General features: G+C 35.7%; 2 protein-coding genes across 2 annotated transcripts; both read right to left on the reverse strand.

Annotated features, from left to right (window-relative positions):
• Positions 1-23,776: 23,776 nt before the first annotated feature.
• Positions 23,777-93,879, reverse strand: LOC145690961 (uncharacterized). The gene is made up of 2 exons (XM_081766429.1): positions 92,838-93,879; positions 23,777-38,332 (listed from the first exon to the last, which is right to left on the reverse strand). The coding sequence occupies exons 1-2, from the start codon at positions 93,200-93,202 to the stop codon at positions 36,568-36,570; spliced, it is 2,130 nt and encodes a 709-aa protein (XP_081622555.1). The 5' UTR covers positions 93,203-93,879; the 3' UTR covers positions 23,777-36,567.
• Positions 93,880-129,131: 35,252 nt separating this feature from the next.
• LOC145690962 (uncharacterized) lies at positions 129,132-138,468 on the reverse strand. The gene is made up of 2 exons (XM_081766430.1): positions 137,794-138,468; positions 129,132-132,836 (listed from the first exon to the last, which is right to left on the reverse strand). The coding sequence occupies exons 1-2, from the start codon at positions 138,156-138,158 to the stop codon at positions 131,315-131,317; spliced, it is 1,887 nt and encodes a 628-aa protein (XP_081622556.1). The 5' UTR covers positions 138,159-138,468; the 3' UTR covers positions 129,132-131,314.
• Positions 138,469-144,179: the final 5,711 nt, after the last annotated feature.

Consider the following 144,179-nt stretch of genomic DNA (forward strand, 5'->3'; position numbering starts at 1 on the left):
TTGCAGAGGGAATTCAGTAGGGAAGTCAAGGAGTTGGATCAAGGAACTGGATAGTGGAGTAAAATATTGCATTTATTGGTTAAAACCTAGTGTGTAGATTGCCTACCAAATATAAATTAGATTCTGTAACTAGCATGTCAGTAGTAGGGACCCCCGTATATCTAGTCGAGTCAGCAAAAATTTTTGTGACGTCATAGGTCAAAGGTCAATGACCTTGACCCGAGGTCAATGACCTATTGGTACCTAGGACCACCCCCTGTAAATTTTGGCAGGGGTACCATGGCCCACCCCCTAAATTTTGGCAGGGGTACATAGGACCACCCCACTTAAATTTTGGAAATTGCCAAATCTAAAAATTTGGTATGGTAGCCTAGGACCATAGTATGTACCTCTGTCAGTATTGGGTGTCTATGTCGTTCCCTTTTATGGGTAAAAAAATTGCCAAAATTCAAATTTCGGGGGTTTTTGACCTAATTTATCCCCTTTGATGAGGTGTTATTACCCTATATGGTTATATGGGCGTATACAGGGGTCCACTTCCTTTTATAAGACATGGGTATATTAATGCACCCCTTGAAAAATTTGGGAGGGGTACCTTGGAAATTGCCCAATTTAAACATTTGGTATTATAGTATAGGACCCTAATATGTATTATGATAAATTTGGATGGTCCACTTCGTTCCCTTTTAGGGGTACCAAATTGCCAAAATATAAACGTAAGCAATACGTAGTACCACGTCTTTGGTTTTGACCTAAGTTATCCCCTTGAATGTGGTCCTATTACCTTATATGTTTATATGAGCGTATACAGGAGTCTATTACCTTTCATAAGACATGGGTATATTGGTGCACCCCTTTAAAAATTTGGGAAAGGTACCTTGGCCCACCCCTTAATTTTTAGAAATTGCCCAATTTAAACTATAATAGTATAGAACCCTAGTATGTATCACTATAAATTTGGGTGGTCCACCTCATTCCCTTTCATGGGTACAAAATTACCAAATTTTAGTACAACCACGTGTTTGGTCTTTTGACCTAATTTATCGTCTTTGATGAGGTGTTATTATCCTATATGGTTATATGGGCGTATACAGGGGTTCATTATCTTTTATAAAACATGGGTATATTAAAGCACCCTTGAAAAATTTGGGAGGGGTACCTTGGCTCACCCCTTAAAGTTTGGAAATTGCCCAATTTAAACATTTGGTATAATAGTATAGGACCCTAATATATATTACTATAAACTCGTTCCCTTTTAGGGGTACAAAATTGCCAAAATATAAACGTAAGCAATACGTCGTACCACGTGTTTCGTTTTTTTTACCTAATTTATTCCATTGGATGAGGTCCTATTACCTTATATCGTTATATGGTCACGTATGGAGATTCATTTCGTATCATAAGACATAGGTACATTTGTGCACCCGTTTAAATTTTTGGGAGGGGTACTTTGGCCCACCCCTTTAATTTTGGAAATTGCCCCTTTTACATGTTTGGTATTATAGTATAGGACCCTAATATAGATTAGTATAAATTTGGGTGGTTCACCTCGTTTCCTTTCATGGGTACGAAATTGCCAAATTTTAGTACAACCACGTGTTTGGTTTTGGCTCAATTTATCCCCTTGGATGAGGTCCTATTACCTTATATGGTTATATGGTCATGTATATATTGGTCCATTTCCTATTATAAGACATGGGTACATTGATGCACCCCGGGAGGGGACTCGGTATCATAGTACATGCCTCAACATGTATCATGATAAATTTGGATGGTCCATCTTGTTCCCTTTCATGGGTAAAAATTGCTAAAATATAAACATAAGCAATATGTTGTACCATGTGTTTGGTTTTGGCCCAATTTCTCCCCTTTGATGAGGTTCTATTACCTTATATGGTTATATGGTCATGTATATGGGTTCATTTCCTATCATAAGACATGAGTACATTGACGCACCCTTTAAAAATTTGGGAGGGGTATCTTGGCTCATCCACTCGGTTTTAGAAATTGTTTAATATAAGCATTTGGTATCATAGTACAGGACTTCAATATGTACCACTATAAATTTGGATGGTCCACATCGTTCCCTTTCATGGGTAAAGAACTACCAAAAATCAAATTTTGCAGGTTATTGACCCCGTCTGATAAGAATTTAACACGTTATATGGGTATGTTCAGAGGTTTATTACCTTCATATGTTTATGTTCCCTTTTAAATTTGGGAATTATCAAATAACAAAATTCGGTAAACGTTTTCTAGGACCCATTGTAGATGTTGGTGTTCCTCTTAGGGCCAAATATTCAAAAATTTAAAGGTTATTAACCGGTTTAATTATTATTTAAGTACAGGATTTATTACTTTTTCATAAGACACAGGTGTATTTGTGTACCAATCTTAAATTTTTGGAGGGGTACATTTCTTATTGTCATATCAATAATTGGTAATTGTTCATAAAATTGGATAGTATCTCATTCATTGGGTAAATCATTGTCAAATATGAGTATGATCACGTGATCAGTTATTGACCTATGATGGATTAGGAGTCCAGGACATTGGTACATTGAAACTTTGTAGGATAATTTGAGAATTGTCAAATGAAATTACGTCATTGGTTTTGATTATTCCCGCCAAATATAAACGTAAGCAAGACGTTGTACCACGTGATTGTCCTTAATGAGGTAGTGTACAGGGATTCATTTCCTTTGTTGTGGTACTTCTTATGTTTGAGTACACACTTCTAGAAAACAGTTGGTTCTACTCAGGTAAACAATTGACGGACATTATTAACCTTATTGAACATATAATGATATGATTAACTCTAAGACTTAGGTATATCAAGAGAAGTATTCTTTAAATTTGGGAATGGTGATAAACAGAATTTTAACATAAGGCGCGAAATTTGAAACAATACATTGAACTTTAGTCACAGCTCATAGTCTAAGATCATTGGTGGTGATTGATTTGACCTTGAGCTTTAGAAATCTGATAGCTAACCTTATTGAATCTTATGACACATAGACGAAAGCCAATACATGCTACAACAGTTTGAAATTTAATCATAAGGTAATGTAATCTGACACTAGCAAAGTTATTGTTAATGCAATTTGATTGGCTGATCACTATCTTTCCTGCAATCTGATTGGTTGATCACTATCTTTCGTGCAATCTGATTGGTTGATGATTTTCAAATCTTTGCTGCATTCAGTTTTAAGTTTTGTTTAACATTTAAAAATCTTGGTTTCGTTCAACATTTTGCACTCACTGATAAATATGATCAAAACCGTTTATTTGGTAATCGAATAGTTAAAAAACCGGATAAAGTTTGACTGTTAACCGTGAAACGTAAAATTTTTAGTTTGAAATTTTTTGTTTGAAAATTATTGCTTTCAAATTTTTGTTTGAAATTTCTGTTTCAGAATTTTGTTCGAAATTTTTGTTTGAAATTATTGTTTGGAAAATTTTGGTTTGACATTTTTTAAGTTTGTGCACTCATTAGTAAAGAACCGGAACTGTTTAGAACAAAAACCTTTGACAACATTGTTTTTTCATGATGCATTAGTACACGTCAGAACATGATAATGCAACGTCATCAGTTTGTCATCATCGTTCGCGTTAGTATTCATGATAACATCATCATGGCTACTGGTTCTCAATTTCTAAACACACGTGATGTGATGAAATCATTTACCAAGAGTACTGATTTACAACAGAATGTACCTTATAGAATCTTAGCTAGGCAAAAAATCCCTACAAAGTTTGAATTAAGAATCGTAGTGAAGCTTGAAAATGATAAGAATATAATTTTACCAGCAAGATATTTACCCATGGAAGCATCAAAACAAGAACTGCTGCGTTTCTTAAATACTGGATCTGTATCTTTATGCTATAAAAGACTCTTGGGTCGAAGTCATCAATTTGAATTTAGTACACAGCCGGATTCGTCAGTAATTGTGATGAAATCATGAATTCAAACGTCAGCACATTCTTTTGACATCAGACGTAGTTGTATGCTGCATGCGATCTATGAATTTGGTTGGTCAGCATGACGTCAGCAACTGTGATGAAATCATGAATTCAAACGTCAGCACATTTCTTTCCAATGACGTCAGTAATAACTATAAACCAGCAAATACACTGTCATCCCACGAGATCATTTGAGCAAGTGCGTTTCAGCAGGAAAGATGTGTACTTGTAACGATAAAGAATTCATCTTCGCAAGCTATTATCCAATAAATATATTTCAAACAAAACATGTGATGATTGGTATCAGTGCTAGAACATTTGAACCACTGATTCGATTGGGCAAAGCAGAACAATTTGGTGTACAACTAAACTTTGAAGAATGGCACGAATCGGCCAAATGAATGATTATTTTCATGATGAGCTAAATGTGACCATAGTCAAATCATTAGGCTCAAATCATCAAGTGGTGCTGCGTACAGTCCTCAAAGAGAACATGGTGCTGTTACGTAAAAAGAGTACAATGCATGTCCCTCGCAACATGGTGTATCTAACGCAAACGGAATGGAACAAATTCATCAACGTATTCCAGTGTGTTAAACATGCAGTGGTAGTGTGCAACAAAACAAGTATATTCCTGAAAAAGTACTATTTTGAAAAATGTGTCATGCATATTGTACAACCTGTATCTAGATGTTGTGATGGTTGTCAACATCGTTCGTGGGTGCATACCTGTATTGATAAACAGTTTATTTGTGATCAAATGGACATTGAGTTTCCACCAATTGATATTGCAATAGACCTTAAAAGACTTCAACTGGAATTAAAATTATACGCTAAAGACAAACTAGTGCAAGAAGTTCAAAATACATTGTATCGACAATATCCAGATCCTATATCTGGTATGGATGCATGTAATTAACCAGTCCAATGTAATAAAATGATCCATTTTAACGATATGTGTCTTTTCATTTCAAGTACAGCCCCATGTTCTGACGTGTACTATGGCATCATGAAAAAACAATGTTGTCAAAGGTTTTTGTTCTAAACAGTTCCGGTTCTTTACTAATGAGTGCACAAACTTAAAAAATGTCAAACCAAAATTTTCCAAACAATAATTTCAAACAAAAAAGGTTACAAACAAAAATTTGGAACAAAAATCTTTTAAACAAAATTTTGAAAAAAATTTAAAACGAAAAAAATTGGAAACGAAAAAATTTCAAAAAACATTCAAACGAAAAGTAATTGAAACAAAATTTTGAAACGAAAAAAAATTTCAAACAAAATTTTGAAACAAAAAATTTCAAACAAAGAATTTGGAAACGAAAAATTTCAAAAAAATTTAAAACAAAATTTTGAAACGAAAAATTTTTAAAAATTTCAAACGAAAAAGTTTTAAACAAAAAATTTTGAAACAAAAGTTGTCAAAAAAATTTCGAACAAATTTCTGAAACAAAAATTTCAAACAAAAATTTGAAAGCAAGAATTTTCAAACAAAAAATTTCAAACTAAAAATTTTACGTTTCACGGTTAACAGTCAAACTTTATCCGGTTTTTTAACTATTCGATTAACAAATAAACGGTTTTGATCATATTTATCAGTGAGTGCAAAATGTTGAACGAAACCAAGATTTTTAAATGTTAAACAAAACTTAAAACTGAATGCAGCAAAGATTTGAAAATCATCAACCAATCAGATTGCACGAAAGATAGTGATCAACCAATCATATTGCAGGAAAGATAGTGATCAGCCAATCAAATTGCATTAACAATAACTTTGCTAGTGTCAGATTACATTACCTTATGATTAAATTTCAAACTGTTGTAGCATGTATTGGCTTTCGTCTATGTGTCATAAGATTCAATAAGGTTAGCTATCAGATTTCTAAAGCTCAAGGTCAAATCAATCACCACCAATGATCTTAGACTATGAGCTGTGACTAAAGTTCAATGTATTGTTTCAAATTTCGCGCCTTATGTTAAAATTCTGTTTATCACCATTAACAAATTTAAAGAATACTTCTCTTGATATACCTAAGTCTTAGAGTTAATCATATCATTATATGTTCAATAAGGTTAATAATGTCCGTCAATTGTTTACCTGAGTAGAACCAACTGTTTTCTAGAAGTGTGTACTCAAACATAAGAAGTACCACAACAAAGGAAATGAATCCCTGTACACTACCTCATCAAGGACAATCACGTGGTACAACGTCTTGCTTACGTTTATATTTGGCGGGAATAATCAAAACCAATGACGTAATTTCATTTGACAATTCTCAAATTATCCTACAAAGTTTCAATGTACCAATGTCCTGGACTCCTAATCCATCATAGGTCAATAACTGATCACGTGATCATACTCATATTTGACAATGATTTACCCAATGAATGAGATACTATCCAATTTTATGAACAATTACCAATTATTGATATGACAATAAGAAATGTACCCCTCCAAAAATTTAAGATTGGTACACAAATACACCTGTGTCTTATGAAAAAGTAACAAACCCTGTACTTAAATAATAATTAAACCGGTCAATAACCTTTAAATTTTTGAATATTTGGCCCTAAGAGGAACACCAACATCTACAATGGGTCCTAGAAAACGTTTACCGAATTTTGTTATTTGATAATTCCCAAATTTAAAAGGGAACATAAACATATGAAGGTAATAAACCTCTGAACATACCCATATAACGTGTTAAATTCTTATCAGACGGGGTCAATAACCTGCAAAATTTGATTTTTGGTAGTTCTTTACCCATGAAAGGGAACGATGTGGACCATCCAAATTTATAGTGGTACATATTGAAGTCCTGTACTATGATACCAAATGCTTATATTAAACAATTTCTAAAACCGAGTGGATGAGCCAAGATACCCCTCCCAAATTTTTAAAGGGTGCGTCAATGTACTCATGTCTTATGATAGGAAATGAACCCATATACATGACCATATAACCATATAAGGTAATAGAACCTCATCAAAGGGGAGAAATTGGGCCAAAACCAAACACATGGTACAACATATTGCTTATGTTTATATTTTAGCAATTTTTACCCATGAAAGGGAACAAGATGGACCATCCAAATTTATCATGATACATGTTGAGGCATGTACTATGATACCGAGTCCCCTCCCGGGGTGCATCAATGTACCCATGTCTTATAATAGGAAATGGATCAATATATACATCACCATATAACCATATAAGGTAATAGGACCTCATCCAAGGGGATAAATTGAGCCAAAACCAAACACGTGGTTGTACTAAAATTTGGCAATTTCGTACCCATGAAAGGAAACGAGGTGAACCACCCAAATTTATACTAATCTATATTAGGGTCCTATACTATAATACCAAACATGTAAAAGGGGCAATTTCCAAAATTAAAGGGGTGGGCCAAAGTACCCCTCCCAAAAATTTAAACGGGTGCACAAATGTACCTATGTCTTATGATAGGAAATGAATCCCCATACGTGACCATATAACGATATAAGGTAATAGGACCTCATCCAATGGAATAAATTAGGTAAAAAAAACGAAACACGTGGTACGACGTATTGCTTACGTTTATATTTTGGCAATTTTGTACCCCTAAAAGGGAACGAGTTTATAGTAATATATATTAGGGTGCTATAGTATTATACCAAATGTTTAAATTGGGCAATTTCCAAACTTTAAGGGATGAGCGAAGGTACCCCTCCCAAATTTTTCAAGGGGTGCATTAATATACCCATGTTTTATAAAAGATAATGAACCCCTGTATACGCCCATATAACCATATAGGATAATAACACCTCATCAAAGGCGATAAATTAGGTCAAAAGACCAAACACGTGGTTGCACTAAAATTTGGTAATTTTGTACCCATGAAAGGGAATGAGGTGGACCACCCAAATTTATAGTGATACATACTAGGGTTCTATACTATTATACCAAATGTTTACATTGGGCAATTTCTAAAAATTAAGGGGTGGGCCAAGGTACCTTTCCCAAATTTTTAAAGGGGTGCACCAATATACCCATGTCTTATGAAAGGTAATAGACTCCTGTATACGCTCATATAAACATATAAGGTAATAGGACCTCATCCAAGGGGATAACTTAGGTCAAAAACAAACACGTGGTACTACGTATTGCTTACGTTTATATTTTGGCAATTTGGTACCCCTAAAAGGGAACGAAGTGGACCATCCAAATTTATCATAATACATATTAGGGTCCTATACTATAATACCAAATGTTTAAATTGGGCAATTTCCAAGGTACCCCTCCCAAATTTTTCAAGGGGTGCATTAATATACCCATGTCTTATAAAAGGTAATGGACCCCTGTATACGCCCATATAACCATATAGGGTAATAACACATCATCAAAGGGGATAAATTAGGTCAAAAACCCCCGAAATTTGAATTTTTGCAATTTTTTACCCATGAAAGGGAACGACATAGACACCCAATACTGACAGAGGTACATACTATGGTCCTAGGCTACCATAACAAATTTTTAGATTTGGCAATTTCCAAAATTTAAGTGGGGTGGTCCTATGTACCCGTGCCATTCTTTTAGGCCTCAAATTTCAAAATTTTTGGTGGGGATTTTGTCCCTTAAAACCGTTGGGCAATTTCCAAAATTTAAGGGGTGGGCCAAGGTACCCTTCCCAAATTTTTCAAGGGGTGCATTAATATACCCATGTCTTATAAAAGGTAATGGACCCCTGTATACGCCCATATAACCATATAGGGTAATAACACCTCATCAAAGGGGATAAATTAGGTGAAAAACCCCCGAAATTTGAATTTTGGCAATTTTTTTACCCATAAAAGGGAACGACATAGACACCCAATACTGACAGAGGTACATACTATGGTCCTAGGCTACCATACCAAATTTTTAGATTTGGCAATTTCCAAAATTTAAGTGGGGTGGTCCTATGTACCCCTGCCAAAATTTAGGGGGTGGGCCATGGTACCCCTGCCAAAATTTACAGGGGTTGGTCCTAGGTACCCCTAGGTCATTGACCTCGGGTCAAGGTCATTGACCTTTGACCTATGACGTCACAAAAATTTTTGCTGACTCGACTAGATATACGGGGGTCCCTACTACTATGTCGTACGAAAATATAGAATTAAACAGAAAAACTCTTATCTTACGGTTCGAAGCGATACGCACCATGGTTATGAAGATTATTTCTTAAGAAAAAAGAGCAAACACAGCTTTGCCTCCGTGGTTAGGTGGATAGAGTGGCGGACTCGTAGTTATTTTACCAACGAATCCCATCCTATCCCATTCCTTTTTTTCTTTTTTTTACAAAACATTATAATTTTCATGTTAATAAGAACCGAAGCAATATAATAAGGTCAACTTATTGATATTTTGCTGTAATGACGTATTTATCAAGGATTAGAGTACTATTGGTAATAGCTATTGTTTTCAGTTCATGCTGTTGTATAGCTTCGCTCATCCTGTTTTCTTGGGAAGAGAACAATTTTGTCTCCAACAAAGTGTGAAGGATATATACAAACAGAAGAAGACATCTTAGTACCAATCGTGATTTATCGTGATGAAATGGACTAGTTTGCCATTATTAAAAAAAAAAAAGAAAACTAAATTATTGAAGTTTTCTTCTCTTTAGCTTTTAGGTAAAAAAAAAGTGTTTTTCTTTATAACACTATACTTTATGAGGCAAGGTGTGCGATCGTACCCACAAATTTAGGTAAAGAGTGAAAGATAATTGTTTATACAAACATTTTACAAGTTTAGGTGCGTTAAACACCAATACACCATGGTCTCGCTTATCCGACCATCCTTTGTTCCACATACTGTATGATCCAATATATCATTCCAGATAGCACCAATCGGCAAGAAGAACTGCTAGTTGTGGTCTTAATATATTTTTCATGCTCTGGAGTCTATCGCCAATCGCGTCAGTCTACACCTTGACTCATATGTCTATCATGCTGTGCAGACACGTATCCAGATTTTCTATTCGGAGGGGGCCTAACACGAATCCTCGTAAGGACGTAATTCTACTGTTTTTAAAATATAAATAATAATAATAATAATAATAATAATAATAATAATAATAATAAAAATGCAACAGTTCTCTACTTCTCTTAAACTTTTTCCTACTTTTCATTTATAAACCTGTTTACTTCGGACACTGTATTAAGCACAAACAAAATGAAATATATTTTCGAGAGAAATGTAACTAAAGAAAACTGTCTATTACGTATATCACATAACAAAAATAGCAAGAAGACATTGAGTGTATCGTTCTAATATACTAAAGTTAAAAATAGAACGGAAACGAAATGTTAATCCTATTTGAAACTATTCTTTAACCCTTAAGTACTATTGACGAAAATAATCACGTAATCTGTCAGACCGCATTGTTGTTTTACATTTTCTGAATAGTAGTTTTATTGCATATTTTCTTATAATGCTATCCTACATATCTTAGTTGCTTATAGAAAAATAAAACATAGTAATTTCACGATGTAGAAAAAGTTTTATATTTTTAAAGTAATGAGAAAAAGAATATAGTTAAAACTTGCCACAATGTTTTCATTGTTATTCTAAAATTGTAATTGTTGAAATATTCAATTTTTCTTCCTTTCTATGTAGTAAAAATAACACTAATTTAAAATACGCTCTTCTTATAGATGCACTGAGAATAAAAAATACAGTAAAAACGGAGGAGAAACATGGAATATTAGCTTTTCAAAACTTACAAGAAAGCACTGTTACAGTTGTACTGTTATATTTTTTGTAGTGAAAAGGTAATGAGTTACACCTATCTTTAGTTTTTATATGATCGCGAGAGTAAAGAAAATTCGTTTTGCCGGTAAAGAAAGTACCGCACTAACTGTTCTAATTGCATGCACTTTCTTCAAGTAGGCACTTACATCTTTTTATTCTTCACTGCATGGAAATCGGTACCCTACACCGCTGACACGAATATCATTGCTTTGCGCTTACAACTTAGTGGAGAGCGGACTATGTTCTCCTCTTCAACTCCTTGTGCGCGATGGTGCGAAACTCACTTTCAAGTTATAGTATGCTCTTGATTGAAAAACTCAGCTCTCATGGCAGATGTCCAATGAATATTCTACGTTCTATGTGAGGCCTAACAAGTCCTTTTGCCAACCTTTTCATGAAATCAAGTCTTGTCATCACTGCGGACTTAGTGTAGACTTGAGGCAAGGCATACACATTGACCCCACACTCAACATCCACCAGAAAAAAGAAAATTGTCAATGGCTATCGTCTTGTTTGACGACTTGATGTGTAATCTGTATATTTTTTGTCTAGAGTATCCACTCCGCCTTTACTCATGTTATAAAATATGATTATTTCAGGTTTTCTAGTCTCTGGGTCATTATTTGATGTGTGGTGTAAGACGTGCCACACGGTAAGACTCAATACTGATAATAATCAGTAGATAACAAAAGACAAATAAACAGCAAAATACTCACGTAACTACTATAGAACGTCTGTGAGACCGTTCGACCCCTCCAGCGCCGCGCACAGGGGATCAATTATAACACGAACTTCACACTACGTAACCATATGCTAGACAGGAATGTAGACGAAAAGATCCACTTCTAGTAGTGAGACTGTAGAAAATATAATGATACGAAAAGCAGCAGCGGTGTAAGAGACGGTCCATAGTACTTACGGGTTAATTCCACGTGGTATAATGGCATGATGATATGTTCTTAGAATTATAGCAAGACAACAGCACATTGCCCAAAGTTTGAACACTGACTACTAGTAAACTGATATAAAAGAACCTCAAAAGGGTAAAAACAAGTTTATTAAAAAGTGCTTGAATTTCGGAGGAGGCAGCCCTCAGGCCCTCACGCTGGATACATCCCTGATTCAGTGCACTGCAGTTTTTTGTTATGAAACATTATTATTAGAGGCGTAATATGTAAAATTATATCATAAGTTTTATTTTTAATAGGTGTTTTCTTAACACATCCATATTATACAGCGTTCTGCCTGCCTGTTTATGTCGGATAAGCGATAGCCTACTGTATTTCTAAAGCTAGCATATAAATGAACTAGAATTGTATCGTCCTAGAACAGACAATAGTGGGAAATGCTTATATTAAAAGGCTGGAATAAAAAAGCATAAGTACTGCTTTGGTAGCGTGAGAACAAATTCAAAACAATTCAATATATTTCCTAGTCTCAGATTATCATCTTATTTTGTCGGTGTGTATTATTTTTTAAACATAGTTTTAAAATTCATACCATTCGTAATATTCCTAAGGAAATCGAAAGAAAAAAATCCTATGTGCATCTTGTGGCAAAGCGGCATAAGTGCATGGTCCGAAAAGGATTCCGACGTTAAGATATAGATAGAGTTCTCGTACTTCAGAAATGCAAATCCGGGACGATACTAAATTACGAGAATCTTTGAAATGCTTAAAATTGGAAGAAGTGTTGAATACTAATTTACTTTCCACCATTAGATAGTTATTCAAGTATTACGTTATAACATTATTTATTTCACTAGACCTTTTTCCGAGGACGCCGATTTCTCTGTAAATTTGGTGGGGGGCATTCAAATGCAGAATATATATATGAGGATTTTAAGATAAATTGCACTCAAATTATGCCAAATATTGTATATTCATAAATACAAAGGGGGCCTACATGAGTTTTGGTGCGCCCGGCCCCCAGGATCGGCGCCCTTGCCTTCTTCCTAGTTAAGTAAAGCAAACGTAAGCAAATGATTTACTCCCTTCCCCTGATAAGCAAAATTGTTTTTTCCTCAAGATCTATTGTGTTTCGTGAAATAACAGCAGGAATTTCCTGATTACTTAACCATTTAAATGAATATTTTCACTTAGAGCCATCCCATTGATTCGCGTTGCGTAGGACTAAAATAGATTAAGAGTCAATAATGAAGATGAGACTTCCATATCAAACATGAAGAGATATGTGGATCGGAGATCTTTCTTTCTTCGAACTTTGGTTTTTCAAATCCATGATGGGAAATTATATTATGAGTACAATTTTCGAAATTAATAGTATACAATCGTATACATATCTTACAAAACGATGTTTTATGCAAAATACTTTGACTCCAAGAATAAATTACAATTTATAAACCTCCCTGGTTCGTTTCTAATCTTGGGGATGTTTTGAGTGAGCACAGAGAAGTCACCTTCCACTCACTATCTGAAATGAGTGGGAATATGATGTACAACTAAGCGATAGATAATATTTCGGTTCATGTTATTATGGGAATTTCTGTAATTAAATAACAACTCCAGATTTCGATAATTGAATTACTGTTGTATTTTCATTACTTTATGTAAGTACGTGTAAGGTGTCGTGTATGCATTCGGGTAATTAGAAATTGCCAGTTCTAACACTGCATACCAAACATTGAGCCTTCGACTAATGTTTAGAAAGTAACACATACCTCTTGGTGTTCTGTTCTTATGCTCCTGCAAATGCTGGTCCACCAAAAGCTCCTTCCGATCGTTAAACCACAGGCTGGATGGTATCTCGCTGGCGGTCACTCCAAAGGATGGAACGGAGGTTCGAACTAAGAACGGACTGCGATATGATTTGATTATGCCGAAGTTTTGCGAACGGTCAGCATAATAATATCTCCTCCGTAACGTATGATATACTTTCAGAGTTCGTCTTAGCGAAACGTTAACTCGCTTAACTTAAATAAAGCTGTTTCTAGATATTCTACTAGTTAAAACTTTTAACGTCGATCTCCGACTTGTAGTCGTTGTTCCGTTTCTCCAAATCTCCGTCTCCGACTGATCTCGACTGATCACTCCTGACTGATCTGATCTCGACTGTCCAACTGCTCCAGTGACCTCTGGTCCTCTCGTTTTTGTAGAACTTCCTGTGACCTGGAATCTGCCGGAACAGTTTTGGTCGATTGCAATCTGTCTCACTTGTGAGGGGACAACCCCATGCCGTAAGCGTCGGTGGACCACCGATAAGCAACTAGCGACACGTCCGCAATAATTGGCGGTCCCGCAGCCAAAATTTGGTCCCACTTCCGTTTTGAAAATTATACCACTACCGGCAGAGAAGCGACGTAACGCCAACGAACCACAAAATTATTCCCCTAAAATACGTTAAATCGCCTATATGCGTAATTTCTTTGCATCAAGGTGAGTCTAAACACACTTTCAAAAAAGTAAAAGAAGTGCCCTGAGCTCGGCATGAAACACCAGCCTTAGGGTTACTAGTTGCGTGTTTTTCCGAATTCGCCACGGAGGCGATTACGAAGACAGCTTGTAGAGTGATAAATCGTTGAAGTCGTTTTAATATTTCTAATCAGAGTGCTCCTTTAACCGTGTGTATTTGACAATAACTGTTTGGAATCAGATGAAATGCACTCGTCATGTAATTTTATAACAAAATGACAAGCGTCTATTTACTTTTTTCATAGTTCTCCCATACGGTTCACTTGCTAGGGATCGGTGACAGTTGCCAACCAAATTCATACAATTATACGCACCCATCTCAAGATTTTTCACTTCATGATGCAAAAGCACGAGTTACTCTTGACCCCCGGAGCTCAAGTGTTGTCCTTATAATAACAATTCGTCAGGGAAAATATTGTATAATAATAACCGCATGCACGTGACTGGCGATAGTTCGTGTTTGTCCCTTTGACATTCTCCGTGATAAATCAAAGGAGCGCGGATCAAAATGAAGTTCTCGCTGTTATGTGGTGGTAACTTCAATACCCCCGATATTTCCTTCGACTCGACGAATCCCTGCCACTCTTGGCACACTAGCGGCAATCCTTCGACGCGTCGCTATATCGACGATCGCCGTTTACCGTCAAGTGAGTCACTAGGTATTGGCGACCTTTACGGCATGGGGAAGCTAATAAACAAACAAACCAATAAACAAAGTCTAAAGCCTTATAAAAAGTTTTCCCAAAATTTACATCTAGCAAAATCATTTGTTGGTATTCCAAAACTAAATTCAACTTTATTCATAGTTCTTTTGATATGAGAATGATATGTCTGAAACTGTAACAAAGGTCATTAAGACTTTTTCTTTGGCTTTAGTCAGATTTAGCAGTTTTACTTAGCAGTCAGTCAATGTGGATCTGTGATTTCAGAGTTTTAGAGTTTTAGAGAATATCCAACAACTCTGTGCATTTTCCCTTAAGTCTGCAAACTTTCTTCTAGGTTAAAACTGAGTACTTCCTATTTTCATCTTTTCTTGCTAAAACGAAAGTGTTCTTTAGACAACCTGAAATGATGGCTCTATACTACATTATGTTGCATAGGGCATTTTATGTAGCATCTCATTTGACTGTTGGACAATTTCTTCGTATATTGAAAGCAACAGTGATCAAGTCCTTGTACATTTACATGAGAAGGAAACAAATTCTTTTTAATTTTTGGAATTGTGCCAATGCACTAGGTCCAGAGAATTTTCAATTTATTATTATTATTATTATTATTATTATTATTATTATTATTGACTTAGGTTTTCTTGAATATTAAGCAATATTTCACAAAAAGCTGGTATTTTAAAACAAATGTGTTCGATATCAAGTTTCGATGAAGTAGTCATCTCTCCTATAAATAATTTCAGAGGGGCCGCGGTGGCTCAGTGATAAAGCGTTCATCTTTGGTGCATTTGATCCTTGGTTCGACCCCAGCTCGCACCAAGTGAATTTTGTGGTGGAGAAACACCATGAATAAGGATTTTCTCGGGGTTCTCCCGTTTTCTCCCACTTTCTTCATTCCACCATTTCATTCATTTCTCATCATCACCGTGTCCTTTATCCTAGCCGGTATAACCGTAGATCGTAAAATTTAAAGATTTGATTTTAAATAATTCCAACCCAAACAGTTGCAGGAAGTATGTCATTTCGAATAAAACAAACTACTGTATAGAATTCTGAGTATTATTACTTTTATATATACAATTCTAGTGGACCTTACTTTCAAATCGAAGGATAGGAAGACTAAATTCACTCTCTTATTATTATAGATTCATTTCCATTGAAGCAGTTAAAATAGCTGGGAAAAATATAAAGCCATACCCTATATTCCAGTGTGCCACAACCGGATAACAAGGCACACTGGCGTGCCCAGCAAAATGAACAGTGTAACGCAAACTTTTACTTGTTATTTACAAGAATATTTGTCGAGTTTATTTTATTTATTATTATCAACGATTCTTCCACGGATTAGTTATCTGTATACAGTTAAACAAACAAGTATCACATTGAGGGAATGAGTGTAATTATTTACTTTAAAAGTATAAGAAAGGTATATTTTCTTTTATATTCAACCGTGAATAACTCATCCGGTCCAAAAAATGGGACTAACAACAAGATTAGCCGATGTAACAAACACACACCACCCTATAGTCGTGAGTGCCACAAGTCCTTTCCTACGTCTTGGTACCCTAAGGGTTGTTGCCTTCAAAGAGAGAGAGAGAGAGAGAGAGAGAGAGAGAGAGAGAGAGAAACTTAAGTACATTGCACTTACATACTTAAATAAATAAATTATGTAAATAACTGTTTCGTTTTCTGTTTATTAATATTATTATTATTATAAATTTCTTAGAAAGTCGACTGCCAAAAATATGCACACTGCTCTCCCGTGCAGCGCCTCGTGTATGATTTTCTGTACACAAACTATATATTCCAAGTTTATTGTGTTCATTCTTTACGTGTGTTTGTAATTAGATGCATATGAAGTAGAAGTCAAAATCTAATGCCCACGCTACGTATATGCAAAATCATAGACAAAGAAATTTATGAACAAAAACATTTATGGCGCTAAAACAAAGGGCAAAACTGAAGAAGTACTAGCGGATTGTTGCCCGTAGTGCACAAGTGATAACGGTTAACAGTGTTAAATTTAAACAAATAGTTTTTAATTAAGCACGAATTTAAGTTATAGTTTACAGTGGGGAAGGCTCAGGAGTTCGCTAGGATCCTTACAATATCAAACTCCGTGAAATGCACTGCAAACCTGTCCACAAGCCTCCGTAATATTCAACAGATATTGTGTATTAATACTCATTTCATTACAAACCTATATAGACCTACGCACTTCAATACTCAACGAAGGTGCAGACTATTCATGAGTTAAATTCTCTCACCCAATGTATTCTCCTAACATGTCTCCCAGCAATTACAACATTTTTTGGTATCTCAATCACTTCCTAGTAGGATACCTTTAACTAGAGACCACTGATTAAAATGATATTGGATGTTTCACTTTCTCACCTTTGGAGTTGACTGTCATCAGTGGGACATTTCACACGCAAATATCTAATGTTAACAACGTTTCTTCTATAATTTCGTAATATTGTATTATTTCTTTGTATTATTCATTAGCTTGATTAGGCTTGTTTAAACACTTTTCTCTTTGCACCTATATCTTAACGTTCGATAAAAATACACTAGTTCTCACCGGGAATCAAATCCAGAACCAATGCAATTGAACCATTTGGCCACAACAAAGCACATTTAAATAGAACCTTCGATTTTGTTAGGAAAATTGTGATTAGGTGTAACATTTAAAAATATATTTAAGAATGGGTACGGATGAAACGCACTGAATTTTCTCGAATTTCTTCGAATTTCTTAAACTGACTCGTGTTAGGCTGCAGCTATTACTGAAACATTTATTTGGGAAATGCGAAAAAAATAATGTGTCTTGGAAAACTTTGTTGGAAGCAACTTAATCCAAAATTAAAGTACCGAGTGGTCATATTTCTCTTAGAAATAACTTATGCCATATATTAGAATTCTTAAGGAAATAATTGTATGTGAACTATGAGCAAAAGCGTCTGAGTACTTTCTGAGAAAATCGTCAAAAAAGTCGTTTCCAAGAATAAAATATCCCCTGTGTATCTTTTCTGGACAAACGAGTTGTATCATATTATTACGTTATTAATGATACATTTATTTATGAAATGTGATTGAGAAGATTGTTCGAAAAAACGCATCCCATACAGTAAATTAGACCTTACGTATTTTTTTCAGAGTAATGATTCATACTATATTTCTAGAAAATAAGAAAATCTTTACAGCTGTTTTTGAGACAATTTAATTATTTTAAATTTTCATCCTTCAGTAAACTGCCCTTATTTTTAGGTAGATATAGAATTCGAAACGATAAAGTGTTATTGAAACTTCATGTCTATAACTCGCTCCAGATACGTCGAACAGTATGGCCTCTATTTGATTGCATGTAAAAACGTGACGAACAGATGGACATACATCAAAATCACTTTTTCGATATGTGGGGGCGTGAAACGTGAATTCATTGAAATCTCGAATTCGATTTTTATCACTATTACTACAATTTCTTTCGTCGCTCGAACGTGAAAACTAATAGGAATACAATGACACGTAAAGTGATAACTTGCAATTCCTAAAATTTAATGAGTTACGTTTAATGTGTTGCCATGCTAGAAAAAAAACTTATACCTGTTTGTTATTTAATTTTAATATCAGTTTTTCCCGCTACTATATAATGTTGAAATATGGTATGATTATCGTTCATTATCATTCTATCTTTTGGAAGTATTCGTGTTCTGCATACATAGATCTTTATAATTTAGTTTCGTTCAACAAAAACATTCCTTACACAGACTTTGATTGCATTTCTTGCACTTTTGGATATTAAAAAGGAAAGATAGAGAGAAAGTCAATACTCTAAAAAGAAAAAAACACAAGCACACACACAAACGATAATTTGACATCAGCTTTTTTTCCTTTCAATCTTTTTTCATGACAACAAGCGTCATTCGATATAACGTCATGTCGATATAACAATGGGTAACACTGGAAAGACTGTCAAGGTCGCGTATGCTCTTTTTCCTGTTCCTGACACACAAATCCGAAGTGAGTTGTCTGCTGTTTAAGAACGGGTAGGGGAGGTGTAACATACAAGAACATAAAGTGAAAACAATAACTGTTTCCAATAGTACACGTATTCTAATACTGAATAAATACATCGATTAAAGGATATATCAATTATACACTTCCTATAATGTTTTGTAAAAAAATATATGGGATGGGATGGGATTCGTTGTGATGTCAAAATAATAAAATAACAACGAGTCCGCCACTCTATCCACCTAACCACGGAGGCAACGCTGTGTTTGCTCTTTTTTCTTAAGAAATAATCTTAATAACCATGGTTCGTATCGCTTCGAACCTTAAGATAAGAGTTTTTCTGTTTAATTCTATATTTTCGAAAGACATCTTAGTTACAGAAGCTAATTTATATTTGGCAGCCAACCTACACACTAGGTTTTAACCAATGAATGCAACATTTTGCTACATTGTCCAGTTCCTTGATGCAACTCCTTGACTCCCCTACTGAATCCCCTCCGCAATCGTGCTCTGCTACTGAAAAATCCATAGAAATCATCGTTGCAAGTAAAGACAGAACCGAGCATAATTTTGCTTTTGCTCATATTTTTATTATTTTATTATATTTTTTTGAAAATATCTCCTTAGATAGATTGCTTTCTATTATTACCACATACTAATAACTAAATATTACCCATAAACGTACGGAAAATGAAATAAACGCGGAAAATCGTGAGTGGCAGTATACGCGCAATTTTTTGCACATGTGGATACATATCCGTTCTACAAATAAGATTTCAATTTGGCATTCATATAATTTGAAACCAAGCTAAAGCGATCTGCCATACCTTGATATTATAAATTGACAAACAAGTCTTATTTCATTAAAATAATTGGTTTGCAGATTTTTCTTTCTATACCCCCTTCTTTTTACTTAATGAACTAGAGTTGCTGAAGTTGTACTAGAGAAATACATGAGCCGAACTTTTCGCCCCAAGCCCAATCCATCGCTAACGTAGCTAACTCCAGTCCAACTCGGACCCGCAAAGATTAGGAGGTTTTTGGCTCGAAACCAACCTGGCCATTAAGTTTTAAATGATCTTGGCCCGAGCCTGGTCCTACAGCTTAGGATCACTAACTGTACAAATTGCATTGTTTGCAATGTCTTTCAGTACACGTGCAGCCGTGCAAACAGACTTTAACGCTTAGCTATATTCCAGATATCATTTAATAAGAAACATTATTAAAGAACTGCAATTAATCGTCTGGAGCCCGTCCTGCCCTGAAGAGAGCAGTATCGAACCCGCCCGAGCCAGACCCGATCCAAAGAAGGAAATGAGCTGGTCCTCCCAAGTGCGACCTGTAGGCCGAAGCGGATTGCGGGTCTCAGACTGAGCCTGGTCCATGCAGATCACTAAGTGTAAATGACTTTCCTCCAAAGCTAAAGCGATTTCTACTTGATGGAAATGGCAAATGTACAATATTTGATGAAAATCTTTGGAATTGGTAGTTCGCAAGTACTTATAATTCCCTAATACAATGGGAATGGTTTATTATCATCTCCTTGTGAATGGATTTTCCTACATTGACATCTAGTGGCTGAATTGCTTTGTGACCAGCCACTCAGTAATTAACATCATTCAATTCACAAGAACTGTTTGTATAAGAGTATAAAATGAAATATGTTTCGCTGTTTTCATTATTATGTTATATTGATTGATGGATGGAAATTTAACGTCCCTCTTTAACACCGATCCTATGTGGCACGATATCTACAATTGACTGATTAATTCATTAAAGTTTAATGTGATGTCAGCATCGAAGCTATTAATTCCCGTTACGATAAGGCCAATGCCCAAAACATGCATCTTGTTCAAAGCAAAGACTTCTAGAGAAAATTGATGTTTAGATATAAGCTCGACAAAATAATAGAGTAAAAATAGATATATATATAGATTAAATTAGAAAATATAAAACGCTTAACAACAAAGTAACTAAAAAATAAACCCCAACGAGGGAACCTATCTAAGTGTATCTCTGACTTCGAGTCGAGACTATGGCCATTGGATACCTTCTCCCAAAAGAACATAACATGAAAAGGAATACATCCTCTATCGCAACCTTTGTGAAGATATAAGCGTGAAAATTTAGAAATTGAGCTCCATACTATACATAACAAAGTCGGATTCCGGGTCAGATTTTTCGGAAACGGTCTGCTAAGGAAACTCAGCGAATACATATCAAATTAGTGTGGGGAGCCCAGCACCTTTTGAATGAAAAATTTCTGTCCCCGGGGCCCTTGCAGGGTCCCAGGTGAAGTCCAACTCAAAATTTGAAAATAGATGCTGGGGTCAAGTAGCATACTGTATGAGAGCTAATTTTAATAAAATAAGATAGAACAAATCTCAACTCTCTAAGATAACCCTGTGCAAACGGGCAAGTGGTCAAAATGACAATACAACCTACATCAGAAAATCTATGGCCAAGCTTCTAAATCCGTTAAGTTGCGACAATAACAAAACAGAAAAACAAGTTTAAAAGTGCAAGGTATTGAAGTAAAGGAAATTTCTGCAGAGCCACTCTCTTAAAAGCATCCTCCGATATATTTTATTTCTGTACCATTATTCCAGTTTTCTCCAACCTTATAATAGAAATTCCACGGTGGAATCTGTGAATTTGGGGTCCCGATGTGCGACGCATATACCGTTGGCTTTTGACCTTCTCACCCTCCACGACGGTTGCGGTTAACAATGTAACCTTTCTCTTCTAGGACACGAAATCCAATGGCCATGGTCATTCTATGGTTCATTGGTCATTCGATGTCACACTTATACCTGGATAAGGTCCGTTGTGCAACTCTGTGAGATACTGCAGGAATTTGTTTGACTTCAATACCTTGCACTTTTAAACGTATTTTTCTGTTTTGTTATAGTCGCAACTTAACGGATTTAGAAGCTTGGCCACAGATTTTCTGATGTAGGTTGTATTGACATTTTGACCACTTGCCCGTTTGCACAGCGTTATCGTAGAGAGTTGAGATTTGCTCTATCTTATTTTATTTAACAATAGCTCTTATACAGTATGCTACTTGACCCCAGGTTCGATTTGCAAATTTTGAGTTGGACTTCGCCTGGGACCCTGCGAGTGCCCCGGGGACAGAAATTTTTCATTCAAAAGGTGCTGGGCTCCCCACACTAATTTGATATGTATAGGCTACGTTTCCTTACGGGACCGTTCCCGAAAAATTTGACCCGGAATCCGACTTTGTTATGTATAGTATGGAGCTCAATATCTAACTTTTCACGTTTTATCTCCGCAATGGTTGCGATCGAGGATATCCCTTTTCGTGTTATGTTCTTTTGGGACAAGGTATCCAACGGCCATAGTCTCGACTCGAAGTCAGAGTTTCACTTGGATAGGTTCTCTCGTAAGAGGTAACACCGCAAAGAATTTTAACTAGTCTGATCTCGCGAATATAAACGAGAATTCGGACACTAAAGAGCACGTTATCCCTCACCAGGTAAGATTTTCAGTCACTTCGAAAAGCTAGTCGCTAATTATTATGAATCTACCATGGAGCTACGCGCTTTAGCCACCTGAAAAGATTAAATTGGAGTTTTTCTATTAATAGAGTGAGATTAAATATGGCGATGAATCGCGAAATACAGAGAGTAGATAGTTAACTAAGCGTATCAAATATTGATTGATACTGTTTCTGTATATAACATAATCGAGTCGTTCATATTGAAGTATTATAATTACTAAGGGATGAAACTGAACAAGGACGGAAGTCCAACTACGTATATACAAACATCATGGATATCTAATATTCAGTCACGTGCGCAGGAACTTATTTCGGAAGGAATCCAAAGCTTTTGAGGGTCCAAACTAAACATACGAATAAGTTATTTTAACATTTGTAAAATCTATTCAAAAATTAGACTAAAGGCTAATTAAAACTTGAGATTTATTGAAGGATTAAGGTTCGTGATTTTGCTTTTTTGTTACGTCACGCACTATACTTAGTGATACGCACGGAATTTTCGTTACAAGATTCGAGACGAGACAGATCTATTTCAATAGAATATACATACGATTTTCGAGACGAGAGAGAACTTTCGAAAAAAAATTCGAGACGATACACCCTCAAATCTTGTCTCGTGGGCATCACTAACTATATTTCAGCATTATTATAGTATGTTGTGAGTGACTTAGTTTTTGCAGAGTTCTGCTTGCGTTTTTCATTAATATTCAACGCTGTAAACATTAATATTGAACATTGTAACATGAATAGATAAACTATCCAAACCTCTTAATCACATTTGCTTCCAGAAAGCCCGTAGTCATAGTACTTGTTCATATGTTTATACACCGATACTATAATTGCGAGCCTGTTTTCTTTTCAGATGTTTAGATTGCTTTATACATTTTCTCTCAATGGGTCAGAAACACGGACTTAAGCAAAAGGGACGATAAAAGATTGCAGGCTTTTGAAATGTGGATGTGGAGAAGAATATGGATAACTAGAATGTACATTTGATTTCACATAATATGAAGTATGTGTACTTTCTTTAGGGTTTTTGATAACTCTCGGTGCTTTGGATGCAATTCGGGATAAGATATGGAGTAGAAAGAATTACGTTCATTTCCAACATGAATGTTACCGGTTCTCGAAGTGGCTCAGTAGTAGACCGATCAGTTCTGATATGTAGAATTCCTGTTTTGATCCTAGCTCTCGTTAAGTGGGCATTTAGGTAGATAAACATCCTATCCGCGTTACTTCTCAGGGTTGTCCCGAACCCGTTTCATCTCACGTTCTTCAGTCTACTATGTCGTCCATCATCACCATCACCTACTCGCATAAACTCAGAGCAGAATTAGATACATCGAACTATAATAATAATAATAATCTCTATCAAACTAATAATGCTGTGCAGCGCAGAGTTGAGCTATTTCTTATTTTTTTATTAAGTTTACAATTACATCGCCTGACATATTAATAATTTCAACAATATACATAATAACTTCCACTTAATAATTATTTACATTTCAAGAAAACACACTACTCACTTCATGAAAAGAAATTCGGAAGTTACTCTGAAACATATTATTTAATTTGAAAAGAAGAAGTAACCATTACCATTGAGTGACCTAAACCATTAGTAATTGGTCTGGAAAACCTGGCAGAAACTGTACGCATTATTGATGTAAAATTTAAGAAGTATAATATTACTGTTTTCAACATTGACATTAGTGTTTTCCCATCCTATTTCGTTCATTGATAAACCTACATCACTAACAAAACTACTAAAGGATATATCAAAACACTGTTCTTGAGAGAAAATACTGTCTTCGATTGAGGACTCTGAGTTGATCAACCTTCCTCTTACTTGTTGTAAATGAATTCTAATACCGACATCTCTTTCGCTTTTGCTGTGCAAAGCCTTCTTCTTTGGTTTCATCTTTCCTAGAGTTGCTGTTAGTATTCTTGTTCGACCACTCCTCTTTTTCTCACGGTTGGTTTTATTAAGAGGGGTAGGCATCCTTCGGATAAGGACGGATATTCTGAGTGAATACTAACGCAGTGGAAGATATTGCTGCAAAATATAATATGTAGTTTCTTGGATAGCTAATATAAGCGAGCTTTGAGGCAGAAGCTCTGATGAACCATGGTCCATACCCTCAAATATGACAGCAACATTCTGCGTGGTAAAGTTGCCTATAGATTTTGCTGGTGAAACGGTGCGTTTCTGTTCAACGAGGGATTTGGACGGTCATTTACTAAAGATATCAGAAATTAGTCTTCTGTAAAAGAAGCACTGTTGAAAGGGTATATTACAGTCTTTTTAAATCGAGATATGATATTCTATTGTGTCATATTGTGGATACCCGTCCTATATACTCATCAATAGAATGAGGAGAAATAGTTTCTCCTTGGTTATTAATCAGCCAGTCATTGCACACACGATTGTAATAGGTCTTCAGAGGTCCATAAAGTGAAACATCCACCAGTTGCAGTTTGACTGCAATGCGGGTTAAAATGTTCATAACACGCCATTTTGGTAAGCATTCTCTACCACAATGATGTTTACGAGGTTTTCGTGGTGTTCGAGGAGCAATATGATTGGATTTTCTTTCGAATATTTTGAAATTCGGTTAATGTGTTCTAAACAAACACCAAATACCTCAGCAATATTCCATCCAGTGATCCTTGTTAATACCAAGCTATGAGGTGGTATTTTCTTCAGAAAGAAATTCTTGTACCCTACGCTCGAATATAGAAAAACTGGAGGAATGCTATTCCTAACTGCATTGAAGGTACATAGGACTGTCACTTGTTCAGCACGTTCCGCTCAAGTTACCTGTCCGAATTGATTCTGTCCTCGTGAAGCTATCACAAGTGGCGTAGTGTTTATGGTACTAAATCCAGTTTGATCACAGTTGAAAGTACCTCAGCAATATTCCATCCAGTGATCCTTGTTAATACCAAGCTATGAGGTGGTATTTTCGTCAGAAAGAAATTCTTGTACCCTACGCTCGAATATAGAAAAACTGGAGGAATGCTATTCCAACTGCATTGAAGGTACATAGGACTGTCACTTGTTCAGCACGTTCCGCTCAAGTTACCTGTCGGAATTGATTCTGTCCTCGTGAAGCTATCACAGGTGGCGTTGTGTGTATGGTACTAAATCCAGTTTGATCAAAGTTGAAAGTAGACTTCAGAGTGAAGTTTCATTTCTCATATGCTGATTTCAAATTGTTGAAAAAGTCGTCCACGTTCTGCTTATTGAAGCTGGTACTTTTTGATAAACTTTTGATTCAAGGGATCGTAGAGATAACTGAGGGGGATGCTCCATAAAACCATTAAGCCAGCCATATCCCGCACTTAACACAAATCACCAGAGAGGTATATCACTGTCCCACATCTCCAACTGTCCTAAACCTCACACTTATTCCCTATATTTGTGTTGACTCCCTGATACGGAATTTTTTTAAAAAAATGCATTATCTGAAAGTGCCAACGGGGTACATATTTGGACAAAATTTTACTGACGGTCTTACAGCGACTTCAGTCTTGTGATAAAGTTATAAACAAAGAACTTTACTTTGCTTCAAGACATAAATTACCTATAAGACACCCTTTAGAAATAACATAATAATTGAAATTATAATGTAAAGGTATGGCGCACGTTTGTTTTAGATAACCACCTGCTCAAGGGTTATGCCCTCCATGGGGGAAAGAGAAGTGAAGGGTATTTCGAGAAAGGAGTTAAAGATGTTCTAAGGGATTTTCAAAATTTTGTAATTTTATGTCATAAACAACGTGAGTAAATAGGACATTACGATCTTTATAATCGTAATTATAATGATGGTGGAGAAAGGAAATTGTACAATGAATTATGGACATCATGATGAACATATTTGGATTTACATTTCATCATATTACGTTGTTGAGTGAAATCTATGAGACGAGGTGCGTTTGGACGAGAGAAACTATAATATATTGTAAAATGACGAATATAGGATATTCTTATCCCTCGGGGACTTCTTCAAGCATTATTCAAAGGGATGGGTAGCTCTGTTAGTGACAAAGGAATTATTGTGTAGAATATGATTGTATGATATTGTGCGGAGGGTGATAGAGAAGAAACTTTCTGATGAGGGGAAGATCTTGATGATTCGGTGGTAAGGAATAATGATACATTGTAAAGAGGAGGAAGAGGTAGAATGACTGATGCTGTGAACGATATAAAAATAAATATGAGCGTTGATGGTATCACAGAGGAGTGGACGATGAGGATGGAGCGTTCCGGAAGTATTTGAGGCAAAGCTTTTCTACATGGAAACATATGTATGGAAAAGTCACGCGAGCATAGAGCTCAGGAGATTGATGTATAGAATTATGAGTGTGCGATGTTCGAGAACCTTAAGTTTTTGATAAAAAAAAGGGGTAGCTGCCGAGACCTAACGGTATGGCCGTAACTAATCACAGGTCGAAGGAAGACTACATAAGTGTTTAAGAGTAGGTTTGTAGAACTACTCCAGATTGTGCCTGGAAGTCGTTTTAATAGATTGAGTCAAATGTATGCTTTTCTATTGATGTCCTGGACATAAGTCTTCCATCTGAGGTGTCTATCTATGGTGAGTCTTACGTATTAACAGTTTTGGAGATTGTAAAACAGTTGTCATTAACAGTGATGAAAGTGAATTACTGTGAAATCTGGAGCGTTTCTTAGGGGCCAGAAATGCTGTAGTTTGGGTTTTAGCAGCATTGGATTTTAGTAGCCATTTATTGCACCACAGACCAAACGTCTGTATTATTGGTTGTAAGGCGTTGTTTACTTAGTGTATAATACTGCAAATTGCAAAAAATGCTGTATCATCAGCGTATGGAAATAACTGAATATTTTGTGGGAGTTATTTTAGGATGATGTGGTGATATATATGCGGTTTGAGGGATGAAAACTCAATTGCGAGTTGAATGATTGGTGGTAGAGATTAGAGTGGATTAACCCTTAGAGAACCAAACCTAAAATGTTAGGAAAAGTACTAAGCGTGGGTTATTTTGACACATTCGTGCTTTTTACAGTAAATTTCATACGCTGTATACACTGTCAGTGGCGGCTTTTGATTCTTTCAAACAATACCTGAATTATAGTACTGTAACATTAGAGATTTATACATAGAAATACGCTTTGTTAGGAATAAATTCTGTCACACACTGTATTTTGATTACACCTGACAGTCCTTACAGAGCGGTTTGCTGGTGCAATGCGCTTTGCAGACAAGCTTGTGACAGATTACATACAAGGGATGGATAAAAAGTAATGACACAATTGTTATAATTTACAAATGACTGTATTAGAAGGGAAAATACGTTCTACATTCCTTCAATGTAATCACTCCCATGTCCACAACCTTCTGCCACACGTATGGAAGGCGCCGTACTCCGTCAGCACGTTGTACTCTGGCTATGTCTCGCAGCGACCGCCCTACGGCATTGAGGATGGCCTGTCTGGTGTTGTATCGTTGTCCGCGAAGTGGTTGCTTCATCTTGGAAAACAGGTCATAGTCGCACGGACTCATATCCGGCGAATATGGTGGAAGTTCCAGAATCTCCCAGTTCCAGGCACATAAAAGGTCCGCCACGGCAGTAGCTGTGTGACAGTGTGCATTGTCGTGCAAAATGATTGATGTCCATGCCAAAAGACCAGGTCTCTTTTTCCGAAGTGTGGGACGCAGATGGTGTTGCAAGAAAGTACAGTAATATGGCGCATTCACAGTCTGCCCTGTTGGTACAGCATGGTGCAGGATAACCCCTTGGACATCATACGCCACTATCAACATCACCTTCACTAGTCCCTGACTAGGGCGCACAGTCTTTGGCCGAGGGGGACCGGGATGCTTCCATTCGTTGGATTGGCGCTTCAAATATGGTTCCTAGGATCGAACCCAGGTTTCATCAATGGTAACGATCCTGCCCAAGCAATTGTCACCCTCTCTCTGGTGGCGGTCGAGCAATTCTTGTGCCAGTGCATATCGATACCATTTCTGCACCTCGGTAATGACATGTCGAACCCAATGTGCTGCAAATTTGCGAAAACCCAGGATGTCGTTCAAAATGTGAAGCACAGTTTTATGGCACACCCCAACCTCTGCCGATAACTCACGCGCAGTCCACCGTCTATCCACGTCCAGCAAGGATGCAAGGAGCTGAATTGTCATGTTGTCCACTGGAGGTCGTCCAGAACATTGTCGGTCTTACACGTTCTGTCTGCCTTCGCGAAACACTTTAACCCATCGAGCTACGGTGAGGTATGTCAACGCTGTATCACCACAGGCTTTCCGCAGTCCCTGAAAACATTCTCGTGCACTACGACCACGTGCCACTTCAATTTTGATCCACGAACGCTGTTCACGTTTAGTGAACATTGTGTTTAGAGCGCTTCCACTCGCGATACCAATTTGACGCCACTGCTCTCGTTGACTGACTGACTCAACAGCGTTCCCACTCACCTAAGTTCCTCAACTGAGATTGTCTTCTCCGGTGCTGCCACCTCGTGGTTCTCCGTCACTAGACTGGCGCGTGCCGGCAGGGTTGCCAGTACTTTTTATCCAACCTATGTACTTTTAAGGGGTGAAGAATCACGTGTCTTGCTAAAAATAAAACCAGATATTTTAGGGAACTGAACCAAAATATAACAATTGCTGAGAAGGAAATATGTAGTAACGTGTGGACGTGGGAAAGAGTGGGGAAAAAAGGAGTTTCATAAAATAATATTTACTATTACTCTTACCCGAATCAAAGCTCGGTAGAACGGAGAAGTGATTATTCCAGGTTTCATTTCAATTGGCAAAATAATAATAATAATAATAATAATAATAATAATAATAATAATAATAAAACGATATATTTTGTGGGCCGTGCCGCGGGGTATCCAAAACTGGGTGAAAATGACCCAGCTACACTTTCTGCCATTTTTGGGGGTATTTTTTTATATATGAATTCTACTGAAATGATTTCCAAAAGTAAAAATGGTTGCTAATGGAAGAATACCAAAAATATTAGCCCACTATCTCTTTTTGATATTCTTTATAAAAGATCATCTGGGCCAAATTGACCCAGTTTTTGTATTCAAAGGGTTGAATTCACTTTAGTAAAAGGAGGATAGGTCGCTGACAGTGTATGAGTTTAGTAAGTTTAGTAGCGAAATATTAGCAGAGGACGTGCTCAGACGGAAGAAGAAGTAGTGGAAACTTTTTGAGTGAGTGTAATGGGCACATGATAACTACTCAGAGGATCTAGAATGTAGATGAAAATACTGTGGGCGAGAGACCATGTGATCACTATGTCAGGAGTAGTGTTAGATCAGGAACGGATTGGTTTTAGTAATGGGTGAATGAAGCATGTAGTGGAGGCAGGGATAAAATTGTTAAAAGCTGTTTTTTCTCGGTCTGAGCGGCTATGGATGTTAATATTGGAAGAGATCAGGTAATGTCGGAAATTATTTGAAATATATTGGAATGGGAGGGGAACAGGACGACCTGGTCGAACATAGATGACTGTCATTGTGACACATAAAGATCTGTAATAAATAGTTATGATTAGATGTTCTGTAATATTAGATGGAGAGTCAATACCATACCATGTGTAAGGATAAAATACTATTATCACGGCGCTGGTGGCGCGTCGAGTCGGAAGCTTCTTACCGTGTCGAATGAGTTGATAGCCGGTAAAATTGCAATTAAATTTGGAAGTGTGATGCGTTTTACTGATAAGCAATGTGTGAAATTTTTCCTCGTATAATAATTGTTCAAATATGAGTTTATGAAGTAAGTAGAAGAGAATGTTGAGGAATAGAAATAAAAGTCATAGTCAAATATCTAGGTATATATGATCACTATGAAGTTAAATATATATTTCGAGTGAAGATACATGAAATTGCACGTACGAACCATTGTAAGTGGCGTGAAAATCGTAGTGAAGAATGTTGCGAGCTGCGTGCTAACGTATAATATTCATGGTTGTGCAAAAGATGAACGTTTTGAAGAGTGTGGTTGCCAAATGCTAATAGTTTATGAATATAAAGAAATTGATTAGTTTCTCGTGACGTCTCGCCTTTTCGATATGGAATATAATGAGTTAACAGTGAACATAATGAGTTTACTTATGTGTAATACACCCCTATTAGGAGAAATCCTTGTTTACGTCTTTCTAGTTAATAAATATTTTATTTTGAGTGCTGGTATTTAAGCAATAAAATAGTCACATAGGTATCGAACTTAATTATAACAAGAAAGATATTGCTTCAATAAAGTGAATGTACAGTTTCGCTTAAAGCGTATCCACTATCTGGTGTTTGTATTTAATATTGTAAATATAATAGAAATTTAAATCCTAGTTCATATCTTATCAAGTAAAAATGGTCCTGGGTCCAGAAAGCAAAGTGTTACCATTCATGAAATTTTCTTTCACGTTACCACTGTAGGGTTAAGAACAATGAATGTCACGAGGGTAAAATGTACTAACAGGGCGTAAACATTAGGGACAAGGGGTATGCTGATAGCGATTTCGTCTAGGATCTAAAGTGAGGTAATAGATATTGTATGAATAAAGGGTGCTGAGTTTGGAAGCGTTTGCTGATATAGGTGAGATTTAGTTTTTCGATATCGTACTGTAATATGGGGAAAGTTATGCACTGGTATAGCTCCAGAGTAGGACTAGGTAATCGAAAAAGGAAAGCTCTTTGGAAAACTTTTGGTTAGAGGATCAAAAGATTTTGATAAATTATGGATCATGCGGCTATCCGCACCGTAAATCTGTGTATTAAATTTTGCAATACGAAATCTTTGTATGTACTTAGGATAGTCTATGCATAAAGTTAAAAAAAATGGCATCAAACCGTAGAAAGTTAAAGTTCGTGCTCCTGCTTCGGGAAAAATATTTGTGCTATTTCTGTGCTTTTTCATTTCCATTGTGAACCCAGTAGTAAGGTTACGGCTAGAGTCTGCGTTTGACAATATCTCCAGCTGGCAATGCAGTGATATACCGTTTTCACTTATTGCTACAGGACACTGAAATAATATAATTTACAATGTTCAACCCAGATGGCAAGAAAAGAATGAGAGTGACTAGAACAACGTGATCCCACGCTAGAGAAGTGTGCCGTCAGGTGCTCCATATTCTGCGTTTAATGTGGTGATGTACAGAAGAATGCTGATCAAAAGTGCAGTGAACAAAACCACGTTTAAACTATACTATCTAAATGTACAATGCATTATAATCAATTTTACGGACTGTGGTATGAATATTAGTTAGTTGCTGGAATATGGGTGTCTAGTGGCAATTGAAACGTGTCTGAAAGTATTGGTAAGGAACAGTGGAATGCCTTTTCTCAACCAATTCTCTACATAGATAAACGACCGCAAGACCACAGGGGCGGGTGGTTTGTAGTATTAAAATAAATAGGGCAACAGAGCACAGAATGATCTCGTACGTGAGTGTGAAATTATTTGAGCCCAAGTAAGTCTATCCAAAACAAACTTCGTCCGGTGTTTCTGGAGACAATATACGAACAGTCCTCAAGTTTAATTGAAACATGCCACGAATCATTTCCAAATGTCACAAGGTGACAAAATTCTTCATTTTGGTGAATATATCTTGGGCTTACATATGGAACTACAGTAAACATGGGATAACATCACACAAATGACATTCCTTTGTCGAACATTCTACTCAAGCACTCGACTTGGGATTGTACGATTTTCATAACGCGCGTAAAAATAGCAGCTTAAATTATGTCATGTCTATTTTTCTGATATAATCTGTCATCTCATATAAAGAGTTCCTTCTCCGAGACCGCGAGTTGCCCGTTCCCTATCTTACCCCAATCCCAGAAGCCACCAATCCAACTCAAAAAGAATGTTTGTACCTGATTGAAGGAAGGCCCCTTTGGGAGAAATTTGTAAAGTGCAATAGGTGATACAGTGGACACTTTTACTAAATTGAACTATAGACGAGGCACAGGATTCTTTCCCTCATGTTTTTAATGCAACAATAAATACTTTCTACTGTTCAAAAAAGTAAAAGCAATGAAATTTCCAATGAGGCACGGCGAACAGTGTCGCTACACATTACCAAATAAAAAAAAAACTTTGGGAATTGTGGTGTGCATTTCCAAATGAATACATATCTTAAAATAATTTCTAATATACCACTTAATACAAAAAAGCTATTGAGATGCAGCAAACACCTAGATTATATCTTAAAAAAAAGACACCAGCATCAGCAACACTAAACAACTTTGGTATCTTATCAGACCTAGATCTAAAACTTCTAGCATAAGTCTTTTATAGTACAATGTTATATCAGGTGCACAAATTGAGGGAAGAACAGAAAATTTTAATAAATTCTCAACTGCATAATCCACGTACCTCCCTGTTCAATCCGTTTACTCGTCCACCTTATCTCATTTATCTATCACTCCCCCAGAGTATGAGTTACTCTTATTTTCACTCCGGCCTGAAAGCCTCTGGCCAGGACAATATAAGCTGGACCTTTCTGTATTCGAAAACATATATTATTTCTTTTCCACTTTCGCTCATTTTTAATAGATGTTTCAGGGAAACCTGTTTTCCCTGTTCTTGGAAAACAGCCCGATTCTCTTCCATTTGTAAATGTGGATTAGAAAGTAATGTGTCATGCAAAAGCAATATCTCGCTACTCTAAACATATCAATCCTCTGCGAGAAAATTATCAAATGCATTACTTCCCGTTCAGTACAATCCCAAAGTTGGTAGTGGAGGGTGGACGGCCAATCTGCCGTCAGAGGGAGCCAAAACGTGATTTTTTGTTTCGCATTTACATAAAATTGTAATTAAAAGTTTCATTATTTTTCATCCGCTGTTTCATTTTTAACTGCCCTAACCTAAAAAATATTACAAACCCATATCTATACGTGTTAGCATTAGAATTAATAAACGAAAACCTGAAAGCTCATCGTAAAATATCAACTTTAAAAAAAAAAATATCTGGTGTGCTTAGCATAATACAGAAAACTAACTACCGATGATGAAGCAGTGTAACCAATCCGAAGAGATATTTGTTACATCTGCAGGTCAAGGGAAAGCAACAGAACTCGCCTTGAATGTAATGATTGTGGAAAATACATGTTCAGATTGCAGTCAACAATTATCACTACTTGCAATACATGCAAGCAACCTCAGAAAGAGAGCAGTGAAGTGGATGTTGATTAACTTTGAACCCGCCTTGAGTCTACATATTGTGGAAAAACATATGCAAAAAGCATTCAATCATTACTGCTCTCTGCAATAAATATCAGCATGAGCACAACAAGCTCAGTGACATGGATATTGGTTAGGTTCGAATCTGTTATTTTGTGTTTTGTACAGTGTTTTCACTCATATTTAACAGTATTATAGTTTAATTAAACTTATACGTTTGGTCAACAATGATTTGTCTTGATTTACTAAACCTAAATGCTCCAAAACATACTTTTTGCATCATGCACAATGCTGAAAAATGTGAATAATCAATCACGGCCGAATTACCGTCGTCGCGAGCGGAAACCTGAATTGGCAGTACGTGAGATTGATACGTAATATTGAACGAATTTTATCGCACTCTTGATAACTAAGATGTTTCGCATTTGTATATTTTATCACGTGTGTAAATTGAATATACTTTTTATGTACAAACATGATGTTTTAGTAATTAGTTTCACATATCTTACAATGTCTTTCCACTAACAAAATATAAACTTCATGTAAACGCTTTTCACAATTATGCACAGACATCTTTGACCTGTATGAGATAGCATGTTTCCTCAAAATTGAACTTCGATTATACCGTTCTTCATAGTCTTGACTGAGCAGTTACTCCCCATCTGTATTAATATATCTGTTGCGAAATAGAAACTTTAATTAAGCCCTTTCTACACACGTAGAACGCTTTAGTTTTTTCCTTAGTATTTAATAGTATGTTTTCTCTTGTGCATTGTAAAACGTGAGCTCCATATAAATCTTCTTTTCGCCTGTGTGTTGTCATATGTGTGAGAGTTTCATCTGTGTATTAAAATATCCTTCCAGAACTTGAGTATAGACCAAGTAGTATTCCAAACTCTTCGTATATGTGAAGTTTTCCACTTGTGTATATTAAAATTTGTCTTGCAAGCTTGAACGCGAACTATATGAAGCACTCAAATCAGAAGTTGCTAACTCATTATTGCTTGATTTTACACGATCACGCTTTAAAATTTATTGAAAAGTGTTGAAATACCGATATATTAATACAATGGTGTAAAACTTTCTATGCTGGTTCGTTTTGACAGGTGTGACGTTGTCTTACAGTACCAGATTTTTATAAGGTAAACTGAACGTTTTTGAATAAAACTTAAAACCTGATATACAACTTTTCTTATAAAACGAGTGAAAAGTTGGTTAGTCAGTATACTCAAAAACTTCTAAGTATACAAGAGAATAAGTAAGGAATGCGAAGCATAGCTTCGAACTTCATTTTTATCAACCCACATGCACATTCACCTTATATCATCATCCCGCGCTTGAGAAACGACTGTGGACGGAAAAGAGTAGAAGATATTTGCGTCGAAATTTTGGTACAGACCCTCTTTTCGCAAAACACCACGAATTCCGGTAAAGTCATTAACACGTTGGATAAAAATGCTATTAATCTCGCTTTGAAATCAAAGACGACAACAAATGGAATGTAATCGTTTTCAGTATTATTAGTCAGTCTTTTTTTGACACATACAACCTTAATACGATTTTAACGCAAAATTTAACCCCTGTAAAAGGGACAAAGACTTGAGTTTATGATCGCTTCTTATCTTCAAATTGCATAAAACTTTCTGCCAAGTGCATGAAAGATTGTCGTAAAAGCGGGAACTGCGCAACCATGTATCGACAAGCAAGATGCAGCAAAATGCAGATGGTCCAGAAAGTCCTAGTGTTCAGAAGTAGTCCAGAAAGGATCTACACTTGTAGCTGATGAGGAAGGTGCGCCCACACTATGGATGTCGCTTAAACTTGTTGCCTTTAACTCCCTTACATACAAGAACTCTCATGGACTATATTTGGAATTCTTATCTCTACATGAATGTTCCTTTGCGAAATCGTCATTTGAATCTTCGTCGGCGTCAGGCACCTTTACACTATGCAGCAATCACTGTGGCGGCAAAGCAGAAGAGCTATTCGTGGAGTAGAGGCGGAACCAATTTCCTTTAACATCTGTCCCCAAAATACGGACTTAACAATTTGTCCTTCACAACTTACATTCCATTCCAAAGGGCAGGTACATTTGAAGGGCTTAATGTGGTCTGACTCCTTTCATATTTAATTCTGTTGAGACCTCTTTAGCAGTGTATTTATCGTGCATATAATATTTCTGCCAAAACTTAACTTGTGAGAGCAGCTAATTTTTTTCTATATGCCATGTCTATTTACATGTCTTGCCAAAGCTGATTCTAAACTAAATCATATTGAACTTCCTTCGCATATCTGTCGTTAGTGAACTATGTGTTTTAAGATACGATTAGCCAGTAAATGTATTTCTACACTCCGCGCGTGTGAGTCTCTTGTCTTGTGTGGATTAACAATTTCTTGCTCAATGTGAACCTTGAGTAACTAGGAGGCTACGTTCTATGCATCTCTTTGGTTTGTCACTTGTGTATTGAAATGCCTTGCAAGGAAAGAGCGTAGACTAAATCATCTACAACATTTTCCATGTGTGAGATTTACGTCCTATTTGGCTTAGCACGTATGAACGTTGAATAAATTCCATTCCAGGGTTTTGGCACGTGTGAGATTTTGGATCGGGTGTGGATTAACATGCGTGTAGCCAACTATGAATTTCATTTAAATACTTAACCACACTTTGGCAAGTGTGAGCTTTATATCTTTTGTGAATTAACGTGTGTAACAAAAGTTGCACGATGTTTAAATCCCTCACCACACTCTTGGTACGTGTGATGCTTTACTACTGTGTGAGGCCAAACTGGAACGTCGATTAAATGACTTACCACACTCGCTGCATGTGTAAGGTTTTATCTCATGTGTGGATTAACATGTGTCTAGCCAAATGTGAACGTACACAAAAGCCCTTACCACACTCTTGGCACGTGTGTGGTCTTTCTCCAGTGTGGATTAATATGCGTGAAGCCAAACTGGAACGTCGATTAAATGATTTACAACACTCGTTGCATGTCTAAGGTTTTTCTCCTGCGTGTATTAACATGTGTGTAGCCATATGTGAACGTACGCTAAATCGCTTACCACACCCTCTGCACGTGTGAGGTCTTTCTCCTGTGTGGATTGACAGGTGTGTAGACAAACTGGAGCGTTGATTAAATGATTTACCACACTCGTTACACGTGTAAGGTTTTTCCCCAGTGTGGATTAACGTGTGTTTAGCCAAACGTGAACGTACACTAAATCCCTTACCACACTCTTGGCATGTGTATGGTCTTTGTACTGTGTGGATTAACATGTGTGTAGCCATATGTGAACGTACGCTAAATCGCTTACCACACTCTCTGCACGTGTGAGGTCTTTCTCCTGTGTGGATTGACAGGTGTGTAGACAAACTGGAGCGTTGATTAAATGATTTACCACACTCGTTACAAGTGTAAGGTTTTTCCCCAGTGTGGATTAACGTGTGTGTAGCCAAACGTGAACGTACACTAAATCCCTTACCACACTCTTGGCACGTGTATGGTCTTTCTCCTGTGTGGATTAACATGTGTCTAGCCAAACTGCAACGTCTAGTAAATGATTTACCACACTCGTTGCATGTGTAAGCTTTTTCTCCTGCGTGTATTAAGGTGTGGGTGGCCAAACGTGAACGTACACTAAATCCCTTACCACACTCTAGGCACGTGTATGGTCTTTCTCCTGTGTGGATTAACATGTGTATAGCCAAAAGTGAACGTACACTAAATCCCTTACCACACTCTTGGCACGTGTATGGTGTTTCCCCTGTGTGGATTAACATGTGTCTAGCCAAATGTGAACGTACACTAAATCCCTTACCACACTCGTAGCACGTGTGAGGTTTTTCTCCTGTGTGGATTGACAGGTGTGTAGCCAAATTTGAACGTACACTAAATCCCTTACCACACTCGTGGCACGTGTGAGGTTTTTCTCCTGTGTGGAAGGACAGGTGTGTAGCCAAATGTGAACGTACAGTAAATCCCTTACCACACTCGTGGCACGTGTGAGGTTTTTCTCCTGTGTGGATTGACAGGTGTGAAGACAAATTGGAACGTCGATTAAATGCCTTACCACACTCTTGGCACGTGTAAGGTTTTTGTCCCGAGTGAATCAACAGGTGTGAAGACAATTTGGAACGTTGTTTAAATGATTTACCACACTTTTCGCACGTGTGAGGTTTTTCTCCTGTGTGGATTAACGTGTGTTTTGCCAAATCAGAACGTCGTTTAAATCCCTTACCACACTCTTGGCACGCGTGAGGAGTTTGTCCCGAGTGAATCAACAGGTGAGAAGACAAATTGGAACGTTGTTTAAATGCCTTACCACACTCTTCGCACGAGTGAGGTTTTTCTCCTGTGTGGATTAACATGTGTCTAGCCATATATGAACGTCGAGTAAATGACTTACCACACTCTTGGCATGTGTGTAACCTTACTCCTGTACGATTTAACATGTGCGTAGCCAAACATGAACATACACTAAATTCCATTCCACATACGCGGCAGATGTGGGATTTTTGACCTGTGTGCACTAAGTTATTGCTTGACAAAGTTGAACTTTGACTAAAATGTTTTTCACTCTCTCGGTAGGTATGACGCTTTTCACTCTCCTGAGCAAGAATATGCCTTGACAAAAGTGATGGATGAAACCCCTTGCCAAACTGCATCGAAGTATGAGATTCCTCATCTGAATGAGAAATGGTTTCCTTTAAAGTAATACACGTATCGTCTTCTCCGTGGAATGGTAATACGTTATCGCGCCTGTAACAAATTCAACAAATAAGGAAATGTGAATGGAGATAATGATTAAGTAGCAACAAAAAAATAATCATTCTCTTTAATTCATGATAAAATTACACTCAAATTTTTTTATTACATGAAATATTGTACAAATATGAAATGGAGTACCACTGAGTAGTTTCCATATCTTTCTATTCTCATAATAAGAGGCTGTAGTTTGTTTCAATATATCAAATTGAGCCATCGTTTATACCGTGGCTGTCATAACTCCTTGACCGTGGCTGCTTTGAAACAAATACACAGTACGAGAATTAAATCTGTCTTATTTTTAGTTTCATGTGGAGAAAAAACAAACTTGCGTATCAAAGGTTTAAGAACAACTGAACTTATTAAAATAAATCCTACCGAAAATCATTCACTTATATCATCATAAGAGGAATACGAAAGACATTTTGAAACGAAGAAAAAAAAATAATATACAACTTTCCAAGGTGAGGCAGAGAAACTTAAAGTAACCAGACTAAAGACGAATCATTTACAGCGTAGTGATTGTAGTTCAGTGGTCTAGGCGATTGGCAAGTAATCTGGAACTTTTTCGATCGAATACACGTCGAGCATTTTTTTTTTTTTTTGTACTTTAGGAATGTTGATGCCGGTTGACCAGCGATAACACACGCATTATCACATTCAAATATTTGAATACTTCTATAATAATTCTTTAATAATAAATTTCTATGATAGACACGCCCCTGTAGTTAAGAAACGTGTTTCGCAACACCCATCACCATGCTAAACCGATGAATTACGTTCGTTAATGGTGCGGAGATAAAGCTTATAGAGCATACAGGAGATATGTTAAAAATAGTGATCCTTCCAGTGATAGCACCATAAATCCTAATACGAAATTCGAAAACAATAGGAGGTTAAGAAACCGTTGCACTCAAGAAGTAAGGAAGGCAAAACGGCGCTTTGCCTATTAAATACTTCAATTCCAAAATAATGGAGCAGTTCTTTGGAAATGGCTAAAATATTAGGTGTTGGGAGAAACATAGCCAAGAACGCTGTTAACGATACGCCAGATGAATTGAACACTTTTTTTCTGTCAAACCTGTATGGTACCAGCCTCCACGAAACTGCAAACAATGAATAATATTGTAGCTTCGGAAATTAACTCTCTGTTCTCGTCTTCTCATGTACAGTCTGCACATGTATTAAAAGCGATCCAAAGAATTAAATCTAAAGCCACTGGTATAGATATTTCAATAACCACGGTCAGGAAAATCCTACTGCATGTACTTAATCCTATCACTGACATTTTTAATTACTCTCTTGCAACAGTACTTTTCCCACAGTATGGAAACTTGCTAAGGTCCCCCCACTTCCAAAAAAGAACAACGCTGATAATATTGCAGACTATCGTCCAATCAGTGTCCTTCCCGAGCTTTCAACAGTTTTTGAATATATTGTAAATGATCAAATTCGGGAATACTTAACAACAAATAATTTATTGGATACAATTCAATCTGGTTTTCGAAGTAATCATAGCACATGCACTGTACTAGTAAACATAACGGAGGATATAAGATCGGCTATTTATAACAGAAAACTGACGCTCCTTACTCTACTTGACTATAGTAAGGCATTTCATACCTTTGATTTTGACATATTACTTAAGAAATTTTCATTATTGTTTAATTTTTCTGAATCAGTGCTTAAATGGTTTCATTCTTACCTTCACGAACGTAAACAAAGAGTAGTGATCAATCAGGATCACATATCGGCATGGCATTGTATCAACAGTAGAGTGTCGCAGGGTAGCGTACTATGTCTCCTTCTCTTTGCCCTTTACATTAATGATCTCCCTGAAATTCTCACCTATTGTAAATACCATATTTACGCTGATGATTTTCAGTTATATGCTTCTTTTCTCCAACAAGATATTAATAATGCGATTGAGAAAATAAATACTGAGCTAAACAAAATCAGCGACTGGTCTACGGCTCATGGGTTAAAATTAAATACAACAAAATCGCAGTGCATCTTAATTGGCTCCCCAAGAATTCTTTCTTCTATTAATATCTATCAGCTCCCAAATATAATATTGTCCAATACTGCTATTCCATTCTCTAAAGCTGCCAAAAATTTCGGAGTCATAATAAATCAAAATCTCTCCTGGTCAGATCAAATAAATGGAGTGTGTAAGAGAGCGTTTGGTGCCCTACATACGTTAAATCGACTAAGAATTTTCTTACCAATATCTTTGAAGATCAAACTTGTCAAGGCACTGGTGTTCCTACATCTTGACTATTGCGACTCAGTCTATTCTGATCTAACAGAAAATCAATCAAAGCGCTTGCAAAGAGTGCAAAATGCCTGCAATAGATTTATTTTCAATATAACTTACAGGGAACATCTCACATCTTTTTATAAAAAACTGTCATGGCTGACGTTAGTCGGAAGAAGAAATTTACATAATCTTACCCTATTGTACAAAATACTTACTACGTCAGAACGATCGTATCTAGCCCGTAGATTTTTATATTTATGAGATTTTCATACTAGAAGCACAAGATCACAAGATAATTTCTTGCTCTCCATCCCCAGTCACAATTCTGATTCATACTCAAAATCCTTCACAGTAAGTACTACACGCCTCTGGAACAGTTTACCTCAATTAATACACAAGGTTTCCACAGTCGCCAAATTTAAAAAAAATCGGTATATTCCCTTCTCTTAAGTAAAGATAAGGACACTGGTAGCACATGAGTCATCTTCGTTTTACCAGATTATTAATAACACACATATGAACACACAACCAATAGGTAACCTATGTTAATTTGTACAGCTTATTCATACCTCTAGTACTGCTATATGCAATATGCAATTTTTGGTTTCTCCATGTTATTTTTGTTTCCCCTATTGAATATTATTTTTCAATTTTTGTTTTTTGAAGTGCTTAACCATTTTTTTAAATTAAGTAGTATATTGTTTTTTTATGTGATTCAATACTTTTCTTTTGTAATTGTTAATATTTTCTATATATTTGTGTTTTTTTTAAATATATATAATGTATTCACGTGGTTAAGTGCTCGGAGAAGGCTGCAGATCCTTAACTTCGCCACGTAAAAGAAGTCATAAATACATAAATAAATAAATAAATAAATACTCGTTTGTTTCCACACTTCAACTATCAAATTTTCAGGAATAATAATAGTGATAATAAATATTATCCTGAAAAATATTTAAAAATTAAAAATTTGTTATCGCTCAGGTCATACCATTACAAGCAGAAATAAAAAAAAAATTGGTTTTGTGTAACGTTGCCCATGAAAAGATGAATTTCTCATCTCGATTCTAAAAATAAACCAAACAAATTCGGGGTGAGACATAACATTTTAATTCCAGACGGGACAAGGCTAACTCACTCTATCGTCATGCTTTGGAGATGAGAATCGAGACGAGACGAAAAGTATCGTAAACATTTCTCGTCTTATCTCGATTCTAGAAATAGTATATGCCACTCTTTAAGCAACAATTGCTATGTAGACTGAATCTTATATATTATTTTGCTACTTTGTACTTCAGAGCTCACTGATTTATGGTCTGTGTATATATTTTTGTAGCAAGGCTTTTATAATTACATCTGCAAACTCCACACGTTAGTTTATTGCAAGCTTTAGTGTTCAATTATATTCAGGTCTTTCTATTACAGTTATTTTCCTGGAAACGTAAAGTAGAATATTTTCTACACGAAATATTAGCAGAAAGCTTTCGTTTAAATTAGAGTAGCTGTACCCCTTCCTCGAAACCCCTACGTTTAAGTAAGTTTTGTCGAATTTTAGTGCAACTATAAACTTTTAATAGCATTATTATTATTATTATCATTGAAGTGTTGTAAATTTAATGGTACAACCTGTTCCACCTAGCTCCCGCCTAGTATGCATTGTGCTGAACAAACAACGTGTGTATAGGTTTCCTCCGTGTTCTGCTTCCTCGAACTTTCTTTATTTCAATATTTCTTTCATTCTCATCATCGACGTGTTCTGTAGCTTAGCCGGCATAACAATTACTAAAAAACAAATTTTCTTACGGCTCTTATGAGTTCAGAATCCATACTTTCTAAACGAAATTTGCCTTGAAACTTTCCGTTATAACGTTTAACTAGTACTAGGGAAACTTTCCGTTATAACATTTAGCTAGTTGTAGGGACGTTTGAGAGGGTATGTCCTGTTGATCCTGACACTTCTCTCTAATCCCGACTATTTTGTAACTTCTGGTTAACGCTACGGGCGATTTTACAGATTTTAATACAATGTGTCCTCATACGGAAATTGTTACCTATATTATTATTATTATTATTATTATTATTATTGAATATTTCAGACCTCAATATTACGTCCTACAGCAATGTAAATAAACATACTGAAGTTACGGAAATGAAAATAAATTCTTTTAACCCTATATAAGGACGAATTGAGTTATGAGATACTATGCAAAGAAAAGACAGGAAAAAGGTGTCAGCTACTGGATAATGTGAAAATCGAACAGAACCTAAGTAGAGTGTGTCTTTATCACAACACCCTTTCGAAGTTACACCCTTTCTTTGGGTAAAGAACAGTAGTGTAATAACCTAACTCCTGGGCCAAACTCTACGCCAACCCATTTTGGAAATATCTTTGACCAGCACAGATTCAGTAGGGTGAGATTGGGCAGGGTGCTTTGCGCGTAGGCTTTAATGACATTTAAAATCATAAAATACTTACATCTAAAACTTACACCTAACATTAAAAGTAAAAAAGAAGTTTTTACGTCAAATTATACATCCTGGGTTGATTTTAAGAATAAATGATTGGCTAATGTATCTAATGCTATCGATAAACAAGATCTTGTAACATTAGAGCAGCTTGAATAAGCAAACGAAGAGTTTACACAAAAAGAAACTGTAGAATTACCATGTCGATTGGCAAAAGATGATGTTGAGAAACCAGTCATTTGTGTATATAATTTAGCTGCTGCCTACAAATTTCTTTATAGAAGTAGTTAATACATACAGAATCAAGTTTCAATTCATAACTTATAGACACATTTTTAAATGACATTCTATTTGAAATTTTTCCATTACACTTTAATATCAATGATCAGTTAACAATTAGACCATCCAAAAATTCTGATTTGAAACAAGGCAAATCATTAATGCTTATTATGTATGTAGAAAGAGAGGATGAAGATGAATACGAAAACGAATCAAGTGATAATGATAATGTTAGGAGGGTAGTATTAGGTAATGATGAATTTTAAATTTCTATATAATAAACAGGATGTATTGTGTTAAGTGTAAGAAATCAACAGATACGAAGAAAAACACTATTAGAATAGAAAAAAACAGAATGGAAGATATAGTAAGAAAGGTATTGGTTCAGTATGTGGTGTTACTAAATCGTAATTCGTTAAAAAGAAAGATTGACTCGAACAAGGTAAAGGTATTAGAGAAGACATTATAGAAGAAATTCACAAACGTTCCGGAAAGAATTATCCTAGGTTAAATGTTATTGTTAAAGGTATAGATGATTTATGGCAAGCAGATCTTGTGGAAATGCATAGTGGCATGTGAAAAGGTATCTCCAAGTTAAACAAAGGGTATAAGTATTTGCTAACGATTATAGATGTGTTTACGAAATATGCTTTTGCTGTTCCTGTTAAAGATAAGAGCGGTAAAAATGTTACAGAAGCATTTGAATCCATATTAAGAACGGGAAAACCTAGTAACTTACAAACTGATCAAGGCAAAGAGTTTTACAATAAAGAATTTAAGAAGGTGATGGAGGAAAATAAGATTAATCATTACTCAACCTATAGGGGTAAGAAAGCTTCTGTTGTTGAGAGATTCAATAGAACTCTTAAACAAAACATGTGGAAAAATTTACAACACAAGGAGATTATAAATGGATAGAAATATTACCAACACTAGTTAACAAGTATAATAATCGTATGCATAGAACCATTGGTTTAAAGCCTATAGAAGTGAATAAAAAGAATAAGCAAATAAGTAAATCGTAAGGGTTATTTGAAAAAGGATATACACCTAATTGGTCAACAGAAGTATTTGTTATTAGCAGTGTTGGGCAAATTTCAATTGAATTAACAATTAACAATTAATCTGTAAATTTAATTGTTAATTGCAATTAACAATTGAAATAAGTAATGGTTAATTGTTAATTGCAGTTGGCCATTAAAAAAGGAGAATCAATTGCAATTGATCAATTGATTGAAAGTAATTGCAGTGGAAAGTAATTGCAATTGAATTCTGTAATTCAATTGCAATTGAAATTAATTGGCAATTGATTCAATTGCAATTGATTTCCACAGCAATTACTTTCAATTGATTGATCAATTGCAATTGATTTTTACTGATTAATTTTCAACACTGTAGTTCAGAGAGGGCGTGGGGCAATGAAAACTTTAGCCATGACCAACTGACTCACCACCCGTCGTGACCCACGACCCACCGTGACCCACTCTGACCCACCACCCACCATAAACCACTCTTACCCACTGTGACCCACAGACCCACCAAAACCCATTGTCATCAACTCTGACCCATGATTCACGCCCTCTTCTCTACTGACTAAAGAGTTTAAACTTGTAATAAAACAAGCATATAAAATTATCACTCATCGGAGTTTGAATTTTTACGATCAATAGCTCAAGCACCGCACTAATACAATAACGGCGGATCTGACCTTTCTAATATAAATAAAATAGAGTTTGTTCGTGTGTCTATCTTTGTGCGACCTGTGGACGAGACGAGTGGACCGAAACTTTTCAAAATTTGGTCACGGGTAGATTGGTCTAGGCCCAAGACCAAGACGAAGAGTTTTTTTTAAATTCCTTACTAGGGGGTCTCCAGGGGACGTTTACCGGGACCGGCCTGGGGACCAGACAAGTAGACCGAGAGTTACCAAATTTTGGTCAAAGATACTTTTGTCCAGGTCCCACACCAAGGCAAAGCTTTTTCGAAAAAAATCGAACCAGGGGTCTCAGGGGGGCGTTTACCGGGACATGTAAAAGTAGTAGAAAATGACCGATATCAGTGTCGATTTCATAGTTTTCGCGGTCGCTGAGATCAATGGTGAAACTCCGATCGCATTAACTTCCAAATTCACCGTATTCGGCTACGGGCCGTGGGTCAACGGGGGAAGGGGGGTATGCCGAAACGTACAAGTAATCCAAAATGCCGATATTAGTGTCAAATCCATAGTTTTCGCGGTTGCTGATATCAATGGTGACACTACCATTAGCAATGACTTTCAAATTCATCCACCGTTGTATGCGGGCCTTGGGTCACCAGAGGGGGGAATTACGAGACATGTAAAAAAAATAATCGAAAATGACCGATATTAATGTCAAATTCATAGTTTTCGGGGTAGCTGAGCTCATTGGTGAAACTCAAGACCGCGTTTACTTTCACATTTAGCCCCCATCAGATAAGAAACGGGGGCATTATAACGGGGATCATGAGACATGTAAAAATAATCCACAATGACCGATGTCAAATCCGTAGTTTTCGCGGAGGCTGAGATCAATGGTGATACTTTCGTTAGCGATGATTTTCAAATTTAGCTACCATTGTATGCGGGCCGGGAGTCACCGGGGCTGGGGAATTGCGAGACATGTAAAAATAATGGAAAGTTACCGATATTAGTGTCAAATCCATAGTTTTCGCTGTCGCTGAGATGAATGGTGATACTTCCACAGGCGTTGACTTCCAAATACAGCCCCAATCGGCTGCGGGCCAGAGGCATTGTTTTTTTTTTCAAAATTGGAACCAGAGGATTATAGGGACTTTTACCGGCATATGTAAAAAATAGTAGAAAATGGCAGATGTTAGTGTCACATTCATAGTTTTCGCGGTATTAGTTGGGGGTTAGTGGGGGCCAGAGGAGATTTTTTCACAATACGAACCAAGGGGGTCTGAGGAGGCGTTCACCGGGACATGTAAAAGTACTAGAATTTGTGTCGAATCCATATTTATCGGGGTTGCTCAGACCTATAGTGAAACCCCCGATAGCGTTTAGGTTCAAATTCATCCCCCATCGGCCTTCCCAATGAAAACACATATACGTTGTTGGATATGTATTCACACAAAATATATCCAATGTTAGAAATGTTTCTTAATTGTTCTCCCGTTGTTCAGTTTGTTTATAGATACATTGATATTTTATCTGATCCGTTCGAAGAACGGGCATAACAGCTAGTACGAAATGGTAAAGTGTTTGTTATGGACCAAATTACAACGAATTCAATTATATAGATAATTATTATAATTATAACTAATAATTATTTCGTTGTTGAATTATAGAGCTCCTCCGTGGCTAGGCGGTTAGCGTACGCGCCTTTGGCGTGGAAGACCCGGGTTGGATTCCCGGCGGGAGCTCATGTGGTTCGGATTCCACGTTAATCAGTAGGTCCATGTCTCATATAGCCTCGCTGCTGACCGGGACATTAAACCCCCAAATCGACTCAAAATCAAATCAACTTGTTGAATTATACATACTTTTCAGTGGAAAAATGAATAAAATTTAAAAGTCCCAAATCAACGTAAAGTAGACCAACATAAAGGAAAAATGTATAAAATTTTCCAAATAATTAGGCTTACAAACTTAAAATTTCCATATAATTAAGCTAAATTTCCATTTTTGTGTCGTTTTGTGCGCCTATTTCCTCGTTTTCTGCGTCACCGGAAATGGGTCAATGTTATCCTACAAATATGGCGGAACAAGTTAATGCTGTTCCGTCAGGAACGATTTCGAGGTCGTTTCCTTCACATAGTCTTGTGCGTATTTTCTACCGTTTTGTAAGCCTATTTCCACGTTTTCTGATTCAATGGTAGTGGGTCAAAATGGGCATTCAGTGTGGGAAGAAAACTGATCCACTCTCCCACCAGTATCGAATTTCAAGGCCGCTTTTTTCGCATTGTTTAGTGCATATTTATACCGTTTCTGCACATACTTTCACGTTTTGTAGGCCAATGAAAGTGGGTCAAAGGCGACCTACAAATATGGCAGAGAAAGACTTATTCATTCCACTTTCAAGGTCCATTTTGACCCTCTCCCACTGATGCACAAAGCGACACAAATCATGTATAAAAAATGTGAAGGAAACGACCTCATTTGATGGTGACGGAACAGCATTAAGTTATTCCGCTATACTTGTAGGCCATTTTGACCCATTTTTGTTGTCGCACTAAAGTGGAAATAGGAGCACAAAACGGTACAAAGCAGGCACTGTACGATGCGAAAGAAACGACCCCCCAAATTCGATAGTGGCGGAACAATGGCTCTATTTTCTCACACATTGATGGACCATTTTGACGCATTTCTGGTGATGCTCAAAACGTGGAAGTAGGCGAACAGAACGGTACAAAATACACACTAAATGATGCGAAAGAACCAACTCCGAATAGTGGTGGCGGAGTAGTGAGCCATTTAACTCCCACTTTAAAGGCCCGTTTAACTCATTTCCGGTGACGCACAAGACGAGGAAGTAGACACAGAAAACTTTTTAAAAAATAATCACTAAACGATGCGAAAGAAACGACCTAGAAATTCAACAGTGTCGGAACAATGGGTCATTTTGGTCACACTTTGGAGGTCCATTTTCACACACTTCTGGAGACGCGCAAAACGTGAAAATAAAGGGCACGAAACATTCACTAGTCGACGCGAAAGGAAGGACCACGAAATTCGGTAGGTATAGTGGCGGAGCAGTGGGTCATTTTCGTCCCACCTTCGAGGCCCATTTTGACCGTCTTCCAGTGACGCACAAAACGTCGAAATACGCGCACAAAACGGTATGCAATGTGAAATTAACGACCTCGAAATTCGATAGTAGCGGAACTCTTGGTCATTTTCGTCCCATCTTGGAAGACCATTTTGACCCACTTCAGGTGACGCATAAAACGTGGAAATAAGGGCACGAAACGGCACGAAAATCAACTAGTCGATGCAAAAGGAAGGATATCGAAATTCAGTAGTGGCGGAACTCTTGGTCATTTTCATCCCACTTTCGAGGCCCATTTTGACCGTCTTCCAGTGACGCACAAAATGTCGAAATAGGCGCACAAAAGGGTACGCGATGTGAAATTAACGACCTCGAAATTCGATAGTGGCGGAACAGTGGGTCATTTTCGTCCTATCTTGGAAGCCCATTTTGACCCACTTCTGGTGACGCACGAAACGTGGAAATGGGGGCACGAAACAACACGAAAATTCAGTAGTCGATACGAAAGGAAGGACCTCGAAATTCGGTAGTGGCGGAGCAGTGGGTCATTTTCGTCCCACCTTCGAGGCCCATTTTGACCATTTTCCAGTGACGCACAAAACATCGAAATAGACGTACAAAAGGGTACGCGATGTGAAATTAACGACCTCGAGATTTAATAGTGGCGGAACTCTTGATCGTTTTCGTCCCACCTTGGGGACTCATTTTAACCCACATCCCACGACGTACAAAACGGAAGTAGACGCACAAAACGGCACAAAACGATGTCAAGGAAACGATCTCGAAATTAATTGGTGGCGGAAGAGCAATAATGTGTTCCGCCATATTTGTAGGCCCATTTTGATCCACTTCCGGTGATGCACAAAATGTGGGAATAGGCACACAAAGCGACACAAAACACGCACAAAAGATGCAAAACAAAGTACCTCGAAATTCGTTGGTGGTGGAACAAGTTAATGATGCCGTCAGTACCAATATAAGTATATACTGTAGTTCTTACCAGGGGGCGCGGAGGGTCAGTGGTACAGTGTTCACCTCCGGTGCTTGAGGTCCCTGGTTAGATCCCAGCTCGCGCAGTTTGGACTTTGTGGTGGACAAACACCGTGCTCGTGGATTTTCTCGGGGTTCTCTCGTTTCCTCCCAGTTTCTTCATTTCATTCATTTCCCATCATCACTGTCTCCTTTAGCCTAACCGGCATAAGCGTGGGACGTAAAACTAAAGACTTCATATCATTTTTTGCAGTTCTTACCATCAAGGCTGAGAACTGCACGGTCCAATTTTTTAGCCAAAGTAGAAGCCCAACCGAAATAGTGATGTCAACCGGCCTGGCTCGGTTCAACTGAGCGTACAGCTTGAGCTGGCTTGGTTGGGATTATCCATCGACTGGGCTCAATTGAGCCAATGGCTTGAACCGGCTCGGTAAAGACGAGTTATCGACTGGGCTCAATTGAGCCAATGGCTTCAACCGGCTCCGTTGAAACGAGTCCATAGGCTGGGTTCGAGTCAGCTTAACTGAGCCCATGGCTCGAACCGGCTCGGTTGGGGTAAGCAATCAGCTCGGTTCGGCTCGGCTCCTGTGAGCCATCGGCTCGAGCTGGCTCGGTTGGATGAGCTGTTGGTTCGGCTCACTTCTCGGTTCGGCTCGATAAGTGAATAAGCTGTGAGCGAGCCACTTGAACTGTTGAGAACCCTAAACCCGGGTCGAGCAGTTTTGAACGTGTTTGGCTGGAGTCCCATAACTTTTAATAATTTTTGGCTTGAGCCCGAATACTTGCTCCTCCTGAACTCAAACTAAGAACTTCGTGACCGATGTCCTTGCCTCCTGAAGATTTCTTGACGACCGAGATCAACAGTCAACTAATTTTTAGTATTCCGATACAAACCGCCTATATTCCATGTTTATACAGGTACACGGTGTTATAATGATAATTAATTATAGTAGTAGTAGTAGTATCATTGATAATTATATTGTCTATATAGGATACTTGAAGATAGTAGTACTTGGAACTACACAAAGAATTTAGCTCGAATTGGCTCGACTCGACTGGAAACTCGATCCGAATTCGAGTCGAGTTGGGGGAATTTTTTCGAGCCGAGATCTCAAGTCGAGCTCAAAGATGTCTTCTTCGAGTCGAGTCGAGTTTTAAAGAAAACTCGCTCGAACTCGTTGGTGCCCATTCCTATTGTATGCATGACGGGCATATAGAGTTCTTTCGAGGGGGATAGAACCATAAATATAATATATTTTAAAAAATACTTAGTTTCCCGGCTTTCTTCCCATGGGGGGGAAAGGGATGGTAGGTATCCAGCATTTCTTATAAGTACCTTATTTGAAATATGTAAAACAGTAACAAGTGGACAACACAATACACACACATCTTCTTATCTTCAGTTTTAATTGCTGATTTCAATTGCAATTAACAATTACAATTAACAATTACAAGTTTCAATTGTCAATTGCAATTAACAATTAAATGTTTCAATTGCACCATTTGCAATTGACAATTAACAATTAAAGGTTTCAATTGCCTGGTGACCAATTAACAATTAACAATTGACGAAAATTTAATTGCAAATTTTATGATTGAATTTAATTGCAATTGAAATTAATTGTCAATTACAAATTGAAATCAATTGCAATTGAAATCAATTGCAATTGAAATCAATTGCAATTGATTTTCAGAGCAATTACTTTCAATTGATTGATCAATTGCAATTGATTTCAATTGATTTTGCCCAACACTGGTTATTAGCGAAGTTATACCATCTAATGCACCTACGTATAGAATTAAAGCTTTAGAAGAAGAGGATATGCAAGGTAGATTTTACGAACCAGAACTATTAAAGACGAAACATAAAGATGAATACTTAGTGGAGGTGTTGAGAAAGAAAGCTGACAAAGCATACGTTAAATGGTTAGTATTTGATGATTCACATAATAGCTGGATAGATAAAAGTAATGTTGTAGTATAAATTTAAATATTATTTTTATGGAATAATAACCATAATAGGTTAGTATGGATCAAAGTTTGAATGAGATATGTTACGAACAGACTAAAGATATTGGTATGGTATCTTTGGTGATTTTAAACTGATTATAGATAAGAACACAGGTTACTTCAATGCTACTAAATTGTGTGCAATGGGAGGTAGAAGATTTTTAAAAAGTTAGAAAATAAAGGTTCAAATGAAATATTAGAATATTACAATAACAAACTAAGTGGACCGAATTCGGGCCACTTCAAAAACTCACCTTATACAGTAAAACTAGCTAGTAACGAAATAATGTTAAAAAATATTTTCTAAACAATAAATACGAGTACCATGGATAGTTTAAACGTTATTTGTTACGAACAGATTAAAGACATTTATTGGTATGCTATTTTTGGAGATTTTAAATTGATTGTGGATAAGAGTACAAGATACTTCATTGCTACTAAGTTGTGTCAAGATGGGGGTAAGAGGTTTGATAATTGGTTAAAAAATAAAGTCACAAGAATTAATAAGATACTATGAGCTAGAATTAACCAACTCCTCTAATTATAGGAATTGCTCTTCCACATACCTAATAAAAGGAGGAGACAAAGAAGCAACCTTAATCATATGTGGAACTTATGTACACAAGAAATATTTCTAGCTGTTGCCTTTTTGTTATCTAAAGATTTTTACAATAAGTGTTATGATATTATCGAAGACTATTTCATCCAAGACTTTAAGCAATATAGAGTTAACAACGAATTACTCCAAACACGAATGCAAGATATAGAAATACAGACGGAAAAGTTAGGTCTTAAGAACAAGGGCTTAAAAAAATAGCAGCACCATATACAGACGATGATTCAAAAGATAATTGCCTAATCATATACAAGAAGAACAAACTTAATTATCCTTTCCCTTATTATGCTATCAGATGCCAAAAGAGAAGTCTATATAAGCCTCTTAATGAGGCACAAGAAAAATATCCAGATCATGAGATAATATACGAAAAGTTTCGAGATCTTAACAGTATTAAGATATTCAACGTAGTGCAAAAAGAATTAGATATTCGTAAAGGTAAGGGTAATGAGTTTTGGACGTCCCTATCAGATGAAAATTTGGTTAAAGAAATTAAAAAAATTGATTGTTTCTATTATCGGTTAACATCGAGTCCTATGTAAAAACTTTCGATATAACTTTTGTGATTATCATTTCATAAAAACTTAACATCAATATTCGATGTTATTATTTCCAATCTTCCACAGAAAATAAAACGGATTATCAAAATCAGGATTTTCTTCAGGATATTCATTGTTGTTGTTGTTAAGTATAATAACTGTTCTACAGAAAGGACAAGTGTTATTAATTCTTATCTAGGTAAGCATATATTCAACACAGAACACAAGCTTACACGTCATTTTACATAATTCAGTTTTTGTTTCTTTGCATATTGAGCATTCTTCTGAGTTCTCTATTAAATGTAAACCTGTTAAGAGTAGCATTAGTTTGTTTCTGAGGGACTCGTGACATGCTTATTTACTCTTAAGAATTTAAACATATCGATCTTACCTGTGATTTTCATTAGAAAGTTTTCTGAGAACTTCCCATCGCAACAAGTGCGTATTATGCTGTTTTTACTCCAAACCTTTCCTTTCGAACTCGAGAACAAATTTTTTGCTTTTATCGTGTAAACTAACACTTGACCAGTAAACTTTATTTTGTTATTTCTCACATATGCTTCATCTAGCAGTGGTGTAATATCGTGCAAATCGATAATAGAATCGAATTCTCTCAAGAAGGATGTTAGTTTTTTTCCTGAGATGCGACAATTTTTAGAAACTATATCCCAACAGAGTTTGTCTTTAAAGGTTTTTAGGAATGTAAGTTTAAGCAAATCTGTTTTGCAAGAGAGTATGCTCCAAAGTAAGTATTCTTGGAATTGTGTGCAAACCTCAATAGCTTGTTTCTGCGAATATTTCTCCAGTTATTTTCTTCACCAAACACGAGCAAATCAACTTTTTCTTTAAATTCATTAACATAATCTTCACTCATTTCCCAATGAATATGTCGTCTTGTGTGTTCTTTATGGTTTCGTACGAAATCTGGTTTTAAATTATGATAACAACATGAACCATACCTTCGTTCACACAATTTGTCTCAGAAAAGTTTATCACTATACTTATTAATAATGTTTTCGTATCTAACTAAGTCTCTCCTGTTTGATAATCTGACCCAATTGATGTGTTCTTCATAACGTTCTATAAAAGAAAGTGACAGTTTATGGGTTGATGTAACTGAACACCAATGTATCTTGTTTTTGAAGATATGTAGAAAATTATCGGGTAAGTTCTTTATTTCTAAAATTTGTTTCCATTCTTTGAATTTTCGACTACTAAGTGCATTTATAACTATATTTCTACAAACCGGATTCTGAAAGTAGTTTACAATATGCTCACGGTTTAACCTTTGAATCGTGTCTTTTATAAGCTCATCTTTATTCATCATTGTTTTATCTTGTTCACTTGGTTGTTGTGAATTTGCAGCAGTTATTGCTAGAGACTTATTTCTGTGCTCGTTGATTAAGGCTATTATTTCTGCTTTTCTAAGTTTTGAATAACCATGTGCTCCGTTCTCTCTACATTATTGCTTAAGTTGGGGGATAGTTTTCCTTTCCATAACCTCCTTTTTTATAATAATGAGAAAGTAGGTATTCATTTTTTTTTCATTTCTGTATTTAATAAATATGGATAAGCAGTATGAATGGATACAGAATAAACTTAACCTTATTCATCAAGATCTTCAACTCATAACAGTACTACTAGAAAAACAAATATTAAAAGAACAAGAAATGCTATTAAAAGAAAAACAGAATGGAGTATTAGAAAGATATACACCAGAATCAAATTGGGATAGCGACAAAAAACTTTAGCCCACAAATGATAGTGACAAAGAACTTGAGCCTACAAATGATAGTGATGAACATGATGAGGTAGATTTGAAAAAATAATAATAAAAATGAATTAGTTTTCATTAGATCATTAGTAACTTTCATGGGTTATTTCCATAAAAGCCATCTTCTAATACAATATGCTAATAGACATCGAGATTTCCTACGTCACATGAATATCAGCTGTTGTATTAGATAACGAAAATGATTAAAAATTATTTTTTATAACAAAAACAAGAGAGTAATTATGAATTTAATTAAGCGCACAGTAGTGGAATTAAAAAAAAAACTTATGTAAAGGAAAGGGGATCAAAAGTTATTCCCGATTAAGGAAAAACAGAACTCATAGACCGTATTAAAGTATATGAAGATGAACAAAACAGATTAAACTTTAACAAAACTTTTCCATTTAAAAAAGGCATATTGGAAAAACAAAAACCTAAGAGATTAGGTACGAAGAGAGCTTTAAAACTGTTTCCATTTAAAAAAGAAGTATTTGAAGAACCAAAAATGAAATCTGAATCAATACCAATCGATGTAAATCGTCAAAATACTACATTTAAATCAAAATTAGAAACATGGAGATTCACAACACAATACAAACCAGAAGGTCCATTAGAACATAATATTAAAACAACATCTAAAGCTATATTAAACAGATTACAACTCAGCTTACAAAAACATGGCTCATTGGAAATTAATAATTCAACTCAGCATACAAAACCATGGCTCATTGAAAATTAATCTATGTTTGTCCTAAATAAAAGAAAGGAAAAGAAATGCAAGACTTTTATTTTAATACTGAGAACCGAGTAATATATCAAAAACCAATGTCAAGGAACCACTAACTAATATGAAACAAGCATTAAGAACAAGAATGGATGAGTTTCAAGCTTGAAGTTCTGGCTGGGCTCTTATAAACATTAACTTTTTTGAACTAGCAATTGTTAAATATATACCATACAGAGGATCATCATACATAGAATTACCTAAACAGATTCAAACAAAAAGGCAGTAATTAATGTAAAACTGAAGACGAAAAATGCTTCTTATACTCATTATACAGTGCCTTATATCCTACAAATTCACATCCTGAACGAGTACCAAAAGATGATGTACTATTGTCAAACTTAGAATCCATACTAAAAAAATATTCATTTTCCTGTAAAACTAAGCGATATTCCAAAAGTCGAAAAATTACTTAATATTTCTATAAATGTATATGCGAATGATAAAGACTCTCTCTCTCTCTATGTATAGCCTATGGAACCCGGAGGTTCAATGCCGCGTTCACAAAAGCTCTCCACTGTCTTCTATCCTTAGCTAACTGCATCCAGTTTCTACTCTGTATTACAATCTCTGCGAGATCCATCCTAATATTGTCCTCCCACCTGCGCCTAGCTTTTCCTAATGGTCGTTTTCCGATTGGTCTTCCAGTCAAGACTTTGAAAGCGTCTCTACTTTCTTCCATTCTAGCTGCATGACCCGCCCATCTAAGGCTCCTAGACTTGACAACCCTCACAATGTTGGGTGAACCATATAAATTATGTAGTTCCTCGTTATGAAGTTTCCGCCATTCCCCATTCTCGTTCCCTTGGGTCCGAATATTCGTCTCAGGATCTTGTTCTCAAATACTTTCGGACTATGTTCTTCCCTCAGAGTAAGCGAACATGTTTTGCAGCCATACAGAACAACAGCCAATATTATCGTTTTGTATATTTTAAGTTTCAAATTCCTCGACAGAATTCGCGACGACAAGAGATTTTGAACCGAATAGTAACACGAATTCCCTGCGTTTAGTCGACATTTAAATTCTCCGTGAATATGATTTTCCTCTGTTAATATTGATCCTAGATATTTGAAACTATCCACTTTATCAAAAGTATTATTTAATATTTTAACGCATCCATAATTTGCTGTATTTCGGTCCCGACGCACTTCCATGTATTAAGTTTTCTCTCAATTTACTTCTAAAGTATGATAAAGACTATTCAATCTATATAATACATCACACACAGACCAAAAAAGAAAAACATGTGAATTTGTCAGATATATAAAAACTTGTTGAAGAAAATGTTAAAACACATTATTGTTGGATTAAAGAAATAAGTAAATTAATTAGTACTCAAATAAGTAAATGGAGAGCTCGAAAATTTGTGTGATCGATGTTTGTTATACTTTTAATAACAAAGTGCATTAGATAAACATGAGCAAGATTGTTCGTCTAATAAACCAGTAAAAATAATAATGCCTGAAGAAAACACACATGCTAAATTTAAGAATTATCAGTATAAAATGAGAATGGCCTTTGTAATCTATGCCGATTTTGAATGCTTATTGCATAAGGTTTTGGGATGTGAAGAATGTTATCTAGAAAATAAACCATATACAAAAAAATATCAACAACATAAACCTTCTGGATTTTGTATTACATTGTAAAAAGCGATGGAACTAAAACCGAACCTATTTGTTTAGAGGTAAAAATGCAGATAAAAGGTACATAAATAAATTACAGAAAGAAGCTAAAATGATATCTAACATTTATAAGCAAAATAATGAGTTACCTTTAAGAAAGAAACAGAGAAGAGAGTTTAATAGATCCGAATTTGGTTATTACTGTAAAGAAAAATACACTAAAAAGAATTATAAAGTTAAACATCATGATCATGATCCTTTCTGTAATAATTGTAATTTAAAGTTATAATTCAAAAAGTTTGTGCCAATCATTATACATAACAGGATACGACTCACATTTATTCATTAAAGAACTTGGATGTAATAAAGAAACAATTGATTTATACCTAATAAAAGAGAACGCTACATTTCATTCAGAAAAAGGTTGGAACTATCAAATAAAAATTCATATATTCGTTTAGATTTATGAAGTGTTTAGACAAATTATCATCAAACCTAACAAGAGAACAAATGACTCACACACAACACTTCTACCCTAATGAAGAACAATTTAACCTTGTAACAAGAAAAGGTGTTTACCCGTACGATTATGTTAGTGACTGGAAAAAGTTTAAACAGAGACAATTAAGCCCAAAGAAAGCATTCTTAAACAAGCTTACCAACACACATATAAGTTATGAGAATTATACGCATGCGAAGAAAGTGTGGAAAACATTTAAAATTAATAATCTCGGACAGTACCATGACCTATATGGAAAACTGATGTTTTGTTATTAGCAGATGTGTTTGAGAACTTTAGAGAAACATGTCATAAAGCTTATGGTCTTGATACAGCTTGGTATATGACAGCACCAGGTTAGCTTGGGATGCAATGTTAAAGATGACAAATACAGAATTAGAATTATTAACAGATAATGATATGGCGCTGATGATAGTGAAAGGTATAAGAGGAGGAATTTGACAATGTAGTAAAAGATATGTAAAAGCAAACAATAACTTTAATTATGAGTTATAGACGCAATGTACAGTATTTAGCTCTAAACTCAAAGCACTTTAGCATTCTAATTATTAAATACTTCACGCTATTCTTATATACTGATCAAAGCATTGCGATAACGGGTGTGCTGAAAGTTATAGAAACTCAAAAAATAGTCTAGAAGTTATAAACAATCAGGAGGACATTATGCGATAGAGTAAAAATGTAATTATGTATAGTGTAATACAGTTTAAGATGTAAGTTTTTTATGATTTTAAATGGCATAAAAGCCTATGCGCAAAGCAACCTGCTCAATCTCACCCTACTCAATCTGTGCCGGTAAAAGATATTTCCAAAATGGGTTGGCCAGAGTTTTGGCCCAGAAGTTAGGTTATTACAATACTAAAGACATTGGATTATGTATGCGCAATATTGTTATATCATCAAAATATATAAAAAGGAATAATTATAATTTATCAATTTTTCTTGAAGGAATATACGGAACATTTTGTAAATGCAGAACGAAAATATTATTATTATTTCTAGTAAAAGTACAAGAACACTTAGTAACAATTACACAATGACGTTCCAGGAAAATTTATGAATCAAACTAGGCCTGAAAAATGACCTGTTTCTATTCATGAATTGTTTGCGAAACAAGCGAAGTTTTCAGACAGTAGAAATCGAGATTGTAGGCTGTGACGTCATGTAATTACTTTTTCCCTGTGAAGGAAGTCGTTTCAACTTTATTTTTGTAAGAACGAGAGAAATCGACAATTCTGCATTTTATTACAAATCAGAAATATGATGATTCTAAATTATATTTTCTTTTCTGAATATCCACGGAGAATCGAACCGCGGATCCCTAATACACAAAACGAATACTCAAGCCACTACCATAATAATGCTCTTTTCAGTAAGAGTGAAGACTCACTCGTCTATGTAGGAAATGCAAACGTTTACAAATGCAATGTTTTATTAACCATGAGTCACTGATTTTGGTCATGATAAAATAGTGCAGTCCAGAGAATTCAAGATTAAATTTTAAAAAGACTGGAAGTATCTCTGAAATTTGTCTCTATTCTGTTCGGTTATTCTCCTTCTACAGGTAATTTCAATAACCTGGAAATGCAGGGATACACCAAGGGCATCGTATATTTCAAAGGTTTTCCCATCGAGAATCGAAAGTGAGACCCCGCCTACTAATCAATCAGATGGGTGGGGTGCCTGGTTCGTTTCCAAGGCAAGTAAGGTTGAGACGGACAAAATAATGGTCGTGGGTTTTCTCGGGACACTCGCAATGCCTCATTCCACCAATTCATCCATCATCACCTGCTTCAATCATAGTTTTCCTTAGCCTAACAGGCATAAGCGTTGGACATTAAGTGATTTCATTTTCAAGCTGTTAACCCAAACCAATCCGAATCGAAAAACAGTTCTATTTTCTATTGCTCATTAAGGTTTTCTCACAAAATGAATATGTAGAAAAGTCATGGCGATTCGTAATTCCATTCAAAAATAAAACAGCAGACTAGCAATACCTTAAATTAAAATGTAACAATTACATATCCTTTAGAACTTTTCCAAAATCTGACGGATATTCTGGAAAGTGCCACAGCTAGAGTTGGTCATTGAGTAGGTGGGGCAGTCGATACTGGGTCAACAGCACGCGACCCTTGACAACTCACCACTCACCATGACCCACTGCGATAATGACCCAGAAGTATGTATTTTCTGCACACGAAACTACAGACATGGCAGATTTAATTCTCACGCTCTGCATTTATTTCAAAGCAGACGCCATTACCTGGTCAATGACTTATGAACGACACGACACATACGATATCAGAGTTAACTCAGGTACATACCAAAATACTTATTTTGTGCTATATGGAATAAACATTTATTATAAGTGAAAATAGAGATCCGTTGTCACTAGCATTATTACTTTTTGTGTCAGAAAATTTAAAAATCGGAAGAGGTTTTTGCCATTGCCGCTACAAGAAACTGTCACTATGATTACAAAGAAACAAAGGGACGATATAACAACTTTTAAAATTTTTGCACAAGATACGTGATTTCATTAAGCATACCAATTTAAGGTTGCGCTTTATATAATCTGATACCTTGAGATAGTAAAATTTTGTTTATATTGATATGTAGCGACGTAGTTACATCTCATACATTCTAAATAAACAAATACATTTGAGAAGCATAGAGTTTGTAAATTATTGTTATTATTATGTACTTATTTGAAATACATGATATAATGATTCCAGAATCCAACGTTAAGGTAATATGGACACCCAACAGCTAATTCGTTACTCTTACATTATTACTAGTGCTTTTATGTTTGTGCTCTCAACATAGAATTTATCACAATCTGCTGCATTGCCATTAGCAAAAATCGAAATATATAATAGGTTTGAAATTCTGCTGTTACAGGACTTTTGCAAACAATGTCCTCGAGTGTTATTAGCATCGTGAAACACTCTAGTCGTTATTGCTTTTTTATGCTAAAAGTAAAAAGGGAGTGCCAAGATAAATGCTAGACTCTGAATACCGAAAAATTGAAGAAATATGTTATACATCACATTATAAAATACAGGGAGCTGAACTGTTTGAAATAAATATTTAATATGTTGACCGTGTTCATTTAAGTGGCATTTTATAAAGTTACGTTCATTCAAATGGGTATCATAAAGATGGGAACAGGATTAAAACTGTACGTCAAATATTATAATCTGAGTGGTCTCTCTTGTTAGAGAAAGGACAGCTGGCACACTAGCTTTTTTACTTTTAAAAAAGTGTCACGTGCAGCAGTTTTCGGAAATAAATATTCAAGAGACAGAAGACGAACAATCTGCATACTACACCTAAGTACAAAAAATTTGACATCAACCTTATCTGCTATTAGCTACAGAAATAGCTGAACCGTTTGAAATGAAATTTTACATGTCTGCAGTTAGCCACACATGTAACTCATTTAGAATTTTTTTTATCTTTTCTTACGTTACTGCCACTAGAATGAAGATCCTACGAGTAAAAGAACAGATTTAAATTTTACGCTAAAAATGGTGAGTGGATTATGCTTGAGAGGTGTCTTTATGCTATACCAGTGAGCAAGTGATCTAAGACTTACAAGAAGAAAACGGGCAATTTCCGCAGGTTTCATAATACATAAATTTACCATATGATATAACATTAATATGCAATGTACAGAACTTCATCACTCATTGGTTGATGCACTCAAGTGATCACAAATTTGCTAGCATAAAAAGAATTATAGAAGAACTACGTTTTCAAGAAGATATTGTGAAATTAAGCTGTAAACCTCAAATAAACTTATAGACTTCTTTAGATGTTTTAACAAGAGCAACGTCAAAAACAGCAAAAAGGCTTGTAGTATACGACTTAAAAATTGTTTACTAGGAAACAAAGTATTTTCGTCATTTCTCTTTCAAACTACGCATTTATTCCTTCCGAATGTGCTTCTTTACTTATGTGGAGCAATCTACTTATACGGGGAAGTATATCTACATAATTCTAGGGGAAAATATCGAACCTGGGACAATAAGCATAAGCTTGGTCCTGGTTGTATTTACTGTAGTATGTGTGAAATTTAAAAGTTGAGATTAAGCATTGGTTTTCTGCACATTCTTTTGCAGAGGTAGCACCCTCGTGATCAGATGTTTGTTTCGCTGGTTACAAGAAAGTACAACGCACTGAGCATACGTTCGAGAAATTATGAATGAAGGCCGAAAGAGTCAATTGATTGCAACAAACATGACCTTCATTTGAAGTTTTCATAGTAATTTTCCTTGTGTAATTTTAGCAGTAAAAATTAAAATCTTAAAAATAAAATATATACTTCACTTTAAAGTTTCGTATACATTCAAAAATATACGGAACTCATTCACTCAGTAATTAACCATAACCGAAGTCCCACATCTCATACATTTAACTTCTCAACTGGATATCATACTATACAAAACCATGCCAACTTTTATTATTATAGCCCATTCTCAGTTTATCGTATTGTATAATATTATCTTATCGTTTTTGATACACCAACCTTTCACGAAAGTTTTACAGTTCACATGCATATTACTGACGCAAGCGACGCGACCCGTCTATAGTAGACATATCGGTTTCTACTGTAAGTGTTAACTATATATATATAACATGTAAACTTTCTTTCCTTCATCTCACGCTAAGTAAGTTATTGAAGATGTAACGTCTTTTTGCTGATTGCTAATAACCATTTCTACCCTTTCAGCCTGACCTACACAACTGTGCAGGTAGATAGAATCAGCAATATATACAATACCAGCCGAACATGCATCATTGTGCAGGTTAATTTTTTCCGAAAGTTAATAGTTTAAAAAAAAATCATGTTTAGGAGGATTAGTAGATCAAACTAGATTATCGAAACCACTATTATTTCTTTCTATTTTTTGAGATAAAAAAAATGATCATCCATTTCTCAATCTGGTCTTCCTGTAGAATTGTTCACAGTTCAGATGAAATTTTGTAAAGCCGGTCAACAGATATTTTCTCCTTCCTGATCGATTGAAAGTGAAACTGTAGCTGCGAGATACGTATATTCTAACAGCTAAATTTATTCCATTGATTAGAGCACTCTGAGGAACTGACGTAGAAGCGTTTCACTTCAGATCACGCCATCGCTATCCGATGAGTGAAATAATTATTTTCTACAATCTAGGAAAGGATAAGAATATCGTAGGTAAGAGCTATAAATATATGCTCAATCGTTTTATTTGTAACATGTTTTGAATTTGGATCTATTAATGATGTGCGTTCATCTTTTCAACATAGGAGTTATAATTTGAAATCACACCATTTAAAAGACAAGTGAAATGACCTAAAATTTTCGAGGATCTTACAAAACGAATGGGACTAGATATGAATCACACACAATTTCTTAGCTTTTTATTTATTTGAGACGTATTTCCAAACTGTAGTGATTATTAATTCCATTTTCGATTTCGAGTGGTGAATCTTTCAAAGATTGTTATAAATATTTTTACACATTATTGGAATCACTATGTACTGTCCTCGATTACTCAACAGGTACTGATTATTAATATATATTTTTCTGTTATATCTTTTGTATGCTATATTAAACAAATGATACACAATACGAATTTTTTGCGTAGTATTAGGTAAAAATTCTTATTATAATAATGTACAAACTTGTATTTTACCGGTGCCTGGCGAAATAGCACTAGCTTTAGGAAAAAAACGCATATAGAAAGAATTTTGAAATAAGAAACTGATGAGAATAAAAAGCACATTCTTGCGATCTCAATGTCCATTACTGGTACATTTGCAATTCCTTATCGTAATTATAATAATAACTATTATTATAAAAATTAAGCAAAATAAATACCAAGGAGCAACATTTACTGCGCCAGAAGACTATGGATTCGATACTGATAGCGGCCCAATTTGATCATTTTCTCATCTCTACTCTTCATAATATTTTGGGGTCTTTCACATCTATAGTGCTCTTCTCCATAATGTTAGTTATAAATGTATATTAACTTGCTGTTATAAATTAGTATACGAATCGAGCTTTATATTCCTAACGTGATGACAGAGAGAGAGAGAAAAAATAAATTAATAACATCATCATAGGAATTCCTTTTCCCCAGTTAAGCTAAACCAAATAATGATATATAACCTACTCTTTATTGAAAACTATGATGTCTTGCATAAAACTGCTTTGAAGTACCATAAGACGGGGTTACTTGGCACATCGGCCGTTACTTTGCACAAAATTCGAAAAGAGTTTCACAGTTTTCTGTCGGGAGCAGTAAACCGGAAGTTTCAACTTCCACCGTAAGATAGAACATGTAACTGTATTTTGGCTGTAATGTTGGTGGTTAAATTCAGTTCTACTTACCGGCAAAGTTTATTTTTGTAGAGGTACTGAAAGCAGTCACTGTAAAGGCTGATAAAATTTGAAAGATATCATCTATAAGAATTTCCGTGAAGGTTACATTACTTTCGTAGACTACCATGTATAGTGGAACTTTAATGCAGTAGTTGAAATTGAAATGTCTAACGTATTAGTCATAAAAAACGTAAAACTGAGAGAAGGGGTTTCAGCCTATACTAGCGGTTATTTTGAACTGGTCCAAAATAATGCTTAGATAGAAAATTATTACCACTGGAGCCTCCTGTGTTTTAACGTTAGGTAAATTTCCTATTTAGGTAGATGCCGGAATGAATTTCTTGTTAGAAAAAAATTATGAACAGCGGCGAATCCAGAAAACTAGTTTGACAGGACCTTCATTCAAAAAGCATTTTTTTTAATTTTAGAAATCACTAGATTTTTGTGAGGAGGTTTGTAGCTTATACATGTTGGAATCACTAATAATAGATTTTTCGGCAAATCTTCACTTTCGGTCAAACAGTGACTGCAAGCAATTCATCTGATCCGGTTACCAGAGCAGCTTAGGAATCATTCCTCAATTGCTCCCGGAACCAGATCAGATGAATCGGTTACAGTCACTTTCCGAGTCAAAGTAATGTACAATGTAAAGAATGTTGCTATAAGTACAAGGGCCAAAATGTTACTAAACACTATACCTAATCAATCCAGGTGAAGCGATGACTATCAATATTGATATCTAAATGGGGATTACCGCTCCTTAAAGCCCCACTCAAGTATCGTAAAAATATCCCAAAAACAATATTTATTCAAACCAGTACTATAAAGCTGACGTAAGAACGAAACATTTAGAAAATAGAATCATCGCTAATTATAAGTTAGTGCAGCATGACGAGGAAAAATAAATTACATCTCACCAAGATAATGGAACCACCAGCAGCCAAACAAATACTTTGCTAAAAACTCAAATTCAAAGCAAATCAAGAATAAAATTAATATCAATTAATAACGAAAGCACTCACCGTTTCGACATACCAGAACATTCATGAATAATGAACTCACAAGTGATGATTCACGAAAAAATAAGATAGCAAGAACACATGCGCAATACTCAATTTCACATTACTGAAAATGTTCCTTTCCGCACAGACGTCGAATTACTAAAGCGAGGACACTTGTTATTATTACAAACAAGACTAACCAATAAACGCCAACTTTTACCATACGTCGGAAATATCTTCAGCCTTCGACCACAACCATATTAGGATTTCTCTAACTCAATGAAACCACACAATTACTGCTGCTGCAAAGCGATGAGTTAATATCCGAATCTAATTCAAACTTATTTAAAAACGACAAGTTCAGATTCTTTGTATTAAATTCATGTTACGGTTTCTCATTCGCACTTGCTAACTCGATTGTCACTATGATACGAAAATTTAATTACCCGCTCACCGCATTCCACACATACAAACAGAAAGAACATGTGACGTCACAGTAACAAACTACCATATGACTGTACAGATACATATAGTGAGAAAAATATGAACTACCACCAATCTTTCAAAAAGGACATCACTCAAAAGGCACGAACACTTCCAGCAAGTGACTCACGCAGAAACTGTTCCGAGAAGTGATTGAAACAATAAGAACCGTCTAAAGTCACTGTTTGAGTATAATTATTTTCCCTTTTTTTTTTTAAAAAAAAAAGAAGCAATCATGCAATTTTGGGTGGCCTTCAGCCTGAAAATTACAAACCCCATAAATCTTTCACTGATTACGGTTCGAATGATTCACGCAACAGTAATAATATGTAGCGGATTTTAAATTGAATTGGAGATTTCTGATATTAAAAAAACGACATAAGAATTTTTTTTTGATTCGTTGAGGAATCTAGTGATTGGTAGGTCCCGTTGTTCATGGTATGTTGAGGGAGTAATGCATGACCCAACTAAGCACGTGAAAATTGATAACGTTTGTCAAGCGAACAAAATGATTGCATATAAAGTGTTTTAGAGCTGTCCACGTTTGAGTTCAACTAAATGGCAATTGAGCATTATAAATGATTTAGGGCTATTTTCAAGATGCCAAAAGGCTGATTTAGAGTGGCATCCTTACTTGAATTTACGGTTATAATGAATGCGTATTTTAACGTGATGCCAATGGCTATTATAGGGCGGATCACTCCGTAGATAGTTACTCCATCTTGCTTCCCGAATGCCTAGCTTGTGAATGATAGATGAGTAGGAACCGTTTGCTGTGCATGTGCTAGTAGAGTTTTACTTTGCCGTAGCCAATAAGATGTTTGTTGAAAATAAGATTAAGTAATGATTCTATCAGCTAAAAATCGCGTGCTCGCTAATGTTGTAAAGATCCGTGCATTAGTATTGATGCCTATGTACCTGTTATAGTTGATGATTTGGTAAAAATAGAAGTTTGTTTGCGAGTACTACTGATAATTAAAAAAAAAATGTAAGTTTTCATATATATGTATTTAAATAACAGCAAGACAAGAGGGATTGTTTTGTGAGTTGACCTGCTATTCTAAATTTATTTGAAACATTTTAATGAGTCTTTCGTTTTGCCGTATGAGTAATATGATTATTGAAACTTGAGACTTTAAATGTTTTTGCATTCCTTTAGAATTTTTGTTATTTAGTAAGTTGTGATACAGTATTTTAAATAATCAATATACAAGTAATGTTATAACTATTTTGCGAAATGCTTGTTTTGAAAATTGTCTTGTTTTATTAATGTTTTTTGTGTATGAATATATATATTAATTTATATTATAATTTTAATGCTACATTATGTGTTTATATTTAGTAGTTGAATATTACAAAATATTTTTGAATAAAAAGGTTTGAGTATTGAACAAGTTTGTTGTAAAAAAAAAAAAAAGGTGCATATACACACATTACACTACACTAAATACACATATTAGGAATTTCGCCTTTAGCGTTTGCACCGTTGTTAGGCAACACTTCCGAAATATACACATTTTCTATTATGGTTTAGTAATTAAGTATTTTTGTGTTAATGTCTACCAGTATATTCATTTAGTTTCAGGTGTTTACTATGATTTCAAATATATTATATGTTCAGTGAAAAAGATTGGAAAATCAATTGAAACATCCAATCATGGTAAGAAACCTACAGTTGAAAAAATAAATAGATAAATAAATAAATAAGTGAATGAAAGAAAAGGACTTATAAACTGCAAATTTAAATGAATAATATGTACATTTTTATTAATGGTGGTATAATAGTGGCTTAAATGAGGGATTATAAATATAACAGGTGGCTTTAACAACAGGTGGCTTATCGTCTTATAGGTTGAATAACCTTATAGTTAACAAGCGAAAAGTGATCCATTATGTACAGTGATGTACCAACATACCGATTTCCATGGTGAACTTCCAGTGAATTGAACCTATATACAGGATGTTCCACAATATAGTAATTTCTTCAGTGATACTTAACAAAGACCATTAACCCTCTGGCAGCCGCGGTTCTCTTCACAATTGAATCACTTACAGATTCATCTATTTTTGTCCTAGACGTCCAATATTCAATTCCATTTTCTGAGCAATGGTTTCTAATTGTTTCTATAATTCCTCTGTCAGCATTGCTTCAAATTGTTCTAAAACACTAGCCTCCATATTGATATGAGTTAAAAGCAACTATTTCAAAGTACAAAAATATAAATGTATCAGTTTGTGACGAAAATAAGAAACATGCACTTAAAACACGAAACACTAAGAATTTTGATATTACGACCATTAGCAACCAATCCTTGTTTTATTCACAGCTCAGATTACACTTTGCGAAGTGCTTCAATATAAAATAACCACAGATATAAACTAGTACCATATAGAAAACATTGTCTGTTATTCATAAATGCATAGTAAGGCGGAATCTGCGGAATTTGCCCGTTTTCATCTCGTAAGTCGTAGATCACTTGCTCACTGGTATAGCGTAAAGAAACCTCCTAAGCATAATCCACTCACCATTTTTAGCATAAAATTTAAATCTGTTCTTCTACTCGTAGGGTCTTCATTCTAGTGAGAGTAACGTAAGAAAAAATAAAAAGTTTTCTAAATGAGTTACATGTCTGGCTAACTGCTGACACGAAAAATTTAATATCAATCGATCAGCCATTGCTCGAGCTAATACCAGATTAGGTTGATGTCAATTTTTTCTACTGAAGTATAGTATGCAGATTGTTCGTCTTCTCTCTCTTGAATGTTTATTTCCGAAAACACTGCTGCAGGCGACACTTTTTTAAAAGTAAAAAAGGCTAGTGTGCCAACTGTCCTTTCTCTAACAAGAGAGACCACTCACATTATAATATTTGACGTACAGTTTTAATCCTGTTCCCGTCTTTATGATACCCATTTGAATGAACGTAACGCAATAAAATGCCACTTAAATGAACACGCTCAACATATTAAATATTTATTTCAAACAGTTCAGCTCCCTGTATTTTAGAATGTGATGCATAACATATTTCTTCAATTTTTCGATACTCAGATTGTAGTATTTATCTTCGCATGCCCTTTTTACTTTCAGCGTAAAAAACAATAATGAAGAGTGTTTCACGATGCTAATAACACACGAGAGGCATTATTTGCAAAAATTCTGTAAAAGCAAAATTCCAAACCTAGTAGGCTATATATTTCGATTTTTGCGATTAGCATTAGAGCAGGTTATGATAAGCTCTATGTTGAGAGCACAAACATAGGAGCACTAGCAATAATCAGAAAGTAACGAAGGTGCAAGTGGTTGACCATATTACCTTACCATATATTCTTATCCTTTAATGGATTTTAGAAAATAACTAATTATTTCACTCATCGAATAGCGATAACGTGATTTGAAGTGAAACACTTCCACGTTAGTTCCTTAGAGAGCGTAAATGAGGGGCCAAAATTTAGAGTACGTAAAGAATAGAAGAAACGGATAATTTTAGTTTGTTATCTACGGACATAGTTGTATATTTTATATTGTATCACATAGTAACAAATGTGTTTCCCTCACTTATTACGGATAAGACAAATTCAATTTATATCCTTTGTGTTGAGAAGCGGAAAAACAGTTATTACCAACCACAAGTTTGATAATATTTCAACAATAAGGATTGGAAATATTTTCCTAACTTGTATCGGATTTGTACCCTTTACTTGCAACTATTCTACAACATACACTACGGAATAAATGACTTATTTCTTTTCATTTTTAGTAGTTAAGTTTAACAAATAAGGAGTTTGTGCTTTATACAATTTAGAAATTTATAAGAATATCCCTAGCTTGAAACTACAAAGAAAGTTTCAATTCGTTCTATTTTAAGCCCTTTCGAATTCGAATATTTGTTTACGCTGCTCTGATCCTATCGTAAGAGAATGCATACTTGACATCCTGCTATTCCTGGTAGAAGAGGCAACTAACTTGTAAGTATTTTTTTTTATTAAAAAGGAAGTATTAATGACCGTGCTGACAAACAATGAAAGAAATTTTGGTCGTAGTATTAAACTTGTTTCAAACTTCGTGATCAGAACGGCTCCTACTCTGCGGATGGTATAATTTGGGACCGTTTCATTTCTTTTAGGCAAGTGAAATGAATTGAGATCATATTTGAGAATATAAAAGAATGAAAGAATATCCCGGGTACAAACCATGAAAATTTCCCAACCATTCTATTTGAAACATGTTTGGAACTTTAAGAGCTATTGCCAGTTACTTTGATTCTAGCTGGAGAGAATGTAATTTGAGATCACGTCTTTTTTATTAGGTGAGTGAAATAAATTTTGTGACTGTGCTTTTAGATTTTAGACATAAGTGAGAATGGCCATAGATACAAGTCCCGCAGAGTTTTTGTATTTTTTATTTAAGAACAGCTTTAGGATAGAAGATTAAGAATAGATTTATCAATACAAAATAACTATGCAAAGTATCTTTTTTGACAAAATAGAATCTTAATATATTTAAAAAAATGTGCCCGACGGTTTCTTCCTTTTGGGTTCCCTTTAAAGGGGGGTGGTTATTATGACTACAAATCGATTTCTAAGTAACGTTAGTTTCAGTTTCTGTTATGGGGCAGCAGCATTTTAACAGATAATGTTCTCGTTGTACTTTTAGAAAGGGTTTTTTATAAGCGACTTTTTGTTCTTCTATATAGAACTCCTGTAGATCATCATTATTAATTAAGTTCATTTCAGAGCGATGTTAAGTCAAATTTCTTTGTGGGTTACTGAGATGTACGCATATAATGCCAGCCAAGTGTTATTTATTTATTTATAAATTAGCCCTGTAAAGTCAACATTAAGAATATAATCTTAAATACGAATTTATTAAGTACATCCCGATTTTCGAACAAAATTTCTTAGTAGGATAGAAAACTGCACCGTCTAAGCCGCATTTCATTCTTGAATGTAGGTTTACATTAGTAGAGCACGATGATGGGTGAATCCAAGTTTTTATGAGACAAAGATTTAAACTGCTTTAAGAAAAATTATATTCCACTTTTATTATATTTCTTACACGGGGGAATATATTCTATGATCCGATCGAAAGTGCAGGAACGTGAGAGTACAACGAACCAAGACAGACGAAAAGGTTATGGAACTAATGGTTTATAGTTTACTTGTGTATCAGTTTTCTGATATATTTTGTGTTCCCACGTATTTTTCCCTTTCTTTAATTTGCACTTTTCTTAATTTTTAAGACACTATTTTCGATTGAATTCCAACAAAATATGAGTTTTCTATCATTTTGTCAGTACTTGTGTGTGTTCATAGATTTTCCCATACTTCATACTGCCTTTTTGGACAGGTCCTTTTTTTTTTTTTTTTTTTTTTTTTTTTGCATTTGAAGCTGTAAACGCGGAGTTATTCCATACAAAATCAGGAAGTCCACGAGAGAAGCCTTAAAAATTAAAGTTAGATTTTAATTTCAAGTGAAATTGACGTTTGTTCGAGTAGAACTGGCTGATGACTCAAAGCTTAGAGAATACAAGCTTGGGTGTCGTTTCCAAGCTTATGAATTACACTTCACAACAATTTCCATTATCAAACATAGATTTCTTTAATTTGTACTATTGTTTTCTTTTAAGATTATAGCCTGCATTCTCCGTTTTTTGTAGACTACTTACAGTCTTATCTAGGACACTTGTCTCATACCTTTTTCTTCCTTGTAATTGTCTATTTTCGTTGCCTCTCTTTTCTCGTTGGTTGTAACTCAGTAGGTTACGATTATGCATTTTAAATATTGCATCGTCTCTGAAGTTTAAACTTAATCCTTTTCTCCTTCGTTTCGTTCTGCTTTTTAAAATATTTTCTGAATTTAAAAATTACTCTAATAGCATATACCTTACAAAAATAGAAATCCTAAAAGAGCAGGGAGTGAATCAAAAAGCTACTTTCTCTTCTTTGTATTCAGTTAAATATGATGTTACTATTTGGGTGAATCCTTCCCGATTAATTCTCATCAGTATTGTCATAAAATCGATAGGATAAAGCGCGAGTAAAATGGAATTGAAACAAGAAGAAACTGCTGGCAATCAACAGGGATATCATCTAAAAGTTTGTTCTTGGCTTTCTTTTCATTCTTCCGAGTATCATTTTGTTATGGTTTGTTTACCTCTTCTATTTTGTCTATTGCCAAACAATATCTGGAATTACAAACATGTATTACAACGAACATTAACAAAACGGAAGTGATCTTCGCCTGTTTCAGGTTATTTCGAGAGAAATTAATTTTGTTTATAACAAGTTTTCGGCTTCGTTTGTAAATATTTATAATTTGTGCTAAAGTAACGTATGATTTTTCTCTTGTTTTCGTTGTTCTTTCTTCTCGCGATATTCTTTACTATATATTGAGCTAAGTTCTCAAATTAATTTTCTATTTTACCACTTGATGTTATCCCATGCCTCTGGATTAGTCTGGCCTCTGGATTTTTCTAATATCAATAGTGTTCTTATTTCTACCAGGGTCATATTGAGAAGCTGTGAGGGGTGTAGACTTAAAATCATTAACAAGGCGCACTGAATGTAAAATATCGACGTTATAACATATGCGTATTTTTTATTTAACTTGCTGATAAACAGTTGTATGTGGAGTATTATTACAAACTATCCTCGCACACCGTTTAAACGCCCAAAATTGTAAGTTTCAAAACCACATAATGTTATTCCTTTACACTCGATAATACATCTACATCAAACATAAGGTGAAGACCTTGGAGGGCAAGGGAAGTGACTTTTGAAGTAGATAAATTTATGTCTAGGAAATTGACTCTCCATAGTGAAATACAGATGGTGATCAGAAAAATGGAAACACAAGAACGAAATTGCAACTTACCAGATTAGTATGGTGTCGGGCCACCTTTCGCCTTCAGTACAGCCTTGATGCGACGTGGGATGGAGGCATAGAGGTCGTGAATGGTAGCAAGTGGAATTTTACACCACTCCTCGTGCAGGGCATCGGCCAGTTCTGTGAGAGAGGATGGAGGTGGAAATCGTCGCCGGAATCTTGTTTCCAAGACGGACCACAGATGTTCGATTATGTTGAAATCTGGTGATTGGGCGGGCCAGGGAAGGTGTTGAACGTCATCCCGATGTTCCTCAAACCACTCTGCAACAACTCCAGTTGTGTGAATGGGTGTATTATCAACCTGGAAGACGGCGTCATTGTCCGGGAACAAAATCCGGACATTAGGATGCAAGTGGTCTCCAAAATTGCGACATAATCGTTGGCAGTTATTCGTCCGCTAAGTTTGACCATAGGCCCACAACATCATCAAGCCGCCGAGATGTTTCACAGTTGGGCGGAGACACTGCAGATCATAAGCTTCTTTGGGTGTTCTCCACACATAAACACGGCCCGTGGTTGCGAGTAGGGTGAAGGATGACTCATTTGACCATATCACACGTTTCCAGTCCTCAACGGTCCAAGCTGCATGGTCGCGGCACCATTTGCGGCGTGTGAAAGCGTAATGGTCCCTGATGAGCGGTTTGGCACGTGCAACACGACCCTTTAAATTCAAGTCATGTATTTCGCAGCGGACTGTGATTGTCGAAACACGGTGGGGAGTGCTGGTTGAGTTCCTCCGCCACTTGCTCCGCAGTGGCACGACGGTTCTGGGTTACAATGCGCTTTAATACCGGGCGTGACCTGTCAATCATGATTTTATTCCGCTTCCCCGATGTGGTTTTCCCGTGTGTCGTGTAGGCCGTCATCACCTTCGACACTGTCCCACGGGGCACACCCAACATAGTGGCCACTGCCGTCACACTCACTCCAAATAACCGCGCACCAACAATTTGCCCTCTTTGAAAATCTGATAGGTGTCCCATTTTACACTACCTCCGTCTGAGGCAGCCACTGGACACTGCTGTTCCACTGCGCCTGACGTAGTATGGAGACCGACCTAACACACCACCACCATCGATCCGGCGCTGCACGTGCCACATCACTGCCAACCCATACATCTGACGTGTTGCCTACAACAGGATTTTTCATTTTTCTTATCACCATCTGTATATAAGCTGGGAGGATAACCGCGACGGATCAAAATAATATAATGATTTTCGCTGTTTTTCCAAAAGTTTACACATCCTTTCTCTCTCTCATTTGTGTGTTGCGTTTATCCCAGCTTTGCTACGGCAAATCACGATTGCTTCCGTACATACGTTGTGTCATAAACCAAAGCTGGGGAGAACTGCAGAAAAAACATAGATACCGTAAAAATGGAAAAGTGTGCAAATGATCAAATTAACCTCAGATATTAACAAACTAAAATTATCTTCTGGTGCAAATCATAAAACCTGGTTAAACTGTGCAGAAAATGTGATAATACTGAATGTAATTTACACAATTTAAAAGAACATCGAAAAGTTACAAATGAAAAAGTAGCTTTTACTGTATATATTTTCGGCCGTGTTAACTTTTTTTATTTCCACTTTTATCTTATTTTATTTTCTTTTAATACTGTACTGTGGGGCACAATTGATAAATTAAGATTTCACTTAATCAGAATAATCTTCGACCGGTCAACTCCTTCAGAGGCGTTGCAGTTAATAGGATCTCAGGCGTTCCACGTCGGATTATCCCAAGGGTCCGCTGGAGTCCTCTGCAGACAGTAATAAGCGATCGTTCAAGCAGGCACAATTACTCCTTCCTTTTCAATGATATGGAGCCAGAATTTGTCACAAAACTGAGATTACAAACGAATGTTAGGGTGCTAAAACATATGTACTAGTCACTTCACTGCTGATTTCTGCACAATATTAGAAAAAAATATTTTACACGGAGGCGTATGAAAATATCGTACAACCACTGATGATAAACAAACAAAAAATTGGATCTCAAGTATTCAAACGGTGATTTAGCTTTCGAAGCTCAATCCGTACAATTGGAGCTCTCATAAGAGTATAACATGAGTTTACTTTAGAACAATGCACTCCACTGTTTAATCCTACCAATCGTTTCTAATCTCAGTTTTGTGTGACAAACCCGAAAAAAATAACAAGATATTTCGATAATACCGAAAGCAATAAAAGATAAAAGGGGAAATAAAACAAGTTAAAACGGCGGAAAATATATACCGTAAAAGCTACTTTATCATTTGTAACCTTTTGATGTTCTTTAATTTATATGAATTATATTTGGTATTATCATATTTTCTGTAAAGTTTAACCAGGTTTTGTGATTTGCACATGATAATTTTAGTTTGTTAACACCTGAGCTTAATTTTTTCATTTGTTCACTTTTCCATTTTTACGGTATCTATGTTTTGTCTACCGTTCTTCCCAGCTTCGGTTTATGACACAATGTAGGTACGAAAGAAATCGTGATTTGCCGTAGCAAAGTTGGGATAAACGCAATAAACAAGTGACAGAGAGAGAGAAGGATGTGTGAACTTTTGGGAAAAAAGCGAAAATCTATATGAACTTCCCGAATATATTTACAAAATTCTAACAACGACAGGAAACAGGATTTCATGGCCACAGGAATAATCCACGCAGTTAAAAGAAAGAAATAGAAGTGTGAAGATATTTCGCCAACACTAGCCTACACTAACCACTGGCCAATAAAATTTAAGATATCTACAAGAAACGCAGAAAACATATTATTATTAACAAAATAATGTGTTCTCAGAGCAAAATATAGCTTGTACCAGCCGATATTTGAACGCGGTTTATTTCAAAAAATAACGTTCCGACGTATTCATGCGAGAGGTTGCGAATATTATTTTCGAAGTTTTATTTACGCTGCCCGAGCATTACATAACAAAGCTAAGAAATGTCATTCCCGCATGGATTATTGGTGAGTACACCTCCTTCAAGAGGTACAACTGGCTTCGTAGATTTATGAAATCAACGTTCTAATTATCCTTCAAGAACTAGTGTGAATACAGTAAATTAGGGAAACCAATCTTTAAATCGTCGATTCCATCCTGTTCACCCCAACCATAGATAGGTGGGCAACATGGAAATTTTGAAATTCTTCTCTACCGTGAGAGATATGTTTTAAAACTTGAAAACGTCTCTTCTTCGTAACTGTCTATATATTGAATCCTTGGTATTCTTGTTTCTGGTATTTCTATTGCATTTCCCGCTATCAGCATGGTGATCACATCGGAGTGCCGAATAAGATGGCGAAGCATAATGTTTCTTCTTTTTCCTATTATTTTCATGATCTGTTGTCCTTCATTAGCAACCCTTAGTGCTTGTTCATTTCTTTTTCTTTCGGTCCATGATATACGCAACATTGTGCGCGAAGACCACATTCAAAGTGCTTCTAGCTTAGATATTTTAGCTTTTCTCAATGGAAATCCTCGATTGATCCCACATATATTTAGACTTAACAGTAACTTCTGAAGATAGTGGATTAAATTTGCCTGACCTTGATCTAGAAATGCAATTTTTTTTTCTGAGGCCAGATGTTAACCCATAAACAATTATAAACCGTAAATAAACTAAAAATTAAAATGGAACCGGGGGCAATATATGGCAGTGTGGAGTTTTATGGCTGATTTGAGCATACGCCTTAGATTGTGCACCCAATTCAACAGCGTCTAAGACTCGTTCTAATTAATCTTCGTTCGAATGGCAGCCTGGAACTACAGTTTGCTTTTCAGGGAGTTAAGTATGGTAAGCTATGTTCGCTATTGAAACTAAAAGCGGTATATTCCTTAAAGGAAAGAGAAAAACCAAAAACAAAAAGATGGGAAATGCAGACTTTCTATTCTTAAAAGTTAAAATTTCATTGTCCTGTCCATGCTTTCTGTCTTAGCATGATGCATATTGTTATATTCATTTTGTTTGCATTAATTTTCATACCTTAGAATTCAAAGTGAATGTAGTTTATCAAATCTATCTAGTGCGTCTCTAAGTGATGGCGAAATATTCACTCTTTCTTGCTCCAATTGGAGAAATATACTGGCATGTCATATTTCGGGGCATGCGTGTTGCCATGTACGATGTCCAGCTATCAGACATAAACTGAAAGAATTAAACTGGAGGAAGGAGCTACTATTTCTTAGAACGCCAGTCCCCTTAAATATTAGTGGTTAGCTGACATGGAAAAGTGATAAAAAATTGGATTAAAGAGAAATAAGTGAACATTTAAGAAATATTTGGAACAATTCCTATTATGTAGCAAAAAGCAATCATCAACAGAAAATGCATATCACGGTAAAAAAAACGAAGAGATGACAAATTGAAAAAAAAATATACCGACTATTAAAACTAAAAAAAAGAAAAGGGAATTAAACAAAGAGACAATGAAAATGTTTACAGGTCAGGGTTCCTGTAATTCTTATTCTAGAAGATTAAATACCTAATGTGATTAAACATGTTACTGCATGGTAGACAAAACGACGGAAGAAATCACCGTCGGACTAACCTAGCGGTCAACGGTTTGCGCTGCCTACAAGCAACGGCTTTTGGGTCAAATATAGTGAAATGTCATATGATTGTTTTTCTGAAGTTTGAATCCACAGAGATCAAATAATCAATCTATGTGACTACCATATCTTTGAGTTGTATTATATTCAATTTTTCAATTTGGATTTCAGGGCAAAATTTGTACACCTTGTCTCAAAAAGGTTGAGCGCATTCTTTATTGGTGTTTTGAGGCAAAAATTTTCTAAGTCCAGCTTCGGGTATCTTCGGGAAAAAGTAAGCCAGGTTCGAACCTCCAAGCCAGCCTTTGCAATCGGGAAAAAGTTTGCAGATGTGTTTCTCTTCTTTTAAATATAATAAGACTTGTTACCAAGTGTTTAAAAAAGCAACATTGATTGAAATACTTAATGATACAATATTTCGAAACCTTTTATTAATGTCACCACATGCTTGCTTGTCATTTAGCTCTCCATACGTAATGGAACATTTAAATACGTTAAAGAATCTTTCCATATGTAAAAGAATGCTCAAAGTTAAGAAATAGAACATAATTATCGCCTGAGTACTAAAATAAAAGTCAAAATAGAACAGAAACAGCGTTTGTAATGGATATGAATGTCATAATTATCTTGAGATCCGTTATACATTGCTAGAAGCATGGCTCCAGAAGTCCTTGTGTTAGCTCATTGGTAAGCTGTAGGATTTCAAATCATAAGGTTGAGAGTTCGATTCTCGTCTAGATTAATGCTTCTTTTTTAAAATTACATTTTCCGCAATGCATGAAAAATTATATAAAATAATTACATTAAAATACATAAGTTGTGTATAAATAACATAATCATTGCAGAACATAGTAATTATCATGTTTAATATATAACATCTGAGATAATTTTCAAAATAGGTTGGTATTATATATCAGAATGTTAAATGCAAGTTAGGAAAATCGTTTAATAGCAATAAATAAACTATGTAGTGTATTTATTTGCAGCTATTTGTCATACAGATGCAACTTCTCAATATTCTCATTACAGCATGTCATTTACATTCGTGAAATACAGTATATTCCTACGGATATAGAAAGTGTATAAACAGAGTATCCAAAGTCGTATCCTGCTTCAAGACACATAACTTTTCCCGATCCCCTTTACGTCACGGGAAGAAACACAAATTCTCTTTAGAACGGAATGTCGTTACTTAGAGTCTCATTCGAATACGTTGAATATGCTTTTGTATATTCATCTCTCTCTCTCTCTCTCTCTCTCTCCCTCTTTCGCTTTGTTTATGTGTGTGTGTGTGTGTGTGTTGCGGAATATCCCAAGTTGAATACAACATTTGCAAAGTATATGAGCATCATTGTCATCGAATACCAGAAATTGAAAGTCGTGTTTCTTCAGATTGGGTTTGCGTGTTCATGTTAGCTCACTGGTAGAGTACGGACTTGCCAATGAAAAGGTCTTGAGTTCAAAGCCTACAAATAATTATCAGTCTTTTGTTAGTAGAATTGCACAGAAATCGGATAAAAGGAGTGGTTTATTTCTAGAAATATTTGCAGAAGCGTTTAGGTAGACCTGAAAAGGGGTGTTTTCGAGAGTTAAGGCGGGGACATTAATATTGTGTCCAAGACCCTTCTGAATTTATTACACGCTCCATTCTTCTGGGCATGGAATCTATTATATGGGTGACAAATCTATCTCCTTCACCTACCTCCAGCCATGCTTCGGAAACAAGATGCCACAGGTCATCCTGAGTTCTTGGTGGATCTGCCTCAGGCCAACTTTCCCTTAGAGTACTCTTCACTTCTGCGCACATATTTTCCATGAGATTGAGGTCTGCTCCACGAGGCGGCCAGTCGATTAAATCAATCTCAGGGTGCCCTGCGAACCATTCCTGAACCACACGGGAAGTATGTATTGGCGACTGGTATTGCTGGAACTGAATTACACCATCAGGCTGAAATACTCGTACAGATGGCACCATGATATTACTGATAATGTCTAAGTACTGAGCATTGTCCTTCAATTCTATGGAGCTGTCCTGCTCCGAGACTGGAAATCCAACCCCAACATAAAATAGATACATGGCCACTGCGATTGCAAGCAGCCATATATCCATGGTCATATCGGGTGCCTCTCGGACGACACACAAAACGTCGTCCCTCCTTTGATGTTGTGAATATGGATTCATCTGAGAAAACTACGTTTCCCAATTGAGACCCACATTCGCCTGTGCAAACGCGAGACGGTAAATTTTGTGGTCGTCTGAGAGTTTTCCTTCACGGCAGCAACACGGCCACGTAACCCAGCATGACGAAGCCTTCGCAGAGCTGTATGCTTACTACCAGGAAAGAGAGAAGCTTCCGTTAGCTGTCTAGACGTCCTTAGTGGGTCTAACCGGGCTTCGTTTACTAATCTCGCATCTTCGGCTTCGGTTGACACATGCGGACGACCAGGAGATCGTAAATTACCAGTCTGACCTGTAGCACCATATTTCGGAATCCATCGCCTTCCTGTAGAGGCCGGGACACCTACTCGCTTGCTAGCTGCAGTTGCAGAATAACCTTCCAACTCCCATAAAGCAATTACGGCTGTACGTCTATCCATAGTTACCAATGTTCTGAGCTGTGAGAAGGAAGCAATAGGTAAAAGCTAGTACCTGACGTGTGATTGGTTACTTGCACGACACGCCTATTGGGGGGAACAGCGTTGCCAGATCTAGCATAATGATGCTAGATCTAGCATAATTTGCATGTCTCTAGCATCTAGGATCGTGCTTTTAGCATCTTGCCCAAATCTAGCACAATTTCAGCAAGTTTATCAAAAAGCCGTAAAACCTGGAGATGAGAAAGAAGTTGGTCGTGGGAAGAAAAAGAACGGCAGAAATGTATCCTCTTCCATTGATTCATACAGTCGGTAAACCATACAGGCAGTCTTATTTTCCGAAGTAAGTTCGAAACGGCTTTGGGCTTTTTTTTTTGTGGCTCCACCCAGGGTTTTCTAATCCTTTAACTCCGAGGCATGGGCGGAGCTATGGGGGCCATTCCCCCCCAACTTTTTGACAACTTCACCATCTTTGTCTCTGACTTCATGATCATATTTATTCCTTAAATGACAGCTCCGAGACCGACCAAAAGTCCGTCCCCCCCCAGCAGACGATTCCCAACTCCGCTTATGCTGCGAAGTAATTTTCTTTCAAAGTATGTAAACAAAAACTTTGCAATCATTTATACGATATATACGCCATTGAGTCTGGCTACGACTCCAGTAATTTAGTTGAGTTAAAATTTTGGTGCGTGAAGTATTGAGTTCTATCCATGCATTCTTGCTCTCTGTGTATTTTAAGTTACGTTATCGTATCTCAACTTCGTTTTTTTAAACTCCTGAATTAGTAATTATGAGAATCTAGCATAATTTGACCGAATCTAGCATAAGTTCGATCAGGTTTTGGAATAATTCCGAGCATTCAACGACTCGTGAAAGAAATCTGAAATGGTGCGCCGTAATAATAATATTAAAAACAGTTTTTATAAAGGAATATTAATACATACGAAAAGCTGTTTAAAGAATGAATTGTTATACTGACTTTACACGTATAAAAACATATAACATATACCAAACAGATTGAGCGATATGATGATAGCTGTTTTGAGACGAACACTTTCGAAGTCCAACTTCGGGTATCTTCGGAAAACAGTAAACTAAAGCTGCTGGTTCGAACCTCCAAAGCCAACCTTAGTAATCGGGAAAAGATGTACAGATATGTTTTTCCTTCTGTTAAATATAATAAGACATGTTGAAATGGTATTAAGTGTAGAAAAAAGTAACATTGATTGAAATACTTAATGATAAAATATTTCGAGACTATGTATTCACACTCTCGTTTCGTCATTGTGATTTCCATACATATGAGCTCAGTTATATTTCAGAAGCAGCTTCCGAAAAGCTGTCATGTTAGCTCAGTGGTACACCACCGAGCGTTTAAATCGTGAGTTCGACACCCGTTCAGGTGAGATTCTTTTATGATATTCTACTTTCCTCAATGCATGAAAATTATGTAAAATAGTTACATTACAATTCATCAGTTGTATATATATTTTCATATCATCAGTTGTATATATGAGTTGAATATATATATTCGTATCATCAGTTGTATATATCAGTTGAATATATATATTCATATCATTTCACGACATAAGTAATTCTTATCTTTAAAATATAACATCTGAGGTATTGACAGAACGTCGGTGTGTTATGTGTGAATATTGAATACAAATTTAAAAAATCGTGTAATAGCAATAAATAAGTTATGTAATGTATTTATTTGCAGCTACTTTCATCGCAGATAACTTCTCAATATTTGCATTACAGCATTTAGGTAGAGCATATCGAAAATCGGATCGTGGTTCAAGACAAAAAACTAGCTAACCCCAAACTGTCACGTAAGAAATTCACGAATCGCAAAAGTAAAGTGAAGAGATTGAGAGCGGTAATTCCTTAATCGCTCTCTCTCAACTCTCTCTTATCTGCATTTATACATATAAAAGTGTATGTATGTATGTTCCAACATAACTCATGTATGCCTAGAGCAGGGTTTCTCAACCTGGGAGTCGCGGCCCCTAGGGAATCGCGAAGATAGGCAGAAGAGATAAATATAATTAGAATCTAATACCAGAAATTATTTTTAAATATTATTTTTAATTTTGTTCTGATAGGCATACTTTTATTTTTTATACACACTGTAAAGAACAATAAAAAAATAAGTCTGAACATTTCCAAAGGGTGTAGAATTCGTGTTACTATTCGGTTCAAAGTCTCTTTTCGCGAATTCTGTCGAGAAATTTGAAGCTTAAAATATACAAAACGATAATCATGCCTGTTGTTCTGTATGGTTGCGAAACATGGTCGATGGTCGCTTACTCTGAGGGAAGAACATAGACTGAAAGTATTTGAGAACAAGATCCTTAGACGAATATTCGGACCCAAGAGGAACGGGAATGGGGAATGGCGGAAACTTCATAACGAGGAACTACATAATTTATACGGTTTACCCAACATTGTTAGGGTCGTCAAGTCTAGGAGGCTTAGGTGGGCAAGTCATGTGTCTAGAATGGAAGAAAGTAGAAACGCTTTCAAAGTCTTGACTGGAGGACCAATCGGAAAACGACCATTAGGAAGACCTAGGCGCAGATCTTAGGGCAATATTAAGATGGATCTCGCTGAGATAAGAATACAAAGTAGAAACTGAATCCAATTGGGTAAGGATAGAAGCCAGTGGAGAGCTTTTGTGAATGCGGCATTGAACCTCCGGGTTCCATAGGCCATAGAGTTAGTTAGTTAGTAGAGTTGTTTAAAAATGAATTTAAATCAAAGAGGTATGATATAAAACTAATGAGAACAGTATATAGAAATACTAGAAAAATACACATGCAACTAAACCTGCACATTGAAATACAATTAAAATTAAAACCTAATGAGATACCTAAGCATGGTGTAATTTCACTAGTGCAGCAATTCCAGGTTCAATCTTCATGACAAACATTATCAAGCCATTTTCAAATGATAAGCGATTTATTATCTTTGTTTTAATGTTTACCATAAAAAACACACTTTCGCACAAGTACGATATAGCAAATGGAATTATTACTTTTAAAGCAGCAATCACCAGACCAGGATACTCTTCTCTCCTCATCAGGCAGAACTTGTCCAAGTATTCGTTACAGAAAACCAGTTGCAAAGACTTGTCGCATGATCATTGTATTATTTGGTCAAGAAGTTGTGGGCTTAGATCGGATACATTAATGGCCTCTTTAATGAAGGAGTTTAACATCCATCTTGAACCAGCACCTTCGTCGTTGGGAATATATATATTACAGTTCTGTATCCACTGTCAGTGCCGGGCGCCGAAAAAAGGGGCCACACATTTCGGAGGAAGTGTGTTACTCATGTTAGGAAAGTGCATGTGCACATGTGTAAAATAGAAGGAAAAACGTAGTAAAATGTGCTCAAAATTAAGGAAAGGTAGGGTTTACTTTGAAAATGTTATTGAGCTTCGTGCCAACCATGGCGGCGCTTCGTAGCTAGTCTGTCGACGTCACTCATATATACGGTGACATCGTACTATACTATCGCCCCGGGCGCTGATTTTCCATGGCACTGTTCACTATAAACAAAAAATGGATACTACTATTATAGAAATAGGTATGTTAAAAATCCCACACAAGCTTATTATAAAACAAATTATAAAAGGGTCGCTGGCAAGAGCATGTGATAAAAGGGGATCGTGATAGGAATTAGATTGAGAACTACTGGCCTAGAGTAATTTTAACCACATTTCTTGTAATTTCAAAAAGAGTGCTGTCGGGTTACCTATGGTGAATGGGAGGGGGATACATATAAAAGATTGCTAGAAGATGATCGATATTAGATTCATAGTTTTCGGGGTCGCTTAGATAAATAGTGAGACTTTCAATTTCGCTTAACTCCGATTAAGCTCTCATTAGTAGGGATGGGCACGAACGACTTTTCTTTGAAACTCGACTCGACTCGAAACAGACATCTTTGAAGTCTACTCTTGGACTCGGCGCGAAAAATATCTTCCAACTCGACTCGGATTAAAGTCAAATCGAACCAAAACGAGCAAAATCCTGTGTGTAGTCCTACCTAGACAATACATAGACCATAATTATTCTATCATCAATTATACTACTATTACTACAAATAATAATAATAATAATAATAATAATAATTATTATTATTATTATTATTATTATTATTATTATTATTATTATTATGACAACACCGTGTACAAACATGAACGATAGATGGTTAGTAAAGGAATACTAAAAGCTAGTTGACTGCCGACGTCGGTAGTCATGAAGTCTACAAGGCAAAGACATCGTTCATTATCCTAAGTTGTAAGCGTCGGTGGACTACAGATGGTCAACTATTGACCTCTCGCCAGAAATTGGTGGCCCCACAGCGACGATCCGTGGTGGCCCCAGCTCGATTTTGAAAACTTTACTACCAGCGGCAGAGACGCGATGAAACGCCAACGAACCACAAAATTACTCTCCCAAAATATGTTAAAATGCCTATATGTGTAATTTATTTATATTTAGGTGAATCAAAAAAACACAAAACAAATACCCCGGGATGGACGTGAACTATCAATATTACGATAACTAGGCACGTGTTCTTCTGACTTCCCCACGGAAACGATCATAAAAAGCTTGGTTGTGGAAGGATAAATCATTGACGTCTTAATTTAGCCACTACATCTCGAGTTCTAGGAGGTGATACCGTGAACCGTTTCAGATTTATTGCTTCCTGGTGGAGTACTATCCATGGGCAAAATTTGAGCATAATAGCCGACATGCATCTTCGGTGCCTCTTATCTTTATTACAATTTTAACCAGAGATGGTGTGGGTAAATGTAAATTTGATCCACGACCCACCATGACCCACTATCACCCACCACCCACTATCACCCACCCCATTGGCCAACTCTGACCCATCAACCATCGTGATCCACTCTGACCCACCACCAACTATGAACCACTCTGAACCATTGCGACCAACTCCGACCTACCAAAACCCATCGACATCAATTCTGACCGATGACCCACATCCTCCTCTCCATTGACTAAAGAGGTTACACTTCTAATAAAACAAGACTGTGAAATTATCACTTACCGGAGTTTGAATTTCTACCGTCAGTGGCTCAAGCACCTCTCTGTTACAATACTGGTGGGTCTGAACTTTACGATATATAATGGCAAAGTGTTTCTCATCTTCCGAATTAAAATGAATTTAAATTTATCATATATAATTATTTCTTTGTTGCCTTACAGACACATTTCAGTAGAAAATAGGGTGAAAATTGAAAGTTTCGAATCAAGGAAAAGTAGACCAACGTTAAAAAAAAAGAGAGAGAGAGAAACTAATTTTCTATATAATTAATCATACCTTACTAATTGGAAATGCCCATGTAATTAAGTTTAGAATACAAATTTTATGGCCATTTTTCTCTAACTTTATGGCTTGATTGTCTTATGCTCGGAACGCTCCATATATTAAACACCAGCTTCAGCAATTATAAATAGAAAGCAGTGGGTATAAAATTCAAAAAGAACTTTAGCTTGCATTACTCAATTTTTTTCTCAACTAATATCAATCGTTTTCGATTATTTTTACAAATCAACCCACTACCAATTTCCAATATATAGAAAATGCACCCCCGTCCCCCCGCTCATAAAAGACAATTTTAAAAATGCCAGGACATATTCTCTTTATTTTTAATAAAGAGTTATATGCTGAATTTCAGCTCTCAGTTGAACGGCTTGTGAGATACTAAATTTTTCGCAAAAATTCGGACTTCTACTCCCCCTAAGGATATGTATTATAATGAAAGTGACACGCGTATGATAACTTCCCAGTTGGGATTGGAGCCTGGTATATACCAAACGTCAATTCATTTGACTTTGTAATTTGACCGTGATGATTACGCAGACATAGTTACTTTCAATTTTTTATGATACATATCCTCATTTCATATGTTACAGATGATTCAAAAATATTTTTTCAAGCAGTTAGCTCATCTAGAATCTCACAGGCTGCATCCCAAAATCCAACTCCTACTATCCTATGACAATCCAAAAGTGACTGAACTTTTTTTATTAGGAACAAATGACAAAAGAAAAATGGAGATTTTGAAAGTAAAATGTAGAAAAGCTCAGTGCCCCCAATAACTACATATTTCTCCGCCCCTTCATCCCGAACTTAAAAATAAAACTTAATTCGAATATGGTTAATTAGTGAATTTATTACAGTTAAATTCCACTCACTACATGCTACAGCTACAACTATGTAACAAAAAATAACAACTGTGCAGAGGTGCCCACAAGGGGGGCTATGACGCAAAGTGCGTCATTGAAATATTTGGGGGGTTAAAATATCTGTATAAATATGTTTGAGGGAGTGTAAAAATTAATCGAAAAGAAGATTTTTTCATGGAAGAACACCTACGGGTAGACAATTGGGGGGTGCGTCATGGACATAAGGGGGGGTGGGCACCACTGCAACTGTGAAACATGTTCTGAATTACTATTAGATTTCTTACGCTATTATTAAACATATTAGAATAGTAAAAGAGGATTGTTCGTGAAATATAAATAGTATATTTGCTCTTGATTTTTTAACTTTTTCATACGGAAAAAAAATAAAATTTTATTCAAGTTTTAAACTTTGCACTCTGCAAATATGTTGCCCTCTAGGCAATAGGACTAATGTGAAATGTGGACTAATGTGCACTAATGGGAAATGCTGCACTGTTAGCGGCGCTGAAAACTTACGGTTCGATTCTAATATCGGTTGATTTCGATATCTTTATGTCGCTACGTAACCACCCTGGGTGCTAATGGGAGCTTAACTGGACTTGAATTGAAAGTAGAGCTATTCACCTAAGCGACCACGAAACTATGGATTCGATACTAATATCGACCCGTTTCTAGCATTTTTGATATGTATCCCCACAGTACTCTTTTTCCAGACAGTAAGAAATATAGTTAAAATTGCTCTAGATATATCAGAATTATGTTGAAACACACACATAAATTAACTTTTATATTCTGTATAAATAGAGAGTGAGCGAGCGAGCGAGAGAGAGAGGGCGACTCAAAGCATCACTACTTCCACATTGCAAAAGCATATATCAGGAATTGAATTGAAAATCTATGTAAAGACTTTCTGCTGTGGCATGCTTCATAAGGACAATTCCAGTCTGCTCACGTGACCTTTGGGGTTCATGATTTTTTTTGTGAGCGTTCCGACTTTGGATTCTCTGTTTATACCCTCTGTTTATGCATCGAGTCACTTTTCAAGAACATAAATGACATTCTGTATTATGAATGTTGAGAATTACCCTCTATATGACAAATAGCGGCAAATAAATACATACATGATTTATTTATTGCTATGGAACGAGTTTCTTAACTTGTATTTACATCCTCATATATAATACCGACCTACTGTGAAAATTAACTCAGATGTTATATTTTAAACATAATAATTACTATGTTCTGCAATGATTATGTTATATATACACAACTTATGTATTTTAATGTAATTATTTTATATAATTTTTCATGCATTGCGGAAAATATAATTTTAAAAAAAGCATTAACCTAGACGACAATCGAACTCTCAACCTTATGATTTGAAATCCTACAGCTTACCAATGAGCTAACACAAGGACTTCTGGAGCCATCCTTCTAGCGATGTATAACGGATCTCAAGATAATAATGACATTCATATCCATTACAAACGCTGTTTCTGTTCTATTTTGACTTTTATTTTAGTACTCAGGCGATAATTATGTTCTATTTCTTAACTTTGAGCATTCTTTTACATATTGAAAGATTCTTTAATGTATTTAAATGTTCCATTACGTATGGAGAGCTAAATGACAAACAAGCATATGGTGACATTAATAAAAGATTTCGAAATATTGTATCATTAAGTATTTCAATCAATGTTGCTTTTTTAAACATTTAGTAACAAGTCTTATCATATTTAAAAGAAGAAAAACATATCTGCAAACTTTTTCCCGATTGCAAAGGCTGGCTTGGAGGTTCGAACCTGGCTTACTTTTTCCCGAAGATACCCGAAGCTGGACTTAGAAAATTTTTGCCTCAAAACACCAATAAAGAATGCGCTCAACCTTTTTGAGACAAGGTGTACATGTTTAAATATTTGGTCCTCTAACAATATTTTGTACATTTCAAGTTGGTAGCATTGTTATCCCGGATGTGTAGGCCTGAATCAGAAATATTCGATTAAACTTTTTTATACAAACGAGAAAGTTATAAAATGTTATAAAATGGCCTTCTGGCAATTTTGATGACTCACTACGGTACCTGTGTGTCGAGCAGGTGTTTCTAAACCTAGTAACTTATTATGAAATAGTTATCATTTCGCTGCGTTTTACTTATTTACAATTTTGATCGTTTAAACGGTCTGCGAGGATAGTTTGTAATAATACTGAATATACAACTGTTGATAAGCCTGTTTAATAAAAAATACGCATATGAAATAACGTCCCTATGTTACAGTCAGTGCGCCTTATTTATGATTTTATGTCTACGCCCCTCATAGCTTCTCATTATGACCCTGGTAGAAACGAGAACAATATTGATATTAGAAAAAGCTAATGGAGATACATGGGATAACATCAAATGGTAAGATAGAAAATTATTTTCAGAACTTAGCTCAATATATAGTAAAGAATATAGGGAGAAGAAAAAAACAAGGAAAGCAAGAAAAAATCATACATTCCTTCAGCACAAATTATAACTCATTATAAACGAAGACGAAAACTTGTTATAAAAAAATTATCTTCTCTCGAAATAACGTGGAACAGGTGAACATCACTTCCGTTTTGTTAATGTTCGTTATAATACATGTTTGTAATTCCAGATGTTGTTTTGCAATAGACAAAATGGAAAAGAGGTATTCGGAAGAATGTAAAGAAAGCGAAGAACAAACTTTAAGATGATATCCTTGTTGACTGCCAGCTGTTTCTTCTTGTTTTAATTCCATTTTACTTGCCCTTTATCTTATCGATTTTAGGAAAATACTGATTGGAATTAATCGCGAAGGATTCATCCAAATAGTAACATTATATTTAACTGAAGACAAAGAAGAGAGAGTAGTTTTTTGATTCACTCCCAGCTCTTTTAGGATCTCCATTTTTGTAAAATGTATGCTATTAGAGTAATTTTTAAAGTCAGAAAATATCTTAACCCTTAATAGGGAACGTTATTTTTGTTCGCTTACAGGAAATGCGTGTCTCTGGGACACGGACATGTATAAAGTAATATCTTTCTTTAAAAACGTATGTGTAATGTAGAATAATGAAACTTTATATGTTGTACTTCGAGCAAAATATGATAAACAAGAATTACATATATTAATTCGGTTTTATTGGAATATAAATTCGGAAAATAATTCAATATCTAAATAAAAATAGTACATAAATTTAAAAACAGAAAATTTTAAGTTAGTATAATTCTACATATTACTACCCTGCAAATATGCTATTTGTCCACATGTAGCTGCCCTGTTCAAATGTTCTATTAGTCCAAGAGCTTGGAAACGTTTAACGAACATGGTAGCTATAAATAGAGGTCGTCCGAAAGTGTCTTGAAAATGGTTAATACATGTCTTCGTTGCCTGATTTACAAATAGAACACAATATTAGGAGAGAAATAGGGGTTTTACTTTCAGATAGGTCAGTAGATCTGTTTTTTGACTTTGCTCTAATTTACTTCAAATTTGTTTCGATTTTCTTCCAACTTCATATTGAAATCTCCTGATTTATATCATCATCACATAAGTTAGACAGGATTTTTTTTCCCAGATTTTTTACATGGGTGACTATACCAGGCATCCATCTATGTTTTAATGAAGAACCCTTCGGTTTCTTAGTGGTTCATATCAATTCCAAACAAACCTGTTCTTACGTCTGTATCTAAGGCCTTCGTTATCATATGAAACTTCACTAGGGCTGCTCACATTGACAGTTCTGTTATTACTTGAGCTGACACCTGGCACTGTATCAGAATTGGTATCGCCCTCACTGTCACTAGGTAATTCTTGACTTTGAGGAAAAAATTACGCGTCTCAGTCAGAATCTATTGAAGACAATAATATAAATTACTTCTGTACTTTCAACATTTTTGGAATTTTTACCGTGAAATAAGGATCTGCTGTACTTACGGTTTCATTCTTAAATTTCATTCTCGAGGTACTAGGTCTATATTTTGCAAATACATAAAATCTCATACAAACAAAATAGTATTTTTCAAGAGCTCAATAGCTTCTATTTCATGGTAAATAAAAGTAAACCACAAAAATTTTTGAAAGCAAAACTCTCTTCAGGAAATATGGGTCAAATAATCACGCAAAAGTATAAACAATAATGGAAATGTGTGCCTCTTTCTAAAACCATCGATAAATGTTCACTCAGACATTACGCCAAAAATGGACTACTGCGAAACACATACAACTAAATAATTGGAAGGTACTGAGAGAACCGATACATTGAGTGAATCAGTGTTGCCAATGTAATACAAAGAAAAACCATATGTGTCTGACATACAAATATTTCCTCTTAAAGGTTAAAAAGCAGAAGGAAACGAAGGAGAAAAAGATTGAGTTTAAAATTCAGGGACGATGCAAAATTTAAAATGCATTTTCGTAAACTACTGAGTTATAACTAACCAGAAAAAAAACAAAGGAAATAGACACTTACAAGGATGAAAAAGGATTACGCAAGTGCCCGAGATAAAGCTGTAAGTAGTCAACAAAAAACGGAGAATGCAGGCTAAAATCTCAAAAGAAAACAATAGTACAAATTAAAGAAATCCAGGTTTGTTAATGGAAATTCTTGTAAAGGGTGATGCACAAGCTTAGAAACGACACCCAAGCCTGTATCCTATGAGCTTTGAGCCATCAGCAAGTGCAAATCAAACAAACGTCAATTTCATTTGAAACATAAACTCTAACTTTAATTTTTAAGGCTTCACTCGTGAACTTCCTAATTTTATATGGAATAGCTCAGTGTTTCGACTTTAAGAGCAAAAATATAGACCTGTCCAAAAAGGCAGTATGAACTATGGGAAAAGCTATCAATACACACAAGTACTGACAAAATGATAGAAAACTCATATCTTGGTGGAATTTAGTCTAAAATGGTGTGAAAAAATCTTAAAAATTGAGAAAAATGCAAATTAAAGAAAGGAAAAATACGTGGAAACACAAAATATATAAGAAAACTGATACACAAGTAAACTATAAACCATTAGCTCCATAATCTTTTCGTCTGTCTTGGTTAGTTTTACTCTCACGTTCTTGCACTTTCGATTGGATCATAGAATATATTCCCCCGTGTAAGAAATATAATAAAAGTGGAAAATAATTTTTCTTAAAGCAGTTTAAATCTTTGTCTCATAAAAACTTGGACTCAACCATCATCGTGCTTTACTAATGTAAACCTACATTCAAGAATGAAATGCAGCTTAGACGGTGCAGTTTTCTATCATACTAAGAAATTTTGTACGAAAGGCGGGATGTACTTAATAATATCGTATTAATGATATTCTTAATCTGGACTCTAAAAAGGCTAATTTATAAATAAATAAATAACGCTTCCCTGGTATTTTATGAGTATAACTCAGTAACCCACAATGAAATTTGCTTTAACATCGTTCTGAAATGAATTTAAATAATAATGATGATCTATAGAGAAGTTCTACATCTCTATGTAGAAGAACAAAAAGTTGTTTATAAAATACCCTTTTCAACAGTACAACGAGAACATTATCTGATAAAATGTTGCTGCCCCACAACAAAAATTAAAACTAACGTTACTTAGAATTCGACTTGTAGTCATAATGACCACCCCCCTTTAAAGGGAACCCAAAAAAAAGAAACCCACGTCGGGCACATTTTTAAAACATATTAAGATTCTATTTTGTCAAAATCGATACTTTGCATAGTTATTTTGTATTGATAAATCTATTCTTAATCTTCTATTCCAAAACTGTTCTTAAATAAAAAAAAACACAAAATCCTGAGGGACTTGTATCTATGGCCATTCTCACTCTATCTAAAATCTAAAAGCAGAGTAACAAAATTTATTTAACTCACCTAATAAGAAAGACGTTATCTCAAATTACATTCACTGCAGTTAGAAGCGAAATAACTGGCAATAGCTGTTAAAGTTTCAAAGATGTTAAAAATAGAATGGTTGGGAAATTTTTCATGGTTTGTACTTGAGATATTCTTACTTTCCTTTATATATTCAAATAAGATCTCAATTTATTTCACTCGGCTAAAAGAAATGAAACATTCTCAAATTATACCATCCGCAGAGTAGGAGCCGTTCTGATCACGAAGTTTGGAACAACTTTAAAGCTTGTTTTTCATTGTTTGTCAGTACAAACACTAATACTTCCTTATTCATTAAAATAAAAAAAAAAAACTCGCGAGCTACTTGCCTCTTCTACTAGGAATAGCTAGATGTCAAATACATACTTCTACGATAGGCTCAGAGCAGAGCAAACAAAAAAAAAATCGAATTGGAAAGCGCTTGAAATAGAATTCAAACTTTCTTTGTTGTCGCCACCTAGGGATGTTCTTATAAATTTCTAAATTGTAAAAAACACAAATCCAAATTTCTTAAACTACTAAAAATGAAAAGAACTAGGTTATTTATTCAGTAAAGTTGGTTGTAGAATAGTTGCCACGATCGTCGCCATGAAACCAAAATTCAAATACCCGCTCACCGCATTCCACACATACAAACAGGCAGAATATGTGGCGCCACAGTAACATAGTACTATATGACTGTACAGAGACACCCAGTGAGAAAAATATGAACTACCACCAATCTGTTTACAGTTCAGGGTTTTACTAACAGATGACTGAATCTCTTTTCATATTTTGTGGGAAGTAATGCCTAATGTGCAAAGTAACCCGGTGTTACAGTAGCTAGTTACCACTGTAAGCGAAATGAAATATCAAAATTCAATGTGGCAAATCATGACACAAAACTAGAAAAACGTTTGGGAAGGAAGGAATTCATATAACTAAGGAATTACGTCCCTAATATATTGTGTTAATTTGGAACACAAATATACGAGCAAAGAAAGCATTTCAGGATGATACCTATAAAATACTTAGGAACGTAAAGAACACATTCAACACGTAAGACATGTAAGTTTATCCTAAATACAGAATTTTGCGCTGTCCTCGTTTACCAACATTCTGCGTAATGAACTAATCTGCATAGCAATCTTATTTTTACCGGCCATCTACCACATGCTGGTTAGCGTTGTTTGTACAATAATTCACACATCATGTACGTTCACTAAGACACTAAAGTGATTATACATTGAGAAATTTAGGTCCATACTCTAGAAATGATTCCTGGGAATGTAAAAAGTCGACTTCCTTGAAAGAAATGAGTGCAGCTATGAAATGGTTTGATGTATGGACCTCTACAATTAATGAACATCCATTGATGGTTAAAATATTCTTTCTCTTGTATTTTACTGTCTATCGAAGCCCTCCGGAAAAATGAGGCTAGACACATTTGAGCTAAATTCTAACTAGAAACACAAACGTCCATAGTTCTTGTTCCAATTAATACATTCCACGTTTAAATTTGCAAAATATTAGGATATATACCATTCTCACGATTTCTTATTTTACATAAGTCTCTATATAAATAAAACAATATTGTCGAGCATCCATATATGTGCAACAATTATTGAGAAGTGTGTGATCAATAATAAAGAAATAATTAGTTTATCAAGATCTACACTGCATAAGATTTGTATTAGTCGTATCGATCTTATTTTTATTTGGTATACAGCTTATCTATCTGTGCCTTGCAATTTCCTAATTGTAGGTTACTAACTTACGTTCGAGATATCTCCCATATCTAAATATTTCTCGTGAAGTATTGCTTTTAGCCAACAAACTTTCCGAACGCATGTAACAGTATTATCAATCTGAGCCAATTAGTATATGAAAAATTGAACATTACCTTTCTGGGCGAAGTGAATTTAAACTTTTTGTTGTTAATTGTTGGAAGTCATTAGAGTACGACGCGCAAGTCTCCTGAACCACTATTTTTCTAGGCGTTTCTATATTCCTTTCAAATTTAGGATCATCTTCTACTGGTAATTCTGATTTCACCTTATCAACGTTTAGTTTCACATCCAAAGAACACATAGCTGTATCCTTGTCCATTGTTTCCTGTCCTTCCGTTGTGGATAATATTAACTCTTTCTTGTCAGTCATCAGTTCGTATGTCCACCCTTTCCCTTCGAGTGGATCTTTCTGAGGTAAATCAAAAGCAATTTCTTCTTTGCACATCAATTCCAACTTAACAGACGCCTCACCAGCCATTGTGAATTGAAATATAATAAGAATATAAAGACTGTTCTTATACTTCCCTTATATTTTATGTTACCAGTCTTAATGAAATGATTTACAAGAACGTTCACAAAAGCAACTTTATATTTAAAATCATCTTCTTCTGCAGATCCTTATTTCCTTAGCCACGATCGCTCTCTAGGCAATTGTTTGTTTGTTTGTAGCAGCCGGAGGAAAGTGAAAAGGAACCCGGATGTATACTTCTTTAGTTCATATTTCGTTCAAGTCAGACCTTTTGTCGCTAGTGAGGTTCACTCTTACATACCGCTATTCTCGTGTTTCAGAAGGTATCCATCCATCTTTATCGTTTTAGCGGGAATAGCAAATCCTGTATTTCTGTATGCCATTGCGGTTTGATTGACTGTCAATCTCCCGTTGCGTATACCGGTACTAATTTTATTTAATACACGTGCTATTATTGCTTCAAATGCTACTTTTGGTTGTGACTTGTGCCGCGACTTAAGATAGTTAGTGCGAACAATTTAATATTTTAACACAATTTTTTTCATTTGAGAATAATAACTGGTTGTGGCTTTTGTGTGTGTATGTGTAAGCATCTCTTGGAATAAGACGTTGATTTTTCGGTGCCATTTGATAACAGTCACTACCATCACTCACGCACCTACTGTAACTATTGGAGATCTCTTGCCCCAAACACTACACATTTCCCCCCACACAACCCAGGGCTGATCTTAAGCAGCACATGCGCTGTCATTCTCTTCAATGTTGCCGTACTTCCGTAACCTTTCATAAACAACCAAATTCAGCATTAAAAAAAGAAAAAAACAATGAATGGTAGATAAAAGAAAAGGACAATAGAGGGAAGTAGCAACGTTGATTTTCAGGTAACGGGGTCATAAATCTCTAACAAATATCTCAAAGAACAGAAGGGAAAGTTTTGAAGACTTTTCAGATTCCATGATAAAAGCATCTTTAACTGTGTATGCCAGTATTCCAGGTCAGACAAACACTGCCCTTGTAAGGTGACCATAAGATATGCCAGGTGATACGCCAGGTGGCAGCACCCAATCGAAAATGGGTGGGTATAAAACGAATAACCTTCTGTAATTTCTAGCAAGTACCCAAGAATATAGTACTACGCAAGGGCGCCCATTTTTCTGTATATTTGGAGGGGGCACTCACACGCAGAAGGTATATATATACAGGGTGCAAATTACCGGGGGGGATAAGGGGGATTCTCCACCTCAATCACATTTTGATCCCTTCCAAAGAAGTCAGCTGAAGTATCCCCACCGGGGATGCTCGCTTCCCCCCCCAAACTATGCTCAGTATAACTCCAAATTTCACTGATTTTGTCATTTCTTGTAAGTTTAATCTTCTAGCTGTATTTCGAAATGATCGATGTAAACTATTCAGTTTTGGTAATTTCTACTTACCACCTAATTACCCACTATTTTCAACGTTGTTTAGTTGAACTATATTATTATGACTACGGTTGTTAATTGCAACTGTACCTTCGTACCTTTCAGTTCGTCATCGTTTGTGAATTTGAATGTACTAATTGCGTATAAGAAAGCTACATATCAATTTATAAATGTTTTTAGCGGTTCGCCAAGAAGAAGTAAACAAATACCTTCTTCCACCATCTTATTTTAATTTTTGTTATAACATGTTATTTCAATTTCCAGTGTACGCTTTGTTAGCACATGGTCTTCATTCCCTAGTAGGTTGTGTGTATGCAACTCAAGAGTTGCATTTAATTTGTGATAATTAGCATAGTAATCACTGCCTTTTACAGTTTACGGAAATGAACTGTTGAAACTGTACTCAAAATCTGCGATATAGGTATTCTCTCGTAAGTATATGTTAACGTACCCCTGGGGATACGCTCCTAGTGAGCAGACATGTTAGTGAAGGTGATTTTTAGGTGAATAAGCGCATAATTGAAGATTTGTTTCAGCATTTGTTAATACTACTGGTTCTCCGTGTCATTGTCCGTGCCTGTATAAGCATTTCAACTGGAGCGAGTTAACCCTTCATTTTTCATCTTTTCATTGTACAGTTTGCTGTCCACACTAATAATGTTATCTGAAAAACTTCAATGTAATGTTTTACTTTATTTGAATAACGTAGCCCATAGTGAATCAACTCATCTGCAACCTAACAGTAACATAATTTTAAGTGTTGACATCCTGTGCCCCATCACGGAATCGATATTTGGAGAAAAAAGTCGTGATGAGCACAGCTTTAGGAAGTAGAAGCACAAATTTGAATTCAAAGATTTTAAATATTTGGCCTTCGATTTGACCTTGATGTCAGAAATCAGGACCACTAACAATACATTTCTTATTTGATAAGTTAATATCTAGATGTTCTTTTTTTAAAAAAAAAATGTCCGGTTTAACTGATAATTTTAGTGGTTTTCGAAAGACTGAAGTAGATTTTTTTTCGCAACCTGTATGTAATAACGCAAAGGGGAAGCTTTCAATATGAGTGGAAAAATTAACATATGCTTGTGATCATGGCTATCGCTCGGGCCGAATTATTAACTAAATAAACCTTAGAGAGCTACGGGCACAGGAGGGAGTACACCATTTAAACACATCCTGAACGGTTTAGTGGGGTGTGTGTATGTCAGACAATATATGTGTGCATAGTTATTGTCGGTAGATTTATTAAATTAATAAATCTCTTATTTATTACAGATGTCACACACACACACACACATATATATATATATATATATATATATATATATATATATATATATATATATATATATATATATATATATATATATATATATATGGGGGGTAAGGCATTTATTGTCTGATTTTGAAATTTGAACCTTCAGACTTTGTCCTGTTGGCCTAATTTTATCCCCCCAATATAGATTATCTAATTCGCACACTGTATATATATATATATATATATATATATATATATATATATATATATATATATATATATATATATGAGGATGTTACGACTAATTTCATTGAAATTATGCCAAATATTACATATTCATAAACACACTAGAGGCCGTCGGATTCGAAACCTTCACTTTGATATTGTGAGCCGTGGTACTCATGATCGAACTGATTCTCATTACGTGTTGACGTACGTGTATCAATATCCAATTGTCGCAATTTATCAATATGTTCCTGTCGTACTAATAATTCACGATTTACTCTCTCTAATCTATAGCATTTCCTGAGTAATATCTTGATCATGTTCGGATTTTACGATAACAGCGGGCAATTTCTCAAAATGCTCCATTATCATTTCAACAGTAGCTTTATGGTGTTCACTGAAACTTTCTAAGGTTTGTTCGGTTCCATCTGACCGTTCACTGTTAAGTTTTAGAATTTGCCGTTGCCCTTGTACTTCTTCACCTATCTCACCTGTCTTTTCCTTGAGTTCCTTTACATATCCGTTTAATTCGCGTACGGCACTTTCCTGTCTATTCATACAAAAACTAACAATCTCGCATTTTCTGTCTGTGAGTACCTGGTGTCCTTCTATTTTCTCTAATTGGCATTTTACCTTTTGCACTTCCTCTTTCAAAGTATCAATATCACGCTGTTGGGCCTCGGTGGTCTGCCTACACTCTATCTCTACCGCTTGTATGGATGCCTGTAATTGCCCAACACTTTTACTATATTCTTCGCTAAGTGATACAACGCGTTTGGTTAATCTAGCTAATTCCAAACGTATTTCAGTAATCGTATCATTGAATTCAGTAATCAGTAATCGTACTACAATACTTTCGTACTCATCAAGTCTACTTTCTAATTCAACTCAATTCTACGTCCACTCTTTCGCTAATTTGGTTATGCACTGTTTACATTCATTTGCTGATTCTGTTATTGACTGTTTGCATCACCTATTAATTCATCTACTCATTCTCTATTGCTTTCAATTTTATGTTCTAAAGGTTCACTGTTATTTTCTAGTTTCTGCTCTAATTTAGCAGACTGTTTCTCTAACAATGCTTGAATTTGTTCTAATGTAATTCTACTCTCTATATTTCTTTAAGTTACAAACAACTAATTCACAATATAAAAGTGAAAAATACGAACGCCTAACTTCAACAACAAAGTGTAAACAAACAACTTTCTGAAACTAATGTGTCATTATTTCAATTGCACAAAACCTTCTCTTTTTTGACACTTCTCAAATCTTATTAAATTATTTTAACATATCTTAACACGTATCCTATAATTATTTCCTCACAATATTCTTAGCATAAGTATAAATAAAGGTGCAAACAGAAGGTTATGTCTATATTGGTGTGTGTTCGGCTGTGATCAGCTGATTGGTGTGTATTCATCTCTGCGTAATATTGGAAGTTGACGGGAGAAAAGTTTTGCGAACAAAGATAAAAATGTTATATTTTAATGTCTTACGAAAAACTTATACTAGTAATATTTCTATAGTAATTAAATTTACTTTATGTTATTTAAAGCCTGCTTATTATTTTCTCTTTCCTTTTTCACAAGTTTGAACAATTTCCAAGGAAATTAAATTTAACTAGTCTGCTACATATACTACGTGACTCAAACTCTGGATTCTATACGCAAACACTACAATATATGTTCTAAATACTGTCGGGTTTACCAAGTAAATTAGTAGTATCTTCGGGCACAATTACATCCGAAGATTGATTATTTTGTGCTGTCATGGTCGCCATGTGTTTGTAATTGCGTTTTTTTTTTTTTTTTTTTTTTTTGCCGTTGTTAAAATTCTATAAACCTATGTTCACCTCCACTTTACTACGGCATTCACCCCAACTTTACTACCGCTAATATGAAGGAAAACTGAACAATTTATATTCAATGAAAATGTGTTAACATATGAATGTCACAGAGGACTTTCTATTAGATATTGCTTGATTTATACCTCGAATTGGAGTATATTGTCTATACTGTTTGAATTTCAATTATTGCACCAAATTCTCTGTTACGAAATTGGTCTGACTAGCATAGGGTGACCAGACGTACTAATTTTCGCAGTACAGTACTGTTTTTAAAGAGCTGTCCTTGTGTTGCGAAAACGCACAGTGCTACGAAATGCTAAAAACGTGCCCAAAATTCAAAATCACTTTCAGAGTGTACAAAAATGGGCATGCTGTTGTTTTTGACCTCACTGATCACGTACTTCTTATCAAAACTGAAATCTTCAAAATAGTGGATCCAATATGGCGGATCAAATTTTGCGGAACAGTGGAATTTATTTTCATGCTTTTAAACAAGTGCTTGTATTGAGGTCTCTAAAGAACAGTATTTTCAATCACTGCATGGACGTTTTCTTGTGCTCCGGGTTCAATTTGATTAGTCTCAACAGTATCTTGCACCTCCTCCTGTTTTGACAAGATGCTATTTAGATGTTTTAAGCGTGCACACATTTCTTCGATAGTGCCTTCATTTGGAAATCTTTGAGTTTTACGTCCTACGCTTATGCCGGTTAGGCTAAAGGAGACGATGATGGTGAGAAATGAATGAAATGGTGGAATGAAGAAAGTGGAAGAACCCCGAGAGAAACATGCACACGGTGTTTGTCCACCACAAAGTTTATATGGTGCGAGTTGGGATCGAACCAGGGACCCCATTCTATCTCTGAGCACCCGCGGCTTCTCCCTTCATTTGGATCAAAAGCCTCAACAAAGGTGTTTATTCTGGTTAATTGGCCTCTGTATGCAGATCTTGCCTTAAAAGACGCTGAAGTCTTTCACTGATTCAGTCATGATTAAATGCTACGCAGAGATAGGAAAAACAAAAGAAAGAAACCTGTAGGTGTTGCTTTTCTTCCTTTTTATATAACTATGAAATGGAATTCAGAAGTTTGATCTTGTATACAATAGCCTGTCCGCCCTCACAGCAACGTGATTATTGTTCAACGTACGTGCTTGCGCCACATATAAACCGACACAAACACCTTAAATGTAGTCTTCGCAGCAGCACACAACATTTATCAGGAAACTTTTTTCACTCATGTGAAAAGCAAGAAATAATGTTTGAGTAATGTAGAAGGAGAAAAATTGTAGTGTTAGTTATACCTTCACTAAATAAAATGAAAATGCTAGAAACAATGTTCATAAATAGTGGATTCTATTAGGGTCTTAACCTGTGGGGGGCAGGAGGGCAATTTCTCCCCAGGGTAGCTTCCCGCCGTTCGAGGGGGATCCAATTGAAGACAAATATTTTTAATCCATATACGATACGAACATGAAATTATAAATGAAGTATCAAACAGGTTCACTATATTACATAAACAAAACAGCACAAACAAAAATGAATCGTGGGACAATTTCAGTTAAAAATACTCCCTATTAGTAGTAGCCCTAGAAGTTATATTTATTCGTACGTCTTTGAGATATGTCAATTTTGCCCCTGAATTAATTTGTCATGTATGGAACAGGCCCAGAGGGATAACTATCGGCCCCGCAGACCTTGCCGTGCAGGAGGGTCCACAGGCTCCGGGATGCCCACAAAGAAGAAGAGAAAGATGAAAAAAGGGGCTATTTTCGAATTTTGAGGGAGGGCCCACGCGATGTTTTTCTAGTGGGCACAAATATTAATGCTTACCACCCTCCTCCCGAAAAAAATCTAAGTTACGGCGGTGGGATGTATTGATGTTCAATTCACCATACGAATGCAGATCAGTCGTTTCTTCAGAAAAATATTCCGGGGTGCACTGCTGGTGGTATTCTATTTATTATTATGTTATAGACGTATTTCCGAATTCCCTTCAGAGAAAACCGTAACACATAATACGATCTAGACTTTCAATAGTTCAACGTTCTCTGTTCTACCGGCTTCCTAAACTAATACAACGAGATGTCGCATACACCCATTGACTTATTTAATTCTCAATCTGCATATAACTCTGCACTACGACGTCATTTTAGTGGATAAATTTAGTCAGCTATTGCCTACCTTTCTTGTTATTATTTACAAGTTGTTTTTTTAATTATTATTGCTATTGTCATTATATGATTATGATTATTATTGTTATTATTATATTTATTATTTTTATTATTATTATTACTAATAGTAATAATGATAATAATAATAAATGTTCGAACAAGTCGTTATTGTTATTTAAAATACTTTCATAATGTTATTTATTCTTTTCACCTAATTGGTAAACTTATCTACTGCACTTCGGTGCGGATGGTGCAGGATTAGACTCCCGTGGCAGTACAGTCCCCTTGTGTTTACCATATATTGAGGACCTCATTCACGAAAATAGCAATATGAGATCTAAATTCAGAAATAATAACACCTGAGAATTGATGTGCTAACCAATCATTAGACTTACATAGTTGAAATTCTCCACCTTGCGAGTCATATATCCCCATGAGCTATAGAGCCGGAGTAAAGTTTTTATTACTTTTATGAAATTACTGTTTCTTCCCTAAGTATTTAGTGTTTCAGTTTGATCGTTCAGATATCCAGTCACCTATGTAAGTCCAAATAATACTACGTATCTATATTGTATTATTAACAACAATAGACTATATTATAAATAACAGATATGATTTCAATACAAGTACTTGAAAGCACAACGAAAAGCCGGGTTTCCTCAGCGGTATAGCGCTCACTTCAGTTGTGTGGCATACCTGGATGGGTCCTAGCTCGCGCCAGGCTCTGCTTGTGGTATATCAATACTGTGTGTGGGGTTTCTCGGGGTCCTCCTTTTTCCTTCCACGTTCTTAACCCTCCTCATCGTGACCGTCTTGCTTAGCCTTGGCGGGTATTTGTAGATCGTTAACTTATAAGATGAAAACACAAGCACAATAATATGATTGATTTGCTGATATAAGTTTAACTTCCCTTTTCAGCAGCGACGCTATTAGATGTGGAATTCTAAACACCGTAGTCGTTCAAGATTTTGTAAGTCGCACGTGCTAGCCACTAGACCAGCGGGGAGAGCCACAATAATACGAGTATTGATTGATTGTGGTAATGTATTTATAAACGTAAAATATAGTTTGCAATAACGTATCTCACGCAGCGGCGCAAAACTGTCTTCAACGTTGGGGGAAACAAGTAAGAACGTTTCTTTTTCTTTTATTGTTAAGCAATGCTCGAAATATTTGTGAAGTTGAAAAGCAGTCCTGTGGAAGATCAGAGAGCAGAGGTGTCTTCAACATTGGGAGGCGGGCAGATTTGAGGCTTATTCTGGAGGGACATCAATTTCATCTCACTTTCCTTTGTGGGAATCAGACACAAAAATACATGTTTTTCGCAAAAAGGACATTTCAAATCGGTTTATTGTGGGACAGTCGCCCAGCTCCAAGATTGGAGGGAACATGTCCCCCTTATCCCTCCGGGATTTTGCGCCAGTGATCTTACGTTAGAGAATAATTAAACTTCTCTTCACTTTTTGTTTCCGTGTGTAACGTGAGTTGGACATTTGTTATCCAGGTGAAAGCCACGTATCAATCACAATAACAGCATCCCAGAATTTCAAACCAGATCCATTAAGTTTAATTATTGTCAATAAAGATTGGAAGGTACTCGCCAACATACGGTTTCTTTTTAATATTATCACCATCACTGAATCCACATTCACAGGCAGCAGTTGATAAAGGCACTGAGCGAACTTTGGCGTTAAGGTTTTAAGAACTGGAAAGTCATTTACCAACGTAGAACTTGACTTGTACTCTTTCCATTCTGATACTGCAACAATTCCAACAGTTGAGCTGCTTTATATACGTCTACGTTACCGTGTGAACAACTCATGCTATTACGATCTTTATTTTCAAACACTATTAAACATTTAGTACATTATTTGAAGGAAATATGCTTTCCACTTTGTCTACTAAACCCTGACTCCTTATTTGATCAAACTCACTATTATCACTCCTTGTATCAGATGGTTTCAGCAGTGCACTAAATGCTTTCCTTTACAAAGACTGAGGTAGACATAATCTTTCACATGCATTTCTCTCAGAGCTGAGATTGTTAATTGAATTTATTTTCTCTATTTCATTGTACGAAACTGACTCCTTTTGCATCGTTTTACTAATAATAGACAGAATGAACGCAATATCCAGGATACCTAGGAATATATTTTTTTTCTCCGAAAGTTTTTTTTTTTTCAAATACCACAAAGTTTAGAGCGGTCTTTAATGAAGTGGTCAATATTTTCACGCTTCGAAAGTAGAAATTACATTGTACAAGAAAAATCTGTCAAGACTGTCAGTAATGCGTCCCTTTCATTTGAAATCCTACGTATGTAAAACATATTTCTTTTTATTGTTAGCAGTCTTGCAGCATCTGTGACTAATGCGATACTTAAAAAGTTTTTTTCAGCTGCAGTTGGCTTACTGAACACTTTGTAAAGTTCGTCTAACAAATATTAAAAGTTGTGAACAGCATTCGCAACACCGCAATCTCTTTCAGAAACAAGATCCATTCGATAAGCTATGCAGTGTACGCTAATTAGGCATGGATTGACACTTCTTCTAATTCAAGCGGCAACACTTCATTTCTCCCGGTGAACGTTGCAGCCCTTGCGAAGCAAATCCAACAAACGTTTCTTTAAGATTTAAAAAATCTATGCTACCTTCGGAAAATACTTGAATAATTTTCTTTTCAAGAATTTTGCATCGGCATTTTCAAATGGCACTAATTTATAAATAAATAAATAAAACAAGGATTTTTTTCTTCACCCACATATGCCACATATAACAGCAAGTGCTTATCTGCAAACCTGTGTGTGGATTCATCCACTGAAATTGAAAAACAATCTGTTTGTTTGAGAAGTTTTACCAATTCTGTACGCAACTGATCAGCAATAAACCTAGCCACAGTTGCCACAGTTTTATGTGTATATCTTAATTGCAAGCAACAAACCCCTTACAGCCTATAAGACAGTTAAATCTGTTTCATAGATAAGCTACAGATTTATTTTAGAAGCTGTGACCATGATTATATTTTTTAAAATTTTTATTCATTTATGAAATTTGCTTTCCATCTCTCCCTCTAGTCTACTATTAAGGTGTCCCCCCTACAGATTTTGGTGGTGGGAAATGCAAGCATAACAATTTTGGTAGGGGGGGAATTCCTCCCGTCCCCCCGGGATTTCGGACCCTGGTGTTGCCATAGCTGTACAAACTTCGAAAAAGTGTATTTTTTTCGATTTTTACATTCTTCTTCATTCACGGGTTGGGCACGGGAGGCACAAAAGTTACCTCGTTAGAATCTGTGTCCCATAAGTTTTTCAACGAGGTATTCTTCTTTTCTCTGTGACAATTAGGGACGTCGCTAGGGTTGCCAAAGTCAGGGTAGATGACAATATATAAATATATACAGGATGATTCTCATAGGTACGTTGTTCCGAATTTTTTATCCCTTGCTATTGTATCTTCATCTTTTTATTTTTTATATGATTGTTCCGTATGTCTGGCGTACATGTGATATTATTCTTTGGAGTATTGCAAATAATAGTGTTGGCAGCGTCCCACAATTTTCAGGTAATATGTTTTACTTTTATAAAAATATATACTGAAAAAAGGTTAAATTCAATATGCCTCTGATTCCCCCTCGCAAGCCGAACGGCTATACACATGGTATCACTAGTTAGTATGTTCATTTATCTTTTTTGATGCCACTTTTTATGCTTGTATCTCCTTTGGGGAGAGAGTTTCTCCTCTAAATGCTGAGGGAGAGGGGAACAAAAGCATTCAATTTGTTCCCCTACCTCTTTATAGTGAAACCTTTATGTGAATGAAACGCACGCCATTGGAAAGGGTTATCCTTCCTGAAGAGACAGACACCTAAATTATCCTTCTACGTTAATGAGGAGCCGAACTACGGAGGTTTAAATTGCTGGCTCAGCATTCGAGCAATTGGTCCTGAAGAGGTCAACGCTTTGGCCTTTGTACTTCAAAAAAAAATACAAAAATCTTGTATACCACTGTCATTATTGTCAAGCGAAAGTTCAAGTATTTCATCTATTTTAAAGTTACTCTGAGCCATATTTCATGAATAGAAATGTCAGAAATAAAGGAAAACAGGTGGAATTAAAAAGCGAATAAAAGAAGGAAACGTTTACGCGCCGGTCACACTGGGGTGCGTTGGATCCCAAACACTCTTTACAAGCGTCTTGTATAGCACAAAGCTCGCAATGGACGCAGTTTACAAGCCATAGCAACAGGCAGTGTTACCAATTGAATTTACTTGGATGGAAAACTTTTCAAAAAAACAACAGAAAAAATCAGAATAAAAAATAATTCATCTGGGGTCTGTCAGACCCCAGAGTGACCACGGAAGGTTAATGTGCTTCCACAAATGTAGCCGTAGGAACCGAAGGGGTTAAATCAGTATAACTGCAACTTGCAGGAGGGACGACGCCAGAGGGGCAAGGAGACGAGCGCACCTGGTGACTACTCCTGCCCCCTGATTGTCATCAAGGCTCTCTACTCAAACTCCTATAATCTTAAAGCATCCTGTATATGAAATTTTATACGTCAGTATCATAACCAATATCATGTCAGAAAATTGTATTATTGCATACATTTGCTATGTGGCTCAAGCTTTCTTCTTTGAGCGTCTGGGTATGCAAGTATATTCTGTTTTCCAATTTAGCGCTTTTCCCGCTAAATTTTAGTTATAGGCTAGTTCTTTGTTATGATTGTTAATTTTAAACAGTAAGAATAGGCAACGTTGTTTTTTGAAGAGTTAGCAACATTGTAGATCCAATTCAACAGAAAAGAGAACTTTCATTGTGTCTAGCAAACAATAATAGTAGAGTTAGTCGACCTGTTTGCTTTGCGTTGGATCAACATTAGTTAGAAAAAAAAAAGAAAGGTAAAACTTTACTTGTTAGTTGTAATTTTTACTTGAAATAAGTTTTATTTGTACGAAAACAGCAACAAAACACACATTGTGCTGTAATATAAGTCAAACATAATAAAACTATCATTTATTGTATGAAAAACAGCCGACCCTCTAAAAATGTATGTGTCCTTCGTTTGTCCAATAGCTCATCACAGGCAATAACATTACACGAAAATAAAACATCGAGGTCCTTATTTGTAAATGTTTATAATAGAATTGCCAATTGTTTGAGATATATTGTGTGATTTTCTACCATGCTATGGTCAATCAAAAACTGCACTAGCTTCCACTTACTCACACTGTGCTCAACCATAATTTCAATATGTGTCGTGCAGAATTATTGTACTAGATTGTAAGTGTTTTGTCAAGGAAGAAAGGAAGGACGGACTTCATGTTTTAGTCCTGAAGTCAATTTCATTTCCTTTTAGGAAAAGGGTAACTTAGGTATAATATCCAGAAATATTAAGTTTTCCCAATTTCTTGCTTAAGGAAAGATTTAAATTCCAAACCTTCAGCTCAACACAATGCGTAAGTCATTAGACGGGACATTAAGTAGCTTTGTGCGATATACATGAGAGATACTGGTCACAGAAGGACACAAATGTTCGCTCCAATATCGCAAGTTGATCCCCAGTACTGCTGCAGATTTTTGCGCTTGATGGTACACAGGCTGCCATTGTTGAATGCAGGTGAGCGACAATCTGGCTCCAGGAAGCGTGGCTGAATAATTCGATGTAGAATTATTTATCGGAGATATTTTTAAAAAATTCAAAAATTTGGAATACAGCTACAGAAGAATACAGAGGCAAAACTAGGAAAAGAGCAACATGGATCAAAATTAAGCCTACCATATTTTTCTCCAGAAGAATACGGGACACCTTTGACCCATCTCCTCAATTTTTCAACACTACATTTTTTGGAAACATTTTGACTGCATAATTTGAAATAGATACAAGGAAGTAACGAATAATCTGTACTGTTCTCGGAAACTTTACATTTCTGCGGAACTCCTGTGAATGATTTGCATTTACGTGAGATTTCTTCATCTGGAAATGCTATTCAAATAATGTTATTGAAGAATTTAGCAGACGAAAGAAAAACATGCACCTTCAATGTCCCACACAGACCTAATCATGTGCATTCTACAATGACGCAACAAAATTAAGTGTTGTTATTACAAAAATAAATAAGAAAAAGTAAAAATAGGGTATACACAGAAAGAAAATAAGGTCTAGTACATGGATTTGTATTCATATATTGTACGAAATGTAATATTATTTTCTTAAACACTGAACGTGAGATCTTGTTGTATCAAATATTCATGACAACAATCAAGAAATATAAGAATATCGATTTTGATAACGTACCATATTTCAATGTAATTTACTAAGAAGAGTAAAAGTAACATGGAAGTTTCAATTGTATGTAAAATGATTTTTTTAGCACATATTGTTTATATAAGAAACAAGGAATCCTTCAACGTACTTGTATTTATCACTAGAATAGACCTCTTCATAGATTTTTATTGCAGAGGAATTGATCATATATTTTAGTGCATGCAAAGTGCAAGTTTTGCTTCAAAATTAAAGCATTTGCTGTGATGGATTCTAAAATATTTGTTTTCTCACTTGACGAGAAGTGGTTCAGTTTAGAAAAAATACTTTTTTTTTTTTGTTTTAGTCCTGCATTTGACTCTAGAATGCAGAGAAAAAACTCGACACTTTTAAGGGAACTGTTATAAATCTTTCCTTAGGGATACTGAACACAGCCACCTATGAATCGTGTGCTTTGACATTTGAGCTAATCCACTTATTTAACTCTTTTGCTACAATACCTTTAATAGAAAACTTGTTAAAGAGTATTGTACTATCAATTTCCATACTATCTACGTTTTCTATTAATTATCAAGACTTGCTTCAATATTTGATCTTGGCCATTCAAACTCTGATTTCAAAATAGATCAAGTTAATGTTCCAAGATCTGAAAACTGATTTCCCCATGAAATTAGATAATCATACGATACACTGTACAAAGTGTCGGCATAAGAACAAAAAACTATCTTTAGGTGGTTCGTCAGATCCATACATATCCTTCAATAGAGATTTAATTTTTAAACTCAATATATTATGAAGTTACCTACTTTTCACCTTTATTGTGGAAAGTTCAGAACATACTAAAGCTTCAGCAATATATGCCTGCTGTTTTTCAACTTATCGTATACTAGTCTTAAAACTATTCAGGTGTCTGTGTGGAAACCATAACCACAATCTTTATTCTTCATCATTGAAACACTGATTGAGAGCAGAAACTAAATTGCGGAATATTTGCCCGTCCCGGGGAAGCAGGACACTAGATCCAAAATCGGTACGTCCCGTTTTTACGGAAGGTATGGCAGACTTAATCAAAATTTGTCAGAGTTTCCATGAAAAGAGAAATATCGTTTTTTAAACTGCAATAACGTAACAAAACAAATACTTGTGATTTTCTATTACGTACTTATTTTTGCCATGAAATAATCATACACAATACAAACTGTAAACTGTGCATTTTCCTCCTTATCAGATACAATTATGTTTTACTATCAAGATTCTTTTCTTTTTTGCTTTACACTGCATTCCAAACTGATAGTGGAGTGCCTTCTTATGCCACTGGAAGTGAAACAAACCAGTTATGTTTTCTGTCAGAAAAAAAACACACCCAAATCGAAATTGTCTGTCAAGTTTTGTAGAAACGCGAAGTTTTCTGTGTTAAGTATATCTGAATTTAGAATAGTTCCTGTACGTTGTGAAGAGTAATATAGCATCTTAGTATCGTGTTACGGAGGGGGTCCATACCCATCTGAGTGTCTGTGAATTTAGTTCGTCTTTCGTCCAGGATCTGACCCATAATACTATGGAACTATAAGTTAGTGGAGGTTTAATTATACATACGTATCAGGGGCGTCTAGGGATATTTCTACCGGGGGCATCTTCAGAACTCTAAATGAAAACAGCAGTTGATTTTGCCTTCATCGAAACAATCGCTACATTTTGAACAACTTTCAGAGGAAACACTTTGGCATATTTCTTCCCGTTTGACAGCTACAGCTCATGAATAGGTTAATACGATGTTTTACGCACGTGCAACTCAAAAAGTAAACAATCGAAATGAAATATAATCTTTAAGCTTTGCGTCCCACTATTATTCCGGCTAGGCTAAAGGAGACGGTGATAATGAGAAATGAATGGAATGCTAGAATCAAGAAAGCGGGGTAAAACGGGAGGACTCCGAGAAAACCCACTCACACGATGTTTGTCCACCACAATGTTCACTCGGTGCGAGCTGGGATTGAACCAGAGGTGTTTAAATAATTGAAGTTACAGCAACACACAAAAGTGCATATACGGAAACCAAATGCAATTTTCAAAATCAGTGGTGTCTCGGGCATTCTTCTATTGAGTGGCAGGTTCATAATGCGAAATAGTAAAAAGGTTCGATTTTGCTTGAGTTGAAATAAGTGCTCAATATTCAACCACGTTCTTAGGCAACAGTTAATGACATTTGGTAACATGGCTGCTACGTAAGCTGAGTTGCTGGGAGAGAAATATGATATGTAATGAGCTGACAGGAAGAACTGTAGTATGGATCACAAGCTCATACTGATGGTGAGACATATCGTAAGTAGAACTTGACTAAATTCATGACGAAAGTAAATTCGGAAACAACGTTGGCAGGATGTTATGTAACAGAAGGAAGATGTACAGAATAGCAAATTAATGGATGAAATAGAGAATTCCGAAGTAACGAAGTTAATGATGAGGGACGATAGCGTCCAGGGCCTACATTTTGAAGCTATCATCCCAACAATCTTGGTCTCAATGAGGAAAAACCCTGGAAACACCCAGGAGTACGATCTCGTTACGTTCAGGCGGGCCTGAGATCAATCCCAGGTGGCTATCATACCCGACAAATGCCGAGTGGGTACCTACCCAGATAGCACAGAAAATGTTTTAAAAATGTTTAAAAATTTGCAAAGTCAAACTAAAAAGTTTGCAAAAAACTTGCCTTTTCAAATGGGAAAATTTGCCGAAAGTTCAATGCAAATAACGAAGTTGACGCTGGCTGAGTTTGCAGCAAAGTTGCCTCAGAAAACGAAAACATTTGCCAATACAAACGAAATGTTTGCGACTGCACAGCAAGAAAGTTTGCCAGGACTTTGCTGCAAATATTTTGTGCAAATTTTCTTTGACAAAATTTCCGAAAATGAGCTGATAAATTTGGTGAAAATATTAAAAGGTTTGCAGCAATATTGCAGAAAGTGTTTTCACGATCGCAAGATCATGTTTGCTGCAAATGTATCAGGTAATGTTTGCCGCAAACTTAAAGTAAGATTTGTTGCAAATTTATAAGGTGATGTTTGTTTCAAATTTAGAAGGTAATGTTTGTAGCAAATTTAGAAAGTAATGTTTGTAGCAAATTTAGAAAGTAATGTTTGTAGCAAATTTAGAAGGTAATGTTTGTAGCAAATTTAGAAGGTAATGTTTGTAGCAAATTTAGAAGGTATTGTTTGTTGCAAATTTGGTATAAGGCTAAAATATGTATCAAAATTCTGAAACTAGTGATCGAGGTAAGGTCAAAATATTAACTGCTTGCGATTTAATATTATTAAAACAGAAAACACAATCTACCACTCCGGTTGCATTCATGGAGTGATCACCTGTGACGTTTAGAAGATGTTTTGCATTGTTATTTCCAGGTTCTGCCTAAATGTAATCGGAATGAGACATTGTGTTTCGTATGCTTTAATAGTCTTTAAATCCCAAGCAGTTTATATTCTGACTTGTACCTCACTAGTTTCAGAATTTTTCTACATATCTTAATCACAATTTGCAGCAATTGTCTTGAAACTAGTACAACTATATATATCTGAAGTGATCTGCTTGAACTAAATAAAGTATGAAAAGAAAGTACATTTTGTGGCCCAAGGCTACCGGAAACAGATTTTTCAGAAAGCCTGAAACTGCTGCTGTTTTTTTTTTTTTTTTTTCAGAATGCTGATGTTGATAGTAAACTAAGGTATTGGTAATACTCACTTTTGTTCTAAATTAGATTTTGATTTGTTCGGGATTGCGAATCGAAAAGATTTAACGGCCACCATTTTGAACTTTTTTAATAGATGATTTTGATTTTCACCGAAATAAGGTGTTGCGAATACCCATGTTTTGTAAAATTTGGTTCCGATATGTTGATAATTTTGGGAAATACGAGTTCTTAAAATGTATGGTGTCCATATTCTGGAAAGTCAAGGAAATGGGTTTCAGGCAGGGAAACCAGAAGAAACTGAAAAAGGTTTGAAAAATGCAGATGGGGTTTTGGTTATTAAATTTGGTTCTATTTTTATTCCTTTATAGTTAATATAAAAATTTTGTATTTTCTTTACATTTAAAATTCATATGAATAAAAATATACTAATTTTCTAAACATAAAACGTACTAATTTGGCTATTAGGATCTAAAATATCCTAAATTTGATTTTAAAATCCTTCACGTTTCTAAATGGCTTAAATGCTTTTGAGGTCGAAATTATTTCTTAACACACTAAATAAGAATCGTAAACTTTTATGGTAAATCTGTTTTCCACATCACAATGATAACACTCCCTCCAAGCGTTATGTTACTTTGTAATTTGTGGTGGGTTTGGTCAATAAACAGAAGTCAAAATATTTCTTTCTCAGTGCCATTTCAGACCGTGAAATGATGATGTCACGATCTACACTATATCAAATATAGGACTTTTTCAATAAAAATATATTCCATGTAGTTCTAGAAAAGTAAATAGGCTAAGCTTTATAGGCTAGTAAATAGGCTTTTATGCTGCACCAGATTTCACCTACCATTAACGATATAACGATTTTTTTCATTCCTTATAATAATTGTTAGCTTGAAATTCATTAAGAAATTCTGGAAAGGCAAAGTTTGAATTGTGCAATTTCTTACGAAGTGTTAAAATAACTCCCTCAAAAGCACTTCTCTAAAATTCTAATGTAATCCAAAGTCTAGGAATTACATATAAACATTATAATTAGAATGATTTCATGGGTGCTTTGGAGGTTGATTACTGCAAGAACACTGAAGATATTAGATTAGTGGAAAGCATGCAGTGTTGCACCAACTTATGATACGTTTCAGAGGGTATTTTTCCCTTCCTGGTGGCTCGTTTTTTATTTGACGGTAGAAAACTTCGAATCTCTTCTTGGTTTTATACATATTTTTCACCTCTCTTCCAACAACTATAATATCTAATTCTAGTTTGTCAGAAGAGGAAAAACTTAAGATCAGGCGTTCTTCAACTGTTTTTCATGGTACGGTTTATTTTTCTTTTTTTTTTTCACTCACCTGGCATGATTTTATAAAGTTGTATATTTATTTATGTCAACACATTCTTCATATTGTATAGAAGAAATGGCTTTTTTTCAAACATGCTATTTTAAGTTTTTAATCTTTCATTATGCTTAAGTAAACATATTGCAATAATAATACATTTTGTAATTTGTAATTCAATTTGGAATTTGGAATTTTAACTTTGTAAAGCTTTGAGTTTCGTTTGTACAGTTTAAAGTCAGAAGGTCCTAGGTTCGATTCCGGTCCCAGTCACGTAATTTTTACTCTTTAAAATTATACATAAAGAAACTTAGCAGCAAGCTCATAATCTGATTTTAATTTATCGTTGTGATGTTGGTTATACCTAGAATTAATTTTCCCATTTTCTTAAATTCAGAGAAAAGAAAAGTGGAGCGCAGGAAGAAAGAAGTTCATGAGGTGTCACTCAATCATTGGGTGTAATGTAATATAATGGTTAAATATTATTTGCTCATATATCTATGTAAACTAAATAGGTTCAGTATATATTTTCTTCCACTAGGTTAAAATAATCTTATTTTTTAAAGTATTTATTTTAGTAAAAGTATTATGCTTTTATAATGCCTTTTATAATCACAACAATAATTGTTATACAAACAAGTATAAAAAAATTGATATCACTCGTATTACAATCTTATTCAATATGTTAAGAAAATAAAAATTCTGGAGCAGTCTATCTACAAAGACTCCAATATAAGAAGCACTGTTAAGAACTTCAAGATATAATAAACACTTCTGACCAGAGTATAAACACTTGTTTATTAAAAACTAAATTCCAGTGTAACAGTTTCGAAAACATAACGTTGTCTTCATCAGACACTAACTGCAGTTACCTGAGGTAAGACGCTCACTTCAACCTCAATCATTTCATGAATTCAATCTGATTTTACGTATGTTACTAGGACGTAAAATTGAATGTGATTTATTCTACAAACACTTTTATACATTACAAGAGCTGTGACGTCCAAATATTCACTGAGAACTCATAGTCGTATCGCAATAAACAAAAGCGAGTATGGAACAGTAAACTTCTTTCACAAAAGTTAAAAGAAAGCCTGCAAAAGCATGCAAAATGGTCGAGTGGTTTAGGTCGATACTCTAGCAATCATATGTTTGTGTGTTAAAACCCGATAATAAGTTTTTCTAAGTGCCTTCCTATTTTCATTTGGAGGCGGAAAACATTTATTTGAGTAACTCATTGGAAACTTCTTTTGTTTCAAATTCGGTTAAGACGGAACAATATATTAATTGCAAAACTAAAATCCATATCTGAAAACAAAATATAAAGTATGCTTTCCCATTATTATCCTCTGATTTGTAACAAAAAACTAATTATAAACAGTGGTGATTTGAGAAAATTATCCTCGGGGGAATTTTAATAGGGTGATGGGTATACTCACTGGTAATCCACATTAAGCATGATCGAAGATAGGTCTCGAAGGCAGAAATTTCTTAGCTTCAGAAGGGCCTTAAATTCTTCCTCAGATTACTCCCTGAAATTATCACAGCTTAAAAGCTTTTCGTAACCAAATATAATAACCCACGTGTAACGTGGGTTCCTGTCACCACGGCATGGCGCGTCCTCAGGTTGCGGATCGAGGAGAAGGCCTCTAGATATAGAGGTTAGCTGCGAATATACTGAATAAGCAGTCGCGGACAGACGACTAGGAGTGGTCCTCCAGCTTGGGGGTTTGGGTAAGGCTAACACCCTCATCCTGTAAAAAAAGGTACTTGTTCAGAAACATTCACAAAAGCCTCGGACAAGGACTGATAACTTGGCACGACATCAGCAAAAGAAAATAAACATGAGATTTGGAACATGGAAAATTAGAAGTCTTTATAGGGCAGGCGCGTTAAAATCTGTAACGAGTGAGTTAGAGAAATACAGGATGGACTTAGTAAGAGTTCAGGAAGTTACGTGGGAAGGAAATGGATCTGAGAATTCCGGAAATTTTACGTTCTTTTACGGAGAAGGAAATAAAAATCACCAGTTAGGAACAGGGTTTTTCGTTCACAAACGAATATTACCAGCAATTAAACGGGTTGAATTTGTTACTGACAGACTTTCTTTTATTACTCTTAAGGGACGGTGGTGTGATATTATTGTTTTAAATGTACATGCTCCAACTAAAGATAAGGGTGACGATATAAAAGATAGTTTTTACGAAGAAGTGGAACGGATATTTGACCAACTCCCGCGATACCATATGAAGATTCTATTAGGGGATTTCAATGCGAAGGTAGGACGAGAGGATATTTTCAAACCGATTATAGGGAACGAAAGTTTGCATAAGGAAAGTAATGACAACGGTGTTAGACTCGTGGACTTTGCAACATCCAAAAACCTAATCGTGAAGAGTACAAAATTCCCACATCGCGACGTTCATAAATACACTTGGACATCACCAGACGGAAAAACACATAATCAAATTGATCACGTTTTAGTATATAGAAGAAGACAATCTAGCATAATTGACGTCCGGTCGTTTAGAGGTGCTGATTGTGACACTGATCACTACCTGGTAGCAGCGATAATACGGGAGAGATTATCGTTGAATAAAGGTAATATTCATTGTCCGAAAACGGAGAGATTCAATTTAAAGAAATTAGAAGAGAACCAGGTAAGAGAGGAATACCAGATTGAAGTTTCGAATAGATTCTCGGTTTTAGAAGACTCGGAGTGCACTAGTGTTGAGGATACTTGGATTGCAATTAGAGATAGCATTAAAAGTTCAGCAATAGAAAAATTGGGACACGCGGAAATACGTAGGAAAAAACCATGGTTCGACCAAGAATGCATTAAACTTGCAGAGAAGAGAAAACAGGCAAAATTACGGTGGCTACAAAATCCGAATGAAATAATTACACAAAATTTCGCAGATATCAGGCGGGAAACTTCCAAAACTTTTAGAACAAAGAAACGGAATTTTTGAAAGCTAAAATTAAGGAACTTGAAGATAATAGTAAAAATAAAAATATTCGGGACATGTATTAGGGGATCAGCGAATTTAAGAAAGGCTATCAACCTCGTGCTTATATTTTAAAGAAATCTGACGGAACAGTTCTCACTGATACGGATAGCCTCTTAAATAGATGGAAAGATTTCTTTGATGATTTGCTGAACACGCAGCCAAAAGCTAATGTGCGTGGAGAAAAGGAGATACACACCGCAGAACCGTATATTCCAGAACCCAATCGAATAGAAGTGGAAGCCGCTATAAAGAAATTAAGGAAACACAAATCTCCGGGTGTAGATGAAATTCCGGCTGAGTTAATTTTAGCGGGAGGCGAAAAATTGTGGAACAAGATACACAAACTCATTCTCCTTATCTGGAACAAGGAAGAGTTGCCACAAGAGTGGAAAGAGTCAATCATTGTTCCAATTCACAAGAAAGGCGACAAAACTGACTGTAATAATTATCGAGGCATTTCTCTTCTGTCAACATCCTATAAAATCCTTTCAAATATTCTGTTAGCAAGATTGACCCCACACGCAGATGAAAGAATGGAGATTATCAGTGCGGATTTAGACGAAATCGATCAACTATCGACCAAATATTTACCATTCGACAAATACTTGAAAAGAAGTGGGAATACAATACCCCGGTACATCAACTATTTATTGATTTTAGAAAGGCTTACGACTCGGTTAGGAGAGAAACATTATACAACGTTCTTACAGAACTTCGAATACCGAGAAAGCTAATTAGATTAATTAAGATATGTTTAAGTGAATCCCAAAGCAAAGTCCGGGTAGGAAAATTTTTGTCCACGAGCTTCCATGTCGAAAATGGCCTGAAACAAGGAGATGCGTTGTCGCCATTATTATTTAACTTTGTGCTGGAATACACCATAAAAAAAATCAAAGACAGCAACCAGGGCCTAGAGTTGAACGGTATTCACCAGGTTATGGCATATGCTGATGATGTAAATTTAATAGGGGATGATAGCAGAACAGTAGAAATAAATGCAGAGATCTTATTAAACGCTTGCAGGGACATGGGTTTAGAAGTAAATGCAGAGAAAACTAAATACATGGAAGTGCGTCGGGACCGTAACACTGCAAATTGTGGAGGCGTTAAAATATTAAATAATACTTTTGATAAAGTGGATACTTTCAAATATTTAGGATCAATAATAACAGACGAAAATCATATTCACGAAGAAATTAAATGTCGACTAAAAGCAGGGAATTCGTGTTACTATTCGGTTCAAAATCTCTTGTCGTCGCGAATTCTGTCGTGGAATTTGAAGCTTAAAATATATAAAACGATAATCATGCCTGTTGTTCTGTATGGTTGCGAAACATGGTCGCTTACTCTGAGGGAAGAACACAGTCTGAAAGTATTTGAGAACAGGATCCTGAGAAGACTATTCGGACCCAAGAGGAACGAGAATGGGGAATGGCGGAAGCTTCATAACGAGGAACTACATAGTTTATACGGTTTACCCAACATTGTTAGGGTCGTCAAGTCTAGGAGGCTTAGGTGGGCAGGTCATGTAGCTAGAATGGAAGAAAGTAGAAACGCTTTCAAAGTCTTGACTGGTAGACCCATAGGAAAACGACCATTAGGAAGACCTAGGCGCAGATGGGAGGATAATATTAAGATGGATCTCGCAGAGATAGGAATACAAAGTAGAAACTGGATGCAATTAGCTAAGGATAGAAGTCAGTGGAGAGCTTTTGTGAACGCGGCACTGAACCTCCGGGTTCCATAGGCCATAGAGTTAGTTAGTTAGTTAACCAAATATAATATTACACTTCTTTCTCGTTCTACATTTTGAAATAGTAGTATCATAACTTATACAGAATTATAATAAAAACATAAAAAATATAATAGTAATCACGTAAAAGTTATCCTGTAAGTTACAATTTTGTGTTTGATTAAAACTCACTTTTTTTCGCTTTGCACTTGAAAGTAACTCAACTCTATATAATTCTAAAATGAAAGCCATGGTCAACTCCAATTAATTAACCTATATTTATAAGAATATTTTTTTACTTTACTATTTTCACTATTCCATATTATATACACTTCCAAAATAAAACTCTCGAAAATGTATATTAGACGAGTGGAGACTCACAAATAAATTATCATTTATCATACATACTGGTCTCTATTCCAAATTCTATTTAATCGAATCTGACAGGAATACAGACAGAAACATTGAGAACCCGTAAAAAGAGAAAGAAAAAATGCGTTGGACTCTCTGGGACTCGAACTAAGCTCTTAGGGTGTTTTACAAAAAGGATCGCCTTAGACCACTTGGCCATGATAGAACTAGTGATTGTAGCAATGGCTTTGAGTAGCAGTTCTTGTTACAGAATAGCATGTATTTTCTATTGGTTAAAATTTAAGCCTAATTTACTTTTATGTAATATGTCCATTAATTTGTTTTATGAACACGTTATTGATTACTTTGACGAATGATGTATGTTGTTGGTATAGATTCTATTACACGTTCTTTCATAAATTCTATAGAAAGTATCAAGGCTATGTATTATCTTTCATGAAAATTGACTTGTGCATGCGCAGTACAGAGAGAAGGCGAAGAAGGAAATGCTAACAGATTGTTAGAATGTTTCGCTTGCAAGCAGTAGTTCTCAACTTGGAGGCGCGCTTCCTCCTTCTGGGGAGGCGTGAAGGTTTTACGAAGTCCCTTCGTTTTGTTATATCTCTTGAATGATAATATACAATATCCAGCCACATCTTCTACACATTTGGAATTGATAAATCGTAGTATAAATTAACCGTCCTCCACACACGGTGCTTGTTGATATTCCAAAATTAAAAACTGAAATATTTTTTTATCTCAATAGAATACAAAAGTTGCAATGAGAGGGCTTGCAACACCTTAGTCCCATGACTTCGATACGTCACTGCCTGAACTGTAACTTTCAAGTTAGAATAGAATAATATAGACATATGACCTACTAAATATATTTTTGGTTCACTATACGTTTTCAGAAATACCCACTATTACAATGTCACTAAATGTTAAGTAATTTATTGTAAATGTTTGTACTTTCATTTTTCCTCCTTCCCAGCTAAGGTTAAATGTAATAATAAGAGGTTAAGAATTCGAAATATTACGTATATTTTAGCGTATTACGAAATTATATTTAATCGATTCCAACAGGAACACAAACAGAAACGTCAAGAAGAAATAAAACGAAAATTTTAGTCTGGTGAGATTCGAAACACCCTTGAGTGGTGCCTCGAAAATCTACAGTCCAATGTCTTAATCCATTTTTTTTTATCTACTTGTTACTAGTTACTTCTTAATTTTATTCACTTTTTACTTGTTTAATTTGCTTTACCAGTAACCTAAAACGACAGGGACATTAGCACAGAAACATCGAGGAAAGTTAAAATTTCAAAGGCTCTCCCACTGGGAATCAAACCCGGGAGCCCTTAAACCAAAGTGGCAAGTGCAAGCCACTAGATCAGCGGGGAGGGCATCCACTCGACTATTGTAAGCAGTTACGATTTTAGTAAGCGTGTTTCATGTTACACCTTTCATTACAGTATGAACTTTACTTTGTACTACCTGAAGTTTAAGCCTATTTTGGCCTGGTGCATAATGTCTATTGAAATTTTTTTGTGTTAACTGTATTCTTTACTTTGACGAATGATATGTATTGTTTATATAGGCTCTATTACGTATTAGTTCATTAATATTAAGCAATTATCAGGATTATTTATGAGCTTTCATAAAAATTCACTGGTGCATGTGCAGTAGAAACAGAAAGATACACTTTACCGACATTATTTATACAAGTCAGAATTCAAATTTCTAACAGGTTGTCAAAATGCCTCGTTACAAGGGCTGTGGAGAACTGTCCGTTGCTCTGCGAGGAGAAATCATAGACCAAGCAACAGTGGGACAAACTCTGCCTCACATCGCTTGGAATCTGGGCTGTGACAAGAAAACAGCCAAGAAATGGATTCATAGACATAAAGAAGGTGGTGAATGGTTCAGGTCTCGGTCAAGAAGTGACAGGCCTAAAGCGACAACTGCAGCTCAAGAGCAAACGTTAGTTACAGAAGCAATCAATAAACCTCTACGCCACGCGTCGATCCTTTTGGACAAAGCCATGGAATATAATTGTTCTCACGAAACAATAAGAAGATTATTGGGGGCAGCTCTCCACTGTTCAAGACCCGCTAGGAAGACTCTTCTGACTGAAACACAAAAGACCAGACGAATGGAATGGGAGGGAGAACACAACCCAACCTCTGTCATATTGAGACTTAGTCATCTGGACCGACGAGAATGTTTTCAAGTCTAACCAGCAAGGCAGAGTTATATTGTATAGACCACGCTGAACCAGGAATGCTGAACAAAATATCAGTACTTCTTGTTCAGAACGAATATTAGCACACTTTTGTGGATACATGATGGCTGCTGGTCCTGTAGATTTGGTTGCAGTGCCCGAGAGAATGAAAAGCACTGTTTACGTTAATATCTTCGAAAATACATTGTTACCGTCCTTAGAAAGAAACTTCCCCGAACAGGAAGAGTATATATTTATGCATAACAACAGTGTTGTTTGCACTTCCCGGCTAAGTGAACATCCGGAGTTAATTTGTATAGAGTGGACCCCTCTATCCCCAGACTTGAACCCAATTGAACATTTGTGGGCCTAGACGGTGCAAGAATGGAAAGAGAGAAGTGACGACAGAGGCAAAACGTTTCTTCAAAATCAACTTACGGAACTGTGGCAACACTTACCTGACACACCGTCATATTGCTCGAGACTTGTATCTAGTATTCCCTCCAGACTTCAAGAAGTTATTGACTCTGGAGGTGACTACATGAAGTACTAGTGTGTTATTTTTGTGTAAACATTTATTTTTCATTTATTTGTTATATTTTTTTCGAGAGCAAGACATTCGTTCTTCATTCATTTCTTTTGTTTATTTACTTATTAGTTCGTTAAAACGTAAAGGAAGAGTAGTATATCTTCAATAAGTATTTGTAAATTTACTTTGAACATTTCTAAGAACACATTTATGTCTTTTTTTCTTACTCGTATATCATGCCCAATATTACTTTCATTTCAGTTCATTAATTACTGTATTTCACATCTTGGATAAAAGTATTCTTGTCTTTTTAATGATGTTTTCCCTTTTGGTTGTTTAATGTTAGTTGGTCCTTGTTCTTCATTATGACCTGAAAAGTTCGTTGAGGATGAGGATGTTGTTGAACTTGAGTGATGTGATAGCGAAGTACGTCCTAGTGCTAACTTTATAATGTGATCATCATCTTCAATGTAACGATCAGTTACCTGCGGTTCCAAAAACTCATCATCTGTAAAAATGTCTCTATTAAAGGGATATATACCAGTTATTCTGAATGTATTAACACTAAGAGGAAATGCCGTTTTCACAATAGTCGGAATGTCATAAATACTAAATCCACACCCAGGATTGTTTTCCATCCATGCATCCATTCCATTTGCAACTAACTTTTTAAATGAAGAATATACTCCTCTGTCCAGGGTTGCAGCTTATGGGACGTTTCAGGTGGGTATGACAGAAGAATAACACCATTTTTCTTCGCATAATTGATTACCTGCACTGAGATATGAGATTCATGGTTATCAAACAACAAAAGGACACGATGTTGAAGAGAACTGCCTGTATGTTTTACAAAATGCTCCATGAATTGCACAAACAGGTCTCCTGCCATCCAACCTGATGGATTATTTCCTGCAATACTTCCAGTAGGACCTTTACCATGAAATCTAGGTCGGTCGAATCTCTTCTCCATGCAAATTAAGCTTAGTCCTAGGTTGTAATTACCTGCAACAAACTGCTTCTTGTAGAATCTGTACAATGACTGTCCTCATATTGTGCTGCACTTGTCTTGAAGATCCCTTGTTTTCGTGGTATGCTCGTGCTGCATCTATGTGCACTTCAATTGGTATCTGGTCTTTCTCCTTCTCTTATATGTTCGTACCATCTGCAACCTGAAAGATTGAAGCAAACATTAAAATGCAAATTCTAATTGCTGCAAATTACATGCAAAAGGATGTTATTGTTAATGATGATGTGATGTTCTGTCCAAAGGCCAGTCTTTGATTCATAGTATCTGGGCATGGTGAACCCATGGCGGTTTGCCTTTCTTTTCCATGGGATGGTGATGACGTCCTAAGGAGGGATCTAAAACTAAGGTGGGATCCGAACCTTTTGTCTCTCCACCGGGAATCTAACCCGGGATCCCTTGAGTACACTCATCCACAAGAGACATATGCAAAAGAAACCAGTCTAAATCTGCAAACATTGATGCATATACAATCAACATTGTGCTAATGATTTTATGCGTTAGAAATCGGAAATTTCTTCCCAATACTAATAACGTATTTACTTCCTAACAAAACCTTAATAATATCCCTTATGTAAAATTAATAAAATTAATTAGACAATAAACTTCCATTGTCTGGTTTTCTGCGGGGTCAGTTGTGACATTTGTCACAATTTACCCCTAGCAGTTTGTCACAACTAACCCCAATGGGTATTTTTTTGCCTTTTATTGGCAATTTAGTATCTCAGTTTTAATTTACTAAGAAACAAAACCGTTTAAATGCGTATTATAGTTGCCTTAGTTTTTAGAAAATACCATTAATATTTCCAACTATTTTAAATTGAAGAAAACAGAAATCAAACTTACTTTCAAATATAGATCAAGACCTCTACAAAACCAACATTCTTCTTTGCTCTGGCTCGGCGCGACTCTCACTGATGGGAAACAATAGACTGTGAATTCGTGACTGTAGGCGTCAATCAGCGTCGTCAGATCGTGTATAACTGTCACAACCTGCCCCTGTCACAACAAGCCCCGGTCTCCTCTACAATGTGGACCCAAATATTCGTAACCAGTCACAGGTGACAAAATAGCTTTCCCGTCTTTCTTCACATTGGAGTGGTAGGAGAGTTCCTCAAAAGCCTATACGCTCCGTCATCAATACTACCCCTAATCTTATCACACATCGAAATCTCTCGCGTAGAGTATACATAATTTCTAGGTAGTGATAATGGACCTATTAAATATGCATTTAATTATTTTCCTGAGCCTCAACCTAAGCTACCTCCATAGAAAATTTTCTGTCACAAAGGAGCTAATTGGGAGCAATATCGTATTGATCTTGATACTGCAGTTGAATCACTGCTAATTCGTACTACATACTACGATCTTGGTCACATTATCACTGCTTATACTGAATCCATTCAAGGTGCTGTAAAGCATTCTATTGCAGCAACATAAATTTAGTTGAATAAATTAAAATTCCCCCACATTACACACATTTCTTATTCGCATCTCGTAGGGCATATCACAAGTATGTACCGGCATAAATAAGCTCTTCGGATCCATTGTCAATATCTTAGGATTATACATAATTATATTGTTGCATATAAGAAACACTATTGTATTCAAACTTTTGCCATACTTAGAAGTGAACACATCTTAGTAAATAATTTCGAAAATTCCATCAGCTTACCCGCACAGATTCCGCCATGCCATATCCTTTGTTCATTATCATTATAATACAGTGTCATCACTGACATGGATAAAGCATTGCAGCGCTTACAATATTCAATAAACCTGAATCTACATATCTGTCATCTAGTAACCAATCTTTAGTAAACAATAATTAACTTACCACTCCTATCCAATGAGACGAAATTCATCAGATATTATTCAGTATACGCACCATTGCCTCGTTGTTTGAATCTGTTACGTAGGTTCTCGTCATGCAGGCATCACTTCCATTTCTACTTCTTTTCTGCACCATATATATATATTTTATCATGGGAAAATAATATTTCCCAAATGAATACTCAAAAGTTATTCCATTTCCTAAACCTAACAAACTTTCGTCTAATACACCAGTCCTGTTCAACTCACCAATTTACTTTGAAAAATATTGAACGATTCCTAGTAGTCCAGATGCATACTCAGTTTAAATTCATAACCTACTCATATTCATCAAGAAATTTCCTGGCCTCATTTTAGTATATTGAATCAATAATGATGACTAGTCGTAACTGTTTGTATTCAGTAATATAAAGGTTTTACTTCCTATCTGGCAGTCTTTGGTCTAGGAGGTACTTTTAAAAAGTCTAGTAGCCTGGTTTACTCTGTAAACTCCGTAAATATCATCTATCATCTTTCTATATTCGACTCATCTATTCTTACTTGTTAGGCCACTTAGCTTCTATCCTTATTAACTGAACCCTCTTTCTTCAATTCTTCCCACAATCTGGCACATCTCACTGCCTACAATTTCATACCTATTGTACGTAGTCAGCCTTACCACACTCACCAACCACAACCATATTTCAGAACGCTGACGATACCTGCCATTTTCCAATGGTCATATAGCGCAGTCCATCACAAGACCATGAAAAATAAAACAAAAAACAAATGACGCATTCGTTCTCTACCCTAACATATGGTGATTAGGAATTGATCATACGAAAACACAGGCTATTATTTTCCTACCCAGTAGGGCATGTACTCATACAAAAATCAAAATTGATGAAACCTTCACGTAGATCGTACACCTGTCCTGGCATCAAATACCTTTGCGTCACCTGGACTCCACATCTCATTAAGAAACTAGTCCAACTGGAAAGATCGGATCCACATACTCAAGCTCTTAGTTTGTGTAAGTCGGGCTAAAAAAATTGACAATACGTTGTACGTATATGGTATTCATACGAAGTATCTTAATGTATGACACACTGCCTGAAGATGCACACAGTCAATATTCTATCAGAAATTCGCTGCCTTGGAGAGGCACGTTCCTAGCTTATCACATCGTATGAGTTTACACATCCAATATGGTTAGACAAAGATCTAGTTGATTTACACTCCTATTGTGTCATCTCGAAGTTTCTTAATCCGTAGAATTGAACGCGCATTTATAAGGGTCATTCTACGTTATTAGATATCGTACCATACGACCGAGGTCACGACGCACTATCATCTTACGTCCTAACACCCTGTAAACCTTGATGACACTATTCATTTCGCACTTCGATGATGCTATAGTGTAGGCCTATATAATTTTTTTTAAATCACAAACCACATAAATTTTCATCCTTTACATATTCATCATAATATATAAGTAACCGTAAATATCTACTAACATTCCTTGGGCTTTCTCAGTGTCAACTTGCATTTTTCAGCTATAACGAATAAGTGTGAAATGGCATTCATGGTGCTGTATTGCACTTACTTAAACACCGTATTCGCCGTAAGTCAAAATGCAATAAACATTTGTTATTCACTGCAAAGTAAAAATCATTCTTGGTCTGTCACGATTATCAGCCACTGTCCTGATTGTATGTTGCCTTTCTTCTCACTCACATCACTTCATATAGTTATAACTTCGGTATATATATACACTCAGAGGCTGTTAGTAAACTATACCGACAAATTGTAAGAGGTAATTCATCATATCAAAATAAGAGAAAAAAGTTCATATAGACCTGTGGGGAAAAGTGCATAACTTCAAGCTAGAGATGTTTACGTTCGCGAGAAACCCAAATTTCAAAAGGCCCTATTTCGAATTCGAGAAACTTTGGATTGTGGTCACACTTAGTAATGTTTTTTGACCTACTGCGCATATTTAAACTATTCCGGTTCCGATCCCTGCTCCGACACCTTTTCCGACTCAAGTTCTAGTACCAGTAGCCTGTTACGACCACCTTTTTTCAACCCTTTCGACACTGAAGACTATGACCTATTTTTCCTTCCCTAAAGAAATAGTACACCTACTTGGTTGCGCATGCGCATTCCCAACTTAGTAGACATTACACACATGCAAGGAAAAAATACAGTCTCAACTTCCGGTTCCGATTGAACACAGCAGCAGCAGCAGACTACAAAAGCTACAGCGTAAGATAATGAACACATATTCCAACTCCTATTGAACATAATAGAGCAGTGAATCGCTCCCTACCTGCGTGCGATTTGCCTTTAGCCTTGCCGGCATAACGTTCCAGCTCTCTCTTTCTGTCACATACGCAACACACTTGGTTTTTGGAGCACTTGGTAGCGCATGCGCAAACTGTTCCGGATCCTGTTCCAACATCAGTTCCTGTTCCGGAGCAGACTACGCGTAACAAATGGACCCTTACGACCACTTTTTTCAACCCTTATAAAAGGCTGACTTATTTTTCTTTCCCTAAATAACAAAGTACACACATTGGTTGCTCATGCGCACTTCTAATGTAGTAGAAATTAAGTTCCATCATGCACTTCCGGTTCTGATTGAACACAGACATAGAAGACTATGATCACAGACTACAAAGGCTACTACATAGGACTATGAACACATATTACAACTTCTATTGAACATAGTAGAGCAGCGGTTCGCACTCCGCTTGCGTGTGGTTTCCTTTCCAGCTCATGAACACATACATAGTTGGTTCAGGGAGAAATTGGCAGCGATGGACAAACTGTTCCGGTTCCTGTGCCGACTTTGCTTCCGCCTTAAGTTCCAGTACTGGTACCGGTTTTTCCGGAGCAGACTACGCAACGAATAGTCTGTTACGATCACTTTTTTGAACCATTATAAAAGACTCTGACCTATATTTCATTCTTACATACAATCACCCCCCCACACGCACTTGATTACGCATGCGCACTTCCAATTTAGTAGCAATTACACGCATGCGGAGAAAAAGTAGGCATACAGTTCCAACTCCCACTCCTTGATCTTATGGAACACAGCAGCAGCAGCAGACTACAAAGTCTACAACATAGAACTATGAACACATATTCCAACTCCTAATGAACACATTAGAGCAGTGGTGCGCTCCCTGCTTGCTTGTGTTTTCCTTTCCAGATCACACACACACACATACTTGGTATACGGAGCACTTGGAAATGCATGAGCGAACTGTTCCGACTCAAGCTGGACTACAAGTTCCGGGTCCGAATAGACAACACAGGAGAAGCTGCACCCGTCTAAGAGCACAACAACCTTTTTAAGATTACGCAAGAAAGTTTAGGGCAGATCAACAACAGATTACGAAACACATATTCCAACTTTTAGTCTAGAAAGGCTAATACCATATGCAGAACCGGCCCCTAAATAACATAGAAAATCCTATCCGTTTTACTCATTCAATTTTTACGAGAAGAGTGAAGCAGACATTAAAACAAACAAACAAACACACACACACTCACACACATGGTTCCCGGAGCAGTTGGTAGCGTTTGGCTAATAAAATTGAAGTTCCGATTTTGTAAAAAAAAATAACACGCAAGGGCAGAAACGTTACAGTTCTGATTTCGACTACTGTTCCAGTTCCGGTAAATGATATTTACGGCGGAGTAGATATTATTGTACCTTAAAGTTTGTGTGGAATACGCACTTTTATAACAATTTTAAACTATTAGTATAAAACTCGGTATATACAGATTTCCGAAGTTAACCAATTTGCATAAACTCAATATATAGGGTTTTTCTAACATGCTGATTAGTTTTTTCCTCTAGTTCTTACAGTTAAGTGAAATACACCCTTTTGTAACTAATTTAACCGATTTGGATGGATCTCTGCATATAGAGGTTTTAGAACATGCTGATTACGAATATATTCATTTTTACATAGGTCTTACAGTTATGTGGGATACACTCTTGTTATTCCAATTTTAACCTAGGGTTCGATGAAACTAGATATATAAAGTTTTTCAAACATTCTGATTATGAATATCATTTTAATTTTACCTAGGTCTTGTAGTTTACGTAAAATACGTCTTCTTTATGACACTCTTAACGGATTTAGATGAAGCTCGTCATATAGGGGTTTTCGATCATGCTGACTATGAATATCATACTTATTTTTATCTAGACATTATAGTTTACGAGGCATACACACTTTTATAACACATTTAATCTTTATAGCCTTTTACGATAACTTTTTCATTCGCTAAATCACATACAATGCCTATATATATTACTCGTTTTTGGTGTGGAAAAAAACTATGGGAACATAATAGCAGAGATTTTAAAATATAATATCTGCGGTTTGTCAGCGGTTCGCTCTCACTTCGCGTGTCGTCCTATTAGTTATCGGGCATAAACGTGGAACGTAAAATTTAAAAATTGCAATTAGGGTCACACACAAACACATGGTTTACGGAGCACTGGGTGGCGAATGCGCAGTTCCAATTTAGTAGAAATTACTCGGATGCTAAAAAAAATGTAGTTCCAACTCAAACCTCCGGTTCCAGTTGAATACAGTAGCAGCAGCAGCTATGACAACGTGCAGAAACCTATGACATATTTCGCAACCCTAGAGATGGATACAATAAACACATATTCCTACATCCGATCTAGAAAGGATACCAGAAAATGCAGAAATTACAACCAATTTAGAAGCGGTGACATATTTGTAACCTGTCACGATCAATTTTTTCAATCATTATAAAAGACTATGACCTAAATTACATCCATTATTTGCCCGTATTACTCGTTCACTCTTCTAGTAAGAAAATAGTGAATCAGAGATTAACACACACATATATACAGTTTACGGAACACTTGATGGTGGATGCGCAGTAAAATTAGTTTCAATTTAGTAGAAGTTACACATATGTACAGAAAAAGTAAAGTTCCAATTCCGACTCCTGTTTCAGTTCCGGTTCCGATAACACACAGGACCAGCAGCAGAATACGAACATATAAGAACGAGTAAGATATCAACGGCTGAGTTTTTCAATTTTTATAAAATACTATGAAAAAATAACGTACAATGTCGTTCACAATTTACGATCACTTGTTTTGGTGTGAAAAAAGAGACTATGGAACCTTATTTAACATAATGAAGCAGAAATAAAATAATAATAACGCCATAAATCTGGGGCAGAACGTTGGCTCAGTGGTTCACTCCCAATTCCTAATCCGGTTCCAGGACCACTTCTGGTTTCAATTGCACTTCAACTCACTGGGGTATGCGTGGGTCTTATTCCCACTTTTAAGTATTACCGCCTTATTTACCCTTTTTTGCATACCCAAAAAATTGCATACATGGTTTACGGAGCAATTGGAGGCGTATGTATAGTTCTAATTTCGGTTGCAATGCCAGTTCCGGTTCCAATTGCACATGAACAGACTGCGAACATATTTAACAAAACTATATCAGACTATTATTAGAAGCTACTAGCACACTTTTTTAACCATTGCAGAGCTATAAAAAAAAGAGAGAGTGGTTGAATTTCACACCTTTCAACCCCTATGTAATATGGCAAAAATGGCAACTTTTGACATCTTACATTAAAGATTTTTATAAGACCATGGCATATTTTTGTAATTAATATTTAGTATAACAAATTATATAGCCCTGACCGCAAAGGTTTTCCTGCTGGAGGCGAGTGTTCTGCTACAACCGTCACAGCACAAAATGTGCTAGACATGTGACATTTAGATCTCTCATCTACTTTTTAGGTGTCGGACACTTGGTACATATGGTATTCATAAGCTACATATGTTGTTCAGTTACCTATAGTTTTAGGTGTTTGTTTCACCTACTTGGTATTTGAAAATATGTACCACAAGTGTTGCATTTATTTACCTGGCTTAATTTCGCACTGTAATAATTTGTTTTTATGTCGTTAGTTGGAACATATATTTTTCATGTTTGGAGTTACTTTCTTTAGGTGCAGACTTTTTCGCATATATATGGCAAATAATTGATATCTGCTGCGACGCACGAATGGCAGTCAGCTGTTTGCATTTGCTCATGCGCAGTAACATGCAACGGTTTATCGCGCTTTGTACTCCAATTTCTGTCCTAGTACACAATCGGTTTGAAAAAAAAATGCTTCAAATTTGGAAAATAAAATTAGAAGAAAGAAATGACATAACTGATGAATACAAATTCAGATGAACTTTTCACACATTTGTGAATAGTTAATTATTTGCATAGTTAGGGATAAAGAATTGTATTTTTTAGGTGTCGTTGTCGCCGATCATTTGAAAGTGAATATTTAAGAACGTAGAGACATGCATCATTTTGTTATAAAATTAAATGGCGAGCGGATAGTGTCTGATCCTAAATGGTTATTGTCGAATATATAAAGTTAGAAGAGCACCGAAATTAGCCAAATTAGAAAGACCCCAAGAATATATCTCTCTAATAGCGACGATTTATTCATCGTCCCCGCGGCCAATTTGGAAGCGCATGAGTCCAATAATCAAAGGGATGGTGGTTAGCGCTCAGCCCCGAGTACAATTATGTACAAATAGAGATGAAGTACTATTAATAAACCCTGAACCACCGTTAGTAATAAACGTCTGTCTCCTCTCTTACACTTGAATTTCTGGAGAGATACTCGAACTTCTCTTACATATAAACATTGCAACTCTGTGAACATACATATTTATGTGCAAACGTTGAAAAAATGTTGGGAATGTGTCTTCTTACCTAAACTTATTTGTGTATAGCATTTAAAATTTTATATGTTTATAATATCAGTAGTAGAGCCAAGTTTAGAAAATCACCTTAGATGTACATCTAATCTGTTTAGCGGTTTAAAAGTATGTGGACTTACTACACCATTTTTTAAACATATTTGCTTTCATAGAACATATTGTAAATAAATATCCCTTTTTGCGTACTCAATTAATACAATAAAATATTAGTAAAATAACAAAACGTCGTTAAGAATATACATTTTAAAGACTCCTCTGGAGACAACAGTAATAAAACACTGTGAGATAAAAACAAATTTAATTTTGAAATCATAACGTAGTAATAGAATGCAATTGTCTTTTTGATAATAAATTCCTGGAAAATCCTCATTTTTGGGAATATTCCCGAAAATTTGTCCATCACTTGCGATAACATGTGTGTTACAAGGTGTGTAAGTTGACTAAATCTTTCTACGCATTCTTAGCACACGTGAGTATCTGCTCTTCTATGGATTTACATGTACGTAGCGAATCTTGATACAGTCCCGAGAATTATCCTGGCAGTGACATTGACACCGGTATTGCTCAAATGCCATCCCACTGGTTAAAGCAGACGCTTCGTCCTACGTCCAATCGCAGGGAAGAGAAAATGCGCGAACAGCAATACCAACTTAAAAGCATGCTCCGTTCTCTACAACAAGAAAGCGAAAGGAAATGAACTGAATATGGCAGATTCGTTTCTAACAAATATACTTGTCACCTTTGTATAACGATAACTGGAGTTCGAGGAGACATAAATGCCACATTTTTTGCTATTATATTTATATAACTTTCATGAAGAATATGGTTATTTTATATTTGAATATTATATTATAAATATGTGGAAAATAATTTTAAATGATAGCCATTTATGCCTTATTCTGTTCTTACAACATTCATTTTTCAACATGCTACAAATTTTGTTTTGTTGAAGATAGACACAAGCATGCTGTGGACGAAGTGGGAAGGGAAGTCCAACGTTTATTTTAAAGAAATTTCCATATCTCTACCTATCACGGTCTTTGAGTTAGAGGATGATATGTGAACGTGTTTCCTGGTCGCGGAAACAGAGCGTGGGGGATAGTGAATATCTTCGTAGAATATAACATTTACCGATAGGACACAAGAACATTGCTTCCAGGAACACACACAAACAAACCAGAAAACAAAAGCGAAATGAAATGAACTGAAAAGCATGTCTCTTCTTTGTATAGGGCTATACAGTGTGTGGTGACTTGAGAGTTGCCAATTCTTTGTTTGGTTTTATTTCTTGAAATTTTATGTATAAGAATGGGTGATAGTCCCATAAAGAAGGACAAGCCGTTGCATAGTGATTGAAGAGACATTATTTTTAATGTTTACAACTTGTTTGCAGCAAACAAAAATAAATCTGAGTCTTCGTAAAACCTCCCGAGCAACATGTGTCAGTGAGAGATCCGTGTGGCAAATTGTCAAAGAGGAGAAAAGTGTAAATACAGGACAACTCATCGTAACACCCGGTAAAGCAAAACCAAATATACAAAAAAAAAGACAAAGAAATGTAGATTCTAGACCCCCGGTAGATATGCCGGCTGAAGTTAGGGGGAGCACGATCCAACCATATTATAGTTCATTTGCAAGCCTACCGTGAAAATTTTAGGGGCCGCAAAAATTAAGGGGCGGTCCCCCTAGACCCCCCTGGATACGGGCCTAAGATGGCTGTTGAAAATTCGCGTAAATGGGAAGTTTTACTGGGAATGGGACTGTCTTATGGACGGAGAGGTTGACAATTTAACTGTAAATGTTGGAAGCCATTCAGAACTCGATAGTTCTTTAACAGATCGTGATTGAGAAGACGGACCTGGAACTAATAGTGACTATTCAGACGATTTCGAGTGCTCACCAATCATAGACTAAAATTCGGAGTAAAATGTTTCTACGTTTATTGTTATAATTTCTTGTGTACATTTTAAAATATTCTAATAATTATTAGCGTAATCTTATTTTTTCTTTCTTTGTCATAACAATATACGCATTTACTAGTATTATATAAATACAAATACATTGTTATCTAAATTCTCCCTAGTTTGCTACCAGCATTATTTTAAACTGCAGTTACGACGTGACGTGTGAAGCGTTTAGTGTGCCATATAAGCAAGATTTGTGAAAGCGTAAGTTGGTAGGCTTGCAACTGAGAGCGCTGACGTCACTACCAAATAGTTCTCGCCGACTGTAGTAGACTAAATCCCTTTCCACACTCATCGCATGCATGAGGTTTTTGTCCAGTATGGACTAACATGTCAGCAGCATACTTAACCCTACACTAAATACCAGTCCCACTGTTGGCATGTGAGAAGTTTTTTTGTCTGGATTAACGTGCGCGTAGTAAATTTTGACGTACACAGAAGCGCTTACCACATTCTCAGAATTTGTGAGCATTTTTCCGTGTGTGGATTAGCATGTGTCTAGTCAAATTAGAACGAAGAGTAAATCCCTTCTTACACTCTAGGCATGTCAGAGATTTTTCTCCAGCATGGATTAACATATGTGCAGCCAAATGTGAACGTTGAGTAAATCCCTTTCCACACTCATGGCATTTGTAAGGTTTTTCCCCTGTGTGGATTAACATGTGTCTAGACAAATCTGAACGTCGAGTAAATCCCTTCCTACACTCTTGGCATGTGTGAGGTTTTGCTCCTGTATGGATTAACATGTGTGCAGCCAAATTTGAACATTGAGTAAATCTTTTTCCACACTCTTGGCATGCGTGAGGTTTTTCTCTTGTATGAATTAACATGTGTACAGCGAGATATGAACGTCGAGAAAATTCCTTCCCACACTCTTGGCATTTTTTAGTTTTTTCCCCTGTGTGGATTAACATGTGTGTAGCCAAATTTGAACGTCGACCAAATCCCTTTCCACACTCTCGGCATGTCAGAGGTTTTTCTCCTGCATGGCTTAACATATGTGCAGCCAAATGTGAACGTTGTGTAAATCCCTTACCACACTCATGGCAGTTGTAAGCTTTTTCTCCTGTGTGGATTAACATGTGTCTAGACAAAGCTGTACGGTGAGTAAATCCCTTCCTACACTCTTGGCATGTGTGAGGTTTTGCTCTTGTATGGATTAACATGTGTGCAGTTAAATGTGAACTTTGAGTAAACCTCTTTTCACACTCTTGGCATGCGTGAGGCTTTTCTCTTGTATGTATTAACATGTGTGCAGCCAAATGTGAACGTTGAGTAAATCCCTTCCCACACTCTTGGCATTTTTTAGTTTTTTCCCCTGTGTGGATTAACATGTGTATAGCCAAATTTGAACGTCGACCAAATCTCTTTCCACACTCTAGGCATGTATGAGGTTTTTCTCCTGTATGGACTAGATTGTGTCTAGTTAAATTTGAACGTAACACAAACCCTCTTCCACACTCTGTGCAAATATGGGGTTTTTCACCTGTATGTATTAACGTGTGTTTTGCAAGGTGAGAACGTTGAATAAATGCCCTACCACACTCCTGGCATGTGAGAGATTTATCTCCATTATGGATTACCATGTGTTTAGCCAAATTTGAGCGTTTATGAAATGCCTTACCACACTCTTCACATGTGAGCAGTATTGCTTTTGTTTGGGTTAACATATGTGTATCCAAACTTGAACGTACACTAAAGAACTTTCCAAACTCTCCGCGGATGTGAGATTCCTCAGCTGTATGTATTGACTTACCGCTTGCCAAAGTTGATCTTTGACTATAACGTTTATCTCTCTTTGGGTACGTAAGACGCTTTCCACTTTTATGTGTTAGCATCCGTATTGACAAAGGTGATCGAGTAGCTCTATTGCCAAACTGTTTCGAAGTATGAGATTTCTCATCGGAATGAGAAAAAGTTTCTACTAATGTAATAAAAGTGTTCGCTTCTCTGTGAAGAGCAAATTCGTTATAGCGCCTGTAACAAATTCAATAAACAAGTGTGAATGAAGGTAATTAATAAGGACAAACTAAGAAATGAATTGTTCTCTGTATTTCATATTTTTCTTCTATTTACATGAAATTTTGTACAAATATGTAATCGAGAACTATCGAGGAGTTTCAATATCTCCCTATGCTCAAAATAAAAGAACGTAATTTCCTTTTAACATGTCAATTTGTACAATCACTTCTATACACGATATCAGAGTTAACTCAAGTACATACAAACATACATATTTTGTGCTTTGTCGAATAAACATTTCATTATATAAATGAAATTAGTGATCCGTTGTCACTAAAAATATTTATATATCCTCAATTTTTGTGTCAGAAAATGTAACAATCGCAACAAGTTGTAGCAATTACAGCTACAAAAAATCCTCACTATCACGACAAAGAAACAAACGAAGGGTATAACAACTTTTGAATTTTTCCAAGAAAAAAAAATACATCATTTCAATCAGTCTAAAAAATTTAGCTGCGTTTCTATTATAGACTAATAGTTTAATAGATATTACAATCTTTGCGTTTATTAATATATAGCTACATGGTTACAGCTGACAATATTTAATCCTACTTACTAAATAAATACATTTGAGAAGCAGAGAGCTTTCAATTTTTTGTAATTTTTTTTTTTTTTTTTTTTTTTTTTTAAACATGATATCATGAGACAAGAATTTCACGTTAGAGTAATGTGGACAAGCATTTGCACCTTCGTCACCCTTAGAATATTACTAGTAAATGTACCTTTGTGCTAAAACCATGGTATTTAAATTTCTCATAACCTGGTGTAATGCCATTCGGAGAAATCAAAATTCTCTACTAGGTTTGAAATCTAGTTTTACATGATTTTTTCCAAACAATGTTCCTCAAGTATTATTAGCATTGTCCGTCATTATTGTTTTCTAAGGTTAAAAGTGAAAAGTGGCGTGTGAAGATAAATGCTACAATCTCAATACCAAAAACTGAAAAAAAATAAGAAAAAAAGTTATGGATCACATTATAAGAGACAGGAAGCTGAAACTAACGTTTGAAGCCATAAAACAACCGCTTCGGAATAGAATATCGCAATAAAGTCGGTGCAAAAGCTGACCCCCCAATGCTAAACAATAGCCATAATTAGTAAAGTACTAATTTAAAAATGATGAAGAGAAACCATTTTCAACATTAAAGTAGAATTATGTAGAAATAGAGATGAACTACTATTAATAAACCCTGAACCACCGTTAATAATAGACCTTGGACTGTCACTTCCCTCTGGCTCGAATTTCTGAAGAGGTATTCGGACTTCTGTTACATGTGAATAAATGCATGAAATTTCGAGAAATAGGTAGGAAGAAAAGTCGTGTATGGCAATGTTACGTGCTAAATTATAAAGATAAATAGTGTCTTGCAAATTTTGTAAACATAAATGCGTATGCCCAAATGTTGATAAATTGGTGAGACATGTATCTTAAGGCAGTTACCCAATCTAATATGTATATAACATTTAAAAATTTAATTTATAATATCAGTAGTAGAGTCAAGTATAGAAAATCCACTTACATATAAATTTAAACTGTTTAGCAGTGTAAAGATATGTGGAGTTGCTATACCATTTTTTACACATGTTTACTTTCATACAGCACATTGTAAGTAAATATACATGTATGCGTATTATCTAAACAAAATAAAATATTAATAAAGCAAGAAAGTACCGCTCAGAATATATATATTTTAAAGAATTCCCTGAAGACAAGTTAATATACTGTGATAAAAAACGAATTTAACTTCGAAATCTTAATATAGTAATTGATTGCACTTTTCTTTGTGATTGTACATAAATTCCCGGAAAAATTCCCATTTGGAAATCATCCCGGGAATTTACTTATCTCTACACCAAATCGAAACACACACATTTCTGTCCATATGTCATATAAATACCTAGAGCAAATTTTTAAAACCAAAAACCATAGTTTAAACAAAAAAAATTAAGTTAAACAAACTAATTTTTCTTGTTCCGTTTTAAAAAAGCAATGCAAGCAATGAAAACATTTCAGGAAGTTACTTGAAAAATATTTAGGAACGTACAAATATATATTCAACACGCAAGATATGTATGTCTATACTATATACAGTGTTTTGCGCTATCCTTGTTTACCTTCGGTGACACGCTTTATCGTAACCATCGTGTTCCTTTGCTTCCAGTCCGACCAACATCCTCCACCCTTCCCTAAGTTATGTAGCAATCTTGTTGTTCTAACGGCCATCTAGCACATGTCATTTGTACAACAATCCTTCTATCGTGTACGTGCTCTAAGCACCTAAACTGAACCTGTATGGAGAAATGGACGTCCATACCCTGGAAATGATTGCTGAAAATCCAAACGACTACTTTCTTTATAAAAAAATGAGCATAAAATGAATTTATGTATGGACCTGTACAATTACTGAACATCCATTGTTGGTTTGAATTTTACTTTTATGTTGTATTTTATTAATGTCTTTCGAAACTCTCTGGAAAAGTGAGGCTAGACTCATTCGACCTAGATCCTGAGTAAAACCACAAACGTCCTTAGTTTTTGTTCCAAAATAACACATTTTACGTTTAAATGGGTGATATCAATAAAACGGAGAAGTTACTAATTACGCCCAATTTTGAACTAATTACTCACATTGGTGAAGCCCCGCCCTTTTGAAGTAACCACACCTCTATTCTCGAGCCAAGTAACTACTCCGCGTTTGATATCAATAAAAATCAAAGACTCATCTGTGATGCTAGTAACTTCTCCAAATTTGTGGAGCAAGCTAAATAGGTAACTCCGTGCGAAATATGGCAGAGTATATGATTGTTTTACTACGTAGAAAAACTTATAAGCTGCATAGAAATGGAGATTACAAAAAGCATTATAAGTTTATGAAAGAAAATGTAGTGATTAGCACATTTTTTAACGAGGATCAACCGAAATTCGGGGTGGTGGACTACGTAATGATGAAAAGATGCGGGTTTTCTTCAAGGGTGCCGATCCTGTGGGGGGCCCCAAAGCTCATGTGGGCCCCCTATTGTATTTATGAATATACAATATTTGGCATAATTAGAGTGCAATTTTTCTTAAAATCCTGATATATATATACCTTCCGCATCTGAATGCCCTCCCCCACAAATTTACAGAGAAATCGGTGCCCTTGGTTTTCTTGCGTTACGTGAGTGATCCGGGATTCCAGGTCGGAATGTCAGGGGATTCTGGTGTAGCTCAAAGTACTGTCTATGACTACCTGAAAATGGATTGTTTCCGGAAGTGTGCGTAATATACAAACAGCAAAGGCAGAGTGGCAAGAACAATACACATTTCAGGGTGCTATCGGAGCACCTGACTATACACAAGTGGCATTAAAGAAACCTAGTATTTTGGAGAGTAAATACGTTAATAGGAAGAGCTATTTCGTGGCTAAGCAGTTAGTGTACATGCCTTTGGCATAGGAGACCCGCGTTCGATTCCCGGCAGGAGCTCATGTGGTTTGGATTCCACGTTAATCAGTGGGTTCTGTCTCATATAGGCACGCTACTGAAAAGGACGTTAAACTAATAATAAACTCAACGTTGATAGAAAGGATGTATACATGAGAATGTATTTTGTTTATGACAAGGTGAAAGGGGACACTTATGGTGTGGAAAACGCAATCAGATGGCCGTGATTTATGACGTGGGTGGCTGGACTTTTTTAAAAAGAAAACAAAGGAGCCAAGTGTCTGATTTCGTTCTTAAAGCCAAACAATCTACAAAGACCTTGGACAACACGTGATATGCGCTTGTCGTGTTAATCTTGATATTGTTGGATTCCAATCAACATCCATCAGCTCAAATAGGTTCAGTCCCATGGTTTCAGTATTACTTTCTTCTTTCCCGTTTTTTTTATTTTTTCTTCATCCGTGGTCGTGGGTTTTCTCGGGGTTCTCCCGTTTCCTCCCCCTTTCTTCATTCCACCATTTCACTCATCTCTCATAATCACCGTCTCCTTTAGCCTAACCGGCATAACCGCGGGAAGTAAAACTTACAGATTTCATTTCATTTTTTTCTTCATTTTTATTTTTGTTTTATTCTCGCTCCAATATTAAAGATTCTCTTTTGAATTTGTGTCTCAGTCGTAGATGCATTTGATATTTCGTTGCATTTCACTGTAATTACCTTCTAAGTTTCGGCTTTCCTTCGTTTACTTTCTGTTAGCTGTGACTTTGAAAGTAACACTGGAAACTCTTTTACAATATCCACTTTGATTGAAGCTATCGTTGCTACTTGCCCGTTTCATGGCTTTTAAGATACTACGCCATATGTTAAAAACAATGCGCGATGAATGGGAGAAATGAGTAATCACTTCTTTTATTGATACATCTCAGTGCTACGTGCAGAGGAAGCGCGAGTAAACGTTCATAAATCTGGAGCAGACTAGACCTGAGTAGTGGCTTGTTTTATTGATACGAAATTGAGGGATGAGATTACTCCAGGTGTAATTACTCCGATTCTCGAGCAGGACTTCTCAGGAGTAGTTACTTATTTTTATTGATATCACCCAATGTTCAAAATTTTAGGTTAAATTTCATTCTCAAGATTTTTTTTTCCATAAGCCTCTATATAAATAAAACACCATCATGGATCACCCATATTGAAAATATATACAAGAATTGGTGAGAAATGTGTAATCAATAATAATCACTATTTCATGAAGATACGCACTACTTAAGATTCGTATGGATGTTATCGATCTTACTATTATTTTATTATTATTTGGTATAGGCTACAGCTAGTCTATGTGTGCCATTCCGTTTCCAAATTGAAGATTATGAATCTACATCTGCCATAAATACATATTTACCATGAAGTATTGCTTTTAACCTATAAACTTTCTGAACCATATTCGCAATCTGAGCTAATTACTTTATGAAAAATTGAACATTACCTTTCTGGCCGAACTGAACTTGAACTTTTTGCTGTTAATTGTTGGGAGTCCTCAGAGTACGACGCGCAAGTCTCTTGAACCACTATTTTTCTTAGCGTTTCTATATTACTTTCAATTGCAGGATGATCTTGTGCTGCAGATTCTGATTTCAGCATACCAACATTTAGTTTCGTATCCAAAGAAAACTTAGCTGTATTCTTCTCAATTGTTTGCTCTCCTTCCGTTGTAGATAATATGAATTCTTTGTTGTCAGTCATCAGTTCGTATGTCCACCCTTTCCCCTCGAGTGGATCATCCTGTGGTAAGTCATAATCAATTTCTTCTTTGCACATCAATTCCAACTTAACAGACTCTTCGTCAGCCATTATGACTTAAAATTTAATTAGAATTTGACCCTGTTTTTATACTTCCCTTATATTTTATGCTGCCAGTGTTAAGGAAATGATTTACAAGAACGTTCACAGAAGCAACTTAATACTTCCAATCAAACAAACGATCAGGTTTTATTAAAGTACTGTATAATTGAATTTTGAATACAATAGTTCTTCTTCTTCCTCTCAAGTTTAATACTTCAAGTAACAAAGACAATTATTAGTTAGTTATTAAAAATATTAATCCTATAATAAATTCATAAAAGCGTGTTATATAACAAAGGGTTTTTAATTATAGAGCAAATAAGTGTGGGATGAGAGTTTTTACCAGTGTTGCCAGACACAGCAAGAGAAATTACACACACCTTCCGCCAAATTGCACAATTTTACACTCAAACTGGAAGACAGTGCACAGAAAATTGTACAATAAATAACAACCTATCTATATGTACACTCATGTCCAAAATTATTGTCGCATGTCTATAAATATGTTGTTCTAGGAATATAATGTGGTAACGAATTCGCCCGGTATTTATTATAATGTTAGTATCTGTATAATAGGCAAAGACATGTATGTGGCAAATTTCATGTCAAAAGAACAGTAAATAAGAACAATGAAACGAAAAAAAATTTTTGTCCATTTATCAAGATTTTGTTTTATTCATTCTAATTTTCGTATTTATAATATTTTCCGTATGAAATTTACCACAAATATACATTTCCCGATTATACTCATAGTATCAGTATTAAAAGTGCCCTGCAGGATCATTATCAAATTATATTGTTACAAGAAGATAGTTATAGATATGCGACAATCATTTTGGATATGAGTGTACAGAGGCGTGTAGTGAATATTACCGCTGTTACCGGCGGTAACGGTAAAAATATGACAGTTTTTCGTTGTTTTCATATGTCTCTATAAGTTTCATCATCAACATGGGAAGATGTTTACATATTTTCCTTTTCTTTCTTTCTTTCTTTTCTTTTCTTTTTCTTTTTTTCTTTTTTTTAAGTTCGGACGGCCTAGGCCGCATTTACACTGCCAGCGCCAATTAGGAACATACTGTTGTTGATACCGTAGATTTCAGAGGTAATGCGAACCCCGATAGCGGTCATTCACTCTAGAAACACCTTTCAGCTTGGCAGCCAGAAGCATCCTGCGCGCTCGTATTTGGACGTTCGGAATGGCCCTTATGTTACCGTTCGGCTGAGTGGAACAGGAAAAAATAGGAACGTTCCCTATCAAAACAAGGAGAATCTAGAATATCATCAGCGTGTTTATTCTACTCGCTCTCCTCTCGCTATAGAGGATCGAGCTGGCAGTGTGATTCAACTATACTGTTTCGTTTGCTTCCTAATCAAAGTATGGAAACCTGGCTGTAATTTCCGTATTCTTAAAGTTATTTCATTGTCTTAACAGTATACAATTTCATAGTAATGATAATTAGAGATAACAAATGTTTCCCGGCGCTCCTAATTCGAATAGTTATTATTTAGGATTTATGCTAATTAAATTGAAAATATTTTGCTTTTAATTTAGTATAGAATACTTTCGATTCAGCAAATTTCGAGCTCTAGCCTCTAGCCTACTAGGTGAATTTGCACGTTGATGCAGTTTCATGTGTTGAAAAAGAACTATGCAATCGTCTTCATCATACGGTAGTTTGACTGTCCCAAATTGTGTTTGACAGTCTGACTAGTTTTCAATACGGAAAACTTGTTACTCAAACATACGATGGAGCTTCGGTTATGGTTGGTGAGGTAGGAAGCAGCAGTCTCTTGTTAAACAAAGATATAAAGAAGTATATATATATATATATATATATATATATATATATATATATATATATATATATATATATATATATATATATATGTGTGTGTCCATAGGCTTAATTTAGTGTTAGAAAAGTCCGCTGACTATACAAAAGGGTGTAAGTTTTTTTTCTAAAACTATGTCGTGACTTGCTTCTTTTTTCTCGAAGTCTTCAAAAAGAACAAATGCTTTGGACTATGTAGTCACAGGCCCATATCCAGGGGTGTGTAGCGGGCAGGCTAACCATAAATTTTTGCTGCCCCCTAAAATTTTCACGGTAGGTTTGCAAATGAACTATAATATGGTGATGAACTCGGGTTGGATCGGGGCCCCCCTACATTATTGGGCTAGCTACCGGCCTGTGTATCAACTAAAATATCCAAACAGCCTCAAACATAAGGTGAAACCATAGAAGTAGGATAAATGATGTGCTGTATAGCTTTAAAGATGAACTGTTAGGACTCTTTAAACCCATGACGAAAACATCGACGAATGAGATTCTGAAACCAGAGTTCGTGCAGCAAAATTCTATCAAATCCTTTAAAGTTTTGACTTCAATTTTTTACTTTTGTTTTATATTATAGGATCAAGATAAGAAATCTTGTTCAATATCTTACAGAAGGAAGTTAATGATGTAAGTTTTTGCAGAAAAGATAAAGATGACTATGAAGAATATCTAAGATCATTGAGAGACTGTTTCGATTATATTTAGTAAAAAATGGAAGAACCTGAAGAGCCACACTTTTAAAAAAGATCAAGGCAAATGAAGTGGGATTTTACTCCCCCCCCCCAAAAAAATCGTTGCCACTGCCTATACACAGAGAAAAATCCGTTCTCCGGACAGCGGTATATTGTACAAATAAACGGTATCCTCTTGCTTACTATAGAAATCAGTACGGAGCATACGTTATCCGTATGCTACATAGGCACTGCCCTTAGATGTTACATCATACCGTTGCAGGATGTCTGACACCTAACAGTTTTCCGTATATCACATGCATATACTTATGTTACCTTCATCAGCTATGTGTTACATACGTCCATTTGTATGTAAGATCCTGACCGCCTACATTGTTTCATACGGAAGGTACGTATAGATGGAACACTTTAACAGAATGTATTATAAAACATGCGTTTTCAGTTATACGTCTGCTGTACGTTGAATCCAAAACTACAAGAATTACGCATGTAACCTATCTTTTTAAGTACGCCACCTATATTTTTTTCTCAGTGTAGTATGAAATGATTGAAACGCTAAAAAAAGTACTAGATTTTCTGATATTGAAAAACTAAAGATACTTGTAATATCAACAACCACTACCAATCGTGAAAGTCAGTACCGTCACGCCACGCCACTGTAAGTGTACATTATGTTTGAAGATATCGACCAGTCATTGTTCAAAGATTCAGCGAACTATTATTATTATTATTATTATTATTATTATTATTATTTTATTATTATTATTATTATTATTATTATTATTATTATTACTATAGTAAAACCGTCATCTTCTTCCCGCCCATTGCCAGTTTCTTTTTACTTTTAATGTACTTAATGTTTTTAATTGGACATCGGCCAGTCATCCTAACAAGTTTTTACCTTAACCAAGCCACACCAGCTGATTCAGTACGAAAACTTGGTTGAATCTTTGAGGTAAATTTTCTCTCTCTCTTTCTTTTCTATTTTTGTCCTTCGTTCAGTGAATGGCTTCCCATCCTTCTCGTTCACTCTGTCGTTCATCTGTTTGCAAAATGTATTTTTCTTGACAAAAGAGGTTGTAACTTACTCTCTTACGTTCTACAAGTTATGTTTGACTTGGATAACTTTCTAACAAGAATCAGGCTGATTTGGAAACTTTATAACACACGCGCACCGGATTTTATTTAAATTAAACCTGATAACCTTTTAAGGCTCTTGCATTCTGGTGCAACCAAATGAAATTACTAACTTATAATAAACAATATCATAAAAAATTGTAACCAATCTTACATTACTACTTAATTCCTCAATAGTATGTTGTCAGTCTATCAATTCTATCGGTATTTTTGGAAATATATATATATATATATATATATATATATATATATATATATATATATATATATATATATCAATTGGAATATGTTTATTATTCACAAATCTTCGATAATACAAGGTTATGTCTGGAGAAACAGGAAAATAAAATGAAGAAAAGGAAAAATGTCAATTTACACTATTAAAAAAACAGTCCATAAACATCAACTCAGTATTCAGACTTTGAGTTTCCTTTAATCTTCTTCCACGTAATTGTAACTGATAAGTCTGTTATATCCAAGGTGATGAATAACTACATTTGACACCTGGGAAATGATATGCAGCTCTAGCCAACTTCAGAAAACGACGCACTAACCTACTCTCAGGGACAGAAGACAAGGACGACGTACATAATAGCACCGGCCAAGTATACTGCTTTACATCCTTCAATTATCAAATTTGAACATATTAATGATTTTCCTTACACACCTTTGTTTTCTCTGGTAAGAGCGTGAAACCATACACCTACAAATTTGTTCTAATTACACAATTAGCAGTAAGAGTGATAACGTTTACTTCTTTGCTTTACTATTAATGTATCAGCGCAACCGTCGTGACTTACAATAAATAGTAATACTATCAAAAATTAGTTCCGAACCACTACAAACGGGATTACACTTTTAAAATACAAAACAAGTCAGTATTACTCTGTCAGCGGGACGTGCGATTTATTCAGCAACCGTCACCCAAATATATTCACTGGTAATACGTGCAATTTACTCAGCAATCGTCGCTCACCTCTCATACATCTGAAATGTAACCTGTGTAGACGGAACTCCACTGTATTAACATCTATTTATGCCCATAACCTTGACGGACTCCACTGTATTCTGATGGTACACTTTAACAAATTATCAGGTGTGATAGAAATATTTCGTAATAACTTCTCAAATCTGAGTAGGTAGTTTCGCCGAAACTGATGGTAAACGCTTACTTTCCTTTTTGACCAGAGATTGTCGAGATGTATGTTCTTCTTTAGAAGCCAATTCTGATTAAAATGCACTGAAATACGTAGAATGAACCTGACAAATTATCTGATAAAAAACTGCTCTTCGATATCATCTCCAATAACATAACCCACTTTGTTTATGGAATAATGATGATAAACATCAAATCAAAAGAACGTTGTTAGCATAAAAGCGTGAATATTTCGAAGCAAATTATATACTGTATTAAATACTAATAATAGCAATAAGTAGCAATAAACATATAGAAATTCTTACAATACACAACCAAGAAACATACATAAATTTCTTCCAAATACTTTTGGTTGTTAAATTTTTAATGGTTGAGGACGGACGTTTAAGCTATTAGGAATGAAGATTATCGAAGTTGTGGGAGCTCACTGCGGGCAAACACGTTTATAATTAAGCACTCATTGTAATATTTTGCCACGAGACTGCTCAAATATAAATGCATCCCTTGTTAAATTACAGTGATTCATGCAATAGATTACCTCAATACACCAATAAGAAGTCGTTGGATTAATATGAAAAAACAATCAGCAGTACCCGGACCTTACATTTTTGTTTAATCACAAGCCCCCTGAGAGCTGGCTTTTGGTTTAAGAATTTCCAGGTGATGAAACGCACTACAAACTATCACTTTCTGAATATTAGATAATGAATTTTCTTGTTTATACTTCTATGAAGACCACAGTATTTCAAATATAATTAGAAATGTGTTTCCATGCAGTTCGTCCCACTGGTCATGCAAATAAAACGAGTTTCTTCCAAAACATCTTGGATATATATGAATACACTTAGTAACTAAACTTTACCTGCATATGAAGCAGAAGCAGAGAATGTAAAACAAGCCACCAAGAACTCAAACTCCCACTTATACGTTACTTCAGCAATTATAAACACGTGTATCTGCAAGTTGATGTTACACGGCTTTCTATATTTTATGGTATTGTTGTGTTTATATAAATAACGAAGTTCCTTTAACACACACTAAACACTGTATGGCTTCTGAATTTTGTTCTGTTATTGTTTCTTCACATTAAATCTATTTAATGCTAATTTTGCATATATTTTGTGACTAATATATTGTACAAAACTCATATTGTTACGTCTTCCTTGATAAGCTAGCCTCGCGCCAGGTGCGCTTTCGCAAGTTCTAA

This window comes from Thermobia domestica, chromosome 7 (assembly GCF_964235325.1).
Source record: "Thermobia domestica chromosome 7, izTheDome1.hap1.1, whole genome shotgun sequence".
Lineage (NCBI taxonomy): Eukaryota > Metazoa > Arthropoda > Insecta > Zygentoma > Lepismatidae > Thermobia > Thermobia domestica.

Excerpts from the sequence above, each read along its gene's own strand:
- LOC145690961 (XM_081766429.1), bottom strand. The coding sequence starts at position 93,202 with ATGGCTGGTGAGGCGTCTGTTAAGTTGGAATTGATGTGCAAAGAAGAA. Across the intron at positions 38,333-92,837 it reads AATTCACTTCGCCCAGAAAG|GCGCGATAACGTATTACCAT; the intron begins GTAATGTTCAAT and ends AATTTGTTACAG.
- LOC145690962 (XM_081766430.1), bottom strand. The coding sequence starts at position 138,158 with ATGGCTGACGAAGAGTCTGTTAAGTTGGAATTGATGTGCAAAGAAGAA. Across the intron at positions 132,837-137,793 it reads AGTTCAGTTCGGCCAGAAAG|GCGCTATAACGAATTTGCTC; the intron begins GTAATGTTCAAT and ends AATTTGTTACAG.